The 144,179-nt window shown below is 39.1% G+C and overlaps 2 protein-coding genes across 4 annotated transcripts; both read left to right on the top strand.

Moving 5' to 3' along the window:
- The first annotated feature begins 6,111 nt into the window (after positions 1-6,111).
- Positions 6,112-8,243, top strand: FIBIN (fin bud initiation factor homolog). The gene has a single exon (XM_065944072.1). The coding sequence runs from the start codon at positions 6,606-6,608 to the stop codon at positions 7,239-7,241; it is 636 nt and encodes a 211-aa protein (XP_065800144.1). The 5' UTR covers positions 6,112-6,605; the 3' UTR covers positions 7,242-8,243.
- Positions 8,244-48,792: 40,549 nt separating this feature from the next.
- BBOX1 (gamma-butyrobetaine hydroxylase 1) lies at positions 48,793-116,925 on the top strand. Of its 3 annotated transcripts, none has more exons than XM_065944605.1 (8): positions 48,793-49,018; positions 55,241-55,494; positions 56,935-57,049; positions 78,342-78,540; positions 96,011-96,116; positions 104,446-104,642; positions 114,650-114,816; positions 116,398-116,925. In XM_065944605.1, the coding sequence occupies exons 2-8, from the start codon at positions 55,276-55,278 to the stop codon at positions 116,556-116,558; spliced, it is 1,164 nt and encodes a 387-aa protein (XP_065800677.1). In that variant the 5' UTR covers positions 48,793-49,018; positions 55,241-55,275; the 3' UTR covers positions 116,559-116,925. The 3 variants fall into 3 exon arrangements, with proteins under 3 accessions (XP_065800677.1, XP_065800676.1, XP_065800678.1); XM_065944604.1 differs by having other exon boundaries at positions 55,238-55,494; XM_065944606.1 differs by lacking the exon at positions 48,793-49,018 and adding an exon at positions 50,804-50,823.
- Positions 116,926-144,179: the final 27,254 nt, after the last annotated feature.

The following is a 144,179-nucleotide window of genomic DNA, read 5'->3' as shown; positions in this document are numbered from 1 at the left end:
CTGCCAGGCTCCTCTGTCCATGGCCTTCTCCAGGCAAGAATACTAGAGTGGGTAGCCATTTCCTTCTTTGGGGGTATTCTCCCCCAAAGATTGGCCCAGGGGTGGACCCAGGTCTCCTGCATTGCAGGCAGATTCTTTACCATCTGAGTTATCAGGTCCTCCGGGTCACAGAGGTTCTCCTTTATTCTTGAATTTACACAGTTCTGTCCTTCAACTATGTCTCTAATTTTCAGTCTTAAACTCAATCACTGTCCCTTTCAGCAGATGGTGCTTCTTGATTTTACTCTTCAAAATCTTCTGCATGGCATGTCTGTGTTTAGATGTTTCCTCTGGCTCCATTTATTTTAGACCTATTCTCAGAAGCTCACCTTAGCTCTGAACCTAGAAGAGCAGTCCAGGATGGAACTGTGCATAAACAAAGAATGTGTGAACAAATGCTTTAAAAAAAAAAAGAGTTTAATTCAAAAAGTTGCAGTGGGCTGTCGCTGGCTAGCACTGGCTCATGAGAGCTAATTTTTAGGTTTTCAGGAATTTTGCAAGTCAGTTGTTAAACATTGATTGTCTTTATTAAAATTTATTATTTAAACTTACAACTAAATAAATTATACTATAATAAAGGGAATGCATAAGTAGAACTCATCATTTCTTGATTATTTGACTACATTCTGTGCCTTTGTGGTTATCTGTATTTAATGTATGTGGACGATAAGAATATTATACAATGATGTTTCATTGTACATCTTCCTAAATCTGCATTCAGTGGCATTGGATATGGTGAGAGTATTTGCCCCACTGAAATCAGCAAATGGTAGAAAGGGGTCTCCTTTCTCCCCTCAAGCCAGTTGTTAAGCACTTACCAGCACATCACTGCCATGGGTGCCAGTGTCTTTCAGAAGTGGGTACTGAAGACAAAAGCAGAGGAAGGGGGATATTTGCAGACACTTGACCAGAATCTATTCTCATGCTGCCCCCTTCCTAGGCAAGTGCCTATTTCCCAGCCATATCCTTTGCCTGGTACCTTACCTTCAGCCATAGAATTGGCTCCTTATTGTCTTAAGCCCAGTGGCTTATCCCAAACCTCTGACTATGATCAGCCTCATTCAAGAATGGACTAAAGATCTATATCAGGTCAACAATGGAATCTGAGGTTGATCTGAAGGGCCTGCATTTGAGCTACCAGGAAATCTAATCTGCCATTCCTACTAGATATGAACAAAGAAGTCTGTAACCCCAGAAGACGCTGGTAGCCATGTTGGAACCACAAATTAAAGAGACTGCCCAAGAATGAATATAAACCGAGGAAGTAGAACGAAAACACGGTGAGAGAAAAACCAGATTCTGGACAGACCTACGTTAAAAAGAATGTCACTGGTGATAGAAGCAAGATCCGATGCTATAAAGAACAATGTTGCAGAGGAACCTGGAATGTTAGGTCCATGAATCAAGGCAAATTTAAAGTGGTCAAACACGAGATGGCAAGTGGGGACGTCGACATTTTAGGAATCAGTGAACTCAAATGGACTGGAATGGGTGAATTTAACTCAGATGACCATTATATCTACTACTGTGGGCAAGAATCCCTTAGAAGAAATGGAACACCATCATAGTCAACAAAAGAGTCCAAAATGCAGTACTTGGATGCAATCTCAAAAATGACAGAATGATCTCAGTTCATTTCCAAGGCAAACCATTCAATATCACAGTAATCCAATGTCTATGCCCCAACCAGTAATGATGTATAAGCTGAAGCTGAACGGTTCTATGAAGACCTACAAGACCTTTTAGAACTAACACCCAAAAAAGATGTCCTTTCCATTATAGGGGACTGCAATGCAAAAGCAGGAAGTCAAGAAACACCTAGAGTAACAGGCAAATTTGGCCTTGGAGTACGGAATGAAGCAGGGCAAAGGCTAATAGAGTTTTACCAAGAGAATGCACTGGTTATAACAAGCACCCTCTTCCAACAACACAAGAGAAGACTCTACACATGGACATCACCAGATGGCCAACACTGAAATCAGATTGATTGTATTCTTTGCAACCAAAGATGGAGAAGCTCTATACAGTCAGCAAAAACAAGACCGAGAGCTGACTGTGGTTCAGATCATGGACTCCTTATTGCCAAATTCAAACTTAAACTGAAGAAAGTAGGGAAAGTGACTAGGCCATTCAGGTATGGCCTAAATCAAATCCCTTATGACTATACAGTGGAAGTGAGAAATAGATTTAAGGGGCTAGATCTGATAGACAGTGTGCCTGATGAACTGTGGATGGAGATTCATGACATTGTACAGAAGACAGGGATCAAGACCATCCCCGTGAAAAAGAAATGCAAAAAAGCAAAATGGCTGTCTGAGGAGGCCTTACAAATAGCTGTGAAAAGAAGAGAAGTGAAAAGCAAAGGAGAAAAGGAAAGATATTCCCATTTGAATGCAGAATTTCAAAGAATAGTCAGGAGAGATAAGAAAGCCTTTCTCAGTGATCAATGCAAAGAAATAGAGGAAAACAATAGAAGGGGAAAGACTAGAGATATCTTCAAGAAAATTAGAGATACCAAGGGAACATTTCATGCAAAGATAGGCTCAATAAAGGACAGAAATGTTATGTATGTAACAGAAACAGAAAATATTAAGAAGAGGTGGCAAGAATACATAGAAGAACTGGACAAAAAAGATCTTTACAATCCAGACAATCATGATGGTTTGATCACTCACCTAGAGCTAGACATCCTAGAATGTGAAGTCAAGTGGGCCTTAGGAAGCATCACTATGAACAAAATTAGTGGAGGCAATAGAATTCCAGTTGAGCTATTTCAAATCCTAAAAGGTGATACTGTAAAAGTGCTGCACTCAATATGTCAGCAAATTTGGAAAACTCATCAGTGGCCACAAGACTGAAAAAGGTCAGTTTTCATTCCAATCCCAAAGAAAGGCAGTGCCAAAGAATGCTCAAACTATGGCACAATTGTGCTCATCTCATACACTAGTAAAGTAATGCTCAAAATTCTCCAAGCCAGGCTTCAGCAATACATGAACCATTAAATTCCAGATGTTCAAGCTGGATTTAGAAAAGGCAGAGGAACCAAAGATCAAATTGTCAACATCCGCTGGATCATCAAAAAAGCAAGAGAGTTCCAGAAAAGCATCTATTTCTGCTTTATTGACTATGCCAAAACCTTTGACTGTGTGGATCACAATAAACTGTGGAAAATTCTGAAAGAGATGGGAATAGCAGATGGCCTGACCTGCCACAGAAACCTGTGTGCAGGTCAGGAAGCAACAGTTAGAACTGGACATGGAACAACAGACTGGTTCCAAATAGGAAAGGAGTATGTCAAGGCTGTATATTGTCACCCTGCTTATTTAACTTATATGCAGAGTACATCATGAGAAACTCTGGGTTAGCTGAAGCACAGCTGGAATCAAGATTGCTGGGAGAAATATCAACAATCTCAGATATGCAGATGACACCACCCTGATGGCAGAAAGTGAAGAACTAAAGTGCCTCTTGATGAAAATGAAAGAGGAGAGTGAAAAAGTTGGCTTAAAACTCAACGTTCAGGAAACTAAGATCATGGCATCTGGTCCCATCACTTCATGGCAAACAGATGGGGAAACAGTAGAAACAGTGACTGACTTTATTTTGGGGGGGCTCCAAAATCACTGCAATTGGTGACCACAGCCATCAAATTAAAAGATGCTTACTCCTTGGAAGGAAAGTTATGACCAACCTAGACAGCATATTAAAAAGCAGAGGCATTACCTTGCCAGCAAAGGTCTGTCTAGTCAAGGCTATGGTTTTTCCAGCAGTCATGTATGGATATGAGAGTTGGACTATAAAGAGAGCTGAGCACTGAAGCAATGATGCTTTTGAACAGTGGTGTTGGAGAAGACTTTTGAGAGTCCCTTGGACTGAAAGGAGATCCAACTAATCTATCCTAAAGGAGATCAGTCCTGGGTGCTCATTGGAAGGACTGATGTTGAAGCTGAAACTCCAATATTTGGGCCACCTGATGTGAAGAGCTGACTCATTTGAAAACACCTTGATTCTGGGAAATACTGAGGCAGGAGGGGAAGGGGATGACAGCGGATGAGATGGTTGGATGGCATCACCAACTGAATGGACATGAGTTTGCGTAAAGTCAGGGAACTGGTGATGCACAGAAGGCCTGGTGTGCTGCGGTCCACAGGGTCGCAAGAGTCAGACACGACTGAGCGACTGAACTGAGCTGAACCGAAGCTTAGAGTTTCAAGTCAAGGAATTCCTTTTGCCTTTAGTCTCATTAAATTGGACTTTCAGCTACTTGCACCGAAATGATTCCTTCCAACTTTGTGACATGGGGTTTGTCTTTTAAATGAGGAAACTGCAGGAAAAAGCAAACACTGGGTGTATGCATGTGAACCTTTTATTGCAGACCCTGTGTATCTGTGCACAAAGTAGGGGACAAGTATAGTAAGTGCTTAAAATAGGTTTGTCTAGTTGAACAGATTAGTAAGTCAGGGAAGAGATTGTGCAAGAAGTGGAGTGACTCAGGGTAAATTCCTCTTCCTTTTCTTGGCCAAGCCAAGAATCCATTTGAATCCATCTGCTGTCATTTGTCAATGTGCCAAGGGAAACGGAATTAAGAAATATGGCTCTTGAGTCCAAGAGTCCAGTCTCTCAACTGGAGATGGTTGGCGTTTTCTGCTGAAAATAAGTCATAGTCTTTAGTTAGCATAAACACTGAGGAAACTCATTTGGTCTGTTTTCATGATGCCAGATATCTGGATAAAAATTAAAATGTGCGGTCAACATGCTCCTCATAATCTATGCATATGACATCACATGGATAAATATCCAGTTACTTAACCAGCCTTCTCATTGTGTAGCCAGGATGGTTTAGGTCACTGAACGTGATGGCAGGAAGAAGGGCTTTGTGGTAGTGATACCCGTGCGTTATGACTTTGAGAGGAAGATAAGTATAAACACAGGCAAATCACATGAGTGTTTCAGTGACATTTCAAGGCAGAAAGAGGACATAACCATAGAAACAGGATGCTGCCTGTCTTCCTCCTCTTTCCCTGTCTTTTCCTTCACAACCCTGTTCAACATATAATCTCTCTTATTTATTTATGTTAATCTTCTTTCTGTGTTCCAGAATATAAGGCACCAGGAATGCAAGGATTTCTCTTTATTTTTGCTCACTGCTCTTTCTATAGTACCTAAAATAGATTCTGGCATATGATAAATGTTCAATAAATGCGTGATGAACAAATGAGATGCCCTTAAGGATAGCAATTTGCTAAGCAATTCATAAATCAAAAACTAAAATGGCTGGGTGAAACAAACACTTTTCCCCCTTTAAATTAAATTAAAAGACCCAGTGACATACTGAGTGCTGCCTGGTTCAACAGTAATCTTTGTGACAATAAATAATTTGTTTAACCTTCTATCCCTTGGGTTCTCCATACAGAAAACGAGGATAACAGTACCAGTCCCCTATTCTTCAAAAACTTAAGTGTCATAAAAGAGGCAATAGCTGTAAAGGTGTTAGGTTAAAGATGCAGTGAAGGAACTTAGCAAGGATGGGCTTTCATGAATAAACAATTATCTCAGTTGTCCACTGACTTGCTAAACTGGCAAAAGTCCATTTCTCAGCTTTTGTTCCTATACATACTAGCAACCATACATTAATCAGTTTTCTATATTCTTGTTTCTTCCAAAGTATTGTTACTGCACATTTTAATTAACTAATCATTTCCAAACAAAACTGCCATTTCATACGCTGCAAATCTGTCTTCAAAGTCATAAACTTGTTGGTGATAAAAATAGATATACTCACAGAATCCAATCTAACAGACACTTATTTAAAATTGTGAAGTAGCATTTCTCCAGGGTAATTATCCTTCCTCCCCATAGTTAATAGTTAAACAGCCTTTCTGTTATGGGAATTCAATTTATCTTCTTCCCATTTGTTCCTTCAGTTTAAATTCTTTTTTCCAGGGTCTCTCTACCAATCCTCAAAAAGAGACCCTGTACCTTTAATAGCAGAGACCTGGTGAGAGGTTTCTTTCCAAACTTGTTCCCTGGCTTCCAAGTGACGAAACCAGCTGTAATTTGAGAGCAGAAATATCCTCAGGATATCATTAGCCAAAGGAAAATCTCCGCATTCCCACCCAGTCCAGGAGTCGAAATCGTATCAGAGGGCAAGAGCCTTTCTCTCCAGCTACAGGCTTCATTTCCCAAGGAGCAAGAGGGACCTCGGAGAGCCAGACTGGGGCAACGGAGCCAGCCAGCATCCAGCCAGAACCCTGGAGGAGGGGTTCCCCATCGTGCCGGCATCCCGCCAGGAAACAGCCGGCTGAGTTCCAACCACCGGAGCGAGCGCAGGAGCTCAGAGCGAGGGTGCATCCTGGGCTGCTGGCTGCGGGGTTTGCTACCCAGGCTCTGCGCCGCAGCCACATGAAGCCAGCTGGGGAGGGGGGGTCAGGGTGCAGCAAGGCGACTGGGACTGAGGCTGACGCCGTCGCAGGGAGGCAGTGACTCCCAAGGGGACCCCCCTCCTCTTCCTTGCGCCTGGGCGAAAAGTCTTCTCCAGGGGTCCCCGGTCATTCTGAATATCCAGGATGGTGTTCCTGAAGTTTCTCTGGATGGGTTTTCTGTGCCACCTGTGTCAGGGCTATTTCGACGGTCCTCTCTACCCAGAGATGTCCAATGGGACCCTGCATCACTACTTTGTGCCGGACGGGGACTACGAGGAGAACGACGACCCCGAGAAATGCCAGCTGCTCTTCAGGGTGAGTGACCACCGGCGTTGCTCCCAGGGGGAGGGGAGCCCGGCCAGCACTCTGCTGAGCCTCACCCTGCGGGAGGAATTCACCGTGCTGGGCCGCCAGGTGGAGGACGCGGGGCGCGTGCTGGAGGGCATCAGTAAGAGCATCTCCTACGACCTTGACGGGGAGGAGAGCTATGGCAAGTACCTGCGGCGGGAGTCCCACCAGATCGGGGATGCCTACTCCAATTCGGACAAGTCCCTCACTGAGCTGGAAAGCAAGTTCAAGCAGGGCCAGGAGCAGGACAGCCGGCAAGAGAGTAGGCTCAACGAGGACTTCTTGGGGATGCTGGTCCACACCAGGTCCCTGCTGAAGGAAACGCTGGACATCTCCGTGGGGCTCAGGGACAAATATGAGCTGCTGGCCCTCACCATCAGGAGCCATGGGACCCGACTAGGTCGGCTGAAGAACGATTATCTTAAAGTGTAGGTGAAGGGGCCAACTGCCCAGGAGGGGGCATCAAGTCAGCCCTCCTGGTGGAGGATGGGGGACAGACACAGGGCTAACTTACCCCTTATACTTATTGTTTTTTATAACCTGATTTGCACTTGGAGAATGATCAGAAGTGATCCTGAAAAAGAAAAAAAGTGAGAGTTGAGTGGTTTTAGTTTTGTACACTATTTATGTGATTGTTACTGATTTGTCACTTGGAAAGGACAATTTAAAGCCATGCCTCCTGCCTTTCCTAGAAGGGCTTTATAAACTCTGCAGAGACACCTGTTTCAGCCACATCTAAAAGGACACAGTTTTTGCAGTAAAGACTGATTAAAATTCCCCATCCTGGAGATTAAGTGAAGATGCCCAGGAAGCTTGTACACAGCTCCTTTCAGCCTTCTCTCCTGGGCTCTGAAAGCTGTCAACATCGCCTGTTTTTCAGATGAGGTCAGAGGTGCTACTCAGCATGCCTGCCAGAGGATGGAAGTTGCTTGTTTCTTCCCCTTTTACTTCTTATTTATTAACCATGGTCTTCAAGGTTTTGTTTTTCTTTGTCTTCTTTTTTCTTTTGGATTTTGGGAGTGTTTTTTTTTTTTTTTTTTTTTTGAAGAGTATTGGCTAGAAACTATATGCAAATCATCTTTTGCAGGAAGATGTCTGCGGTGCCTCTGTGGGGATGTGTTTTAAGTTAAAGGAGCCACATTTAAGAAGCCTAACCTTTGTGGTGGTCATGAACTCCTGTGATATGCCGATTTGCCATGTCTCTGGTTGTGTGAGTGTGTTATCAGCGCTGCAGTCCATTACAAAGAAGTAGGTAGATCGTCTTGACACACCTCCAAAAGCCTGTGATTTAGGTTACCAGTGTATTCTTTCTCATTTGGGGGTTTTGCTTCTGTTTGCTTATTGAAAACTTGTACTTTGAGTAGAGGGAATTCTAATTCTCATAACTCCCTAACTAAGTTTTATTATTCAGCCAATAAATATGTTCTTATATAATACTTGCTTATTTCCTAATTTATATTCATAACTTTCATACTGCAAAAAGGAGCCAATGCAAAAGGAAAGAAAGGCTGGGATTTAAGCCAGTTTACTTAGAGTATATGATAAAGAAGGCAGAGGATCGCTGCATATTTAGCAATCCTCCCTTCCCTGGCCACCTTTACCATCCTCAAAAGGAAACAAAAAATCTAGACTGTGTCAAAACTTGATCTCTGCTGGTCTGCCTAAAACTCCAATTTTTACTAGCGTTTTTGCATAGAATTAACTGAAAAAAAGTTTATGGTGAGGCTCAGAGCTTATCCACCCTTGGAATGCAGAGGGAGAGCTCCATTCTAAGTTGTAGGAACTACAGTAATGTTTGACAATTTTGAAGACAGTTCTACGTTATTTCATTAATAATTTTAAAAGTGGAAATGCACTTTATTTCATATAGTTCCCCAGCCAAGTCTTCATCCCCACCTTAAATATGTGCATATCTGCACACATATACACACACAAACACACACATGTGGGCACACACACACTAGAAATAAGTATTCATAATCTCCTTTTCAACAGGGAGTCATTCTTTCTCTCCCATGCATGAGGAATACAGTTTTCTATTCCTCTGAATTGTCCAGTATCCTCCTATGACAATAGGGGAAACTGAGGTTCAGAAAGTGACCAATCCTCGGTTAGTGCCAACAGCTCCAAGTCTCCTAGATTTAAATATGGGATTTTCCCACAGGGCCTTTTTCAAGGGTGCTGAGATAGAGTAACCTGAGGCCTGTGGCTTTGCATAACTATTTCATTGTTTAAAATAAAAATGAACAAAATATAGAACAATACTTCATACAATCATTTTTTATTTCTTTTCATCATCTAAGACTCTGCTTTTAACCACCCAGAGTATGTGGGAAATGGGTAAATGATCTTTTAAGAGAGTTTCAGTCTTTATTCTATGAAAGATGAGGAAAGGAGATAACAGCAGAGGCAAAGATGATATTTGGTACTCAGCTGATTGTAGTTTGTGGTCACAACCCTTGCTATCTCAAAACCTCATATCACTCACTTCAAGGTGATCACCTCTAACCCACAGATGTATTAAATGTCATCTTCTCGATTTTCCCAGCTGTGATAGGAAGATGTTAGACTCGTGATATGGATGGAAAACTGGTTTTCTCGTGGTGCTAATTTCAGTCAATTGTTAATGGCTACAATAGAATAATAGTATATTAAAAAGGATTTAAATAACACAGATGCAAAGATTGCTGTCCCCAATTAGAGATGTCTTGCATGCACGCAAGTAGGCGAGTAGTAACCCATCTGCTACAAATTTGAAAACCTCATAATAGATGATGTCTGAAGTTCTTTCCAGTGCTGACATTCTGTGATTCCTACAAAACCAGAATGAAATTGTTTAACATTGAATCATCCATTCAAGGCTAAACATATAGCCAGTAATCTCATAGTCTTATGTAAATGACCCCAGAGGTCAAATAGGAATTTCCAGGTGGGGAGAGTGAACCATCCTGGGCTACCAACACAGAGGCTGGCATTACAGAGAATTTTCAAATGAGGATAGGGAGCCAGCCCTGCACAAATCTTCCCTCTCTGCTTCCTTGTTATTCTTATGAAGACTTTATTACACAGTGACAGAATTCTTTTTCTTTTTTTTTTTTTTTAAGTAGTGGTGCCTTATTGTTTAGATCATGAAATATCTTAAGAATCTGAAGAAAACTATGTACTTTCTCTCCTGAGGAATGTACTTATAAGAACATTCATACAATGTAGGATAGTCTTTTTTAATAAATATTTGTTGATCACTCAATATGTGTCAGGCACTAGTTAGGTTGTAGGTAATGCTGAGATATTACAAAGAGGTGAGACACCATCTAACTGAAAGTTTAAAAAGCCTCTTAGAGTTTTATTTGGAGTAGGAAAAATTTATTATTATTATTAAACAAAATAGCCAGCTTTTTTTGGAGAACTCATTTTAGCATTATTGGTTAGGGGCTATGCTAAGAACTTTGCTTGGGTACTCCCTTAATTCTGACAACAAACTGTGTGAGGAAAATATTACATGAAAGGACTTAATATATGCCAAGAGCTTAGAATCGTACCTGACACAGAGTGAATCCTCAGTAAATGTTAGTTGCTGCTATTACACTGTTTATTATTATTATAACTGAGGCCCAGAAAGCCTAGGTAATTTTTCCAAAGTTAAAACTATGATGTCTTATTTACTTCACTATGTTCTCACTTTTTAAGCTGACGATTGTCTAGTGGAATATATGATCAAATAAAAGAAGAATATGGAGGGTAAGAGTCCACCGGGGCCACCATTTGTCTATTCCATATGGTGTCCTCTCTAAGCCAGTCAGCCTAGAGCCTAAGGCAGTTCAGATGCCGAGTTCTATCAGTCAGAAGCTGACTCTGGTAACAGAATTTCTCACTGATACCTTCTCTGAGGCGTTGTTCAATACCACTCAACTTCACACTTCCAATTTGATCTGTGGACACTAGCATATCCTACTTTGAGGTACTCCATAGATAGAGTCTGCCAATAAAGGATGCTCGGTCATGTTAGCCTCTGCAATAACCAAAACCACTCTCAGAGAAGCTGGCAGGTGTGGGTATGCTATACATGGCACATGGAGAGGCTGTCCTATAGCTTACGTAATTTCATTGCCTTTTAAACTCTCCATTTACAATTTTGCTAAGGAAACAGACTCAAAAGTTTCTGAGAGAAGCCTTGAAACTTCAGTTATAAACTATTTTAACAAGTAATAAAAGTGTCCATGAAAACCACTAAAGATATGAAATGTCCCCAGAAGGTATGGTAGAATTTCCTTGGGATGTTTTTCAGGGCATGGTTATTAAAATTTTCTTGATAAAGAAGAATACTTGAGTGTGAAATATGAATGCTGAATGTGCTTCATAAATGTTTTAATATAAAAGGAAAAATAATTGAAGACATAAAACGTCTTGGTTAGAAATAGAATACAGAAATATGGAACAATCATTCATCAGTACAGAGAAGGAGATTTCGCAAATCATCTTAGTAATTTTGGAATCAGGGTGGTCCTTAGGAGTACTATTTCCAGAGTCAGAATCCTCAAGGATATGTTATTCATCAGACATTGTCAAAATGCAACCATATGAGGTAACTAGGATAGAAATAGTATACTCAGCCTTCTGAGTCTGTGGGTTCTACATCCGTGGATTCAACCAACCTCAGATTGAAAATATTCAAAAGGAAAAAAGAAATTCCAAAAAGTTCCAAGAAGGAAAAAGCAAAAGTAATACACTGGCAACTATTTCCATAGCATTTATATTGTATTAGAGATTATAAGTAATCTAGCGGGTGAGTGTATGCTCTCATGTCCGACTCTTTGCAACCCCATAGACTGTAGCCCACCAGGCTCCTCTGTCCATGGAATTTTCCTGGCAAGAATGCTGGAGTGGCCTGGGGATCTTCCTGACCCAGGAATTGAACTCACGTCTTTGGCATCTCCTGCATGGGCAGGTGGATTCTTTACCAGTAGTGTCACCAGCAGGAGATGCAAGACTTGTGTGTTCCATCCCTGGGTCAGGAAGATCCCCTGGAGTAGGAAGTGGCAACCCGCTTCAGTATTCTTTCCTGGAAAACTCCATGGACAGAGGAGCCTGGTGGGCTACAGTCTATGGGGTTGCAAAGAGTCAGACATGACTGAGCATACATATAGACATTACAAATAATTTAGAGATGATTTTAAATATATGGGAAAATGTGCATAGGCTATATGCAAATACTAAGCCATTATATATAATGGACTTGAATATCCCTGGATTTGGGTACCACAAGTGCCCTGAAAACCAATCAACTGCAGATAGAGATGGACAACTTGTGTACAGACATGTAAGGAAACTGACACCTAAAAGAGAATTTGAGTGTGGCAGACAGGGCATTGGCACATGTACAAGGTTCTATGAAAGCTCAATGAGAGTCTAAACTAGAATCGTCTGGAAAATGTAAAACAGTGTAAATAAGATAAGAATTTTGTATAATCACACATTCAAGAGATATGTTACTTTAATTTAATTTAATTTAATTTAATTTGTTAATTTTATTTAATAACTTATGTTTTTATTGTTATTTTGCTTTTTAAATAACTTTTTTTCTAGTTATATAGGCCATACCTGCTACAATCTAATAGCAGGGCAAACAGTAAACAAAAAGAAAACAGAATTGTTTATAATTCTCAAACTCCCCCTTCCATACACCCAATAGTTGCATTTTTGTTTGCATTCTTTTAGTATTTTTCACATATATCTATGTATATTACTAGAAAAAGATGATATCATAATAATACATTACTTTGTGACCAATGTCTAGTTCAGGTGTTCAGTTCAGTTTGGTCGCTCAGTCACGTCCGACTCTGCGACCCCATGAATCGCAGCACGCCAGGTCTCCCTGTCTACCACCAGCTCCCGGAGTTTACTCAAACTCATGCCCATCGAGTCGGTGATGCCATCCAGCCATCGCATCTTCTGTCGTCCCCTTCTCCTCCTGCCCCCAATCCCTCCCAGTATCAGGGTCTTTCCCAGTAGGTCAACTCTTCGCATGAGGTGGCCAAAGTACTGGAGTTTCAGCTTCAGCATCAGTCCTTCCAATGAACACCCAGGACTGATCTCCTTTAGTTCACGTGTTAAATATGCTCAATTGCATAAATATTTTTTAAATGTTTCAGTCTGTCCACAGTACTTGGGAGGTAGAAGTTTTGGACTCACATCTAGCCCCATCATTTGTTAGCTGTGCACCTTTGGAGAAGTCCCCTAAATGTTCTGAAATTCAGTCACTTTGTTTGCAAAATGAAGATAATTGAACAGACACAGCTCAAAGTGTTTTCCATACATTATTTTATGTAACATTTCCAGTGGATGTTATAGTTTCTGAACTTTCTGGATAATGACACTGAGGCACCAAGAGGTTAAGGTCTTACAGCTAGAAAGGAGTGGAGTCAAGATTCAAACGCAGGCAATCTGACTCCTCTGCTGCTGTCATAACCACTAATGAGGCTTTTCCTTTCTGGAGGCAGGAGACTGGACACATGACTTCTTAACTCTGAGCCTCTTCCAGGATCTATGACATGTGGTCTGTGAAATGAACATTTTCCCTATATGATTTCCTTAATTGAAAAAGGCAGACCCAATTTTCTCAAAGAACTTTTTTCTCTGCTTGATTTTACGTTGGACCACGTATCTCCCTAGGGCTTCCCAGGTGGCTCATTGGTAAAGAATCTGCCTGCTATTGCAGGAGATGTGGGTTCAATCCCAGGGAAGAGATCAGAGAAGGGGAAGAACCCCTGGAGAAGGAAATGGCAACCCACTCCATTATTCTTGCCTGGGAAGTCCCTTGGACAGAGGAGCCTGGCAGGCTGTAGTCCATGGGGGTCACAGAAGAGTCAGACACGATTTAGTGACTAAAAACAACCAAGTATCTCCTCACACCTGTGTCACTCTGTGGTTCTCTACCTAAGAACAGCTAGCTTCTTGCTAAACAGGATGTTTTCCAAGCACTTTCACAAGTATTATCACATTCTCTCTTAACCCAAGTTATAGATGCTGAATTGCCCCGGACAAGTTATGGTGGTCCACCATCTGGAAATGGTAGCCCAGTATTCATAGCCAGAAATGTTATTCAATCAGGATGAATCCAAATATAAAAATTCCTGATCCAGGAACCACTTAGCCTGCAGGACTGCCTTTCACTCATCTATTCATTCACTCAAAATACATTTATTGGATGCCTACAATGTATTTGGTGCTACTGAGGATACAGCAATCAGATAAAATCTGTGCCCTTCTTGATCTTATATTTAAATATGCAAATATAATTAATTCATTAGGACCTCTTTGTTGAGGGAAGAGATAAATAAACTAAATGCATATATATATATAAATAAAATAAATACCTGTATATACAATATGTACATATAAATATTAAGCAGTGAACTGTAGTATTTTAGTTAAGATAACTAAGGAAGACCTGAGTAAGTAGAGGTTATATGAACTGAGCCTTAGATTTTGATTAGAAGGCCAAGAATGTAAATATTACAGGAAAGAGTATTCCTACAAAATCATTCAAGCAGAGATAATTTTATAAGTTTGAGAAGATGGAGGGGAAGGGAGGAAGCCAGTGGGATTATAGCAGAGTAAATCAGAGGAAATTAAAAAACTTTGGGTCAGAGATGAGAACTGAGGCTAGGTAATATAAGATGGTTATAAAAGGAAATTTTAGTATTATTATAATTTTAATCCACTGGAAGTCTAAGGAGAGGGTATATTTAGGTATTAATTAATATAGGATATATACTGTTTAAATATTAATAATATTTGGGTATAATTCATTTCAATTATCAAATTTCCATTTGGATAGTATTCAAATTTCAATTGTGCTTCTCTTGTGGCTCAGCTGGTAAAGAATCTGCCTGCAATGCCTGAGACCTGGGTTTGAACCCTGGGTTGGGAAGATCCCCTAGAGAATCCTGGTCCATGGGATTGCAAAGAGTTGGAACTTGGAAGTCTAAGGTGAAGAATGATATGATCTCATTTACACAAAAAAGGCTACGTTGGGAGGAGATTATACACAGGGCAGTAAGAATGGAAGCAGGAAAGCCACTTGGTTGCCACGAGGTCATGCTGATGGGAGATGACAAAAGCTTGGTCCAAGATGGTTTTGGTAAAAATGGCAGGAACTGATCTTGATTCTCCCAATATGTCTCATTATTGTTTTTGTCCCACAAAAGTGTGTGTCATTATTCGCTAACTTCTTCTGCGTTGATCCTATTTCCCGGCTCTTGGCTCCATTTCTTCTCTCCCTCCCACTTTGGACTTGATTTTAGCACTGCCTTCCTCTGATTCTTTTCTCCTGAGGCTTTTGGATGACTTCAGAATTTTGCATTGCCTTGTATTTGATAAGGGCACAGAGCATCCTATTTTGATTTTAACAGCATTTACTTGATTGGCTTGTACATTACACCATCTCCTTTGTTTTCTTTTCCACGAAAAACAAGACATTTTATATATCAATAGCTTGCTGTTTACAGAGTGGAACCTGACAGCTATGATTAATGAGGTGAAGCCTCCATGTTTTGGGGCTGGCAGTGATGGCTTGCATTTTCCAGTTGTGAAAAGTTTCCTCCTGCAGAAGTTAAGGAAATGTGTTTCCTGAACATCTTTTTTTTTTTTTTTGGCTTTGATCTTTGCCCAGCTCTAAATGAGGGTGCTCTGCACAACTTTCAAAACGTATGCTTTGCTGGCAGTCCCACTGAGTCAACCACTGACATTTTCCACATGATTCTGCCACAGATAAAATTATAAAGGGCAGAAAACCTAGTGGGTTTGCTCTGCTCTGAGGTATATTTTTGCTTACCCTTCAAGTGTCAGTTATCTGCTACCCTGGTTTCCCCTCCCCCTGGCTTAGCCAAGCTCGTTCCTATTGCTTCCTTTGCTCTCCATATCTCTCTCCTTTTGTTATTAGGAGTGTGGAAAGCAGAGGCAGAATTCTGATTAACATCATGACTCTGCAATTTAGTAGCTGTAGAACATAAGCAAAACATTTAACTTCTAGGAGCCTCAATTTCCTCTGCTGTACAGTGGGAATTGTGGCATGTAGTTTGCAGGGTCCTTGGATTTGATAAACCAGTGTATGGAGCAGACTTACTATAATACTGAGCAAAAGTAAGTACTACTATTCCCGCTCAGTCTGGCCATGAGAAGCTCATGAAAGATCCCCCTTTAAGAAGGGATACCTTTACAAATAAGTTCATGTATAGCATTTTTCTAGATTCCACATATATGCATTAATATGCAATATTTACTCTTTCTGACTTCACTCTGTATGACAGTCTCTAGGTCCATCCACATCCCTGCAAATGGTACAATTTCACTCCTTTTTATGGCTGAGTATTATTCCATTGTATATATGCCCTGAGTCTGAGTCTGAGTGAAAGTCACTCAGTCGTGTATGACTCTTTGCAATCCCCTTGGCTGTATAGTCCATGGAATTCTCCAAGCCTGAATACTGGAGTGGGTAGCTGTTCCCTTCTCCAGGGGATCTTTCCAATCCAGGGATTGAACCAGGTCTCCCACATTTCAGGAGGATTCTTTACCAGCTGAGCCACCAGGGAAGCCCAAGAATACTGGAGTGGATAGCCTATCCCTTGTCCAGTGGATCTTTTGAACCAGGGTCTCCTGCATTGCAGGTGGTTTCTTTACCAACAGAGCTATCAGGAAGTCCCACATTTTCTTTGTCCATTCATCTGTTGATAAATGAATTGAGATATAGGGATTGGCGTATATACACTATTACATATAAAATAGATAACTAATGAGAACTGGCTGTAGTACAGTGAACTCTATTCTGTGGTGTGGGGGAACTCAATGCTCTGTGGCGACCTAAATGGGAAGGCAATACAAAAGAGAGGGAATATCTGTATACATATGGCTGATTAAAGTACTGTTGAAACCTGGCTTGGAGAATTTTGAGCATTACTTTGCTAGTGTGTGAGACTAGTGCAGTGGTGCAGTAGTTTGAACATTCTTTGGGATTGCCTTTCTTTGAGACTGGAATGAAAACTGACCTTTTCCATTCCTGTGGCCACTGCTGAGTTTTCCAGATTTGCTGGCATATTGACTGCAGCAGTTTCACAGCATCTTCTTTTAGGATGTTCAAGCTGGATTTAGAAAAGGCAGAGGAACCAGAGATCAAATTGCCAACATCTGCTGGATCATCGAAAAAGCAAGAGAGTTCCAGAAAAGCATCTATTTCTGCTTTATTGACTATGCCAAAGCCTTTGACTGTGTGGATCACAATAAACTGTGGAAAATCCTTCATGAGATGGGAATACCAGACCACCTGACCTGTCTCCTGAGAAATCTGTATGCAGGTCAAGAAGCAACAGTTAGAACTGGACATGAAACAACAGATTGGATCCAAATCAGGAAAGGAGTATGGCAAGACTGTATATTGTCACCCTGCTTATGTAACTTATATGCAGAGTACATCATGTGAAATGCCAGGCTAGATGAAGCACAAGATGGAATCAAGATTGCTGGGAGAAATATCAATAACCTCAGATATGCAGATGACACCACCCTGATGGCAGAAAGCAAAGAAAAACTAAAGAGCCTCTTGAAAGTGAAAGAGGAGAGTGAAAAAGTTGGCTTAAAACTCAACATTCAGAAAACTAAGATCATGGCATCTGGTCCCATCACTTCATGGCAAATAGATGGGGAAACAATGGAAACAGTGAGAGGCTTTATTTTGGGGGGCTCCAAAACCACTGCAGATGGTGACTACAGCCATCAAATTAAAAGACACTTGCTCCTTGGAAGAAATACTATGACCAACCTAGACAGCATCTTACAAAGCAGAGACGTTACTTTGCCAGCAAAGGTCCATCTAGTCAAAGCTATGGTTTTTCTAGTAGTCATGTATGGATGTGAGAGTTGGGCTATAAAGAAAGCTGAGCACCTAAGAATTGATACTTTTGAACTGTGATGTTGGAGAAGACTCTTGAGAGTCCTTTGGACTTAAAGGAGATCCAACCAGTCCATCCTAAAGGAAATCAGTCCTGAGTATTCATTGGAAGGACTGATGCTGAAGCTGAAACTCCAATACTTCGGCCACCTGATTCGAAGAACCAACTCATTGGAAAAGACCCTGATGCTGGGAAAGATTGAAGGTGGGAAGAGAAGGGGATGACAGAGGATGAGACGGTTGGATGGCATCACCTATGCGATGGACAGGAGTTTGAGCAGGCTCAAGGAGTTGGTGATGGACAGGGAAGCCTGGCATGCTGCAGTCCATTGGTCACAGAGTTGGACATGACTGAGCTACTGAACTGAACGGTTAGCTGATTTACTTTGCTGTACAACAGAAACTAACAACATTGTAGAGCAACTATACTCCAAAAAAAAAAAAAAAACACGGACACCTTGTGTATTCTTAGGTTAAAATGAAAAAGATGCATTTCAAATAAGCCTTAGATGTTGTATGTATGTGTCATGTGTACTGACCTCCCCATTCTAGCCATCTCAGAAGCCATAGCCATGTTTCTTTCCATTCATATAAGAGAAACTCCTATGTACATATGTGTTTATTTCACAAACACTCCTATTTGGGCCAAGAGAATGAAAGCTACAGCAGGAGATAACAGTTAGTAAACTTGCTTACCCTTCCTTTCCAAATGTTAACAGTGCTTTTGCTTTGTGACTTGAAAGTGGGGGTGATGTATATGAAAGAAACCCAGGGATTGCAATACATGGGCAGCTACAGTAAGAGAACTCTCAAAGCTTGGCAACAGGGCTACGAGGTGAGAGAGAATAAGAATATTAATTCCTAATATCTATCGAGTGTGCATGCTCAGTCATTCAGTTTTGTCCAGCTCTTTGCAACCCCATGGACTGTAGCCCACCAGATTCCTATGTCCTTGGCATTTTCCAGGCAAAAATACTGGAGCAGTTTGCCATTTTCTCCTCCAGGGGATCTTCCCAACAGAAGGGTTGAACCCACATCTCTTTTGTCTCCTGCAGCGGCAGGTAGATTCTTTACCACTGAGCTACCTGAGAAGCCCATTTATTGAGCACTACCTACATATTTGGTCCTGGGTACCCTGAAAAGTCCAGTTTTCAGACATATAAGACTAAGGCCAGAACTCATTTGTGGTGATCTCACTATGGAAAGGATTAGGGTGACAGCATGCTCTTCTCTATGTAACCCCATGCTCTGATTGTGATTTCCGGAACTTGACTGCCTGGCAGTACACTATAGTCTCCAAGTCATGAGTTTGCCAGGGCTGGTAGCTTGAATTCAAGCCTTGTGTCAGCTCAGACATATGCGGGCTTCACTAAGAGAACTTGGGGACATTTGCATGTAGCTTGACAGACCTCCTGAAGTGTAAATTTCTGCAGTGAGTAATTCTCTAGCTTGCCTGCTTCTCCCCTATGCACTCTACCTGGACTGCAAAGGAAGAGACGCTGGCGCAGATCAAAGAACTCAGGAGAGGGCGTGGTGATCCTTGCAGCACACGCTCAGAGAAGACTTGGATCTTTACCCTGTTCAGCAGAAAAGCAGATAGTTTGGCCCAGTGAACACTAATCTGTGCATACACTTAGCAATAAATACAAGAAATAAATAAGCAGCACTTCGTTTCTAATTAGAGGCATTGTGTTCAGTTGGGAAACTTCGGAAATAGAACAATTTTTAACTGTTTGGCTCAAACAAAAACTCATTCAGGCTTAGAAATTGGCAAAGGCCACATTAATGATAAATACTTATTCCATAATCACATTTTCCATAGCCTCTCTAATTTCCTAGAGTTTTGCCTTAAAAAGAATCACAGTGAAAAATCTGAACTGACAGTTCACAATAATGACATAATATTAACAGGATGTTTGGCTTTGCAGGGTTCTCCCATTTCCTCTCTAAAAATATGACCATTACCAAAACATGAAGCCACCACTTTGCTTACCATTCACTATTTCTCAAAGGGGTTATTCACTCATTTTTGTGTTCATTCAACAAACATTTGTTGAATACCTACTATGTGCAATTTACTAGATTTAGAGCATAATAGTTGTAATAATAATGATAATAATAGAAATAAAACAATAGACAATATTTTTACACTTATTGTATACCTAGGACACTAGTTTGAGTGTATCACATTTATTTAACACAGGTAAACTTTGCAGCAGTCCTTCACAAGTCTTGCCTGTAAACTGTTCAGTGATTTTCTAGAGTATCACCAGATGCCTATGCCAACCCTTCTTCTTTCCTCCTCCCTGATCCCCACTCTTGCCACAGTCCTCTCTCTGGCTACCAGTCTCTCCTTATCTGGCCCATCCTACCCTCTAACGGAATGCTAATTGTGAAGGGATCATGCAGTCTTTAAATCAAGAGTTCAGGAGTATTTGGAGACAGTTCCTCAGTGACACAGGGAGCTACATAAAACAAACTTTAGATTTAAGTGAGAAAGAAATGTTAGAGAAGACTGGCAGGAGAAGACCTTGACTTCAGGCTCAAGCTTTCAGGACTGAACCAGCCAACCTGATAATGAAACCCAAGATTTCAACATTATGTTAACCTCTATCAGGCTAAAACAGTAATAAAACTGTACTTGTAATTGCATCCTTATACATAGTTTTGGTCTGAGAGTTACATAATCTGAGAATATCAGAGATAGAAATAATCTTCACAAATGGAGAATCTGAAGTATAAACAAGTGAAGAAATTTATTCTGGGTCATATAAGCTCAAGGCATTAGGCCAGGACATCACAGAATCATGGCCCAGGGAGGCTGAGTTCATCCCGTTCACCTGGTCAGTCATCAGCTGCCTTAATCTGATAGCCCTGCCAAGTGATTATACAGCCCACACGCTTGCACTGCTTGAATTATAGCGTGCTCCCTTGTCTCTGGAGGAATGCATTCAATTGTCAGAGAGTTCCAACTCTTAGAAAGTCCTTCCATATTTTGACCTGAAATCTCTCCCCGTGGGGTTTCTACCACTCAGAGACTCACAGCCCCATTTATCCCTTCTCTACTTCAAGTTAATCAAAGACCTGGCAGCTCCTTTGGTCAGGCTCCATAGACCCAATTCCTCCAACCCCTTCTTCTGTAACATGAGAACCAGGGTCTTCTCACTCTACCTTATCACCAGGAAGCAGCTATTCACAGTGGTTAAAATCATGGACTTTGCAAACTGACAAACCTCTAGCTTGAATCTCAGTTCTGCACTCACAACACAAATGGACATTTTGCTTACCCTGACCATAGCTTGGGTTCCTTTTACATGCATCAGTGATGATGATATTTCATTTATTCATGAATAACAAGCATAAAATAACACAAAATAAAATAACACACATAAAATTACAAGTACTATATCTAGCACTTCATAGCAATTCAACAAATATATCTGAATGAATGAATGAACATACCCTGGGTTGGATATTTGCATAAATTCAGCATGAATAAGGGAGCTGTATAGAAAAGAATTGCAAATTTGGAGAAGACCCTGTCAGGGAGAAGGTCAAAGGAAGAATGAAGAGGAGAAGCCCAATGATTACCCCAAAGTGACCATGGCTGATGAGATTTCCGTGCAAAGCATCTTCAGCTTATCTGTCACTAGTTCACCAACTGTGTGATGAGTGGGTACTCATGGCTCATGCTTTTGGCTTTGCTCAAGAAGGGAACGAGAGTTCAAGTCTTTCTTAACTAATTTTGAACTTTCCCATAAAAATGTGACCACATGCTAATTTGAAAATTCTAAGACTAAGATATTTGGGGGATGGAAGAAAAGGTACTTTCTATCTTATCCCTTCCCAGCCCCTCTCCACCTACAAAAACAGCTGACCAGACTTTCCTAACTCTTTTCCCAAAGTTTTATGTTTGGGCTGAGCTCAGCCCTGGAAGGTCTCACTCTCAAGAGAAGGACCTGAGAAAGCCATTAAAGGCAAATGAAAGCCCTGGAATTGAAATACACAGGGAAGATGGGAATTCAATTGGCTTTTTCTCCTATGTGATCCATCTCTTAATAACAGGAAGATGAAACCAAAGCAAACCATCTCAAAGATAATACCTTTTAAATCACACAAACTTCAGCAGAGTGTTAAGGAGAGGCTCTTTAGGCACAGGCTGCTTTGCGTTGAGTCATGGCTCTTCCTTTGTTACCAGGGCTGTCTGTGGCAAATGACTAAACTCCTGGGCCTGATTTCTTCTCTATAAATGGATGCTATGGTCCTTATCTCCTAGAATGTTGACGAGGATCAAACAAGAGACTCCAGTTTGGTATATGGGATTTCCAAGTGGCTTAGTGGTAAAGAATCCGCCTGCTAATACAGGAGACACGGGTTGGATCTCTGGGTTAGGAAAATTCCCTTGGAGTACGAAGTGGCAACCCACTCCAGTATTTCTGCCTGGAAAATTCCATGGGCAGAGGAGACTGGCAGGTTACTGTCCATGGGGTCACAAAGAGTCAGACACGACTGAGTATGAATGCACCTCAGGGTTGGTATATGGTGTGGCGTGTATGTTACACTATTGCATGACGTGTAAAATCACAAGGGGGCTTCCCAGGTGGTGCTACTGGTAAAGAATCCACCTGCCAGTGTAGGAGACGCAGGTTCCATTCCTGTGCTGGAAAGATCCCTGGAGGAGAGCATGGTAACCCACACCAGTGTTCTTGCCTGGAGAATCCACCTGCTAATGCAGGAGACATGGATTTGATCCCTGGGTTAGAAAGATCCCTTGGAGTAGGAAGTGGCAACCCACGCCAGTATCCTTGCCTGGAGAATTCCACGGACAGAGGAACCTGGCAGTCTGCAGTCCATAGGGTCTCAAAGAGTCAGACACAAGTGAAGTGACTTAGCATGTATGCACAAAAGAACAAAGAGCAAGCAGTCTTTTTCCCGTTAATACAATGGGATCAGAATGATTAACACCCACAGTCCATACCCATTCTTCTATCCCTTTCCTGTTTAGCCTCTTCTTTCCTCCTCTCTCCCTCCTGACTCCTGGTAAAAAGGAAAAAAACTGCACTGACACATGATCCACTCCACTGCCCAACAAAAAGGTTATGAAGGAGGAAGAACCACATGCATTGGGGGATAGAGCCTGACATGAAAGGAGAAGCATAGAGGCCAGCGGTGCTGATCAGCATCCTCTAGCGCACAGAGTCTTCCGCTACGAAGAGTCTTCCACCTGCAATGGCAGTAGTGCCAAGGTTGAGAAACCCTGGTCTATATATGTAAGACATAAGGGGGCAGGAGGACAAGAGAGACATGGTAGTTAGACTGAGGATCTTGTATATCAGGTTAAAATTCTTCCCAGAATTAATTACTGTATTATGGAATTCAAAGCAAGAAGAAAATACAAATTTTGGAAGATATGTATTAGGAAGGTTTGTCTAATGTATTAGAGTCCAGTGATACTTAGAGAGTTTCAGGATGCCTGATGTGAATTCACATATTTTAAATAGTATCATGGTTACAATGCCCCAGCATCTGGCTGAAGACTGAAATCATCTATCAACAGGCTAATTTTATCTCCTTGGCTTCAAAAGACAAAAAGGCTGGGCTTCTGGCCTTTACATTGATGAGGGCTTCCCCTGTACTCTGGCAAGACAATTAAAGGGAATGAGGGATGTTGATTTTTCTAAGTAATAGTTTGGTATGGTGTAGACCAAACATCTGGTTGATTGACACTTTCATTTTTCACTTGGTGGTTTTGACATGGAGGAAACATTATCATTGTTGGATGTTTACTAGTCATCATTGTAAACCTAAATGATGGCAGGGTAGAATCAACTGGTCCTAAAATAAAGAATTGTAGGTATGAATCTTCAACCTGAAAGACCTTTGCTTATAAGAAAGAGGAACTCTAGAGTTGAAAATGGAGAACTGATGCAGAATCTTCATTTATGTTGCCTGTGATTGCTCATATCCAAATATCCTTTCAAAGTTACCTTATACCACTGGGAAGTTTGTGTAATCCATCAAATCATTAGATTAAACATTAGATATCTGTCTGGAGAATAGGGTTCCTTTTTCTTCATACACAAGTACTGTCTGCTCACAAACTCAAGGGAATGCATCCACTCATGGCAACCCACTTCAGTTTTCTTGTCTGGAGAATCCCATGTACAGAACAGCCTGGTGGGCTACAGTCCATGGGATCACAAAGAGTCAGACATGAAGGGCAACTGATCATGCACACTTTACTGCTTCCTTCCTCAGAAGGTGGCATTTTACATTCCTCCCTTTGAAGCTGGATGGCTGGGGGGCTTGCTTTGATCAATAGAATGTGGTGCAAGTGACACCGTGCTAGCTCTGGGCCCACAGTTTAAAAGGCCAAGAGCAGCTTCCATCCTCGAGCCCTGGAAGCCAGCAACTAAGGTTGGGCTAGACAGTTGCATGAAGGAGCCCACATGGAGAGAGACCAGGGAAGGTGAGAAGCCATAACGAACGTGACAGGGCCAACTGAGCTCCCAACTGAATGCAGTTTTGTGTGAATGGCCTCATCACAGAATGTGCAAGAGAAACATCATTCAGCTTAACCCAGTCAACCCAAAGAATTGTGAAAAATTTAAACTGTCATTATTTTTAAGCCAGTAAGCATGGAGGTCACTTGTTACACAGCAATAGCTAACATAAACACGTTATATCTAAGATAGGACTCTGCCACATTCTTTTTCTATCATGTTCCCCTGCTGTATTTTCTTTTTATTTTCTTCATAGCTCTTATCACTAAAATTATTCCATTTATCTTTTTTGTTGTCTGTCTCCCCCAACAGGAGAAAACTGAGAGCAGGGACCTTGTCTATGCTGTTTCTTGCTGTAGACTCTGTGCCTAAAACAATGCCTGACAGAGCAGAATGTTCAGTAAACACTGTAGATTAAGTCAATAGACAGATAGTTCCAACTATGATAGATAACAGATAACAGCTGCTATAACAGTTTATTTCCCTGGAGAGGGAAGTCAGGAATGAGAAGACTTGATTTGATAAAATCTTAACATGGTTTGTCCAGAAGGAGGGGAGAGGGAGGGGCTATTTTCTTTCTAGTTACTGTTCAATTAATCATTATTTTATAAGTGACATTATCACTTTAAACTTCCCATGGTGGCAGGGCATAAAAATTTTTCAAAATATTTTTAGAGCAACCTTCTGAGGATCCAGCTATTAAATAAATAAGTAATCTCCTGAATTATAAAAAAAATTAACTTTACAAAACTGCTTTAAAAAAAGATGTGGAATTTGCTCTACTACTCTGCTAGAAATCTAAATTAAAGGGAAAATTTTGCTTACTCAATTTGAGGAAATAGTTCTTTCTAAAAGTGAGGAGACTTTGAGGAGTATTTTTTGTTTCCTAAGCAGAGAGTCCATTTGGGAATCTTTATGGGAAAAAATAAAGAGATAGAGTTCTTAAAGAATAGATTCAGTAGGGGAGAAACATAGAAAGATCCTTTTTCTCCTTCTTCTTGAAAAAAATGTTTCCTTGCTGGGAAAGAAGAAATCAGAAGAGCTCTGGAGCTTCATGAACCAAAAGTGAGAGTGCAGTAGACATAGTTTCAGGGCTGTGAGTGGGGTGGTGAAGGTAAACAGCTGAACTTTCCTTCAAAACCAAACATGAAGATAAGGAAAATCAGAAAGAGAAAAAGAGAAAGTGAAAACAGGAAATAATGGAGTGGGTGTCGATTTTACTACGCATGTAAAATATATATAGAATATGTGACAGAATTAAATAATTCTACTTTCTTCCTTATGCACATTTTATAAATGTTAATTTTATACACACGCATTTATGCATGCGTGTGCTTAGTCACTCAGTTGTGTCTGACTCTTTGCGAACCCATGGACTCTAGCCCGCCAAGCTCCTCTATCCATGGGGATTCTCCAGGCAAGAATACTGAAGAGAGGCTGCCATGTCCTCCTCCAGGGGATCTTCCCAACCCAGGGATCAGACCCAGGTCTTCCTCTTTGCAAGCAGATTCTTTACCATCTGGTCTACTGGGAAGCCCATGAATACTGGAGTGGGTAGCCTATCCCTTCGCCAGGGGAATCTTCCCAACCCTGGAGTCGAACCAGGGTCTCCTGCATTGCAGCTGAGCTACCAGGGAAGCCCACATGCATATTTGTATCTATATCTACATTTATATGCATGCATCTTGAGTTTTTAGTTTTAAATTTTTCTTTAAATCACTGTTTTGATCTTTGTTTAAAGCTTGGTTTGGGAGGATGTCCCTGATAACCCAGTGATTAAGAATCTGCCTTGCAATGCAGGAGAGGCAGGTTCCATCCCTGGTTGGGAAATTAGGTTCTCACAAACCACAGGGCAACGAAAGCCCATGCACCGTGACTGCTGAGCCCGCACATGCTCTGTAGCCCACGTGCCACAACTAGAGAGAAGCCCAAGTTGCAACTAAGACCCAGTGCAACCAAATACTCTATTTCTTTCTTTTTTCTTTCTTTAAAATGAAAAAAAAAAAAAAAAAAGAAATAGAACTTTTGGACAATCTCTTCCTATTGCACATTCTTTCCCTGTAGAATTTATCAGGAAGTATCATTGATCAGCAAAGAACTGGATGTGTTATGGTCAGCTTTGGTGATTAGAATGTATAATGACACCAGTGTGTCTGCTTCCAGGATAAGAACACATCTGCCTGTGAGAAATGGATGTTTATACCTTCTAATCAGAGCACTCCCTCCTCTGGCTTGTGTCTCTCTGCTTGGCAGCATCTATTCTGAATGACACATTCTTTTCTTAGATAAGGTAATGCCTTCAATCAGGTTTCAGTTCTGTCTTACCAGCCTGAAAGGCACTCTCTCCTTTATGTAACTTTGTCTGGCCCTGACAGATCGAACCTCAAGTGTTCATGTTATAGAGTAATCCTCATGTGGCCATATTATTTCATCTTCTGTGTGCCTTCTGAGGGCACCTCCTTGTTGCCCCATCTATCAGCAACAATAATGATCTTCTAATTCATCTCCAAATTTGATGGTCCCTTCCTGCTCCTCATTCTGTATGCAACATGACGATGCCCATCTTGCCTGCACTGGGAAGTTGCTAGTCATCCCTTTTCTAATCAGTACCCAATTTCTTTCACCTTCCTCCATTGTTTTTGAAGTTGGTGAAAGGGTAATTCCTCGCTTGCAAGTGCCCACCTCTTATTCTAGCCCAGACTCTGGCTCAGCTAGTATTGCTCTGTGACCAAATCTCAACAAATCAGATGCTTTGGGGACTTTAAGGAGCAATCATTCTTATCAAAGGGGAAGATAGACTGACAGTAACTACTATATCACCAGCATACAGCATGCTATTTCCAGCTGGGGAAATTTGCTAAATAGTTCAACCCTCCTGCATTTTTAGACCTCTGGATTGATAAGTGTATTATATATGTATTTTATACAATATATATATATACACAGTATATAATGTTTAACATATTGTATTATATTATACTATGTTATATTACATATTACATTATATTACATCATTCCTGAGCCTGGTCTCCCTGCTACCTTTTTATTGCATTTTAGGATATTTTCAATAAAATTCTTGAATTTGAGATCTTGGCTAGGTAATTTTTAGCACTAGTAGTCAACTTTCCTGACAGGACTCCATGGCCAGCTATGAGATTTATCAAAACTACGAACTCAAGCACATTGAATATTTCAACATTATACTCAATTGTTCATATTTAACAATTCATTAATTGTTAATGAAGGAATGAGGGAAGCCTCATTAGCTACGAGGCTTCCCTGGTGGCTCAGATGGTAAAGCACCTGTCTGCAATGCAAGAGACCTGGGTTCGATCCCTGGGTTGGGAAGATCCCCTGGAGAAAGAAATGGCAGCCCACTCCAGTGTTCTTGCCTGGAGAATCCCATGGACGGAAGAGACTGGCAGGTGACTGTCCATGGGGTCGCAAAGAGTCGGACACGAGCGATTCCACTTTCTTTCTTTAACTATGAGATGAACCAATTTAATGCTTAATACATACAACAAATCAACAGATTATTCACAGAAGAAAATAATAAAAGACTAACATTTTACCCACATTTTCTCAAAAATTTTAATCTAGATTCTAAAAGGCATAAACAAGGATCCATATTGTCAGAGCTGCTTTTATGAAATTGTTTTGTTTATTTTGCTGTATATCATACAAAAATGAATATCTGGAAATAAGGGCAAATGTTCAATGATAAGTGTACTTTTAAGTTATTCATGGTTGTATGAATTTTGTTTATATGGCTATCTGCTTATGTTGTTGTTTAGTCGCTAAATCATGTCTGACTCTTTGCAACCCCATGGACCATAGCCTGCCAGGCTCTTCTGTCCATGGGATTTCCTAGGCAAGAGTACTGGAATGGGTTGCCATTTCCTTCTCTGTATTTGCTTATATGGATGTTGTAAATGGCAAGATAATACTCTACGTTCTATGATCCTCTGAACCCTTCCTCTAAATCCTTTTGCTTAAAGTAAACAGAAGGATTTTTATTGCTGCTACCACGGAGCTTTCAGCCTCCTCGTGTAAAACGAATACAGCAAAACAGTTTCTCTCCACATTCCCCAGCACAGTGAGTTGTACATATTAGGTTCCTAATAGAGTTCACATAATGGAACTATTGTATGTTCAACTACAGTTGAATTGAACTACATTGAATTGAGTCAAGTCAAATCAAGTTAAAATGAATTGAATAGGCTTTTCCCCTGACCCACAGCAACTATAAAACTGGACTATTTGACCACCATTCAGAAAACTGTGCTCACAAGATTATATTCTGGAATCTTGACAGATAAGATTTCAGCAACTCTTTATTTAAACGCTTCTTAGATAAATGACGTGCTGCACTGCATTACTAGGGTTTCTGGCGAGGATTTCCAAGTGAAATGTTATGCCAAAGAAACGGCCTGTGTTTGTAGGTGGTGTGTCATCAAGAAGTGGCTGTAACAGCCTGCTCTGCAGTTCAGGGCTCTGGTTTCACCACAGACTCTGACTCAATGGCAACACTGATTTGCAGAATAAGATGGAGGAAAGTACGTCCGTATGCTAAATGTATGCTGAATTGCAGATAATAGCACAAATTGGGTTTTGTTGTCCTGAAGCTCAGGAAAATAAAAAAAAAAAAGGTTTTCTCTCCCTGTTACTGATTTTCTATAGTACCTCCCTTATCCTAGCATTAGATCAATGCTACTCAGCATTGTGCAAAAGTCTGTTAAATAAAAATGAGAGATTGAAGTTATGCTTGTGGAAAACACTTCTTTGTAAGCCACTTATTCAATAAGATACTTTTTCAAATAATAAGGATAAGCTTTGATTTTTTTTTTAAAGGCAGTCCATATTTATGTGGCTCAAAAGTTTACCAAAATGAGACTATATGCTAACTTAGTCAAGTAGTATTTTTACTTTTTCCTGAGAATGAACCGAAAGAGAGAGAGAGAGAGAGAACTATCATCGGAAACCACCAGATCTTGCTGACCACAGAGATCTGAATTTCATCAGTGAGTCCACAGAACTCACTAAACACCACCTCACACATGTACTGGATACACATACACCATGCAGACCATACCATCTCAGCAGCTTTTCACTCTCAAACCAGTGTGTTCTTCCCCAACTTTGCAGAACACTCAAACATATTCTTTCTTCAAAGTGACCCTTGAATATCCTGGATGAAATCTCAATGGAGGGAGATAAGACCCTCAACAAACACATGATTCATCTTTCTTCACTGATTGGGATCCAGAAGAAAGGATTTGGCGGCAATAATATATAGCCCAGTTCTGAAAAATCAACCTGAAAGAACTTAAAGAGCTATGATTTAAAACAAAGCAAATCAAATAATATCGACACTCAGAAAAATTTAAGAAACAAAAAGTTTAATCAGCCTCACTAAAAATAAAATAAAAATTAGCCATGGTGAAGACAGAACCTTTTTCTGCTTAGTTGTGATGGGGAGACTTTGTCTAAGGGAAGAAATAATGAGGTCCCTTCTATATCATGTAAGATGTTAACCCAGGTAGAATGTCAAACTCAAATCCCTAAAGCACAAATGATGTAATAGAAAGACCATCGCAAATTGGTTATCCATATGGCCAAAAATAAAATTGGATTTCTGCCTGCCCCACAAAAATCAATTCCAGATGGATTAGAGAACTAAATGTTAAAAGTAAAGATTTTAGTGGGAAATGCAAGTGAATTTCTCTCTGACCTCAAGGTAGAGAGAATTTCTTAAAACATAAAATGTGTTGTTGTAACTGAAAAAAAATGAATGAATTTTACTATATTAAAATTAAGACCACTTGTTAATCAGAAGACATTAAAGAAAGTGAAAACATATGTTATGAACTGGAAGAAGATATTTTCAACACGTATAACCAATAAAAAGGTAATAAAAACATATAAAGAACCATGGGAAATCATAAGGAAAGGGCAAATGACACTAATAAATAGTTAAAGGCACGAGCATGCATTTTGAGGCTAAGGAAACGTAGGTTGCCGTATACATACAGTGAAAGTTTCAGTATCATCAGATACCTGGAAAATACAAATTACAATATAAAGATGCCATTTAGATCCATTTAATTGGCAAAATAAAAATAAGAGTAATGATTTTTGACTAGTGCCAAATGTTGAGAATATTTTAGATAATAGGATTGAGAAGTACATATTAACTATTCAAGACCAATTCACTGTAGGCTTATCTCCCCAAAAAAGAGCTGGCTTCCTGCAAAGCTTCACAGAAACAAGCATTCGTCAAATACTTAAAGTGAAAGTGGAAGTGAAAGTCACTCAGTCATGTCTGACTTTTTGCAACTGTATGGACTATACAGTCCAAGGAATTCTCCAGACTGGAATACTGGAATGGGTAACCTTTCCTTTCTCCAGGGGATCTTCCCAACCCAAGGATCGAACCCAGGTCTCCCGCATTTCAGGCAGATTCTTCACCAGCTGAGCCACAATGGAAGCCCAGTCAATTACTGAGTCAATACATTTAACCTCAAGGCTTAGAGCCCAGCACCCTAAAATGCCCTGTGGTAGACTGGTGCTTCTATAAACATGAATACTCATGCCAAGAGGCAAATTCTACCACTCATTATATAGCTGCAACTGATAGATTGGGACCCTTACCTCCTGACCCCTACAAGGGAGGGTACCCTCTACTAACTAGCAAGATAGGGCTAAACTAAAAGTTTTGCTAAATTACTTTGCCATTTTATTCTAGAATCTGATCACATTGGCAGAGGAGCTGGAACATCCTTAAACATGCAGATTAAAAGCCCCACAACCTAAGAACCAGGGCCTACTCCTCTGGTCTGACATTTGGTTATGCCAAATAACTGTAATCTATCCATAACGGATGAGCAAAGTGTAGTTTTAAGCTATATTTTAGTTCTTAAATTAAATAGTGAGTCTTCAAGTGTTTCTTGTATTATTGGAAATAAATGAATACTTATAAACAAATAAACAGCAAAACAAATGCAACCATTCATGAGCCAGTGATGAGAGTGCTTCATAGCTAAAGACTATGATTAATCTCATCCTGTGCTCCCAGTTCCAAAATAGATAGGAAATGTGGTTTTATACTTTTACCTACCTTTTCTGAAATCTTAGTAAGAATTTGTAGTAGACCTATTTGTATCTATATTTCACACAAAGTAAAAGGATAAGATAGGATAAGTGAAGAGCCCAACACTAAATATCTAATAAAAGGTAAGTATCAGATTTAGGGCTTAAGTCTACCTGATTATATATTAGTTTGATTAAGCTGCTGCAATGATACTAACCCCCGAACTTTCAGTGGCTTAACACAATAGAAGCCTCCCATTCACATAGGTGTCCCAGGAGCATCATTTGAGTCAGTGGGGCAACTCTCCTTTATGTGGTCATCAGTGGTCTAAATTTCTTCTGTCTTATGGATCTATTATAACCTTTTAAATCTTCATCATCATGTACCAGAAAGAACACTGAAGAACACACTGGAGAAGTCATGTAAGCCAGCTTTAGGAGGATAGTCATTATTCCTAATCAAACTGCATTAGCAAAAATGAAGTCACGTGGACACACTTAACTGTGAGGGGATGCTAGAAAATGTGCGAAGAGTGAATTTGGATTGACAGCTGGTGACTTCCACCACAGGCTCCAGATCTCATGCTCTTTCCAATCTTTCCAAAGTAGTGTGTCGCTTCCCTTGAAGACGAATGCCAAAGGTCAAAAATTATTTTGGAAAATCACATGATAGCAGGCCATGAGCCAGAAGTTCTGTGATGCTGGCGCACATGTGCTCCCTGAACTAGTGTATTCATTCTTGTTGTTGTTCAGTCACTAAGTTGTATCCGACTCTTTGCAGCTCCATGGGCTGCAGCACACCAGGCTCCTCTCTCCTCCACTCTTAGAGTTTGTTCAAATTCATACCCATTGAGTCAGTGATGCTATATAACTATCTCTGCTGCTTCCTTCTCCTTTTTCCTTTAATCCTTCCCAGCAGCAAGATCTTTTCCAACAAATCGGCTCTTCATTTTCCTGGAGTATAAAAGAAACAAGTCCCAAGAAAAGCCGTGAGGTTCTTCCTCTTCATGCTTGAATCTGTGGATACATATTAAGCAACTGCGTTATACATAGAGCTGGCCAAAGGGAAGAAATGGCGCTGACTATTGTATGGCACTGGGTATGTGTGCATTGGCATGAATAGAAGGAAATAATGAAAAATGAAAACAATCATCATGTTGTAGACCAGTATATGTTGGTTGTCATCCAAGACCATCTTTCCTGGGCTTTGCTTCATAAAATAAAACATATTATTTTTAATTTTGGCTAGCTAGAGCATTAGAGTCTGATATAGTAAAGAATAATCAATATTATTTATCAGTCCTTCAAAATTGGGACTTATAAAAAGAAAATTTTTTTTCAAACAAAATTAAAAGTTTCTGCAGGGTATGACTAGTAGCAGATATTAGAAGACCATAGAGGATATTCTCTAAGCTGCATCTATATGTAGTACCAACTCAATTAGTTATCTGCTGTCATGCTTTTATAAATAATAGTAGCCATTTAGTAAGCACATACTGTGTACTAAGACCTTTATATACTTTATAGCATTTAGCTACAATGATGCTATCAGGTCGTTACTGTTAGGTAGTTAGAATAGGGAAAGGAGTCCAGAATGGCGGTGGCCAAAAGATCTGGAAGGGAAAAGACCGCGAAAATAGAACAAAGGAAGGTCCAAGGACCGGAGTGAGAACCTCAGGTAAAACAAACAACGCTCCTGCCTAAGCCCAATTTACATAAGACAGGCCCAGGGACAGAGAAACATATAAAAAGAGGAGCCAAAGCTCTCTTCTCTCTCTATCTCCTGCGCGATGGGGCGATCTTCTCTTCGCGTCTTCGGATCAACGTGCCCTCACGCCTCGAAGATGGATTTCCTGTTGTTATCTAAATAAAATTGAGCTGTAACACTGAGCTGTAACACAGATTTATTTAAGAGCTATAACACGGTCCGTTCAAGACCTGAGAGCTATAACACGGTCTGTTCAAGACCCGAGAGCTGTGACCCGCCGAGGGGGGCTTTAATGTCTGTCACTCCAAATTTTTGTTGTGATGAGATAAAGAACCGAGGAGCATACACTCGCCTGACATTACTATGATTCCCAATTTTCAGATGAAGACTCTGAACTTGGCTTAGAATGTAGATCTCTCTGATTTCCAATACCCTTCTTCTTCCCCGTCATGATCAGCAGGCAGAAGTCCAACTCAGAGTCAATAATGTTATTTACAAGGTGTCAAAAATAATGATGATTCCCTTGTTTTGATTAGAGCATGTCTTCTGGGAAGGCTATAGCTGGTTCCATACTTGGTAAGTTTAAATGATATCCTTTTATCTTGCCTCTCAGAAAGGTTCCAACTAGCCACCCAATTCTGAACCACCTGGACAGGGTGCCAGACAGCTGAACTGAGAATAGAAGGGATTAAAATATTCTCTTGGTTTAGTCCTTTTGGAAACAATGTTTATCCCTAGGATACCACCAACTTAGAATTTTAAGCCTGTGCATTTTTATCCAAGACATGATCTTTCCAGGGCACTCAAATTATACCCTGCAGGTTGAACAGTTTCCCTAGTAGCATTTCTGCTCTTGACTAGAAATGTCAGTTTCACACATACTAAATAATACGAAATGGAACAGACTTTTCCACCATTTCCTTAGAACTGACTCTTAAGAGCCTATGCAGATGGCAACATGACAAGTACCCCACATTTTATTTTTTAATTTATTTTTTAATTATAGGAAAATTGCTTTATCGTGTCGTATGAACAACTTCTCACCAGCTATCTATTTTACACATGATAGTGCATATATGCCAATGCTTCTCTCTCCATTCTTCCCGCTCTCACGATCCCCCACTATGTCTACAGGTCTGTTCTCTGCATCTGTGTCTCTACTTCTTCCCTGCAAATAGGTTCATCAATTCCACTTTTCTGGATTCTATATGCTGTGCTGTGCTTAGTCGCTCAGTCATGTCCGATGATTTGAGGCCCCCTGGACTGTAGCCTGCCAAGCTCCTCTGTTACGCGTTAATATATGGTATTTATTTTTCTCTTTCTAGTCCATTGCCTTAACCACTCGACCACGACTGACTTACTTCATCTCTGTATAACAGGCTTTAGGTTCATCCACCTCACTAGAACTGACTGGTATTCATTCTTTTTTATGGCTGAATTGTATATATGTATAAAATTGTATATGTGTACCACATCTTCTTTAAAAAGAACAAAAAACAAAGGTGAGCCAAATTCTCTCCAAGGCTTATTTAGAAGCAGTAGATCTGGCTCTGCCAGATCCAAACCATGTCTTGGCTACCTGAGTCATCTTCCTCTGTTCCCTGCCACTTCCATCCTGAATAGACAAAGAGCTACAGGTATATGGGATTAGGGAGTCACTGACCCCCCAACTTCAGCTTCTTGTAAGGAAGGGAATGATGCCTCCTAACTTTACCCCACAGCAAATGAGGAGGGCATATAGAGAACAATCTGAGAGCCTGAGGGCTTCACAGCAATAAGAAATTATCATCTCATTCCCGGGTTGGACCTTTGCTTACGCAATGCACATACTAAATTGCCCATTTAAGCAAGGCAAAAGGACTGAGGAGAGATGGCAACCAGGAGAAAGAGGCATCAGTGGTGAGATTTGGTGAAGGTGTGTGAAATTTTCAAGGTTAAGTGAACATGTCAAATGGTAATTGAACAGGAAGTATCTTGCTGGTAACACACCCAAAAGGGTTGGGCATGCAGTGAGATATCAAGAGCATCAAGAAGCTAGGAGATAAACTACCAGGAGCACAAGCTGAATGGGTTCCAAACAGTTAAGCTAGAAAGAATCTCATAATAAAAGTTGGCAACAAGGAAACCTCAAAGGGCCCTCTTGCATCCCACAAAAGAGTCAGCATATGCATGCTTGCCTTACAGGGGTATCAGCAGCCAGTCAATCTGAGCTAGTGACTCATTGACTGCCCAGAGATACGGAGAATTGCTGTGACCTGCTAAGGTACAGATGCTTGTACTATTCCATCTTTTTCCATAATAGAGAGAATAAGAAAGGGAAAATAGAGAATGAAGAGATACAACATGTGCTCCTGCTCTGAATCAAGCTGAAGTCGGATGCAGAAGAGTAGGACAGAAGCAGTAAGTTGAATATGACATTGAAGCTTTAAATTCAACTAGACTAGACTGGACTTCTTTGTACCTAAAATTTACTGGAAGCCTGTACAATTCATTTAAAATAGTTTAGATTTTTATATTTCATTAAATTACTTGCAAATGGTCACTCCCTTCCCCTTGTCTGCCTCCATAGACTGGAAGAAAATGGCATGAACCCTGCATTCATGTTGGGCTCAGCTATGGAACTTGCTTTGGTATATGGAATGTTGGCAAGAACACAAATAGCATTTAGGTGGATTGGCTGGCTCTCTTGCACGTCTGCTTTTTACCATGAGAAGAACAAGTGTCAGGTCCAAAGAGGATGAAGAACAAGTCACTGGTCCAAACAGGATAGGAGACCCATGGAGAAGACATGAACCCAACTTATGAACTGCATCTAAGCCCTGTCTAGAACAGCTGGAGCCCAGCCAACTGGCAAAATAAAAGGATAGATATGAGTTAATGTAGCCATTCCACCATGTTGATAGTTATTACATTGTTTATCTCCTTAAGATTTTAAATTCAAAGAATGCTGCAGTCAATATCTCTTTGCATATATCATTGTGAATAAGAAAATTATTTCTGCATGCTAGAAAATGAAAGGAAAATTTCTGTGCCAAGGCATTGCACATTAAAACTTTGTTATATACTGCCTAAATTCCTGGAAAAACTGTTAGAACTGTTCATATCATCACTGTTTACATGCCCATCCACTAGACCTGTTTCTCCATTTCTTCCTAAAGGCAGGACTTAATCTTGTCCAGTTTTACCAAGTTCAGAAGTAAAAAACAGAATCTCATATTTCAGTATCAGTGGTTGAAAATAGTAAGGCATTACTACATGTTCTCATAGGGAATGTTTACTACAATTCAAGTGAAAAAGCAAGTTGTAGAATTGTGAATGTAATGTAATCTCATTTCTTGTGTGCACGTATGAATTTATACATGCCTTATGTACAAATGTGTACATGTATATTAACTGTGTGTGTAGGCATACCTTTATGTAAGTCTATATAAACATTAAAAACCTGGAAACATTCTCCAAACTGTTACCATGATTCTCTCTGGCACATTTCTTTGGGGACAAGAGAGTAAAGAGAGAACTTTAGTCATGTGCTTTAGTTATATAGTTTCATATTATTTAAATTTTATGATCATGTAACATTTTATAAGAAAAGAAAGTGATACAAATAAAAGCATTTCCTTAAATATGAAACAAAGATCTTCATTATCAGAATTATATAGCCATAATCTCAATTAATGATTTATTTCCAAACTCACTGAGAAATCCATAAATTGGTATATTCATGTGATATGTCACAATTATTCTGTGCCTGGTATTTATCATTAGTGTTATTTAATTTAGTGGCATATCAAATATGGTAAGTTATAATAAAAAAAATTTAAACATCCTTTATTGATCAGGCAGGTTTCCCTAATGGCTCAGCTGGTAAAGAATCCACATGCAATGTGGGAAACCTGGATCAATGTGGGAGACCTGGGTTCAAGCCCTGGGTTGGGAAGATCCCCTGGAGAAGGGAAAGATGACCCACTTCAGTATTCTGGCCTGGAGAATTTCATGGACTGTATAGGAATTAATAACAATAATCTTTATATTAAGTAAAAAGTATGAAATATTTTAAAAATATCATTCTATATATATTCATGACTGGTCTCATGAAAATAACAAAGTAACACTAATGTACTATAAAATAAATGAATTCCAGCTTTCCATTTGTATTTCTGTCTCAGAGATCTGTGTTTATCAATTTTTTTAAAGTCATTAATGGGCCAACCCAACCCTTTTAAGTAATCTGTTAAAGAGCAAAACAACATTTCCATTGAGATGTTTTTATATCGCTAGTTTATCTGTCTAAAAGTATCTCAAAATTAAAATTCACTCCTACATTTGCAAATCAAGTACACATGTCTGGATGAAGCATTTTTAGTGGCTTTTGATACTCAAGATGACTTTCTCAGAAGTAGGAAAAAATAGAGCATTTTGAGAAATTGAAATTTGGCTAGACAAATAATGAACCCACAAATCATTATTTCCCAAATGTTTTATATACATGGTGTGTTAACTCTCTTTTCCCACTGCTCAAATCATGCAGTGAGTGAGAAGCCACCCTCTTTCTGCCAAAAACGCCATCAGAGTCTTGTGAGCTAATTGGAAAAATGATCACGAAAGAAAAACAAAGAATGTTATAAAACCCTATAAAGCTGAGAACAAATAAAAAGTATTGTAAATACATTTGGATAAGAAAGGAATGTGAGATTTTAGGATTTAGTTTCAAGGGAGCAAAAGACACTTAATATACTTCTCAAGTGCAAATTTGTCCACAATTGCACACATTGGACCAGGTTCTTTAAGATAGCTCAGTGTAGTATATATTTTCTTCCAGTCACACTCTAAATTCATCTTCCACAGTATATTTTCAAATTCTAAATCTGTTTTCCCACACATATGTTTAAGTCTTTTGTTAAGGTATCCAAACAGTCTGGAGAGTACTTCATTTGTTAAACAACAAATCAGAAAACAGAACTATCTGTTACTTTGTCGGAGTATGCTGGCTTGCAGGAAAAGGTTTATGCAGGCATGCACTCACAAGAAAACAGCAAGGCAAGTTCCCTTGGATCCCCCTGGGTCTCCTAGAATTTAGGCAAAGGATAAGAAACATGTTGCATCTTTGAGATCACTTGACCCTTTGCCTGGAGATTTAAAGAAACTGCCTAGTTTCAAGGTAGACATGTAGGATTCAGATCCACATTCCAGAGTTAATCTAGGAACCATTGGAAAATCTTAGAAAGGTATATTTATTCAGTTTATGTGCTCAGATCCACAGGTACCATTTACTTAGTCCCATTTTCAGCTGTGTGTTCACCTGAACCACGATCAGTGTGTTACACATCTTTCTAAATGCAAAAAATTTAACTACAAACAGCCATTTGTAATATGCCTGTTTGACCTAATTGCACCCAAGTTTATAGTCAACAGGTGCTTGTGGGAATGCAATGGTTTGCATAGCTAAAACCAAATCTGTAATACATGTCACTGTATCTTGGGGGCTGGATACAAATTAAGAATCCCAGGAAGTAGGGTTGTCCTTGGAAAGAAATATTTCTGTAAAACTCTGCCTCCCAAGACTCCTCAGTTTTTCCCTCTTGTTTCTTTTACTCTCATCCAAGAGCAGATGCTGCTCCTTGCCTCTCATCTTCTGCCCTAAATGATTCCTGCCCATCTGCCTAACCTCGCTCCTCGCATTCTCTGCCTGATCAAGTGCATCTGCAGTGGCCTGTCTTTTCCTCAAGGGCACCATACTGACCCCTCTCAAACCATTTTCTTTGCCCTTCTCCCTGCCTGAAATATTTTTTATACTCTCTCCCATTCTTCTGTTCTCTCTGCCTGTGATGTTTTCATCCTCCCCCAAAGGCTGGCTGTCTCATCATTCTTGTCTCAGCTTGAGCATTTTCTGCATAATTTTTTTAAAGCTTTCCCTGACCAGCACAACTAATATGTTTTCACACAAATTTCTCTACACCCTATTTCCCTTTTTAGTAAATTGTTTGCAGCACTTACCACTAACTGAAATTATCTCATTAATTTATTTCCTTCTTGTCTGTGTTCTCAATAACAGCTCCCTGAGGAGCATCTCAAAGTGTTTATAGCAAGCTCATAAACATGCTTGTTGAATAAGGGAGTAAATGATTATTGCAGTTGCTTTTAGTCTCTTCATTGCTACAAAGTGATGGGAAGGGAGCTCTGGTTTTGAAATCAGAACTGCATTTCAATTCCAGCCTTGCTAATTACCTGCTGAATAAACTTGGGCAAGTTACCAATCTTCTCTGAGCTCCAATTTCCTCACCTATAAATAAGAATAATAGTATCTACCTCATTGGGTTTAGTGAAGATAGAACAAAATAGAATAGAAACAATGATTAAAGTGTCTGCTCCATAAGAAACTCTCAGTAAACATTAATGACAAAGTAGTGCTTCTCTCAAAGGATATTTGCATTTGAAAAGGTCTCAGGAAGAGGCTAAATCTTAATGAGGAGATGCTTGCCTAGCAATCAATGGGACGCCTGTTACTGGTGTAGTTTCTTTTGGCCAAAAAGAGATCATATTAAAAAAGAAAGTTAACTAGCACCTTGCACATCATAGTTTGAAGACAACATTTCCAATGGAGAAGGCAAGAACTCTTTTAAAGGATGAGACAGAAAGGAGCTTAGATATTGGTGAGGAGAAAGTCTTACTCAGCAGCATCTCCTGGGTGGATTTATCTTAGGTATTGGCCCTGGAGACCCAGAAAATGTCAGTCTCTCAGAGTTGATAACACCAAGAGATACTATCTTGCAATGTACACACTGATGCATGTAAACTAGAGGCCAATTTGTTGAATTAGAACAAGAACTATTCATATTAGCCTAAGCTGTCCATTTTCTCTTTCTATGAAAAAAAATTTGTGAAAGACAGATTTTGATATAAAAATGGCTTGGTGGGCAAGGAGAACTATTTGTGGGTCTCAAATATTTTTGGATATATGCTGTCAGACATTAAGGCATCCATCTTCACTGCCAAATCCTTGTGTGGTGCTAGAGGGGTGTTGGCAGCGTTCTTCTTCTAGTTCCTATGTTTCAATATTTCCTCACCTTCCACCTGACCCTTTCCTTAGATATCTTGATATCATTTATTCTTCAACTAGGGGCTTCCCTGGTAGCTCAGACGGTAAAGAATCTGCCTACAGTATAGGAGACCCAGGTTTGATCGCTGGGTCAGAAACAACCCCTGGAGAAGGGAATGGCAACCCATTCCAATATTTTTGCCTGGAGAATTCCATGGATAGAGGAGCCTGGCAGGTTACGGTCTACGGTGGCTGCAAAGAGTCAGACACGACTGAGTGACTAACACACACACACACAAATCCTACAATTGCTCGGGTCTTACTAATTCAGACAGGTGAGAGTTGAAAGAACTGTTTCAGCCACTCAGTTCCATGCCAGTTTCCTAGAATGCATTTCCTATAATTACATTCTCAAAACATTTTATTGTTAAGGACTTATTATGCCTTAGTATATTTTATGTTTACTGTCTGTGTCTATGAGTTCACACATTTGAAAACTGTCAGTGACTGTAGGAGGAATAAGGACTTCCAGACGTTTGGACAGTTCAAAAATACCTCTAGTTTCATCTTCCCAATAATATGATTGGATTGCAATTCTCTGCCTCCTTGAAAGGATGTGTGATGATTGACTTGCTTAATTAATGAAATGAGTGGGGATGATTTGTGACACTTACAGATGAGAGTCTTTAACGTCCAGGCATCATTAGCAATGTTTACTCTGTCACAGCATCTGGTGATGTGCCAGGTAATAGAGACTTCATCAGTTTAAATCCCCAAGTTTAGTTTTGATTCTCAAGTCCATTGAGCAGATCCCACTGCCCAAATAAAATGAACATGTTATATGTGTAGGAAATGCTTCTCAGTTGCTTTAAGTCACTAAGCTTTTGCAGTTATTTATTTATGCACCATAATTCAACCCATCCTCACTAACATTGAAATGAAAATCTCTAGAGTGGACATGTAGATGATATCACCTTAATGATATCTGGTTTTTCCTTCCTTTAAAAATATTCCAGATTCACCATCTATAAAATAAGATTTTAAAACAGAAGATGTCTAAGGTTCTTCCCAATTGCAATTATATTTATACATTTACTGATGATTTTCCTGAGACCTGTCTTTAGGTTCATGGGCATATGGGTCAATCTGGGTTTCCGTTCAGCCATCTGTTCAGATGAGTTTTCAATACTCTGTGATCTGATGTTAGGTTATCCCTTTTTAGAGATCTTTTGGAGAAAGAACTGTGGGTTTTTGATAGTATAAAGGAAGATTCTCAGACAAGAATTTTGCTGTTTACAAGTGATTTCTTTCTCAGAGTTTTGAATTTATAGAAACAGGGCAGTTTCAACTTTTTCAGAGAAATTGGGAAGTAAAGCAATGAGTTATTTGTGGCCCTGTGAAAAGAAAACATGGCTAAAAAAAAGAAAATAAAGAAAAATTACACCTAAAAAAAAGAAAGAAAACACAGCTAATGATGAAAAATTATTGAAGGGAGAACAAATGGCTCATTGAGCACATGGGAGCAATATTGAAATACTTTGGGAGGAAGAAAACACCCTCATGAAAAGTAAAATATCTGTCAATTGGAATGATTGAGAGAAAGAAATGTTCTAAGTGTATCAATAACCAGTCAATGGACTATGTTCACAGGTAACAACTTTCTCAGCAGAAATGATTGCTCATCATTAAGCTTTATTCAATTAGCCAAGCAAATGAGAGGGAGAATGCCACTGATGAATATTTTACACTTTCTTATTTTTTGTGTTCATCTTGAATTCCTCACTGAGGATAACATATGCAATGACTAGATCTTAGCTATTATTTCAAAGTCCTTTTGTAACCCCAGGTTGCAAAATACAGCTGAGAGCGAAGTAAGAGCATAAAATACAGCCTTTCCTCCCAGAGGCTCAGATAACAGACTTGTAGCCAAATGGAATTTTACCAAACTTTCTAAAATGAGTAACATTGTGTGAGCACTGTTCCCTTGGGAACTGTATGAAAATGAGATGTCTTATCACAAAGGATTCTCCAAGAAAAATCCTCAAAGAAACAGGCAATTGTCTTGACCTAGAGACAACTGCAGAAAATTACAAACACCTAAGAACAGCTTAAACTAAAAAACTTGAATTTTTCCAAATATGATAATAAAAAGATATGAAAATTTATTGAAAGTCTATTACTCATTCTTTCAACACAATTTATTGATTGTATCTAAGGTGCCAAGAACCATGTGGGATGTTTTCACATGATTTGTATCATTTGGTCAAGAATTCTATAAAGTACAGATGAATTTATAGATAAACAGCTTATCTAAAGTCATGCAACTATAAAACCTCTTATCCAGGAGATGTTTATTAAGGTTTTCCGCATGCCAGCACTATTTTATACACTAGGGTGCATCATTAATGTTTGGGGGGAGGGTCCAAGAATGGGAGTACAAATTGAGGGTCCTATACCATATGGCTAAATATTTAAAATATAAATGTTACCTAACACAAGTTTGTATACCTAATGCACAATGAGGCCAAAAAAAGCCAAAAGTCAGAGTCTGGAGCAGAGAAAGTTTTATTGTAGGACCATGCAAGAAGACCAGGTTGTTCATGCCTTAAAAAATCCTGAACTCCTCAAAGGGTTTCAGCAAAGTGCTTTTAAAGGGAAGGTGAGAATGGAGGCACAATTTGTTGTTGCAAACTTGTTGGTGTCAGAATCCTTTGTTCTTGGAGCTATTCATGTAGATCAGGTCTGATGTTCCTATAAAACGCCAACAGAACAAATGCTGTTTTCTGTTCTGCAACTTTTTTCTCTATATGAATGCAATCTTGTTTATCATAACCCCAAGAGTAGGCTATTCTATATATTTAAGGCTATAAGCAACATTCTTTTACAAAAGGTGCAGAACCAGCATGACTAAGCACAGGCCACAAAGCACAAGGGTTAAAGTCAAAGGAACACATCTAATATGAAATCAGATTTCTTCTTCCCTATTACATAAATAATGTTGTGCTAGATCCAGCTGTTAACAGTTCAGGAGAGCCAACTGTATGCAACTCTTCCCAAATTCATATTCAGTAATGTTGCATTGGCAGTTTGAATTTGGCCATGGTGGGAGCATCTATACCATGGCAAATAGAAAACACTACGGATTTGGTCGTTGTCATTGTTGTTTTCAGACAGCCTCTTTCAAATATTCTCCAGCTCACCACTGCTTATGACAACCTAACAGTTGAATAAAGTATGTTCTAATCCCCAACCTTGAAAAATAACCTTTAAAATAAGCTAGGAGGCCAAGTTTGAATTTAAAATTCCCAGATTCCTGTTCTTCTGCACCATAGGTTGGCTGGGAGGGGAGAGCCAGTCTTGGACTCTAGCCTCCAGTCTGCAGCCTGAGCCCATGGCTACATCCACTTCTCAGTCATCTCAAGTTTAATCCTTCTCTAGGAGAAAGATCATGTGGACGCACTCCAGAAAACATAAGTAAGCTTCTCTATACACCACACACACACGTATAGCTGCCTAGGACCAACACTCAGGCCTAGGGTTTCATACCAAGGGAACTGTACAACCTCAGTGGCCCTGGGGTAGAGAAGAGAACAGTTTATAGATCCTAGAAACAGACACACAAGTCTTTGCAGATCTGAAATGTCAGGTTCAGGGATCACATGGGATCATTTAGAATGGAGGGATGGTGCAGGCTCTGGGTGGATCTCCTAGTCCCATATTAAATCACCCATGGGGAGTGGTACAAATGGAATGGGGCCAGAATTGTTGGTCAGTCAATCAGTCATGTCTGACTCTGCAACAGCATGGACTGCAGTGTGCCAGACTTCCCCGTCCTTCACCATCTCCTGGAGCTTGCTCAAACTCATGTCCATTGAGTTGGTGATGCCATCTAGCTATTTCATGCTCTGCCGTCCCTGTCTCCTCCTGCCTTCTATCTTTCTCAGCATCAGGATCTTTTCCAATGAGTTGATTCTTTGCATCAGGTGGCCAAAGTATTGAAACTTCAACTTCAGCATCAGTCCTTCCAATGAATATTCAAGGTTGATTTCCCTCAGGATTGACTTATTTGATTTCCTTGCTGTGCAAGGGACTCTCAAGAGTCTTCTCCAACACCACAGTTTAAAAGCATCAATTCTTCGGCGCTCAGCCTTCTTTATGGTCTAAATCTCACATTCATACATGACTACTGGACAAACCATAGATTTGACTAGACGAAAATTTGCTGGCAAAGTAATGCCTCTGCCTTTTAATACACTACCTAGGTTTGTCATAGCTTCTATTCCAAGGAGCAAGCATCTTTTAATTTCATGGCTATAGTCATTGTCCACAGTGATTTTGGAGCCCAAGAAAATAAAGTCTGTTACGGCTTCCATTTTTTCCCCATCTATTTGCCATGAAGTGATGAAACTGGACACCATGATCTTTTTTTTTTTTTTGAATGTTGAGTTTTAAGCCAGCTTTTTCACTCTGCTCTTTCACTTTCATCAAGAGGCTTTTTAGTTCCTCTTCACTTTCTGCCATAAGGGTGGTGTCATCTGCATATCTGAGGTTATTGATATTTCTCCTGGCAATCTCAATTCAAGCTTGTGCTTCATCCAGCCTGGCATTTCTCATGATGTACTCTGCATATAAGTTAAATAAACAGAGTGACATATATATGGCCTTGATGTACTCCTTTCCCAATTTGGAACCGGTCCTTTGTTCCATGTCCAGTTCTAACTGTTGTTTCTTGACCTGAATACAGATTTCTCAGGAGGCAGGTAAGGTGGTCTGGTATTCCCATCTCTTGAAGAATTTTTCACAGTTTGTTGTGATCCACACAGTCAAAGGCTTTAGCATAGTCAATGAAGCAGAAGCAGATGTTTTTCTGGAATTCTCTTGTTTTCTCTATGATCCAGTGGATGTTGGAAATTTGAGCTCTGGTTCCTCTGCCTTTTCTAAATCCAGCTTGGACATCTATCCGGAAGTTCTTTGTTCATGTACTGTTGAAGCCTAGCTTAGAGGATTTGGGGCATTACCTTGCTTACATGGGAAAGGGCACAGTATAGACGCCTCTACTCTCTAAGAATGATACTAAATACAGAATTCCAAAGCCCTGGTGGAACTCGTGTTTCATAAGAGAACATATAATAGTTTAAATATCAAATATTTAAAACAAATTATGTTCAAGATCAAATTGGTTATATTATCACCACTCTCTAAGATTAATAGTGACTATTCATCATCATAAGATTAAGAATGACTGTTCATGGACAACTTATTTATTTGAAAATTACTTAGTTCTTGGAGAATAAATGACTAAAAATTCAGAGTTGAGTTACTGATTTCAGTTTGCAAAATGATTACCAATATTTATTTTTCATCACAGTATTTGTTATGACGGCTGAGGATGGACTCAGGACAGCTTCCTACTCAATAAGAGTGCTCCTTCTACTTACCCAGCTGAGTCCTCTTGCAGATTCTGGCTGGGCTTGCTCCTTGTTCACGGGTCCCTTGACCCTAGATAATGAAAGCACTTTTGTTATTTACCTGAGAATTAGAAACTTGTGGGCACACAGAGATGGTTGTTCAGTGTTAACCAGCATACCACTGGGTTATATATATGTGTAGTAAATCAGTGTGGACTAAAAATAAAATATTATTAACAGCAATTACTTTGGGGCAGAGGAATTCAAAAGAAGGAGAAGGAAGGCTTTTTATTATATTTCCATATTTTTCTGAGTAATATGAGGGCAATGGGATTATGAGTCACTTTGGTTTTCTTCTTTATAGGGAAGTACGTATATAGCCTTTTTAATATCATATTTTGTGGCTTTTTTAACCTTTATGAAATGACTAAAATTTAAATAGAAAGAATCAACTGTGTGGGAAGTATCCGTACAAATCCTGCTATTTTTTTTCCTTAAAATTGGAAATGGTATAAGCAGGGGACTCTTCCCACAGGTACTAGATTTCACCGAAGCTAAATGGTCCTGCCACTTACACTATTTTCTTAAGCCCAAGTCATCCCCCACCTCCAGCATCACCAGATGCTAAAAATGAGACAAGCATATTGCCAGTAAAGTCTCCAGGCTCCAAAAGCTTCCTCCTTTGGAAATACCACCCATCTTCAAATCTTTGAGCTACGTCTTGCTCAATCTCATCAAATCCTACAACATCATAGAAGTCTTTCATGTAACACAGATCATCTTCCATTCGTGCATGCTCACTGAAAGAAAAGCATCATTCATTATATTTCTGTTTAGAATAAAACTGAGTTTCAATGTGTTTTTAATGTCTAACTCGGTTTGACTTAAGTTCAATTATCTGTACTTAACAGGGAATTAACTTTTAAAATAAACTTTTCTTTAGTCTAAAGCTTAAGAAACACATAGGCAAAATGTCAGCATTTCTGGCTCTGATACTGACGTCACCTCTTGCAAGTTTTGTGACCTTCTGTAGTTCATGAACCTCTTCAGCCTCATTTTTTCCATCTGAAACCCAGAATATTAGTATTGTTTGCTGCTTCCTGGATAGTGCACTGAGAGACCAAATACAAAAGCCAGTTAAGGCTATGAAGGTTTAAGACTGACAGGAGAGAGCCCTCAGGGAATCGCTGGTATTTATTTCACTCTTAAAGAGGCTTCTCACAGTCAAGAGTAGAATTTATTACTGTGTTCTTTGTTTTCAATGTGGAAATTAATTCTTTATGTGTAGGTTTTTAAACTTTAAGCATTAACATGTTTGTTTATTATTGTTTTGCTTTCTTTTACTCTTCTATTAGAACCCATGTTCATGCAACGCATTTTTTTAAACTACGTTCTGAGAGCTAAAATGGAATTCACATAATTTATTCCAGCAATTGTTAACTAAAGCACAAAGTGTGAGCTAAAAGTTAGTGGAGTGCATTTCTATTATGTCCTCTAAATGTTTAAAGTATAATTAACTAATTGCTTCTGGCATCCCCATCACCTCAGCCACCGTGGGTTTAAAGTGCTGGCAACATTGATGAGTGCCCTTCATGTCCACACACTCTCCTCCCAAACGTGCGAAACAAAACCTGCCTTATTTTCACTGGATGCTGAGTGTCAGTCATTTGATCTGGAGACCTGGGAGAGGGAAGGAAGGGACCACAAATGACATGGTTTAAATTTTACTGTGAAAGAGTCCACATGGCATCATTAATGGAAGGGACACTGCAGTTCTGGAAGTGAAGGAGGAAACAGACAGAACAGGCTCCATCCGAAAGCAGGACTCCATCTTGGGCCGGACTGTGGACTTTGAGCTATATGCCCAGTATCTATGGAAATGACATACCAACTGGAAAACCAGGCCCCTTGGATGGAAGAGCTCCAGGGCTTGTACCTAGACTCTCTGTTGCCTAAAAGAATATCCTAATTATCTGTGTAACCAAATAGAATCATAAATTCTATTATGCTGATTGGGGTATGACCACAGGCCTATTGATAATTGTCCACTGTTAACTTCCTAGGCTTAAGGCATATGAATCACGGGACAACTTTGTATCTTTCTTTTCCTTTGTTCAGACTAGTTTCAGGGAATTTGGGGAGGTGGGTTTGGGCACGTACACTTAGGGTATATAGGGTTTTCAGAAAAACTGGCCAGGGTCCTTGGCTAAGAGGAGACTCTGCCTTGGGCCCGCCGGTGTAATAAACTGCACTCCACTATCTGCATTGTCCTTCTGAGTGAGTTTGTTTCCCAGAACGCGTGGCTACAACAGAAGGAAGAGTTGTTCTGAGCAAGAAACCAAAGAGGAGACCACAGAGAGTGGATCTGCATTCTCTCTCTCTCTCTCTCTCTCTGTCTAGTTAGCTCTTTAGTTCCTGCCTCTCTCTCAGGTTGGAATGTCCTTCGGGCAAGAATCAACAAGTTGTGGGTTGAGGCTGTTTGGGTGCCTTCCTGGGAAGGGTGATGTTTGCTGGGAGGAGGGCAGAGGGCATGTGTCTCTTTCCTGGACTTTACTTGCCACCTGCAGAGCTGCTTTTAATGGAATCTGGGCCCTGTTAAGGACTAGGACTCACCCGCTGGCCCTCCCATTGCACTGTTCAGACCCATCTGAATGCCTGGCAGCCGGGCTCTGAGTCCCTAGCAGGCTGCCCACCCTGGCCGTTCCCTTTTGTTGCCCTAAGGGCTGTGTGTTGAGAGTCAAGTCACTGGACAGCCAGGTGCCTTCAGAAAAGCCCCATGCTCTCTGGCCACTGCGGGTCAGTTCAGCCAAAGCTGCAGAGAAAGGAGGGCATCAGGCTCAGGGAGACCCATCCCAACCTTCCTACCAGCTCCCGAAAACTAGTCAGGCTCCCTCCAAAGAGACTCATAAGGAAGATTCTATGGATACGGAGATACCATCTCCTCTCTGCTCAAGTGGGGAGCTGGAAGCCCCTCCCTGTTAAACATACATCTCAATAATTTTTTTTCTCCAAGTGAGTGTTGCAACAATAAAGCTGTTGCATGAACAGGTGGGACGAGTGAAGGAGCGCCTGCACTTGCTGCTGCCAGCTCAGGGGCAGGAGATAAGATGGGTGAGAACCTGAGAACTGTCCTCTGTGTATCAGAAAGATTCTAACAAAGGCAATGTAAGTTGCACTGAGTCCTGGGGTTTCGCAGCTTCAGGAACTAGTAGGAGTTAAAGGATTTTCTTTTTCTAACTGCTTCTCCTCTAGGCCATAAAACCTCTTTACTTTTTTTTTTTTTTTCACCTTCAAGCTCCCCTCAGGAGTTGCTACACCTTCAGATTGGGACATCCTTCCTCATTTGCAAGCCTCAGCTGTGTCTGGGGGCAGGGCAGCAGTGGAGCTGCCAGGAGCAGAAAGAAAACTTACAAGTCAGAGCACTACAGGGACACTGGAGGCAGATTCAACTGGGTGGTGACAGGCACCGAAGGCTCCCTGTCCAGAGGACAGTGAACAGTAAAGCCTACATTTTCCTGCCTTGGTAAGTTTTGCATGGTTTGGGGTCTAACGCACATCTGAGAACAGGTATGGTTAAGTTCAACTTTTTCTCATTTGGAGGAACTTGTGGATCCAGGTCTATGGATTAGGGTTTTGGTGGGGGGGGGGGGGGCATCCAATTGGAAATCCAGTCACATGAGTCTCTTAGCCCTGTGGGCTGAGATGAGGATGGTCCATCAGGCATTTGCAATAGGCTTGATTTTGGAATGCAGTGGATCTGATTGCTTCTTGGCAGCTTCCCTTCCCAATTATGTTTGGCTTAGTCTAGTAGTCAAATTGCTTTGCAGTCCCTAAGCAGATCCAGAAAGCATTCAGAGAGGACAGAGGGGATACTGTCTAAAAAAGTAGACTGGGTGATGGGGGGGAGGAAGGGTTCTGGCTGGAATCTGAAAATGTTCACTGACCAATCCACAGTCCAGCCCAAAGGAAATGACTGCATATTATATGGTGGCCCTTTGTTAAGCTCCCACACTGAATATAATGTGCTTTTTTAGAATACTGGTCAATTAAGGCTATTGTATCCCTCTCCAATTATTTTGCTGCCTGAATATAGCTCAAGAGGAAGTATGACAGAAATTTTTAATTGGTTTTCTTTGAAAAGCATAGGATTTCTCATAATGAATATATATTCTGATTCAAAGATTTAGAGACCTTCTTAAAATCTAGGCCCAGTACTGTGTAGACCAGTACTCTGCTTTACCTTGATAAACAAATGCATTGATAATTTGTTTCAATCTGAATGTAATAATGTCACCAGATTGAAGCTAAATTTTTCCTTTTAATAGCTTAGGAAGGAAATATTTGCATAAAATGTGATACTTCAAACAAGTGAGCAGGCAGAAGGGTAAACCTACTCAAGAGAATGGACCGGTTTTACGAAGGGTTTCATAGAATTCATTATTCCCCTGAGAGTACACTCATGAATTATTAAGTAACTCAGTCACTTATTAAATCAAGTTAGCAAAAAAAGGCAACAACTTCTAAAATTTCAAACGACTTAGGTAGCAAAAGTAATGAGTAGAGTATGTATATACTCAAACCATATTAAGATTCACATACTACAAATGTGGTCTGGTCAACCTCTACCTCACCAAGTGGAAATGAATTGAGTTTTATGACTTAAGGGTTGATATATAAAAGAATAATAATATTTTAAGCCTTTATGGTGTAATGTCTGGAAAACTTCTTCCTGTCCTCTCCTTTCAGTGATGAAATGTCGGATGGTGAGGTCAACCAACAACCAACAATCTTGAGAGTTAGCTGCTATTTTCAAAGTACGCTTTTGCTAAATTGAAGTTATTGCCTGGAAAATTATTTGACCATAGATTCTCCATGAGGTAGTCAAGTGTAGTGGCCATGGTTTCTGTTTCCTCTGCCTTCAAGTCAGTTTCTTTACCTCTTAAATCTCCAATCATCTGTAAAAAGGAATCATGGCAGGGATCTCACAATGTTTTCCAGAGGATTACATAAGGTTTATTCAACTGAAAGCATCAGTAGAGCAGCTACCACATAGAAAGTGCTGAACACATGGTTTAGTACATACATCTCATATACTTACCCATGCAATTTGCCTGTTTCTTGCATTTTGATCTTTTTTTTTTAATCCTAAAACCTAAAGACAGAAGGTCAAACACAGAAAATCCTGTTTGATCACAGCAGGGCTGATGACTTACCTAAGGAAGAAGAAAAAGACATTAACAGATTCTGATATTTGATAACATGAGTCTTCTCTATCTAGTTTTCCATTACAGAAAAACAGTTGGAAAATGACAGTTTTTATTTTGAACGGTGAGTAATCTAGTAGATGAATCAGCCTTCTCTGGTGTATATTATTAACCTCCATCAATTTTAATTTTACATATAGTAACTATGCAGTCTCTGGGTCAATTTCTTGAGAATCCTACCCAAAACCTATAATTCAAATTAGTTGCAATTAGCATTTGAGGAATTTTTGCACTCCCTTGGATTAGAACTAGCAGGTGTTCACTTTTAAATGTGTACTGTAGATTGGCCAGTCCAGGTTTGGGGCAACCTCTCCCACCAGGCAGCACTATGTGCTTGGACAAATCACACCTGGCATTTCTGAGCTTCCATTTTCCTTGCTATCAGATGAAATCACTCAACCCAACAATAGCATAGATTTTTCTTTCGGACTCCAGTTCTAAGTTTATGTTATTCCCAAGACCAGCACATAAAATAACTTTCAGTGCTACTTTCTTGATTTTCCAAGCCAGCTGGGAAATTTTGAGTTTGTAAAACTTTAAAGAAGACAAAAACCACACCCATGACAGAAGTAAGATAATCTCTAAAACAATTTATTGAGCAAAACAGGAGTCCCAAACAAAAGTCTATAACTCTGAAGGGGGAAAATATGGTGAGTTAGCAAGGAAGATGACAACACATACACACACATCAAGTGATGGGATGAAATGAAAAGAAATCTATCCCATTAGATAGTAAGCCCCCTGATATTAACCCAAAGTCTTTCTCAGGACATTAACACAACTTCCTCCCACCAAACTCAAGTGATATTTCATGAACTAAATTATAATTGTGAATAATAAGAGACAAAATACGTATAAAATAAATATTTTCATTTTATAGGACCGTTTTAACTCAGCAAAAATGTCTCACTGAGAAACATATATAGATACATATGTAGAGAGAGAGAGAGGGGACAGCTTGCCACAGCACTCAGCTCTGAGGTCCCCAGGAGGAAAGCGTGAGTTCTCAGTTTTTCAGTCATGTCTGACTCTTTGCGACCTCAGGGACTGTAGTCTGCCAGTCTCCTCTGTCCATGGAATTTTCCAGGCAAAAATACTAGAATGGGTTGCCATTTCCTTCTCTAGGCTATCTTCCTGACCCAGGGATTCAAACTGGGTCTCCCTCATTGTGGGCAGATTCTTTACCATCTGAGCCTCCATAGAAGCCTCTCTCTCTCTCTCTCTCTCTCTCTCTCTCTATATATATATATATATATATATATATATATATATAGCTATGAGCATCAAATGTTTTGGTTTTTCTTTTTTCTTCAGAGAAACACAACAACTTATCAAATAACTAAATGGTCATTATGCTTCAACACAGCTCAGTTTTTTGTTTTTTTTTTTTAATATTTACTTATTTATTTATTGAAGGATAATTGCTTTATAGAATTGTGTTAGTTTCTGCCAAACATTAACATGAATCAGCCACAGGAACCCAGCTCAATTTTAACAAGTCAAATTGAAAAATGGATTTTAACAATCCATACACACGTACAAGCCTATACATTACAGGAGAGAATTTGTTTTCAAGTACAATGTCCATTGATTTTTTTTTTTTTTCTGTTTTCCATTTTCATCCCACTTATCCCAATAAAGCTTTAAATAAATCAAGAAAAGTTAAAGAGGGAAACTCTTTTCCCATCCTTTCCCTCCTTTTGTTCGGATTACCATTCACATTTGTCATAAAGTTCGGAAAGGGATTGTGAAGCACAGAAATAACCTGCCAAGTTCCTTCATAGATACCCAAACAATTTAACTTTAGCAACACCCAGGTCTTTCCAGTTCTGCCACTCTCTTGCCGTTGCCTCAGGCAGCCTCCATCAGCCACCCTCCTAAGTGGCCTCCTCTCCCAGAATACCCTTCCCAGAACATTGATTTGACCAAAAGGAGTGGGGTGGGGAAGAGTCTGTGTACACATGTGTGTTCAGTCACTCAGTCATGTCCTCCTCTCTGCAACGCGCTGGACTGGAGGATGCCAGGCTCCTCTGTCCATGGAATTTTACAGGCAAGAATGCTGGAGTGGGTTGTCATTTTCTCCTCCAGGAGATCTTTCCAACCCAGGGGTCAAACCCGTCTCTTGTGTCTCCTGCATTGGCAGGCAGATTATTTACCACTACCGTCACCTGGCAAGCCCTGTGCCCCTAATACTTGGAAATGCACTTTCCCTCTCCAATTCAAACTTGCTAGGTAGAAAAAGGAAAAAAACAGATAAAGGAAAAAAGAGGGAGAAAAAGCAAAAATGTCAGGTTAGAATGGAACAAGTGTTTGTTGGTGTTGCTATATCTGTAGGTGTGATCACTTCAACAGTTAGTGGGACTTGGTACAGAGCCATGGGTGAGCACAGAACAGTGTTTACTTTGGTAGAAGATGCACCCTTCAAACAATGTATCTATTAAGAATTAATGTGTGAAATTTCAAGTTTCATGAAAATCCTTTCAAACAAAACATTTTCAACATTGGTGGTGGCTTACTCGCTCAGTTGTGTCCAACTCTTCACAACCCCATGGATTACAGCCTGCCAGGCTCTTCTGTCCATGGGATTCTACAGGCAAGAATACTGGAGTGGGTTGCCATTTCCTTACCCAGCGGATCTTCCCAACTCAGGAATTGAACCCAGGTCTCCTGCATTACAGGCAGATTCTTTACCAACTGAACTGCAGGGAAGCCCTTCAAGCTTATTAGTCAGCACTTCATTGACAATGAGTTAAACTTCAAATATATACCAATACACATGAAAATTTGAAAAAAATAAATAAGATGGATTTTTCCACTTAATTGTCTTACTTTTTAGGAGATCATAAGATGGTATCACCTGTATTCTGGTATTTCCCAGCCTCTTTCTCCTGCTGCTTACCTGGGTAATTGCTGTAGATATTTCACTGGACAGTGATGATTCCAGTTAATCTGGGATAATATAACCAGATTCTTAAATCATATTAGAAGTGTAAGGAGAAAAAGAGTAAATGTAGTCAAATTTCTCTATCTCAGAGGTTGGCAAACTTTTTTTTTTAAGGGAAGATAGTATATTTTCAGCTTTACAGGCTATATACTTTCCCTGTTGCATGTTCTTGTTTTATTTTTTCATACCTTTTGAGAATATAAAAACTATTCTTTCCTCATGGACTGTATAAAAACATCTGACCCACAGGCAGTTTCCTGTCCTTGATCAAGTTATGTAAGTTATGCTTTTACTACAGTAGGTACAATCTTACTTAAATACAGAAAAGAGTCTTCTTTTTCCTCCTCATGTGTCAAGCTAAAGTTTTCATTCCAATATTAAATGTTTTCTATGTGCCTGCTGCACTAGAGGATACAAAGATCACTTGGAAGTTCCAGACTTGAAAATAAAAGAGATAATTATGAAAGTAAAAAATAATAATAATAAGGAAGGCTGGGCATAAGTGACGTTGGTAGTTGTCTGAGAGGCCACAGGATGGCCTGTTTAAAGAAGATACCTATATGAGCAAGTCTTAAAGAATGTGATCAACGCTGCTGAATACATGTTGAGTCCATCTTATTTTCCATGTTCACTAATTAAACATTGATTTCTGAAGAGCAAGCATGTAACTAGTAAACAGTTATATTTCCCAGCTTCCCTTATAGCTAAAGTTAGATTGTGATATAATTCTGGCCAATGAAATATAACTGGAAGTTGCTAGATGGGGAAGAGTTGAAAATAAGTTAGACCTAAGTGCCACATGATGTTTTTCCTTTTTCCTCCCTGGAATGTAGATGTGGTATTGGTGATGGAGCAGTCATTTTGCAAACATGGGGCAACAAGCAGAAGGATAAAATCTCTGAGTAGCCTGGGTCTCCCATGGTTCTGTGAAATCACATTACCAGTAATGGACAGTCACGTTGGGACTTCTTTTTATACAAGAAAAACAAACTCTTTACTTATTTAAGCTTCTATTTGCCAGATCACCAGGATACAGATAGCCTGACTCATGAAAAGAAAAGTTTGTGAAAGGTCATCCCTAGTAATGGGGGCAGAATGAATCTAGGAACTGAGATTTGAAAGTTCCTGGTTTGACTGGATCCAGTGAATTTGGTCATCAGTTAAAATAGCACAGGTGTGACAGTTACACTTTCAATTTGTGGGGTATTTTTCTCCCTTAAAAAAAACCCAGAGCTTTTATGCAAGCTTAAAAGTGCCTGTGTCATTGGTTCTGAAATTATTATTTAAAAGTGCTATGAGAAAACAAGGAATTCTTTCTGTCTGGATCATGACAGAGCATTTACCTTGTTTACTTTTAGTCACTGTGTTTCTGTTTACAGCTCATGAAATACTCTCATCAGAACAAAGGTCCCAACACTGATAAGTGAAACCGCAAACCCAAGCAAATAGCAGAAGCCAGAGTCCATTTGAATTGTTAGAAGTCAAGTTCAGCCCTGATCCTCCTGAGAGTCCTTTTAACACTGATTTGTTATAGCAGGTAGCTGACAAGGTTTACCCCCAAGGACCAGAAACATGGACTGCATCATCCAAAAGGCAGAAGTGCTGGATGGAGCTCACTTGATGCGAATCATCTGGCAGGATGGTACAGACTCTATCTACCCAGCTGTGTGGCTCCGGGACAACTGTCAGTGTCCTGACTGTTATCTTGATTCAGCAAAAGCTCGGAAACTTCTTATCGAAGCTCTTGATGTGTACATTGGGATCAAAGACTTGATGTTTGACAGGAAAAAGGTAACTATCTCCAAATTATCTCTCCCTGCTTTCTCAACTTAAATAAAAAGTCTAGACTCAAATAATTCAAATAATGAATTATATTTTATTTAATGTATGTATATATTATATATCAGAGTCAGGAATGTGTTCAATTAGTCATGTCTTGGCAATCCCATGGACTATAGCCCACAAGGTTCCTCTGTCCATGGAATTTTCTAGGCAGGAATACTGGAGTAGGTTGCCATTTCCTACTCCAGGATATCTTTCCGACCCAGGGATCAAATCCACATCTCTTGTGTCTCCTGCATTGGCAGGCAGATTCTTTAACACTGAGTCATGTATAAAAAACATGATTGCATAGTGCCTGGTGCCAAGTCAGCATGCTCACCAAGTGAAAGCTTCTGCTATTATTATTACTATTTTTATTCCTACTGCTATTATCTTTAATAAAATATACAAAGTTGCTCATTATTCCTTCAGTAAGTGGCAGCCTTGAAGGTAGAATCAAACTATTTCTCTAATACAAGGAATACTCCCTACCTCAGTTTACTGTCATCTAGAAATGAAGGATACTAACAAGATTTGTTGCTAGAGATGATGTGAAGAGTGAATGAGATAATACGGGTAATGTTAGTTAGCATGTGGCTGGCATACAGTGAGCACTCAAAAGCTTGTATTGATTAATATTTTTAGTCAAATTTGTGAGTAGACATATAAGACTTCATATAGGATTCCTGACAGCTCAGCTCTCAAAACCACAAAGCAGACATGGCCCCAGCCTGTTTCTCCTTTCCAAATTTGCTAGGATGGCTATCAGAAGAGGAAGTGTGACCAGCAAGGTCATCCACCCTCACTTCTGTCTTCGTCTCAAATCAAGGACTTTACTGCCAGAGTTCACTGCTTGCTAGCTGTGGGAGTTTAACCATGTTATTTCCTCTTACTTGCCTCACCTGAAAATGTGAATATTAGTTACACCTTCTCCCACAAGTTGTATGAGGACTAAGGGAGTTATATTTATAATGCTCATTGTGTAGTATGCACTCACAATTGTGTTATTCCTCCTATTATTATCTACCTCATCATCACCATTACTATTTCTGATATTCTTGGCAGGAATCTTAATTGATCTCTGACCTCAAATCATCACAGGAAGTTCAGGGACCACAGATTTTAAGAATATAAAACAAGAACTTCAGATCTAGCCAGGTTTTGTTTCTTGTGTGATATTTAAGGGGCTTCAGACCTCAGTTGTATCTCCTTGGCTTTCAGTTTCTTTCTTTATCAAAAGTTTATTCTATGCTTTTTAGTCTGTAAGTTAAAAAACAGAAAGTAAAAAAGCAAGAGCTAATTTGATTCTCTGATAACCTTAAATAACTTTCAGAAACAGCAATAGTAGAGAACCAAAGTACATAGAAGCATAATATATGTTTATGTGATATTTGCTTTCTGTGTTATAAGGTTCATATCATGTGGCCAAATGACCACTACAGTGAATATAAAGCTGATTGGCTGAAGAAAAGATGCTTTTCACAGCAGGCCAGAGAAAGACTCCAGAAAGAATTGTTTTTGCCAGGTAACCTTGCTATGGTTTTCAGATTTTAACCTTTAAACCTCATATGGTAAAAAAAAAAAAATTGCTCAGAAACAAAACCCTTGTACCCTGGTTAAAATATTATTGTAATTTATGTGGAATGTTTAATGATTTACCACACAGATCATTAAAGTAGAGATGGAAAGAAACATAGAGCAGTTCTAGACATTCTAGAACTTGGAATTTTCCACCTCAAAAGAAAAGAAATTTAGCAAATTTGTATCCTTGCTATCTAACACAAAACCTTTCACTTCACAGACACTCCATCCATAAGTGTTCCTGCAAAGAAGCAGGATGAATAAAAGGCACTCTTGTCCTTAAAAGTTTTATCTGAGGCCAGAAAAACACAGGATCAACAAGGCAGAAATTTCTAAACTGGCATCCACAGATAAAATTATGTGATCCATGAACCTCATGAAAGAGTATACACAGCATTGAATGTGCATGTGAGTGTGTGTGTCAGGCTTGTGCAGAGCGAATTGCTTGGGGAGAGTTTATATGAGTCTCAAGGGAATCTGTGACCACAGAAATATTCAGAAAATCTCCACTAGACAGATACAGTCAAAAAGGAAGACTTCATTCCTCAAAAAATAAACAAAACCCTTCCTTTCAGTCTTTTTTCTTTTTTATTGAAGTATAGTTGATTTACAACATGTGTTAATTTCTGCTCTACAACACAGTGATTCAGTTATACATATATATATATTTTTATTATATTCTTTTCCATTATGGTTTATCACAGGATGTTGACATAGTTCCCTATGCTGTACAGTAGGCCCTTTTGCTTATCTCTTCTACATATAATAGTTTGTATTTGCTAACCACAAACTCCTACTCCATCCTTCCTCCAATCCCCTCTCCCTTTGAGCAACTATGAATCTGTTCTCTATAAAGATGATTTTAATCTTGATCTGAGATACAAAATAAGTCCTTGATAAGATAGAAAGTTATTTTTTAAATACGACTTTTCAGAGATATACAATAATACAGCTCAATCAGAAGGGCTGGGGAGAAGTGGGAAGTAGTAATACTTTGTGCATGCTCAGTCATGCCCATCTCTTTGCAATCCCGTGGGCTATAGCCCACCAGGCTCCTCTGTCCCTGAGATTATCCCAGCAAGAATACTAGAGTGCGTTGCCACTTCTTGCTCCAGGGGATCCTCTTGAGCCAGGGCTTGAACCCGCATCTCCTGAGGCTCCTGCACTGGTGGGTGGGTTCTTTACCACTGAGTCACCTGGGAGGCCATTACAACTCTATTCTCTATGTATTTTGAAGATTTGTGTCATAAGATGATGTGGTCAAAGGCAACTTTTGAGAACATGCTGATTCTTACGTATTTACTAGAATCTTGACTTGCACAAATATACTAACAAGGTAAGTTTCATTGAACATTCTTTTCCACTGTTAACCAGATATAATGGACCACTGTCCCTTTGGGCAACTGATCGGCCTTATTGGATTTTGTAACACATCTCTTCTGGGGATTCTGGGTCATATATCAAGATACAGATTTTTACCTTATTGCTTTCAAATCTGAAAATCTCAAACATGTATAGTGACTCTGCGTGGTTTTCAGTGCTAGACTTACAACAGTGTCCTAGAGAGATTACTCCTAGCGAGTAATTACTCTCCTAGGGAGAGATTACTAATCTGCCCACCTGAACCCTACAGCTTCACCTTGTCCCATGGTTATCAATAGGGTATGATGTGGTTCCCTTCCTGTTCAAGGATAGGCCTCCATCCCTTGATCTTACCATTCTGACATTTGACAAAGTTTTGCTCTAGTGCTTTCTGTCTAAACCATCAGAAACCCATTTTCCTCTTTATCTAGTCGAGCTAGCTGGTGGGATCCAGATGGATATCCAAGGAAAGATGTTTTTCCTGCCTTCCCCCAGTGAGTTCATGGCTAGATTCTTCAAAGAGTCTCCAATTACATAACTGAATGGAAACTGTCTGGGTCAGATAGCAATATCACAAGTGTATTATTTTTTTTATTTATTTTAGATTTCTTCTGGTACTGAAAATATTTTTCCTTAACTCTGCCTTAATTTTGTAATCCCGTTGGATTTTACTTTCATTTCCTTCAAGTTCTTTTGATGTTCTCAGGGAATAAAAGCCAACTTTTTATTATTAGAGCTTAAGCTTTTAAGCATTGTGAAAGTATACGGCCACCCCCTCCATTAATATTTCTTGACAAGCGCAGTTTTATAGCTTGCATTTCTCAGTACTATCAGGCAGTAGCAGGATGGAAATGATACTACTTTCAGTTCAACAGTGGAAAAAACAGGTCACATGGACAGGCTGCAAACAGGAATAATATAAAGAGAACTGGCTGTTATTTAGACAATGGAAACTATTTTAATGGTTTAAAACAAGATCAGATTTTTAAAATATATTCTCAAGCTGTGTGGTTGGTAGGTAAAAGAAGAAATTAATGGACCATTTTTGAAATATTGCTTCTGTGGCTTTTTGCCTGTAGAATTTGACACCTTATTTCCCTGCCATTGTGTATATTCAAACATTCATACTCAGAACAAGTAAACAGACTCAGTTACACTTGTGAAAGATCTTTGTTTTTAGTCCTCAGTGGCAGTGTTTTCTCTGCTGCTCTTTCCTTAGAGTGAAAAAAGACTTTTAAAATCTGGTATCAAGATGCAGATTACTTTTCCTTAATCTTCCCTTGGCATTAGATGTTGCACTCAGAAATGCAAAGACCATCCGCCAGAAAAAGCTCTTGTCATGGGGCAGTCACAGCTGGAAAACATGGATAACAATCATTCTCTCATACATTTCTATTCAATTTGCACCTATCTTGTACTGAAAACTGTAAGGAAATACCAAGTTTTAAAAAGACATATTGCAGGACAGCAATAGAGACTTTGGCCACCTGATGTGAAGAGCTGACTGATTAGAAAAGACCCTGATGCTGGGAAACATTGAAGGCAGGAAGACAAGGTGATGACAGAGGGTGAGATTGTTGGAAGGCACCACCAACTCAATGGACATGAGTTTGAGTAATCTCTGGGAGATGGTGAAGGACAGGGAAGCCTGGGGTGCTACAGTCCATGGGGTCACAAAGGAGTCGAACACAACTGAGCAACTGAGCAACAATAGAGACACAGATGTAGAGAATGGACTTGTGGACTCACTGGGGAAGTGGAGAGTGGGATGAATTGCCATAGTAGCATTGACATATATACACTGCCATGTGTAAAATAGATAGCTAGGGGGAAGCTGTTGTATAGCAAAGAGAGTTCAACTAGATGCCCTGTGATATTATAAAGCAATTATATTCCAAATAAAATTTTTTTTAGAAAAACATGGATTCTGCCCTAGAGGATTTATCCTACCTAGGAGGGGACACCAGTCATGGGGACAAATAAGTATAGTACATTATTTTAAGTTCATGAAGACGTGCATAGAAGGTTTATTAGAATGCAGAAGGACACTGAAGAGACAAGAAAATGCGACTCAAATAAGACCTAATATTTGAACTGGGTTTTGAAGAATCTATTTGTTAGACAAAGATAGAAAGTAAGGAAGTTCTCAACAGAGAAAAGCTCAAAGAAGTATAATAGAGCAGGGTAGGTTTAGGAAACTGCAATTAGTTTAATATGGATGAAGCTACAATTGTTAGGCAACAAAGAAGGAAGTGGCTTAAGTGGCCGACTAAGAGGCTCAGTCCTAAACCCAAAGGCAAGGAAGTTTGCTTAGCACCAAAGTCAAGTATTTTTCCTTCTGTTAGTTTTTCAGGCTGATTCTCTTCTTATAAGGCCAGAGAAATGATTATTTATAAATTTAAGAAGAAGATTGCTTTATCTATGTTTTTAGGATGCATTTTACATTTTCATTTTTTAGGATGCATTTACATTTAGGATGATTTTTACCAAATGCATATAATTTCTCAAGTGCCTATGAGGTTGTGAATGTCTTCTTAGCTTCCTTTTGTTCTTAATGCATTCTACCCTTCCCTCCTCCAGTGTACCCCTTTGGTTCTTGGTTTGTATTTATCTTATTAAAGAGGGTGAAGAGATCAGATCTGTGATGTAGAAAACTCTTGGTCATGGTCATCTGGGCTGGATGGATTGGTGTGGGGAATGCTCAGGAGCAGGGTAACCATAGCATGATCTAGAAATCATCCTGTAAGAAACATTAAGAACTTAAACTAGGGAAGTAGCAGAGAGCGCAGGGATAGTATTTGTACTCAAGAGAAACAGATATTAACCTGGAGGACAGGAGATTCTTGCCCTCTAATCTTTACCCATTTAAAACCAAGCCTAGCATGTGATTGCTTCCAAATAGATGGACAGAATTGAAGATTTTAATAAAACATTGGAAATATGAAGAATTTTTATGAAATTGCTTTTTAGCTTTCATGAGAAATTGGCATAATTACACACTCATTTTTGGTGACTAACTTTAAGATGCAAAATTCCCATAATAAAACTGATAGTAATAAAATAGAAAAGAATCAATGCATAATGTGATCTTTTGTATATGAACCTAAATATCTGTTCTTTTTATTAACACGTGATGACAGAATGAATGCTTGTTTTCCTAGCTATCTCCTTGAATTAGTACTGAAATGTTTGTGTTTTAGTCTCTGACATCAGTATTATTTATCACAAATTGAGATTTAAAAGGTGCTAATTTGAAGAAGATCTTTGTTCCATAGAAGCGATCTGCTCAGTTTTGTCAGCAATCCAGAAACTAAGTACATTGTACAGTCAGAAAAGAACATTTCCCTTCATTTCCATATGTCCCTCTTCTATCAGAGCAAGCCTTCACCTATTTACTTTATCAGATTACAACCCGTTGGTCCATAGCTATGACTCCCTTCTTTGTTTCAAAAGGAATATGCCACAAGAGGAACTGAAAACTCTCAAGTAGCTCTAAGGGCTCTCTAAGATCTCTGTGGTGATCTTGCACGTGGTGAAAAAAAAAAAACAAAAAAAAACCCCAGAACTCCCCCTTTCTAATAGAGGGCCATATGTGTCCTTGAAGATGAAAATTTTTATTATAGTGCAAAGAATAGAGTTGGTTTGGTACACAGCCTATTTTTTATAGAAATTTGCCCAAAAAGCAAAAATTATTATCTTTTTAAAAAATGAACAAGTAATGTACACAGTAAATATGCCCAATTCCCACATAATAGTTTACCCATGTCCCTAAGTGTTGCCCCATCCTTCATCCATTCTTAAACCCCCAGAGGTGGGAATTAGCAGTGCAAGTCAGGGATGGAGTGAAGATATCTGTTTCACTTATTACTTGGTAATTATAAAAAGGACTGGGAGGTTTTTTTCCAAGCTATCTTAGAATGTTCCAACTGTATAGGAACTACCAGTCAGAATGGCTTCAGAAGAGCTCTGTTAAAACAGCTGCATCAGAGCAACCAAGCCACCATGTCACATTGCCATATATATCGCCTTCCCAAGAAAGACCTAGTAAAAGTCCCTTCCTGAGGTCACTCAGGCCCACACTCTGACGCACAGGTGGGAGAATGGTCCAAAGTCTTCGTATGTTTAAGAAGAAAGTCTCTATTTTGCCTGCCATATGTGAAATGAACCTATCAAGTTTCAGAGAAATGTGTTTGGGGCTTTGATGAATACAGGTATCTTAAATGCTTATAAGTTTACAAACACATACTTTACTGCCCTTTTTCTCTGTGCCATAGTGATGACTTTCAATATGTCCTGTTCTTGTCTGAATCACGTATCATCTGTTATCAAACTCAGTATCTGCACTGCACTTGATAAACGAGGGCATAATATCTGAAGGGTCTAACATCCCTTGTGGACTATAAGTCAGTGAGACCAAGATGGGAGATTGACAGCCTGAGAAGCACCTGCAGTGCTGTGTACCCAACAGACGCCCCCAGGCCGGAGGCTGTTCCCACAGCCATCTGCCTTGTTTGGGGTTCTACTTGTAAACTCTAGGTCAGATCCTTTTTCTTTTGCATTTTCTCATCTCCATCCATACCTCCAGCTAGAAAACACATAATCATATACTCAGAGATATCTATTAAAGCATCAAAGATAAAGTTTGTTTTGTAGCTGGACACATTACAGAAATACAGGGAGAAAAGTCCTTTGCACCACATCTATTACTTTTTTAAAATTTTTAGGTAAGAAACATTAATTATATTTTAAAAATCATTTTTATTATTTAACAACTTTATAAGATAAAACTATCATATCATCATCCAATGTTAGTGCAAAATAGGACTTTGAAAAGCTCGTGTCTTCAAAAAGTTGATATCTTTAAAAGCCTTAAAAAAGTTTGAGGCTATTTTTGAGAACCTAAAGTAAATCTATTTTAAGGAAGAATTATTATAGTCTATTCCCTTTTCATAATTTTTCAGTATACCTACCACAATGAAAGTTAAGGAAAATATATTAACTTCTTTATTCTTGGAAAAGTAATTATCTAGAGTTACACTAAAGTAAATTTATTTCTTTTATTTCCTTTTTTTTTTCAAACAGGGAAAAAGTAGAGTGGGTTTTCTCCAATAAGTGAAAAACTTACATTTCTCACAAACAAGACTTACTTTTTCTTGCAGCATGGGAATAAGTTTTGTAACATTGGCAATTGAACTGCAAATTTAGAATTTATAAATTAAGATTTCAAGAAGTAAAGTTGGATTGCTTTGTATGCTGGCTTCACTTTTACCATACCTACATATAGGCACATAAGTCATAAATTTAATGTCATTTCTGCTGGTGCCTACACATTAAGAGATTCACCAACCAGGAAAAAAAAGCGGGGGGTGGGGGGGTGGGAATTGATTCTGATTAAAAAACTATTACTTCTCACTTCTGGTTCTACTTTGTTCTTCAAGATGGCAGAACATAGTGGAACAAACATAGTTTGGAGTAGTAGATATCTTCATCGTACTTAAATTTCTTAAAGATTCCAGTTCTGAACTTTCAATATGTCCATGGAAAAAAAAGTAGTTTTAATTTCTTCTTAAATTTTTCTATCCCCATAAGGAAAAAAAAAGATTTCTGAAAAGAATTTTGATGTTTCTGTTCACCCATTCTGTTGATTTACCTACTTTCTAGCTGAGCAAATTAGTTAAATAATTTTAAGTCTCTATTCCATTTAACAATTTCTCTAACTTTAACCTTTTGCTCAAAATTCTGTGTTTTTCCCAATCTGTAACTTTGCTTTGAATCAAAAGAACAGTGTAGCACTGAATTAAAAGTACTCTAGAACCTAAGTCTTGCTAGATCTGTGACCTTGAGCAATTTTCTTTTCTTTTTTTTTTTTTTGAGCAATTTTCTTAACCTTTCTTGTTCCCAAATCTTTATCTGCACAATGGAGATGGGACCTGCTTACAGCCTTGAATAGCACCACACTGAGTGAAAAATGATGTCTCACTTTACATACGACCTCACTTCATCTTCAGAAGGTTCCTTGAAAGCAGCTGTAAATATTGATAACTATAGAGAACAGCTTTGAGAGGCTTCTTGACCTTCTTAAATAGTATATCAGTTTACAGAAAAAGAAAAAAAAAATACAATCCTATTTTTTTTTTCCATCAGCTATCAAGCTTCCATGTTCATTGCCTGTTTGCCCAGAGAAGACTGACATTCAAAAAGCTATAGGTGGAAAAGATTGTATAAGTTGTCCTTGCTAACTACTTAGTCGAAACCTTTTGTTATCTCATACTTGAGTTACTGAAATAACATGGCCTCTGTGTTCACCACCAGCTTGCACAACCCTGCAGGGTTATCCTCTGGATGCCCATCATGATCTTCCCTCCCCCAGCCCTGGTGATTCTCTGCAGTACAATACAGTCCAAAGTCTTCCCTGGGACTTTCTAATCATCCCACAGTCTAGAGCCCCCTCCACAAGCATGTGGATTCTTACTTTTGTCCAAATTCTGCTTGTTTCCCCAATCACTTACTCTATTCTTCTGCCTGGCCAAACTTCACCTCCCCATCCTGCAAGATCCAACTCACATCCCAGTGGACCCCTTTACCAACAGTTCCACCCTAGATTTATATTTATCCCTAAGACAAACTGGCTCAGTGGTAAAGAACCCACCTGCCAATGCAGGAGATGTGGTTTCAGTCCTTGGGTCCAGAAGATCCCCTGATGATGGAAATGGCAAACTACTCCAGAATCCGATGGACAAAGGAGTCTGGTGGACTACCATCCATGGGGTCACAGAAGATAAGACTTAGCCACTAAACAACAAAGTCAAACTACAAAATACAGATCAGAAAGCAAGCAAGTCCAGAAAATGGGCATAATTTCACTGGTAACACTAAAATGCAAGGCTGTGATATAACAATGGAAGCATATACATTTTTCCAAAAGAATTTTGTTAGATTTTGTTAGGATAGGAAGTGGAAAAGGATGCCAAGAACATGCTTCCCCTGTAAAACAGCACGGTGTTACAAAAGGAGAACAGCTTTGGAATCAGCAGAGGGGCTTTGACTTTCTGCTCTGTGAACCTGACTTGTGTCATAAGTGATCTGACTCTCACTTTTTCCATATGTAAAAGAGGCAATGCCTCTCAGCTGTGGGATGTGATGAATAAGTGGAAAAGACTAAGTGCTGTGCTTAGCTCAGTGCCTAGCATACTGTGGGTACTCAAATCCTGTTAGGTCCTCTCCCTCCCCTTCTTCTCCTACATAAAGAGTCATGGACATAGCAGAGGCATAATAAAGAACATCTGAGTAAGGACAAAAGGAGAGAGAGAAACAGCATCATGATCACACCTTATGCATGAGTTCCCCTTACTTGAAGAATAATCATATTATAATCCTGATTAAACACTTGAGAGTGACTCAGAAGGAATTACTGCCATGAAAAGGATTTTACTCATTCAGACATTGATTTGAAGTCTGGGCTAAATTTTTTCTACCTGACAGATAGTTTTCTTTAAATAAAACTAAGGAAGGCAGTGAAAAGACTGGTCAACTTTGACCCTAATTTCAATCAGGCCTGTAAAAATGTTTGCTGAAACTAGGATGATCAGCAAGCTTGGGGAAAAGTGATAGGTTATCTACTGGTTAGTTAAGGATCATTACCATTGAAGACACCAACACTCAGCAGATATATTTCATGCACAAACCTCAATACTTGGATGAAAAAAAAAAATTCCAGACCCAAATTAGATACAGTCTCATGACCATATGAAAACAGATAATATTAATAAGGAAGATGGGGGAAGGTATCTGAAGAGAACCATGTGCTCATAAAGGAGGAAGCAGAGTGTCTAAGCTCTGACTTCAAACAGGCATGATGGAAGTATCTGGGCTTCCCCAGTGGCACCAGTGGTAAAGAACCCGCCTGCCAATGTAGGAGACACAAAAGATGTGGGTTCAATCCCTGGGTCAGGAAGATGTCCTGGAACAGAAAATGGGAACCTACTCCAGAATTCATGCCTGGAAAATTTCATGGACAGAGAAGCCTGGCGGGTTACAGTCCATGGGATTGCAAAGAGTTGGACATGATTGAGCACGCATGCACACAGGAACAGAAGTGTCTAACCCAAAATAGATTGATTAATCATAATCATGATGGACAACAAAAGGGGGGATTTATAAAGTGATTTACTTGGAGCAATAAGAAAAAAGGAGGAGGATCAGAGGAAAGATGAATCCTCTGATGGGAATAGATGGTCTTAGCTAATCCTACTTCACAGACAGTCTTTCCTATCTTGGTTGATGGCAACTCCATCTGTCAGGCAGTAGGGTCAACCACTACTATTCAACATAGTTTTGTAAGTCCTAGCCACAATAGCAGAAAAGAAAAAGAAAGAAAAGAAATCCAGATTGGAAAAGAAGAAGTAAAATTCTCACTGTTTGCAGATGACATGATCCTCTACATAGAAAACCCTAAAGACACCACCAGAAATTTACTAGAGCTAATCAATGAATATAGTAAAGTTGTAGGATATAAAATTAATACACAGAAAGCTCTTGTATTCCTATGCGCTACCAGAAAACAGAAAGATAAATTAAGGGAAAATACCATTCACCATTGCAATGAAAAGAATAAAATACTCAGGAATAAATTTACCTAAAGAAACAAAATACCTATATATATAAAAGTATAAAACACCTATGAAAGAAATCAAAGATGACGCAAATAGATGGAGAAATACACCATGTTTGTGGATTGGATGAATCAATATAGTGAAAATGAGTATACTACCCAAAGCAATCTATAATTCAATGCAATTCCTATCAAGCTACCAATGGTATTTTTCACAGAACTAGAACAAATAATTTCATAATTTGTATGGAAACACACAAAAAAAACCCCTCAAATAGCCAAAGCAATCTTCAGAAAGAAGAATGGAACTGGAGGAATCAACCTGCCTGACTTCAGAATATACTATAAAGCTGCAATCATCAAGACAATATGATACTGGCACAAAGACAGAAATATAGATCAATGGAACAAAATAAAAAGCCCAGAGATAAATCCACACATCTATGGACATCTTTTCTTTGACAAATGAGGCAAAAATATACAATGGAGAAAAAACAATCTCTTTAACAACTGGTGCTGGGAAAACTGGTTGATCACTTGTAAAAGAATGAAACAAGAACACTTTATAATACCATACACAAAAATAAACTCAAAATGGATTAAAGATCTAAATGTAAGACCAGAAACTATAAACTCTTAGAGGAAAATATAGGCAGAACATTCTCTGACATAAATCACAGCAAGATCCTCTATGACCCACCTCCCAGGGTAATGGAAATAAAAACAAAAAGAAACAAATGGGACCTAATTAAACTTAAAAGCTTTTGCACAAGGAAGAAAATTATAAGCTAGATGAAAAGGCAGCCTTCAGAATGGGAGAAAATAACAGCAAATGAAACAACTGACAAAGAATTAATCTCCAAGATATATAAGTAGCTCATGCAGCTTAATACCAGAAAAATAAATGACCCAATCAAAAAGTGGATCAAAGAACTAAACAGACATTTCTCCAAAGAAGTGATACAAATGGCTAACAAACACATGAAAAGATGCTCAACATCACTCATTATCAGAGAAATGCAAATCAAAACCACAATGAGGTACCATCTTACACCAGTCAGAGTGGCAGCCATCAAAAAGTCTACAAACAATAAATGCTGGAGAGGGTGTAGAGGAAAGGAAATCCTCTTATGCTGTTGGTGGGACTGTAAACTAATACACTGTTCTATGGAGAAGTGTGGAGATTCCTTAAAAACTGTAAATAGAACTGCTGTATGACATAGCAATCCCACTGCTGGGCATACACACTGAGGAAACCAGAATTAAAAGAATCACATATACCCCAGTGTTCATTGCAGCACAGTTTACAATAGCTAGGATATGGAAGCAACCTGGATGTCCATCCGCTGAAGAATGGATAAGAACGTTGTGGTACATATATACAATGCAGTATTACTCAGCTGTAAAAAAGAATGCATTTGAGTCAGTTCTAATGAGGTGGATAAATCTGGAGCCTATTATGCAGAGTGAAGTAAGCCAGAAAGAGAAACACCAATACAGTATATTAATGCATATATATGGAATTTAGAAAGATGGTAACAATGACCCTATATGCAAGAGAGCAATAGAGACACAGATGTAAAGAACAGACTTTTGGACTATACAGGAGAAGGTGAGGGTGGGATGATTTGAGAGAATAGCATTGAAATATGTATATTACCATATGTAAAACAGACGCCCAGTGCAAGTTCAATGCACAAAGCAAGGCACTCAAAGTCGGTGCTCTGCTCTGGGGTAGCCCAAAGGGATGGGGTGGGGAGGGAGGTATGAGTGGGGCAGATGGGAGGACACATGGATACCCATGGCTGATTCATGTTGATATATGGCAAAAAACACCACAATATTGTAAAGTAATTAGCCTCCAATTAAATTAATACAAATATAGACTCTTCATTATCTCTTATACCACACACCCAACATGCCAAGAAAATCTTCTAGTCCTATTGCCAAAACAATACAGAATCCATTAACATCTCACTATCTCCTACACCAACCCTCTGTCTGAATTAGCAACATATACCCTCTTTCTCCCTTCTTTTCCCCTACTCCTTTGCTAATCTTCCTTCTTCATAATTTTAAGCATTGCTAGGCACTGAGCTCAGTGCTTAATATGTATTGCTGTATTTAATCCTAACAACAACTTTACAAACGCAACATTTTTATAATCTTCTACACATGAGGAAAATGAGGTTGATAAAATTAATTAGTCCAAAACAAAAGAGATGAAGAAGTAATGAAGCCAAGATTTGATTGAAGAGCATCTGCTTTAATAGATTCCTTTGTCATTCTCCTCCTCTTCTGTGTGCTTGTAGCAATTTGTGCCAGCATCTCTTTCCACGCTGGGCTTCCCTGGTGGCTCAATGGTAGAGTCCACCCACAATGCAGGAGACGTGAGTTCAACCCTGGGTGAGAAAGATTCCCTGGAGGAGAGCATGGCAACCCACTCCAGTATTCTTGGCTGGAGAATCCCTCGGACAGAGGCGCCTGATGGGCTACAGTCCATAAGGTCACAAAGAGTCAGACACGACTAAAGCAACTAAGCTTGCACACATGCTTTTTCTTTGCCATTGCCATTATTGCACTCAAGGGCCAAGGTCTGTGTATTTGACTGTCTGCCCCACTAGAAAATTGGAATCAAGAGAAAAAACTAATATTAATAACAGTTACCATTTTTCGAATATCTTCCATGCATTATAGAATTGTACCAAGAGCTGTTCTCCGTGCTGGGGATACAGTGATGAACAAAACAGAAAAAGATTCTGTCCTTAAGGAATTTGCGTTTTGGTGGAGAATGAGATCACAAAATTTACAAACTTATTTATACCACATCAAGAGACGATAAAAACACAGATACAGGCAGGTTGTTCGATGTGGTGATGGGGGTGAATGGAAGTCTCTTCTGAGTCCTTCTAATTTTTACTGAAACAGGAAGCAAAGCCGTCAGCTAAGCATGAGTAGAAGGAGGAAGTGTGGGAAGACTGAGGATAGAGAACATGATAAACAGTCAGCTAGGGGAGTATGGGACAGAGTTAACTATAGATTAAGGAGTATGCAATAAAATCGGTCATCATGGTATGTTTTCATCCAGCCACGTTCAGCTGCTCTGGTTCAAGTGCAGTTAGGTGTGCTATGTCAAGTTCTTTCAAGATACCATCTTATTTAAATTTCCCTGCAATCCTGCAGGTTATTTCCACCCTGTATTTTCCAGGTAAAGAAATTGAACTGAGAGAAGATATCACTTTCTGAAGGTCATGCAGACAGAAAGTGTCAAAATTCTGACTTGAATCCAGATCTGTCACCCTCAAACTTTTGACACTAAGTCCCTATCAAATTGGACCTGCATCTCATTTCTACATAAGTACTTAGTACATTCTCAGTGAACTAGCTTTGGAAATGAGGACTTGGCTGAGGGGCAATTTTTACATGTTTTGGCTGACTGAAAATTTAAGCTGAGTCAACAGACTTGAGACTGCCCAAACAAGGTTAATCAGAATTAGGCTGCATGAATAAAAATGTAGTAGCGAGCCCACTGTGTGGGTATGGCCAGAGCACACCTATTGTATTATGCCTGATTTGAGATACCCAGGCTGTTATAGGGCATCAGCAAACTTGAAAGCATCAACCAGAGGAGAGCAGAGAGGATGGTATGGGGCTTGGGAGCCATAAAACCTGAAAAATATGGGTGAGAAAGGGGCTATTTATTTAGCCTTGGAAAGAAAAACTCAGTTCAGTAACTGTCTTTATAGCTTCTCCAAGACTGCCGTATTCTGTGTGATTCTGGAGCACTGAATTAGTGCCTCAAAGAAGGTGACAGAGGTAGACGTGACTTTGTGTAAGGAAGAAGATTGTGTCATTTGGAGCTGACTAGAACCAGAGTGGGTTGCTCCATAGGGAGACATGTGTTGTGCAATTAAAAGCCATCAAGAGGGTGTTCTACAACTTTTCCAGGATGCCAAAGAGGATAGTTAAAATAATGACAGAGGGTAAAATTGAATTTTCGGTTTGCACTGCCAACTCAAAGGAAGTCTGAGATATTAATCTTCCTTCCTGACATCCTTCGGTGCTTGTTATCCTTCAACAAATTTTTTCTGAATATCTGGAGTCCAGTTCCTCATGTAGTATCCCAACTCTGACTTAACATCAGCTGTGTGATGTTGCATCACTTACTTAAAATACTGAAGCCTGTCTCATCTATAAAATGGGAACAGTACTAGAACCTCTATTATGGGGTTGTTGTGAGGATTACACGTGTCACTCCATGTAAAGTGCTTAGAAAGTGCCTAGTAAGTGTGTTAGCTTCTGTTTTTGTAAATGTTTATCACACTGTCCTTCAGTGCTCTTTCATAATTTCCTGTGTTTTCGTTTTTTCGAACTGTATGGTCACTCTTGTCATAGGGCTGAACATATATAACATACTAGGTACCTAATAGTCCAGAACAAAAATGTGTTTCTCTTCTTTCAAGCAACTCATAAACTTGTTTATACATTCTCAAGGAGACTTTTCAAGTTTGGCAAGATTATCACCTATAGGAAAGGTTTTATGGATTTCTCTATCTTTTAAAATGCTAAAGGGTGCTCAGATACTGTCTTCTTTTTGGGTTGCTTCATCGTTAGGAAATAAGGAAATATTTTATTTAGGATACAGAACATAGTAGTCTTCTGAAAATCTGTTGAGTGCCAGCCCTGCACTGTACACCAGCGGGAGAAAGAGTTAGGGGCAACAACCAGGAGAAAATAAAGATAAATGACAGGATCGCTGTAGTTTGCAAGGAGCTTGCAGTCTAGTGAGAGAGAGAGAGAGATGAGGACCCACCTAGCCCACCCTTGCTTAATTTTATACTTCATCTGAAACACCCACGTCTGTCTAGTGTGTCCTAGCCTCAGTGACTTTGAGTTCCTCTGATAAGCTAAGAGATCACCCCTCTTCCTATTGTCTTTCCTATTTGGACACTTTCTCTGCCCTCTGCATGACTGACTTCTCTCACCCCTCAGGATGCAGCTTAAACAGCATCTTTTCAGTTAGACCTTTCTTATCTGCCATGTCTAAATGGGGTCTCTATCCCACTTCCAGTGATTTTTTTGTCAATATACCCCATTTGTTATGCTCATAGCACTTGCTACAGTGTTTAGTTTTATGTATTTATATCTTTGCTTCCTTATTTATTCACCTTTTCCCTCCCAAGGGCAGCGATCATATCTATTTTTATGCACTAACACCTTCTCTTTCACATAGCCAAGGCTTTCAACAAACACGTACAGAGTAAGTGAAAGATCCTTTGAGCGCAATGTGGTGAGCACTGGGACTGAGCTGTGTACGGTGCTGGGCGCCACAGAAGACAGCCATCCTAACCCAGTCTTGTAGATCCCAAAGGAGGGCCTCAAAGAAGCTGTCACGGCCGCGTCAGCGCTCCTCAGCGCTCTTCTCATACGTGCCAACAGCTTCCTATCACAAGCCTGCCATGCTCCTGGAGGGTCCTCTGTGCCTAAGGGAGCCTGCTTGACCAACACACAGGGAAGGCCAGGAGACCCAGGAATGAATCCCCAGAAACAGCTCTCAACCAATAAGCGGTGGGTATGGGTAGCCTGTGCATCTCTGCTTCCTTGTCTCTGGGTAGGATAATTCTGAATCTGAAGTATAGTCTACAGCATTGCCATGAGGTCCAGCAGTGCTGAGTCCCGGCTGCACAACCCTCATCTATTCACCTGAAACTATCACAACACTGTTATTTGGCTATACTCCAATAAAAAAAAAAAGTTAAAAAAAAAAAAAAAAAAAAAAAAACCACCCATCCAGAGGCCTGCTTCCCTGTTTTACTTCCCCACCTCCTATTGGTGCCTCCAGGGAGACCTCCTTAGTAAATTTTTGTTTATTTGCTCAGTCATGTCTGACTGTTTGCCACCCCATGGACTGAAGAACTCCAGCTTCTCTATCCTTCACCATCTCCCAGAGGATGCTCAAACTCATGTCCATTGAGTTTATGATGCCATCCAACCATCTCATCCTCTGCTGCCCCCTTTTCCTCTAGCCCTCAATTTTTCCCAGCATCAAGGTCTTTTCTAATGAGCCAGCTCTTTGCATCAGGTGGCCAAAGTATTAGCGCTTCAGCATCAGTCCTTCCAATGAATATTCAGGACTGATTTCCTTTAGGATTCACTGGTTTGATCTCCTTGCTGTCCAAGGGACTCAAGAATCTTCTCCAGCACCACGGTTCAAAAGCATCAGTTCTTTGGCACTTCATGGTCCAACTCTCACCTTAGTAAGTTGCTTGCATTCAAATCCTCATCTTAGGGTCAGCTTCTGGAAGATTTCAATCTAAAAGAGGACAAAAGACCAAGATATTGAAAGGCAGGTTGAGTTCACTAGACAAGAGACAAGGATGCCCTTTCCAAAGAGGGCAGCAAGTCCTTAGTACAGAAAAGAGAATCAAAGCCCTATTTCCACTCAAGTGCCTTTCCTCTCCTGGGGGTCAGATTCGGTTTATGTCTGGGCCCCTGCAAGATATCTACAGGAAAAGACAGTAAGCCATCAGCTGATCCTCAGCACACGAGATGAGCTGTTTCAGACCGTTGTTTCAGGCACAGTTCTGTACAGGTGAACAGAAGGTCCTAGATTCACGAAATAACACACTGTAACCCTGCACACCGCATTCATGAATCTTCAACTGAAGAGCTTCTTTGTGTCTGTTCCTTTTTTGAAATACAAGTCAGGATTCAGGAATGTGAGGTTTAACCCTGAAAAGCAAGTCTTGTACAAATGGTTCCTTGAAAGCCAGCATGTAGCCTGTGCATAAATTTTATGATGTGTGAAGCACATGTTCAAGGAAGTATTTATTAGTAAGGCCATAAGTTAAATTAGAAAGGGTGGTGCATGCCTTAAATATTCCGTCATTTTCCATACTGTTTATGTATCCAGACCCAAGTGTGAAATTTAAGTTTACTTTCAATGACAAATGATTTCTTCTAGGCCAGTGTGTTTTCATATGGTCCCTGGTGGTGAGGTTTTGTGGTTGGGGGAGATTGGAAAAATGCTTCCAAATTACCTTTTCAATGTCAGAGTTTCTGTTCAGATATCATAGGATCTACACTTAGATCATAGAATGATCCTACTGGTTGGATTTATTAAGATGAAGTTTATTTCTCTTGGAAAACTAGAGTATTTTATATTGAGGATGTTATGATGAATTTGGAAACTGGTTAGTCACAATGCTATCCTTGAAAATTACACTTGGCATTACCGAGTCTATCAGTGGCTCATATTAGGACACAGATTCTATGATGGACTGTGGCCCTTGGTCACTGATTTTTGCAAAGCGGCTGTCTAGGCCCACAAAAATATGAGCTATAGTTGAAATATTATAAACTTTGTAGAACTTGAAAGGTACTGTGACCAATCCCTGATAGTAAAATACGATGAATGTGAAATTATTTATAGTACAGATTGATGTTTATATTAACAGCCTTGCTTTATCTTTAGTCTTTATGTGAATATGGTTAACTTTCCACATGTAAAGAATAACATATTTATTGAAAGAATATAATTCATTCTCTATGAGCTAGATGAGAATATTGGAAATTGTGTTTGTATGTCCATGTGTGTTTGAGAGCATGTGTGTGTTACTCTATAACAGGAAAACAACTCATGTAGAAACAAAAATTCATTAAAATACGCTATAAATATATTTCAATATATATAGTGTGTACCCTAAGCAGTCCTTCTTGAATCCACAAAGTGTTCAAAATACAAAAGTTTTTAAAACATTTGCATCTTGTGAAAGAGTTTTTTTCCATCTCTATTTATTACATTTCCCTGCTACACATTCACCAAAATTCTCTGGAAAGTGATAATGGCCTTAAGTAAAACTACTGGCATGGATCACTGACTTGTATTGGCATAAATTTTTTGAAAAGAAGCTAGCTGATTTTTAAGCCGTGGTTCATTTCACAAAAGCAGTGAATAGCAATGTTGTTGTAGAGTTGTGCCATGAAACCTAGCTGTAAAGTTTTTTCTGCATTGAAAGTCCTGACTGGGAGCCAAGGTTTATCTTTAAACACTTATGCTTGAACATGTCCAGACGAAGTGTTCCTAATTGTAACTTGCCCTGCTTTACTTTCATCCAGAAAGTAGATTTTCCGTGTAAGGGATAGAGTAAGCTGTGAACATTCAGACATAGGACTTAAAAATACATGTGACAACAGTATTTCAAGGCATCAAATGTTTATTTTCTGTGTAGTTGCTAAAATTACAGACTTTGGAATTAGTCACCTGAAATTGCTTAACTAGCTCTGCAAATCATTAGCTGCTAGACTCGGCTCTCTGTTCCATTCTCTGTAGCATGGGAATACTGAAACAATCACAGTATTCCTATAAACAGCATTCCTATGTATATTTATTATGGATTTTCAAAAAATAATGTATGGAGAGCACCTTGGATTGCAGCTGACTCTAGAAAGTATTCAGCAAATATCAATTGTTATATTATGTATTTTCTTAGTCTACTATGTGCTATGCACTATACCAGATTCCTTGCATAAACTCATCGCATGGTTAACATACGACCTTCAAGGCAAATATTAGTATGGTTATTTTATTAGGGATGGAAGATCAGATAAAAGACAAAGAAACAAGCTGGCAAGGGGCAATATGATTACTCAAGTCCAAGTCTCTTTAGCTCCCCGTCCTTTATTCTATTCATGTCCTATTTCATATAGTACCAATTACATGTGGCTATTTAAATTAAAATTTGTGTGTGTTTGCTCAGTTGCATCTCTTTGCTAGTCCATGGACTGTAGCCCACCAGTATCCTCTGTCCATAGAATTTTCCAGGCAAGAATACTGGAGTGGGTTGAGATTTCCTACTTTAGGAGATCTTCCCAACCGAGGCATCAAACCCATGTCTCTTGTGTCTCCTGCATTGGCAGGCGGATACTTTACCACTGTGCCACCTAGGAAGCCCAAATCAAAGTTTAAGTCAGTTTAAATAAATGAAGGAAAAAACTCAGTCCCTCAGTTCCACTATCCATATGCCAGGTCTCAATACCCACATATTGTTAGCATCTACAGTACTGGATGGTACAGAAGGAAAATAGTTCCAGCATCTCAGAAAGTTCTACTTGACAACGCTGCAGTCTGGACCATACTATCTCTCCAGGTTGGTTTTCTCTCAATAAGACATGAAATTTTTCTTTTAAGTATTATAACAAGGCTCATCAATAAATTACTTAACCCTTTGTAATAAAGACATCACACATTGCAGTACATGACCATGTAGACCACAGCTAATCCATCTAGCAGTCTATACATAAATGAAAAATTTGCCCTTAGCCAGATTATTACAGTGCCCAAGATCTGAGAACTCCTCAGCCATAGTTTAGATGATCTTTCTATCCGGTAATAAGAACCCATAGTGATGGGATATCCTAAAGTCAATGTGAAAATCCCATCTACCTCTAATGCTCTATGGACTTACAGTTTTCATTTGGGGCTCAATAAGCTTAAAGTTGTTTTCAATATTTTTTAAGATTCTAGGTATAGTCCACTTAGGTGTAAGGTTTGGAAAGAGGAGATAGTGATTTATCATTTTTGTCTTTAACACTGATACTTTGCCCAGGAAACTTTTCTCTTTATGGGAAGCCAAATGACTTTTCTATCCAGGTAGCCAATAAGCAGTATTTATGATATTTATCACCTTCTTTTCACGGGCCTTTATGATGGGTATCAAATATTACAATCTGGAGACTGTAAATGTGAAGGGCAAATAGGAGTGGCAAAGCAAAAAACCATAAAATCCAATATTCAAAAGTCAAGCAGATCTCCTCTTGAAAAGAAGTTCTTTCCTATAAATCCAACTCTTGTTAGAGAGCAGAGTGGTACAGCGCAAGCATGCTGGGCCCATAAAAACCAGCTCTGTTTGATTTTAGAAGAAATAGCTGAGGCATGAGGGACAGACATGGGGAACTTCATGTGTTTAAAAGAATAACTGGCATCATAGAAGGAGCATTAATAAGGGATCAGAAGATCTGATATCTCCACAGTATTTTGAATGTACTTCAACTATAGCATCCAACAAATTGTGTACTTTTGTTTGGTTTGTCACCTATGAGTTTGTCTAATCCATACTGTTGTAGGTGGCTTATCTTCACTATCTTACTGCCTTTATTTATTTATTTTTATCAATCTTTATTATAATTACTTTACAACATATTGTGTTTTAATGGTCACCTTCCATGTCCGGGTCTTCCATAGACGACAAGTTCCTGAAGACTTACTGCCTAGTGGCTAAGTCGGTAAAGAATCCGCCCACAATGCAGGAGACCCAGGTTCAATCCCTGGGTCGGGAAGATCCCTTTGAGAAGGAAATGGCAACCTACTCTAGTATTCCTGCCTGAAAAATCCCATGGACAGAAGAGCTTGGTGGGCTACAGTCCATGGGGTCGCCAAGTCAGATACAACTTAGCAACTACCACTACCAAAAACCACTTAGCAAAACTTAGCAAAAACCACTACCACCAAACACCACCATCAGGCTTATTGAAAAAATAAACCAACAAAAAGTTATTGGGTAGCTAATAGAATCAAGAAAGACCAATAACGTGTTTTACACCCTCCACCCCCCCAAAAAAATTATGAGTATATTCCAAATTGTTCTAAACTCATTGTTACCACTTTAACCAGCCTGCTCTGGCAAAACAACATGGCCCATCTTTTCCTCCCCATGGACAGCTTTTGCTGACTTCTATGAACAAGCTGACCCCAGAGAAAGCTTCTTATCAGTTGAAATAAGAGAAAGGAGGGGCAGTTCCTACCATGACAAACACCGCCCACCCCACCCCCCAACCCCCAGGGATAGGCATAAGCTGTTCTAACACATCATTCTCATTTTCTCTCTATTTGGAATTGAGTAATTTAACTTGGCTGTTAAAAATGCACAGTATTTCAAGGTTATTTCTAAGCAATGTCCAGACAGAGAAGCCCTAAGGACATAAGTATCAAGAACCATCCACAAGATAAACATTCTCTTGACAAAGTGCTATAGTGAACACCAGTCATGGGTCTTGCACACTGGCAGGCAGGAAGCCTGAGTACACTGGCCTGGCTCCAGGGAAGAAGAACTGGTAATTTGGGCATTTCTAATATGATTGAACTTTAGTCTGTTCCGTGATAGATCAAAGGCCAGCTTCAATGAACTAGTTCCTTCTCTGAAGTTCTCATTGTATGTTAAAACCGTGTTTTTAACACTGGTTTCTCCTTTTTCATAACTCACAGAGTGTCAGTACTGGGGCTCAGAGTTCCAGCTGCCTACTCTGGATTTCGAAGATGTTTTAAAAGACAATGAGCATGCATACAGGTGGCTCTCCAGCCTCAAGAAGGTTGGCATCGTGCGACTCACAGGAGCAGCTGACAAACGAGGAGAAGTTTTAAAACTCGGGAAAAGGATTGGTTTCCTTTATCTCACATTTTATGGGTGAGTCACCAAATAGTTGGTATTCTGCCAGGACAGAGAGAGTTGGACATATTTTTCAGGCAGGGGACTCTTTTGATTGATGATATAAAAATGTCTACACTGTTTTGAACGGGAAGCAAGATGAGAGTCTAAAAAGTGGGATTTCTCTGAGCGTTACTGGAATGACATCAGACACCAAAGATACGGTAGTTAAAGGTGGAAGTTTCGTTTGCTAAGGCCACCAAAACAGAATATCACAGACTGGGTGGCTTAAACAGCTGAAGTTTATGTCCTCCCAGTTCTGAAGGCCGAAGTCCAAGATCAAGGTCTTGGCAGCTATGGGCTTCCCAGGTGATGCAATGGTAAAAAATCTACCTCCAGTGTAGGAGATGCAGCAGATTTGGGTTTGATCTCTGGGTTGGGAAGATCCCCTGGAGGAGGAAATGGCAACCTACTCTAGTATTCTTGCCTGGGAAATCCCATGGACAGAGGAGCCTGGTGGGCTAACACTCCACAGGGTCACAAACAGCCAGACACAACTGAGTGACTGAGCACACATGTACATTGGCAGGTGTGGTTCTTGGTGAACGCTCTCCTCCTGATTGCAGTTGGCCACTTTCTCACTGTATCTTCATATGGCCTTTCCTCTGGGTATCTGCACTCTTGGTATCTCTTCCTTTTATAAAGACATCAGTCCTATTGGACTAGGGCTCCATCCTTGAGATTTCATTTAACCTGGAGTTCCCTGTCAGTCCAGTGATGAGGACTCCACACTCTTACTTTAGAGGGCCTAGATTCAATCCTGGTCCAAAAAAATAATATTTCATTTAACCTTAATCCCTCCTTAAAGGCTCTTACTCCAAATATAGTCACACTGAAGGTCAGCACTTCATCATATGAATTTGGGGAGGACACTATTCAGTCCATAACAGGTGAAATAGAAGACTATTTCTGCAACATGTTTTAAAAATATTCAGCTTTACAAAAGTGAAAGTTTATTAAGTTTTACCTCCCTAGAGTTGGTGCAAAATGAAGTTGGGCCCTGCGGAAGTGAAACCAGCCAGCAGATGTGTTAGATAAAACTAATGAGCAGAAAATAAAGTCTAAGCACTTTAGCAAGTAACAGGAAATATTATAATCGATTTTAACTTTGGAACAAGAGGTCATTTGCAAAAGAATTGCCTAGAAGGTAACATTAATTATGGATAATAAAACACTAACAACAGGAAACACTTATCTGGAAGTGGGGGTATTCATTAGGGTAAGCCTGCCATTTGAGATGAATACACTTATTCCTGGGCTCAGAGTAGAGGGCACTAAAAGCACAAAGGACCTCCAAAAGGCAAAGGTCGCAGGCTGGTAGCACACAGGCAGTATTCAGATGTGTTTTGTTTGGCCCACATAATGTTGAAAGAAAATGAAATTAGTCATCTCCCATCAAAAACTGGGAGAGTTTACATTAAATATGGGTCTGACTTTTCTTGAAAAATCAAATATAGCAACAACTGAGCTTAACCCCCTGCTTGCCAATAACCTGCAGGATATTAAAAAAAAAAAAAGGCTGAATCCTGAAGTGAACACATTCTCACACTCCAGTTTCACACATTCTGTCCCCACTCCTGCCTCAGACCTGCAAGTCCCTGCCAGTCTTTGATTTTGCCCCTAGGTCAGCTAATCGAGGGCAAGACCTCATCTGCAGGTAATCAGAAGGTCAAAAATCTTCAGTCAGACTTCTCTGGTGGTGCGGGGATGAGAATCTGCCTGCCAATGCAGGGGACGCGGGTTTGATCCCTGGCCCGGGAAGATCCCACATGCCATGGAGTAACAAAGCCCATGTGCCACAACTACTGAGCCTGTTCTCTAGAACTGAAACTATGGAGCCACGTGCTTCATCTACTGAAGCCTGAGTGCCCTAGTGCCCGTTCTCCACAACAAGAGAAGAAGCTGTTGTGAGAAACTCATGCATCACAACAAAGAGTGGCCCCCACTCACTGTAACTACAGAAAAACCCATGAACAGCAATGAAAACCCAGAGCAGCCAAAAATAAAACAAACTAAAAAGTTTTAAAAATATTTAGCTCCCAGTGATTTGAACAAATTTATTCATGGCAGAAGACTATCATGTTTAAGCTTGAATTACCTAGTCTCCATTCCTACCCCAGGAAGTTACTTTTACTATCAGCAATTTTGTTGTAAAAAATTTTTATCTGCTCTACATCTGCAAGAATTGAAGGTGCCCTTAGAGATAACTAACCAGGCCTGACCCTGCTTTGCTTCCGAGATCAGATGAGATTGGGCGCATTCAGATGATAAAAAGTTTGCCTTCAGTGTGGAAGACCCAGGTTCTATCCCTGGGTTGGGAAGATACCCTAGAGAAGGAAATATTCTTTCCTGGAATTGCACTCCAATATTCTTGCCTGGAAAATCCCGTGGATGGCAGAGCCTGGCAGGCTACAGTCCATTGGGTCGCAAAGAGTCAGACATAACAGAGTGACTTCACTTTAGAGATAACAGCAGTTAAAACAGACAAAGAAGAATGAGTCTTGAAATTATTAAGAGCTTCGACTGTATTATTTGTTCTTTATTTTTCACAGCTTTTTGAAATAAATGTTATCTCTGAGTTCACTGAAGAGGAAGCTGGGGCTCAGAAAATTAAGCTATACCCCCAAGGTCCTACAGATAGTAAATAAGGAACCAGAGCTAGAATCTGGGTCTGTTCAAGCCCTGGGCTTCCTAATCTACCTCACTAGCAATAAAATATGAAGGAAGAACTTGGAAAAGATGCTTTCAGGCACTGGAGGTGAACGGACCACTTTAAAACCAATCTTTTCTATGTTGTTTTACTTCATTTTTACTTGCTGACACCAGACTTTTGCATTGATGCCAACATATTTCATAATTTCATTACAGTGGCCAAATTTGGGGGCTCTGTTATGCTTGCCTAACTTCCACCTCCATCCATCACACTAAGGGTCAGATTCTTAGTCCTGATTTATGACTTGTGTTTTGTTTTGTTTGTCAAAGTCTTAATAACTCAGCCACTGATCTCATATTGAGCAATTTACTGGAATAAATGCTAAAGGTTTGTTGTCAACAAATCAGACTTCCTACTACTATTCCACCTCCTTTGTCCAAAATCGTTGCATCTGACCAAATTGTGTGTGTGCAAAGTCGTCTCCAACTCCATGCACGTCCCCTATAGACTGTAGCCCACCAGGCTTCTCTGTCCATGGAATTCTCCAGGCAAGAATAGTGGAGTGGGTTGCTGTGCCCTCCTCCAGGGGATATTCCCAACCTAGGGATCGAACCTGCATCTATTATATCCCCTGCATTGTCAGGCAGGTTTTTTACCACTAGCGTCACCTGGGAAGCCGCTGACCAAATAGGTTGCCTACTAAATCTCCCCTTCAGCAGCTTTCTTCCCTATATTTCTCCAACTATACCACACTCCAGGACATGACTTTCTTTCTACTTTACATCTTCTTCCACTAATGATAGCCAAAATCTCTTTTATTTGTTTTTTATTTTTGGTAATTTCTAATCCCCAACTTCAAGAACTTACAGAAAACAGTTTTGCTCTTGCTGCTATTGTTGTTTTAGCTTAGATTTTGTTTGCTTATTTGCTTTGGGAAGGGGGTTGTCAACAGAATGAGAAAACTGAATGTTTTCCCTAAAGTTATTTGCCTCTTCTATATTGAAGATAGGGTAACATGAGATTTTTAAAAAGGAGAGATATTTAGGACAATGTTTCTCAACCTAGGCTGCACAGTGAAATAGCCAATTAAAAAAAAATCTGAGTCCCATCTCCAGAGATTCTTTTTTTTTTTTTTTAAACAAGACTTGGATTTGGCCTGGGTAGCAGGAATTTTAAAACTCAGCAGGTGATAGTCATTTGCATTAAAGGTCTAAAGCCTCTGGTTGAGAGGAAGGGTAGTTCAAGAGAAGGCAGGTCTCAGTTAGAGCTTGGGTTCTTTACAACCTCTGAATTCTCACAATTATGTAACTCAACAGCAGTTGTCATGTTCTTCTTGGTACTGTGGTAATGCCTGGACATGACTTAACTTTGTAACATAATCAGTAGCTGCCTTATACAGGGTCTCTCCCTTTCATATCTTTATTTCTCTACTGGCCTTACTCTTGTTTGAAAAATAACTGGTTGGTGAGTGAACGGAAAGAATAAATGAAGGCAATAAATAATGGAGACAAGGGACTGCCAAAAGTATGAGCAGGACAGAGAAAGGAAAATGGGGAATGTTAAAGGTAAACTTTGCTTTCCAGGTAGATTTTTCAAGGAGCCTGGTTTCTACTCTTACTCACACGCCAAAAACAATAATAGCTTGCTACTTCACACTTGCTTGTCTTGGGAAACTAGTACCCACCTAATTCTTTTCCTTTCAAATAGGGTTACTAGTTCAGAAAATTTGAATTGCATGAGTTTAAACTGAGAATTATAGTATCTGATTTTGGGTTCTGACTGTCATCTCCATTCTTATATGATTGGCTGGATAAATAAAAATAATAGATTCCAGAACTTTGTGTAGTCTTAGTATATAGTAGGCAAGGAATAAATATTTATTGAATAAATTCTCAGCTAGGTTTAAAAGGACTGTAAAGCAGTAGATGAATGCAATAATTATTAGAGGATTTCATAATTATAAAATTATATACACCTAAATCAAAATGACAGTAGCTTTGAGGGTAAAGTTTACATCATGTTCCAGATGTGTATTTTCTCAGATACTTGCCATTTTTTTAATTGTGCATCATCTAGGTGATATTTTTTCAGGCAGCCATGTGAAATGCTCAGTAACCTTATTGCCTTAATGATGAAATATTTCCTGGGAGAAAAGAATAAGATTTGGTAAAGAAACTCCCATTATCAGTTTTGTCAAATATATATATATGTGGAGCAGTATGTAAAAAGATAACATTTTCAGGAGGATTTAAACATTTGACTTGGAGCAACATAGTTTTTACAAAGTAAGGCCAAAAACCTCATTCCTTGTCCCTGACGCCCAACCCAAAGGAACAAAAATAGCTTTCTGGATCTTTTCTTTATTGAAGAAATTATCTGAATTTATGACATAATTTAACCCAATGGGAAATAGTCATTGTAAATTACACTCCACTGCCACTGTCAAGTTAGAATAAAGCATTCAAGGAAGCATCCCACAGAGTAAATCTGAAAATAAGTATAATCAATGAAAGAGAATGTCTTGGTTGGTGGTATTGTCCTACACATCCATGCAACAATTGAATACTTTGCATTGCGCAAAACACCACACCAGCATTTTGTTCTGAGCCAGATTTGGGTTTCTACTTATGCAAAATTATCTTTGGTGATTCTTGTATGTGGTGGTGGTGGTTTACTCTCTCAGTCGTGCCCAACTCTTGTGACCCCATGGACTGACTAAAGCCTTGCCAGCCTCCTCTTCCATGGGATCGTCCAGGCAAGAATACTGGAGTGGGTTGCCATTTCCTTCTCCAATTCTTGTATGTGGATGAATGTAAATAGTTGAGTTGACTTCATCTAGATAATGTAGAACAGTAAGTGAAAGTCGCTCAGTTGTGTCCAACTCTTTGTGACCCCATGCCATGGAATTCTCTAGGCCAGAGTACTGGAGTGGGTAGCCTTTCCCTTCTCCAGGGGATCTTCCCAACCCAGGGATTAAACCCAGGTCTCCCACATTGCAGGTGAATTCTTTACTAGCTGAGCCACAAGGGAAGCACAAAGAACAATACATATCACATAAGACCAAGGAATAAACTATCAAGGAGTCCTTGACTTTTGGCATTACAAATGAGGGAACAAGACAGGAAATATATGCCAGCAGGAGTTAAAAGGTAGCACAGAGCTAAAGGGTGGTGCTCTCCTGGTCTGCTGAAAACACGGTGATGATGGGGTGATATTCAGCTATTAATATGGCAACTGGAGAGAAGGAAGCCAGGGCTCCTCAAATTTACACAGGCTACCAGTGTATAAATAGGTGTGATATTGATACATACATATTTAATTACAATGGTATAATTCCGTACAGCTCCTTCTCCCCACCACAAGCTAACTCAACATATATGCAAACCATTTTATCCACCAAAGAAGCTGGCAAGGGAACAACTACAGCCATAGTTCTTTTCTCACTTTGCTAGGATTACTTTCCCCCCTTCCTACTTCACCTTCTTTCTGGCGTGCACCTCCCTCACTTTTCCATCTCCCTGCCTTAATCCTGTCTACAAGCAACCTGTTCCAAGTCCTCCTCTGTTTTTGGCTCCTTTTTGGTCTTTCATGCCCTTCTTGCTTGGCCTACTCACCTTTCTCTTCCTCTATTCTAACCACCACTCACACTATATCTTCCCTTGCCCTAGCAGCCTCTATGACTCTAGGGAAGAGAACCCTTTTCCCAGCCTCAGCTCTACCAGCACCTCATGCTCAATCCTGGGCATTATAAGAAAACAAAATATTAATAAGTATGTTATTCCACTTCCTAGGAGCCAGTTTTGCATTCTGAATGGCTTATCCAGAAAAGAGAGTTGAAAAGTCTCCTCTCTCCCATATGTTCATAGCATCTAGTTAGGCACTTTTCTGTTTCCTGTAAGAGATTCCAGTTTTATGGATAATGCATATAGTGTAGAAAAAAGTGAACTATTCTGTTGTAAGATATCACTACTGCTTGTTGGACTGTAGTAATGTTTGCTGGTCATTGTCTTTTGAAACTGTAAAATATATGACAACACTGAGAAATTCAGATGATCTTCCCTAAAAAGGCAAAACCATAACCTGAGAGTTCCTTCTCTAATTAGTTGGACAACTAATGTGTGTGTATGTGACAGAGATGGGATAGGGGAGGAGGATTAAACATCGTATTTTTTAAAGTGTTTACCATTAGCATCGTGTGTTAACTAGTTATCTTGCTGTTACTACTAGCCAGGACAACCTTTGACAGTAAGTTTATCTCATTGCCATTGCTACTGTCATATTGAACTTCTTGCAGGTAGGAATGGTGGCCTGATCAGACCACCATTTTTCTCTAGAACTAGCTTGGTGCCTCACACACATTTATCTCTCAGGAAATGTTAATAAGAGGGAATATAAGCTATGATGTTAAGGAATTCCATTTGATCAAGACATCAAAAATTCTTTTTAGCATTATCAACATTTATCAGTCCTCAGTTAGAAAATTAACCCCATGAACAACTCACCAGAAAGTCAGGCAGAAGAGAACACAAATTTCAACCTTAGCTAGCAAGATTTCTTTCCAGATCAGAGCCCAGAAGTCCAGTTCTTTCTTCTTCCTAATCTTATTTTCTAGCACAAGCAAGATGCAGTAACACATGCAACAAGGATTAGACTAATAAGAAAAATAATACATTTTTCTGGAACAGTAACATCAGGAGTAGGATAAAGATGGCAAGAAAGAGATAAGAGAAAAGAAATTTCTGGATTTGGGTGGTAGCCAAATTTTATCTTGTGGAGACAAGCGTGAAAGTGATATAAATATTGAATAAAACTTATAAGATCACAAATTGTAGTGGAAAATATAGATATTTTGAAACACTTCATTTCAAAAAGTTTAGGAGAGAATTAAGGACTGAATACCCCAGACCATCTGGGTCTTATTGCCCAGAGAGCTGTCCACAGGACCAATAAGGAAACAGAGCTTAATCATGGCTTCACCACCACTTATTTGCAGGTGAGAAGCTAGTCTAAACTTATGTAATTTCCCACAGTTCTATCATTCTCTTCTAGCAAGAACTTGTTTCTCTTTTCTAAGGGAGTGTTTTAATACCTATAAGGTTCTTCGAGGCCTTTGGATGAAAAGTTGCCGGAAAAAATGTAAAATGCTACTCTTACTGCTGACAATCTGCATCTGCATGAGTGCCTTGCATGCGGTCTTCATCAGATGAATCAAAAAATATCAAACAGCAAATGTTTCTATTGGGCTGTTTGTCAAATACACCAGCCAGGCCAGTTAAGAATTAGCAATATTTAAATGGCCTCTGGGGAAAACAAGTATATCTCCCATCCAGCATTCACTGGATTTCTGCTAGCATTTCTGTAAGCCAGCCCAGCAGCATTTCACACATTAATTTGTTTTAGAGATTGAGGATGTATGAGTGAAAATATGATATTCTTTGGCATCTGGCCCCTTAGAAATAACTCCTACCATTAGTACTCCCTCCAAATCTGACTTTGAAACAACTACTTGCTTGATGTACATGTTACTAGAAAACATTTCTAAAGTGTGGGGACTGAACAGGGAAAGGAAAAACAAGTTTAACCTTTTTGCTGAAGTTTCTAGCCAAGCAGTTGCTTCAGAAAACCACACAACCCTTCTTGAATAAAAATGGCTTCTGAGTTGGAAAAGACCAATCTAGAAGCAATTCAGACGTGAGAAGAAAACAAAGAAAACTCGTCTGAGTCCTGAATTGAGTTGTGATTTCATCCTAGTTTGTGAAAAATTTGCACTGAGATTTCTTAGTGAGTTGTTTTAAATTTAGCACAGTATTTAAGGATGGGAGGGAGGGTATTTTAAATGTGTACTCTTCTGAGTAGTAGGGTTTCCTAAGCAGGATAGCAGGCTATGTTCTTTCAGCCATTGTGAATCCCGGTTTGTGTTATCAGCCAAGAGTGAGTCCCTGGAGTTCCTTCTGTAATATTAGGTTTTGCGGTTAATGCCAACAAAACCACTTGAGTGTGAGGTCATCTCATGAATGAAAGGAAAAATAATTTCTGTGTCTCATGCTCCTCTAGAAATCACTTGAGGAAATTTATAAGCTACCTTAATAAAGCGGCTGCTTCTCCCCAAGCCCTCCGATCCCCGTTATCTCCTTGGTGATACTCGATGATGTCAAGACCGGCAGCTGCTGTTACTGGGTTGCAAGAAAATAATTTTCCATCAAGCACCTTTTATGTGCTAAGTATTGAACTCCATGCTTTACGTCATGATCTTGAATCTTGACACTTCTGATAAGAATCGTTATCCCTATTTTAAAGGTCAGGAAACTGAAGGAGATCCGTTGCTAACTCGGGTTTGCTTGACTCAGCAGTCTGCAGTCTTGCCTGTACACCATGCTACTATGGTGGTTTGCTGTTATTAACATTTTCTCATAGTTTCTAGTGCCATAATAATCGTTGACTATCAAATGTGGCTTCTACTCATATTGCAAGCCCAGAGGCAGGGAAGTAATTTGACAGGCTTATGTGGAAAGTCCTCAAACTAAACCATAATGACAGCATCAATATTCATTCCCTTCTCCTCTATTAAGCTCAAATTATAGCCAACTGTTTATGCAAAAGGAAAATGACAATTGACAAAGAATCAGATAACTTGTAACAAGAAAAGATGAAGTTTATATTTTAATCTTTCACATTATTAATTAAACTATCATCTAGTTCTTGCTCTGGTGAAATAAATTAAGCAGTTTTCCTCCCCCCAACCCCCCAAAAAACCATTAAATATGCTTAATATGGAATTCTAATAGATTTTTTTGCAATGGACTGCAATTAAGTTTTTCATAATGAAGGCCTTTTGAACTTTGGAGCAAATTGCTATAACTGTTTATGTTTTTAAAGGTAGTTGTCGTCTTCCTATCCTTTATGTGTTCAGTCCTCAGTCATGTCCGATTCTTCATGACCCCATTGACTGCAGCCTGCCAGGCTCCTCTGTCCATGGGCTTTTTTTCAGGCAAGAATGTGGGAGTGGGTTGCCATTCCTCCTCCACAGATCTTCCCGACCCAGGGATCGAACCCTCATCTCATTCATTGGCAGGCAGATTCTTTACCACTAAGCCACCTAGGAAGCCCATCTTCAACTTGATTGCTGAGAGTATTATTAACCTTTAAAAATAGACTATAAAAAAATACTTCTTAGGGTAGAATATAATATGGATAGAGAAAAATCACATAAAACAAATGTATATTTTAACGAATTACTAAGGCAAACACTCTTAAATACCATCCAGGTCAAGAAATAGAACACTGGCAGCCACTCTACAACCCATCCACAAGTCCTAACCAACCACAAAACTTCCTTTTCTCCCCCATGTAATAGCTCCCTTGAATTTTAAGGTATTCACTACCATATTCACTTACATATTTTTCTGGTTTAAAGTATGATCACCCCAGTGTGACTCCCTAATCACTAAAGTTTGATTTCCCAACTTTTTAGTTTTGATGTCTTTTTTCCTTACCTAACAATTGATTCTATTTGTAAATATAAATTTGTTCATCAGCACCAGTGTTATGTCAATGTATTTCTATTCACTATAGTTGCCTGAAGCCCATTCTCTTGTCAATTTCTCTGGAAGAACTCATGGGACCAATATTCTCTGAATTCTTGCATGTTGAAAGCAGCTTAAGAACTTTATACTTGAAAATCAGCTTGGCTAAATATCAAATTCTTGGCTTATAGCATCTCTAATATGTCCATATGATTTTATTAGTAATTTCTTTTCCTTATAAATAATTTGGTATTTCTACCTAGATCCCCTCAGATTTTTTCTTTCAAGAGTATTGATTTTACAGACTATGTCTTGGTGGTTGCTCTGAGGCAACTTTTTCAGAGAGTGTTTGGACTTATCTTTCAATGTAAAGTGTCAAATATAATTTTTTTTAATTTTAAGAATTTTTAAAATTGTTGTTTTTAGAACTTGCTGTCTTTTTCTCTCCAATACTTCTTATCTCTTCCCTTTTTTTGACATTTAAATTCTTCTTTTCATCCTCTAGCTATCTAAGGCATTATTTGTTGTGCTTATTTGATCTTGCATTTCTTATAATTTAGCCTTCATTTTTTAAAAAATTTTTAATTTTTTTCTTTTCTGAGTATATCACCCCATTTTTAGTTTCTAATTCTTATGTAAGTTATTCTTCCATGTAGTGTACCAAAGTTTTCTGGATTCATTAGAAGTAACTATATGTAGAAAACAAACTAGAAATAGCGATAATTATATTTTATGCTCATCTTTTGAGGTCATATCCTTCTGGTACATATTGTCTGTGGGTATGCTATTTTGATTTATGCTTTCCCTTTAAAAAACAAATATGAAACTAAATCTTAATCATCTCCATGTTGCTCATTTTTATAAAAAATTTGTTTTCTTAATGGTTAAAAGGGGATATGATTCAGAAAACTTTTGTAATTTATTGTTTTATGTCAGATTTCACAATGATGGCTGATAATATTCTTCTTCTCCTTCTCCCACTCCTTCTCCTTTCCTTTCATCCAGATCTTTTTCCTTTGTCCCTGTAATATTCATTTAGGGTCTTTTTCTCAGAAGGGAGCTTTATCGCAGAAGGGAGTTTGGTAAGTTTTTAGAGTTTATGGGGCCCAGACTATTCCAACTCCTTACCATAGACCTCTTGTATTCAGCTATACTGGAATGTGAAAATTCTCTCTCAGACTTAATTGTCATTCTCAAATTGCCCTACTGCACTTTCCACTGAATATGTTTGTGATTTGGAAATTTTCCAGATCCATCAGATATCTAGTTCCTTCTCTCTGCTTCCTCCTACATAATTGGTGATACCGTGTATTATGGCTTTGGAGGGTCCATCTCTATACCCTAATAGAATGAGATTTTTTTGTAAGACTTTGCAGGGCTATACGGGAATCAGAAATGTGAAGGGAAGCCAAGGAGCAAATCCTATTGGTCTAGCCCAGCTGACATCCTCTTTCTCATCCTCTGATAGACCATATTCTCTCCCTCCACTGGGCCTTCTCATAAGCTATTTTTTTCTGGCTGTGATGACCCTTATCAGTTCAGTTCAGTCACTCAGTCATGTCCGACTCTTTGCAACCCCATAGACTGCAGCACTCCAGGCCTCCCTGTCCATCATCAACTCCCAGAGCCTACCCAAACTCATCTCCATTAAGTTGGTGATGCCATCCAACCATCTCATCCTCTCTCATCCCCTTCTCCTCTTGTCTTCAATCTTTCCCAGCATCAGGGGCTTTCAAATGAGTCAGCTCTTCGCATCAGGTGGCCAAAGTATTAGAGTTTCAGCTTCAACATCAGTCCTTCCAATGAACATTCAGGACTGATTTCCTTTAGGATGGACTGGTTGGATCTCCTTGTAGTCCAAGGGACTCTCAAGAGTCTTCGTCAACACCACAGTTCAAAAGTATAAATTCTTCGGTGCTCAGCTTTCTTTAGAGTCCAACTCTCACATCCATACATGACCACTGGAAAAACCATAGCCTTGGCAAGATGGGCCTTTTTTGGCAAACTAATGTCTCTGCTTTTTAATATGCTGTCTAGGTTGGTCATAACTTTCTGTCCAAGGAGTAAGCATCTTTTTATTTCATGGCTGCAGTCAACATCAGCAGTGATTTTGGAGCCCCAAAATATAAAATCAGCCACTGTTTCTCCATCTAAATGCCATGAAGTGATGGGACCAGATGCCATGATCTTAGTTTTCTGAATGTTGAGCTTTAAGCCAACATTTTGTCTCTTCTCCTTCACTTTCATCAAGAGGCCCTTTAGTTCTCCTTCACTTTCTGCCATAAGGGTGGTGTCATCTGCATATCTGAAGTTATTGATATTTCTCCTAGCAATCTTGATTCCAATTTGTGCTTCGTCCAATCCAGCATTTCTCATGATGTACTCTGCATATAAGTTAAATAAGCACAGTGACAATATACAGCTTTGATGTACTCCTTTTCCTATTTGGAACCAGTCTGTTGTTCCATGTCCTGTTCTGTTGCTTCCTGTCCTACATACAGATTTCTCAAGAGGCAGGTCAGGTGGTCTGGTATTCCCATCTCTTTCAGAATTCTCCACAGTTTATTGTGATCCACACAGTCAAAGGCTTTGCCATAGTCAATAAAGCAGAAATAGATGTTTTTATGGAACTCTCTTGCTTTTCTGATGATCCAGCGAATGTTGGCAATTTGATCTCTGGATCCTCTGTCTTTTCTAAAACCCAGCTTGGATATCTGGAAGTTCATGGTTCACATATTGTTGAAGCCTGGTTTGGAGAATTTTGAGCATTACTTTGCTAGTGTGTGAGATGAATGCAATTATGCAGTAGTTTGAGCATTCTTTGGGATTGCCTTTCTTTGGGATTGGAATGAAAACTGAGCTTTTCCAGTCCTGTGGCCACTGCTGAGTTTTCCAAATTTGCTGGCATATTGAGTGCAGCACTTTCACAGCATCATCTTTTAGGATTTGATATAGTTCAACTGGAATTCCATCACCTCCACTAGCTTTGTTCATAGATGATCCTTATGCTTCTAGGTAAATCCTACCCAATCTTCATGTCTCTACTTGATGGTCATTTCTTTACTCTCATAACATCCTGTAAGTTAACTTTGGAAGATAAATCACACTAATTTGTCTTCCCCACAGGCTATCAGTTTCATGAGGTGCAAATACCAAGTCTATTCAATTCTATATCCTCAGTTCCTGGCCACTAGTATGTGCCTAATAAATAGTACTGGAAATATAAGTAACTGGAGATCTAATGAGTGACTACATCCAGGAAGTCATATGTGGAAAAGTCACAAATATAGTTAGAAACAATAAGCAATAGAATATTCTTTGGATGGTTAACTATACAACTTTTTAGTTTATTTTAAATAGAAGAGCATTTTCTATGTTAAAATTTAAAAACAAAAAAATACATGACCATTATATTTTTGACCCAATGGAATATATAATGATGTTCCAAAAAGGACATTCTTCCTTAATCTGACCAGAAGAACTTGCTGTATTAGAGGTTGTAGCTGCTAGGGACAATAAATTTAGGTGGCAGGTTTAGAACATCCCTTCATATAAGTACTACTTCAAAAAAGAAAAAGATTACAAATGAATTCAGCTTGATTTTCCAAGTATGAGCCACTAACCAAAAGAGTATAAATTCATCACCAAGGGTATAAAGAAAAAAAATCTACCAAAAGCAAAATTTCAGTATTCCATACATATTGAAGGATTCAAATTCATCACAAAACACTATTAATATTATGAAATACCATGGTATCTATGAATGGTCATTTGAATTAGGATAAATTTAGTAAGCACTCAAACCAATTTCATGAAATACTGTCTTAAAATCATGACTTTAATGTACAGAAGCTTTTAACAAACTCTTGAATAGATGAAAAAATATAAGGGAAAGTTCTAATTATTAATAAATGTTTAGAATGACATGAACAGCTCAGTGAAAATACACAGGTTTATTTAATGCAGCCTTTGGCAAAAACAGTATTATTTGTTCAGTGACAATTACCTGCCCCAGGGCAATGCCAACCAAGTCTATACCACTGGATCTAGATGCTACACTGAGCCTGCTTCCCCAGCTTTAGAACAATCTGGTCCTCCACTTCTATTGCATCATAACTCCTGATAATCTGCTTTAGTTGTTTTCTTACTTAGAATTCGAAGAATATGTCACTAATGAGAGGTGCTTTTGTAGGTACACCCTAATCTCATTAAGGCCCACAAGTTGGCTTTTAAAAAATGCTTTCTACATAGGCTAATGGATCATGTTTGCATTTATTTCTACTGTGTTTTATTGGAGATTTGGATTTGAAAAGGATAAGTGAAAGCTTAGAGTCATAGACAGTCAGCAGCAGCCTTCCTGGCATGATTCATTTCTATAAGGAGGTGGAAAGGTAGATCAAATGACATTTCTAAGATTTTTCCAGACTTATGCTATAACTATTAAGAGAATGTTTTATGCTTGGGACTGGCAAACTCCTTTCCTGGGATTTATCATTATGTGTGAGTGTAGACTTTTAGGCTATACATCCCTTACCGTGCTTAAGACACTTAAGGGCTAAAAAATGTTTATTATCCCCTGCCAGTTAACTCAGAGGGCTGGAGAAGTGCTCTGAAGAGGCCAAGTCACAAGCCTCATCTCTGTGGAAGCCAGTTAGTGTCAAAGAAAAGATCTGTTCCCTGGCTGAAGTTCACACCTTGAATCTCAGCCAGCTCTGGCCACAGAAAAACTCGGTTCCTCTACCCTTGATCATAGGAGCAATCAGGAAAGAGAATGTAGATGGATCAATGCAAAACCATCATCACTCTAGGGGAGAAAATCTAAATAAAGTCATTTCCTCCTGACTGGGTCAACAACATCATCTTCTAAGACGACCTTATGTCTTTTACAACTTGATACAATTATTTTTTTTGTATCCTTAAATCCCTTCCTACATGTTGGTTATTCTTGGAATGCTGATGTTGACAATAGTCTGAATCTGTATTATATATGGGCCATGGAATGACATGAACTTCATAGAGAACATGTATTTCTTGGCTATAGTCATGACGATATAATGGATTGCCTGACTCATACTTGAAATGAGCTGCAACAGGCTATATATACCCTCTTCTCCTTTCACTAGGTCTCTTTCCAGTTCATGACCACATGTAGATGGCTCTTTAATCTTTAATTAAAGATACACCAGGCTTTCCACCCTAGATTTAAATGAGAGGGGGGGGGGGGGAAACAGACCAAAATAGCTAATTTCATCCTCAATCTCAGATAATGGGGAAGAAACCCAACCTTTTCATTTCACATTTCCTTGCCTCAAATACCTCTCTCAGAAATTCACATTCTCCTTCCCTTATTTAATTCAGGCCTCTATGAAAAATTTCAGCTCTTTCTAGAGTACTTCCCAAAGCATCATTTCTACCATGACATTCTTCTGGCCCCAATCTTTGTCTCCTTAGCTTGCTTTATTTTCTTTATAGCACTTATCTCTATCTGATATCAGATTTGGTACTTACTTATTTGTCCTTTTTGTTCCCAACTATATTTCTAATGCTAAAACAATACCTGGAATCGAATAGATTTGCTCAATATATAGTTATTGAAAATGATTTGGTGACTATAAACATAAGGGCTTCCCTGCTGGCTCAGCTGGTAAAGAATCCACCTGCAATGCAGGAGACCTGGGTTCAATCCCTGGGTTGGGAAGATCCCCTGGAAAAGGGAACAGTTACCCACTCCAATAGTCTGGTCTGGAGAATTCCATGGACATTATAGTCCATGGGATCTCAAAGAGTCAGACATGACTGATCAACTTTCACTCACTCACTCATGAACATAATACAATAAGTGGACGTTATAACAACAATAAAATGGCCTGTGTATATAGTGACCAACTTTGGTTTATTTTGAGACACAGCTTCCTTCCATTTACCCAGTGTTACCATCTTCCAAGGAAAAGTCGCTCAACATCATTAGCCACAAGGATATTACAAAGCAAAACAATGAGCTACCACTTCACACCCTAAGATAGTTATAAAATTAAAAAAAAAAACAGAAAACAAGTACAGTGAGGATGTGGAGACAATGGAACCCTCACACATTGCCGGTGACAATGTAAAATGGTTCAGCTGCTGTGGAAAACAATTTGGTGGTTACTCAAAAACTTAAAGATAGAATTATGATATAACCCCATAATTCTACTCCTTCATATCACCCCTCCACAAATTGAGAATAGTTATTCAAATAAATGCATGTACATGAAAATCCACATATTCATACCAGGACTATTCACAATAACCATAAAGTAGCAGCAGCACAAATGTCCATCAAATAATGAATGAATAAACACATTGTGATATATCCATACAACAGAACATTATTCAAGCATAAAAAAGAATGAAGTGCTGATACCTGCTACAACACAGATGAATCTCAAAAGTATTATGTTAAGTGAAAGAATCCAGGCACATGAGTCACATGTATGATTCTATTTATATTAAATATACAAAAGTACTTAAATCCATAGAGATAGAAAGCAGATGGGCATTTGCCAGAGACTGAGAAGAGGACAAAGTGGAAAGAAACTGCATAATGGGTAGCAGGTTTTAGTTTGGAGTGATGGAAATGTTTTGAAACTATATAAACAGAGGCATTTGTTACCAGCATTTAAATGTTCTGAATGCCACTGAATGCCAATGAAGTTTTCATTTTAAAATGGCCATTTCATATTCTGTAAATTTTGCCTCAATAATTCATTTTTTAAATGCATTAAGCTATTAAAAACGTAACCTACAATCCCATATGCATGCGTGCATGCTCAGTCATTCAGTCATGTCCAACTCTTTGTGACCCCATGGACTGTAGCCCGCCAGGCTCCTCTGTCCTTGGAATTTTCCAGGCAAGAATATTGGAGAGGGTTGTCATTTCCCCCTTCAGAGGCTCTTCCTGACCCAAGGATCAAACCCATGTCTCCTATGTCTCCTGCATTTGGCAGGAGGATTTTTTACCACTGGGCCACCTGGGAAGCCCACCATCTCATATACACCTCTTTATAAACTCTGCATTCTTTGTTTGGAGAGGAGAAGTGAAATGAGGAGAGGCTGATTCTGAGAAGGCTACTTTGGATAAAGAAAGGTCAGACTCTTTTCCTGGCTCATAGTCATTATGGTAATTATTTCATAAGATGAAGTTTCCATTTCTCCCGTATCTCAAGTTCATTCTAACACGTTTCCTCTGGCTTAGTGACAGACTGTTTAAACATATGTTTCTTGTATTTTACAGACATACTTGGCAAGTGCAAGACAAAATCGATGCAAACAACGTGGCTTACACAACTGGAAAGCTAAGCTTTCACACTGATTATCCAGCCCTCCATCACCCACCTGGGGTAAGGTGAGCCTCAACATGTTTTCCACAAGCAGGCCAAGGACCAATATTCTCCTGTATTTTGAGCCTAGAAAATCATATGTTTCACTAGCTAATTTGTCTTAATGTAGATCTTTCTCCAAACACAATCCAAGCTTACAGAATCTCTGTACCTAAATCTTGAACAGCCTCACATTCACAAGGGATAGGAGATTTCCATGTATTTTTTTTTTTTTTTTTTTTTTTTTTTTTTTTACATTTCTTCATTTCTCCCTGGAAATAACTACTGGCACTTACTACTTTGCCAAGACATTTTACCACTGCAGTATATCTTGAGGTCTTTTTGAACATTTAACATTCCTTGGAGAGTTGAAAGAGAAAATAAAACCTGGGGACACAATGTAGAGTTTTTCCCACAAAGTCACATGGCCACCATTCCTATCAGTTAATTATTGCAGTAAAAAACAACAGCAACAACGAATGAACAAACAAAACCACTCCATAACTTACCAGCTTAAAAGCGCAGCCATTGACTTATGTTTTCACAGTTTCGGCTATACTCAGCTGAGTAGTTCTGCAGCTGCTGAGTCTGCAAGGGACTGGTTGACCTAGGTGGTGGCAGAGATGACTTGTCCCTGCCCCATCTTATCTATCATCTCCCCCCACCCCCACCCCGGGTGGCCCAGGCTTATGCACATAGCAGGTAGCAGGGTCTCCAGAGAGCATGCTGAAACATACAAGGCCTCTTGAGACCTAGGCTAGCAATCAGCACAGTGTCCATCTCTGCCATGTTTTCATGCTTTTTTGGTCGAAGGTTTTAGCCCAGACTCAATGGGTGAGGAAGTAGAGGCTACCTTTTGTGGGAGAAGCTGCAAATACATACCTCAAAAGGGTGTGAATGCAAGAAGCAGAATACCTTTGGTTGTTTTGGGAAACCATCTACTCTCCCATCTGTCCTATTCTTCATCAAGGAGGGAGATGTTCTATTAAAAAAATCACACACCATGACCAAGTGGGCTTTATCCCAGGAATGCAAGGATTCTTTAATATCCGCAAATCAATCAACATAATACACCACATTAACAAATTGGAAGATGAAAACCATATGATTATCTCAATAGATGCAGAGAAAGCCTTTGACAAAATTCAACACTCATTTATGATTAAAACTCTCCAGAAAGCAGGAATAGAAGGAACATACCTCAACATAATAAAAGCTATATATGACAAACCCACAGCAAGCATCACCCTCAATGGTGAAAAATTGAAAGCATTTCCTCTGAAATCAGGAACAAGACAAGGATGCCCACTCTCACCACTGCTATTCAACATAGTGTTGGAAGTTTTGGTCACAGTAATCAGAGCAGAAAAAGAAGTAAAAGGAATCCAGATAGGAAAAGAAGAAGTGAAACTCTCGCTGTTTGCAGATGACATGATCCTCTACATAGAAAACCCTAAAGACTCTTCCAGAAAATTACTAGAGCTAATCAATGAATATAGTAAAGTTGCAGGATATAAAATTAACACACAGAAATCTCTTGCATTCCTATATACTAACAATGAAAAAACAGAAAGAGAAATTAAGGAAACAATACCATTCACCATTGCAACAAAAAGAATAAAATACTTAGGAGTATATTTACCTAAAGAAACAAAAGACCTATACATAGAAAACTATAAAACACTGATGAAAGAAATCAAAGAGGACACAAACAGATGGAGAAACATACTGTGTTCATGGATTGGAAGAATCAATATTGTCAAAATGGCTATTCTACCCAAAGCAATCTATAGATTCAATGCAATCCCTATCAAGCTACCAACGGTATTTTTCACAGAACTAGAACAAATAATTTCACAATTTGTATGGAAATACAAAAAACCTCAAATAGCCAAAGAAATCTTGAGAAAGAAAAATGGAACTGGAGGAATCAACCTGCCTGACTTCAGACTCTACTACAAAGCCACAGTCATCAAGACAGTATGGGACTGGCACAAAGACAGAAATATAGATCAATGGAACAGAATAGAAAGCCCAGAGATAAATCCACGAACCTATGGACACCTTATCTTTGACAAAGGAGGCAAGGATATACAATGGAAAAAAGACAGCCTCTTTAACAAGTGGTGCTGGGAAAACTGGTCAACCACTTGTAAAAGAATGAAACTAGAACACTTTCTAACACCATACACAAAAATAAACTCAAAATGGATTAAAGATCTAAATGTAAGACCAGAAACTATAAAACTCCTAGAGGAGAACATAGGCAAAACACTCTCCGACATAAATCACAGCAAGATCCTCTATGACCCACCTCCCAGAATATTGGAAATAAAAGCAAAAATAAACAAATGGGACCTAATGAAACTTAAAAGCCTTTGCACAACAAAAGAAACTATAAGTAAGGTGAAAAGACAGCCCTCAGATTGGGAGAAAATAATAGCAAATGAAGAAATAGACAAAGGATTAATCTCAAAAATATACAAGCAACTCCTGAAGCTCAATTCCAGAAAAATAAATGACCCAATCAAAAAATGGGCCAAAGAACTAAACAGACATTTCTCCAAAGAAGACATACAGATGGCTAACAAACACATGAAAAGATGCTCAACATCACTCATTATTAGAGAAATGCAAATCAAAACCACAATGAGGTACCATTACACGCCAGTCAGGATGGCTGCTATCCAAAAGTCTACAAGCAATAAATGCTGGAGAGGGTGTGGAGAAAAGGGAACCCTCTTACACTGTTGGTGGAAATGCAAACTAGTACAGCCACTATGGAAAACAGTGTGGAGATTTCTTAAAAAAACTGGAAATAGAACTGCCATATGAGCCAGCAATACCACTTCTGGGCATACACACCGAGGAAACCAGATCTGAAAGAGACACGTGCACCCCAATGTTCATTGCAGCACTGTTTATAATAGCCAGGACATGGAAGCAAGCTAGATGCCCATCAGCAGACAAATGGATAAGGAAGCTATGGTACATATACACCATGAAATATTACTCAGCTGTTAAAAGAATGCATTTGAATCAGTTCTAATGAGATGGATGAAACTGGAGTCCATTATGCAGAGTGAAGTAAGCCAGAAAGATAAAGAACATTACAGCATACTAACACATATATATGGAATTTAGAGAGATGGTAATGATAACCCTATATGCAAAACAGAAAAAGAGACACAGAAGTACAGAAGAGACTTTTGAACTCTGTGGGAGAAGGTAAGGGTGGGATGTTTCAAAAGAACAGCATGTATATTATCTATGGTGAAACAGATCACCAGCCCAGGTGGGATGCATGAGTCAAGTGCCCGGGCCTGGTGGGCTGGGAAGACCCAGAGGAATCGGGTGGAGAGGGAGATGGGAGGGGGGATCGGGATTGGGAATACGTGTAACTCTATGGCTGGTTCATATCAATGTATGACAAAATCCACTGGGGAAAAAAAAAATAATAATTAAAAAAAAAAGAAAAAAAGGAGGGAGATGTTCACCATGGAGCACAGATCCTCCAGATTTTCTGGAAGCCTCCCCGTCTATTACCTTGTTGCAACATTACCATTTTACTAAACAGCTGCATTTTTACAAAAGCATCATTTTGCTAAACCAAGAAATTAATTGTCAGAAACCTATCTTTTAAAAGAGATTTTGTTCCTCTTTTTAGAGCTAAATGCAACTAAAGGAAATAGCCCCACAGAAATTTGTATCTTCAAAGATAAGGAAGGTGGAAATTTGGGGTAATTCTCTAGCTAACGAAGGTGAAATGGGGAAAAATCAAAATTCGTCTGTGTTTTTCATCATATTAACTGGACACACTGTCTTCATGCCTTTGTTACCCATTGTCGTCATCAGTATTAACTAAGCTAGTCTAGTATTTTACTTCACCTGTTTTAAATTACTTTGTTGACTGTAAAATACCACATGATTTCTTGGAACTAAATGCGACAGTGAAATGACCCTCAATAGTCACCTTTTCAGGAATGGGTTGAGGGGAAGACACACAATATGATTTGTTTTAAATGTGACCCAGAAATTTTCTAAAACCCTGGGGGCTAAAAGCCAAACTAATCATCTCAGTTCATTTGCCAAAGACAAGTTGGAGAAGTCAAAGGGAATAAAGTTCTTAAAATTAGACTAGAAAACTAGATTCTATTTGAATTTTTAAATTACCTGATTTTTTATGAATTTATGTTTTGTTTCAGGGTTAAAATTGAAAGCCTACAGAAAAGTGATCAAATGACTTCATAAACATTCCTTAAGTATAAAGTTTGACATCTTCATAGTATTTTATATTACACTTTCTGTATTTTATATTCTTTCAAAGCATTTTTACTTATATTGCTTTATTTGATGCCTTTAGCATTCCTTCAAGGTAAACAGAAGCAATCATGTCTTTTTATGTTAAATGAAGTTACCCAGCATGGTTAAATACTTTCACAGGGTGAGTAATAGGGAACTCGAACTTGAAACAAGGCCTCCATCAAAATTGTTTACCACATCATAGGGATCATGAGTTGGACTTTCTAATTACCATAATTCCTGTAACATGCTGACTATTTATAGACACTGTCATACATTACAAGTACACGAAATACAGGAATTGAATCTTTTACTTCCATGTTATTTCAAAACTTGACCCAGTACCTTAGATGTAATACAGACTTAATAAATATGCTAAAAAGCAGTTTAAAATGCCACAAACTTGTACTAATCCTTACCAGCAAGTGAAAGGTCCAAATCTAAATAAACTGATAGATTTTTTAAATAAAAAATGATTCCTGAAATGTCTAGATTCTAGTAAAATAATGATTGAAATTCAGGTACCTGTTTGTGCTATTAAGTTTCCACTTGGAATTATTCAAAGGTTTTTGAACCAAAGTTTGAGTTCTTTTATAATAAATAGAATAAATCAATATTCTTTTCAGTACAGGTGAAATGATCTGGATAATGAGTTACCTGTTGAGAGTTCAGTTTGATCAATTTCAATCATATGGGGCAGAATAAGGAGACCTATCTTTAATGAAACACAGATGTTGTTTCATTCACTGTCTCTGGGCCAAAAGTCACATGCTGCCATAAAGTAACATTTAAAAAGAAAATATTTTTGGTTCTGAATGACTTACATGACACCAAATTGGGCTTTATACACACCAGGCATATATTTGCCTTTTGAATGTGCAATGAAAGTGTTGTCTGGGTCCGTCATCTTTTTTCTTTCATAGGATTGCATTAAAATGTACATATACAAAAGAAGATTATTAGTTGGCCTTGCCATATGTAAAAGACATCAGTTGACCTTTGTTTTAAAGATTTATATTTGAAATATTCTGTGACTTCTTTATGGCAGAGTCTAAAAAGGATTTGAAGAACACAGATTCTACCACAGACCAAGTTATGTTATTGCTTTGCCTTCTTGGAGTTTGAGAGACTTGAGGTTGATGTTTCCATTTCATCTTCTTTTAATTCATGCTGCTTCACCCCTCATTGCCTTGGCAATGAGATGATTTTCTATAATGACTTGGTCAGTTTATGCACATATTTTCAAGCTCAAAAAGAAGACATCAGTTTAAGGATGATTGATTATTCATTTAGGTCAGTTCTCTCATAATAGCAGAAAATGAGGTGTCATCAATCTAAAAATAGAAGTTTAAGATTACAAAACACAATGCACACACCACACAATACTGAATTACTAACTGTACTATAAAGGGACTTCTCCCTTCACAGGAAAGGAACTTGCTGTCTGAGGATTTGAAGCACAAAGGCCAAGGTTTGAACACTAGTTTTGCATATATTAGCAGAGTTCTTACCAGCTGACCAGTTTTTACACCTGAGTTCCAGTTTCTTTCTCTACAGAATGGCAATGAAATTATCAAATTCTAAGGACTGTTGTAGGGACTGAATAAATAAGCATTTGTTGTTCAGTCACTCCATCCTGTTCGACTCTTTGGGATCCCAGGGACTGCCCCACACCAGGCTTCCCTGGCCTTCACTATCTCCCGGAGTTTGCTCAAACTCATATCCATCGAGTCGATGTTGCCATCCAACCATCTCATCCTCTGTCTTCTCCTTCTCCCCCAGCCCAACACCATAGTTTAAGACCAAGTGTATATTAGATTTTAAATAGAACTTCTGTATGGTTTTGGAAGGAGGCAGGATTTCCCAGAGCCACACGTTGGGAGAAGTCACATGTGGCCTCTTCGGACTGACACATTTTGTTTAATACACATTCATTGTATATCTGTTATGGATGAGGCACTTTGTAAGAGTCAAAGGGAGTAGGGAATATTGTTTCTGCCCTCCAGGAGCTCACAGTTTACAAAGGGATGGACCAGAGGAGATTCTGTCCCAAAAAAGCAGAATCAGCACCAGGGCAAGAGCTTCCTGAATAAACACAGATACCAAATGCTGCCTGGGTCATGCAGAATGGGGGCTCTTCAGGGAAGAAGTGAACTAGTTTCTAAAGTTCTGAGATCAGTCAGGCACAGATTAGAGGCAGGCATTCCAGACAGAGGGAGTGGCTTGCTGGCAGAGGGAGAGTAAAATAGATAGAATATTCTTTTGGGGGGAAAAAAGCCTGTAAATATTCATCATGTTCTATAATAATCTACATGGGAAAAGAATCTAAAAAAGAATGGATATATGTATATGTGTAATTGAGTCACTTAGCTGTACACCTGAAACTAACACAACATTGTAAAATCAAATATACTCCAATATAAAATAAAAATTAAATTTAAAAAATTAAATTTTTAAAAAGGATTTGTATTTTAGATCTGCACTATCCAATACAGTAGACACTAGTCATCCAGGATTAAGTTGTAATTTAAACTAATTAAGATTAAATAAAGTTTAAAGTTAAGTTTCTCAGACAAACTAACCACATTTCATGTGCACAATACATATACAAGACTAGGGATGACTACATTGGGCTCATGGAAGAACATTTCATCATCACAGAAAGTTCTAATGGGCAACACTTGCCCTAGCAATCCTCAGAGTTAGCCAAGTTAAGATTTAGCCAAACTAAATGGATATTTTTCCCACTTATGCTGGTATCCCCCTAGTCTGTGTATTTGATCGTATTTGCCTCTTCCTTTTTATAAAAATTGTCAAACATTGGTTTTTATTTTTATTTCATGAAGAAGGAAGCTTTCACAGCTGAAGAGTGTTACTTTCTTTATGCAGAAAATCACAGTCTAAATTTAAATATTCAAAATCACCCACCCATGCTGACTTACTAAAAGGAATCACATAACCAAGAAAAATAACTCCATTCAGAAGAATATTATTTAAAATATTACCACATTTAGCTTTCCAAAATGAAATCATATTACGCATTTTTCTCTAAATCTTAGTAAAAGTAATTAACACTTACCATCCTTTTGGTTTCTCATTCCCATTATTTCTTGGGCTTATTCATCCTCATAGCCTCATCCTACCTCATTCCTTTATCATTATACTTGAACTACCTCTCCTGTGACTTGGGGCTTCCCTTGTGGCTCAGCTGGTAAAGAATCCACCTGCAAAACAGGAGACCTGGGTTTGATCCCTGGGTTGGGAAGATCCCCTGGAGAAGGGAAAGGCTACCCACTCCAGTTTTCTGGCCTGGAGAATTCCACGGACTGTATAGTCCATGGAGTCACAGAGTCAGACACGACTGAGTGACTTTCACTTTTATTGCATTAGATTCTCAAGTAGTTACTCTCTTACAAGTTATTCCCTTAAAAAAATTGTATCCCTTGTTAACACCACTGGACTAATAATTTTCAACTCAGTCTTGACTACACTATTTCCATATTCAAAAACCTTTACCAATTCCTCTGTGTGCACAAGAAAGTCCAATCTTTCATTTGACATTCAACACTTCCCCTGACTAGATCCCAAATTATCTTTCCAAGTGGATTACTATTTCCAGTTGTAACCCTCTACTGAAGCCAGATATTTTGAGATCCAGTGAAGTGTGCGTTTTTGCACACCCATCAACACTGACAAGTGATTTGCTCTCGCTGTTCTAGTCTATGTATCCAAAATCTTATCCCTACTACTTTGCCCAAATTAAATTCCACTTCTGTCATGCCAACAGGAAGTGCTCACTCCCTACTGCTCTTATGATCTGTGCCTTTTGTTTACAAACAAACGTTGTTTGATTGCATCCTTGTCTTAAACTGTAACACTATTTGAACAGCAAACTTTTGATTTGAAGCAACTTTTTTCCCTAACCTCTTTCTCTGTTGACACAAGTGACAGATATAAAAGTATATTACCTTTATGAATCTTTCTTTAAAGCTGTCAAAAATGTAGGTGCATACCATTCTAAAACATGGTTCTCTGTTTCTATTTCTAGGTTCAACTTCTGCACTGCATAAAGCAAACCGTCACTGGGGGTGAGTCAGAAATTGTAGATGGATTCAACGTATGCCAAAAGCTCAAGGAAAAAAATCCTCGAGCATTCCAGATTCTGTCCTCCACCTTCGTGGACTTTACAGACATTGGAGTGGATTACTGTGATTTCTCTGTACAGTCCAAACACAAAATTATAGAGTAAGTACTGTTTCTAAGTTTCTCATCTCAATAAAACAGTGACAGCAAAAGCTTCATTAACCTAAAGCTTAAACAGAAAAATCCAACTCATTTCTGAACTTTATTTTATATTAACTGTTTAGCCCAGTTCTCTAATGAAGGAGAAAAGAAAGAACCTTTTCACCATAAAAATAAAAATAAATCAAACTCCATGAAATCTCTGTTCTTAATCAATATAAGTAACTAAGACTTCATGTATTCTCCATTTTTAAACTATAAATTCTGCATAGTTATACTCAGTGTGATTGTACTAATCAGGACCCTTTCAGAAGTGAAAAAATGTAACTCAAGCTGGATAGTCTAGGAGTTGAAAAGTATCATCTGATATTGATCTTTTATTTTTTCCTTCACGTCTTAGCCAACACATCCTCTGTGTTGGCTTCATTTTTAAAGATAATCAGTAGAAGCTCCAGGTTTTCATTGTCCTTAGAGCTGGTAATGACAGGACACAAAAAATACTTATTTTCCAATAGCTACAGCAAAGATGTAGACTCGCTGCCCAGAATATGTTTAAGCCTATACTGGAAGAATTGCCATGACTAGAAAGTCAGAGAATTCTGATTGGCTGTCCCTGGATCACATGTTCATCTCCGAAGAAAGGTCAGCCTCATCTGTACCACAAGGGCAGAGAAAGAAACAATAACATCTCCCCAGATTGATGACAAAAAATCATATGTTCCCTACACAGAACTTTTTGTGTTCTTTTTTTGTTTAGCATTATTTCATAAGAGAGTATCTACAAAGGCCACCCAAGTATCCTTTTATTTGAGAATTAACCTACATTGCTTTTTCTAGGACATATTTGATTTAATGTGACCTTAATGAATTTTGAGGTGTTTCAATTTTACAATTGAATTTGTATTCTTCTTTTAGGAGAAATAACCAAATAATATGAAATAAACTCATCTAATAAATAATCAAATCCCCAATATACTAACTCAGCTTTCTTAAATATACACGTGATCGTCATTTATTCATTCAACAAATATTTACTGAGGCCATTCACTCTTGGTGCACGGGATACATTGGTATACAAAACAGTTTCCTGTCCTCATGAAGCTTACTTACTAATGGGGGAGGGGAGAATTAGAAATTTTTAAAATAAATGAGGAAATTGAAATGAATGTTAAGATATTTTAAGTGTTTAAGAAACAAGGAAAAGTAAGGCAGGTTAGGGGAGCCTGTAGAGCCAAAGACTTAGGGAGGATAAAATTTGTATCATTAAATAGTGTTTCAGTTGAACTTCAATACTTTGACCACCTGATGCGAAGGGCTGACTCATTTGAAAAGACCCTGAAAGACTGAGAAAGATTGAGGGCAGGTGGAGAAGGGGATGACAGAGGATGAGATGGTTGGATGGCATCACCAACTCGATGGACATGAGTTTAGGTAAACTCCAGAAGTTGGTGATGGACAGGGAGGCCTGGTGAGCTTCGATTCATGGGGTCGTAAAGAGTCAGACACGACTGAGCGACTGAACTGAACTGAACTGAACTGAAATAGTGTTTCAAGGACAAGCTTTACTGAGTAGGTGATATTTGAGCAAAACTTAAGAGTTAAGGAATTTGTCCAGAAAATGAGCAGTTTCCAGAAACAGCTAGAGCAAAGATCCTAGAATGATCCTTAGAAGATGCTTGGGGTGGTCAAGGAGCCACAAGAAGCCACTCTGTGGGGCAGAGTGTTAAGAGAGGAGGACAGATGGCTGTTAGTTCATATAAAGCTGTGTTAACCATCATAAGAACACTGGTTTTCACTCTTAGTGAAAGATTTTGACCAAAAGAGAGACATCTATATTCATATAAAGTTATTTACACTTTTAGTGGATCACGCTGGCTGCCGTGCTCAATAGTGTAGGAGAACAAGGGCGGGAATAAGAAGTCCAGCGAAGGAGCTCCTATGGGACTGCAGGTCAGAGCCGAGGGTACCTCGGACAGAAGTGGTCCTGGTGATGACAGCAGCAGGGTGGAGAAGAGTCCTCTTTGCGAAATATTTTTGCATATTTAATCAGCATATTTCCATGAAATATTGGATGAAAGGTCTGAGAGGAAGACAGACTTAAAAAAATAAATCCTGGTCCAAAGTAACATCATCCAAGAGGTCAGTCATCGAGAATGGAAAAGAGAAGGCATAAACTCTCAGGATTCTTAGGTTTAACATGACAGTTTTAAATATTTAAAAGACCATTACAAATTATCATTTTTTAATGACACAATATGATTACAGATTCTGCAAGACTAGTTAACAGAGGCAAAAAAAAAAAAAAAACAAACACTTAGCTATGAGTGAGGTTAACCAAATAGCCATCATCTGAATCATAATTTGGCTTTGTTATTTTTTTTGTAATGAAATTCCAGAATTTGGTCATTATCAAGGTCTCAGAGATATCCCTAGAGAATGTCAAGTGTTTAACATTAATTCACTTAAAATGTGTTTTTAGCAACAGAAGATGAAACAGAGTTTTCGGTTAATCAAGGGTTTCAGTATTCTGATTGTTCGGGTTAATTTTCCTAGTGGTTAAATCTTTTCACTCTTTTGAGATGCTTATTTCCTTTTTAATACAAAAAGATCTTGGAGGCTTCTGAGAAAATTAAGTATCATGCAGTACAATCAATAATAAATAAATAAACCAGGACAAAAATAATAATGGTGATTTAAAAAATAATAATATTGGTCGATTGAGTTATAGCAGTGCAACCTAGTGGTTACAAATCCAGTCACATGAACACAACTCCTTCTTTTGTTATCTGTATGCTGTTGGTCAAATGACTTATGCTTGCTAAGCCACAGAAAGGAATAATTGTCAGCAAAAAGAAAAAAAAAAAAAATGGAGTAATATGAACACCTGTGCTGTGCTTGCCCACTCAGTTGTGTCTGACTCTTTGTGACCCCCTGGACTGTAGCCCTCCAGGCTCCTCTGTTCATGGGGATTCTCCAGGCAAGAATACTGGAGTGGGTTGCCATGCCCTCTTCCAGGGGATCTTCCAAACCCAGGGATCGAACCCAGGTGTCCCACACTGCTGGTGGATTCTTTACCATCTGAGCCACCAGGGAAGCCCAAGAATACTGGAGTGGGTAGTCTATCCCTTCTCCAGGGAAACTTCCTGACCCAGGAATCGAACCGGGGTGTCCTGCACTGCAGGTGGATTCTTTTCCAGCTAAGCTACCTAGGAAGCCAGTGTTAATACCTACCACATAACAATTGCAGTGGGAATTATAGAGAAAATATACAGACAGACTTGTCACAATGCCTGACTCAGAAAGAGCAGAATAAATTTTAGCTAGCTACCATTTTCATAATCCAACCTATTTACTGGTGATAGATTTTAATTTCAGCTCTGAGTTTCTAATGACAAAAGCAAGACAGGAACATAATGAATTTGCAAGATGTTCTTAAGATATAAAATTTTCTTGCATAAAACATAATGTGGTAGGCAAGACCATAGTGATATTCTCACAACACATTCACATCATATCACTCCCAAAGAGAAATATTTTAACTAGTGAAGAGAATCTACAGCACCCCACTTGAATTATAGATGATTCCCCAGTCTTCACTGGGCTCTTTTATGGACATCACTGAAGAGGTTTTGCATTTGCTAGCTTGCAGTCACGATGTTGCTGATTTATGTTTAAATGCTTGTCCTGCATACATAGCTAGTATATAGCTGGTTATTCCCCAGCTTTGGGCTTTTCACCCTTCCTCAGCATATAAAAAGATATCCTGTTCATTAAAACAGACTGGAATGCAAAAGTAGGAAGTCAAGAGCTACCTGGACTAGTACAAAATGAACTAGGTCAAAGGCTAACAGAGTTTTGCCAAGAGAACGCTCTGGTCATAGCAAACACCCTCTTCCAACAACACAAGAGAAGACTCTACACATGGACATCAGCAGATGGTAAATATTGAAATCAGACTGATTATATTCTTTGCAGCCAAAGATGGAGAAGCTCTATACAGTCAGCAAAAACAAGACCAGGAGCTGACTGTAGCTCAGATCATGAACTCCTTATTGTCAAATTCACACTTAAATTGAAGAAAGTAGGGAAAACCACTAGGCCATTCAGGTATGACCTAAATCAAATCCCTTACAATTATACAGTGGAAGTGACAAATAGATTTAAGGAATTAGATCTGACAGAAAGAGTGCCTGAAGAACTACGGATGGAGATTCAAGACATTGTACATGAGGCAGGGATCAAGACGTTCCCAGGAAAAAGAAATGCAAAAAGGCAAAATGGCTGTCTAAGGAGGCCTTACAAATAGCTGAGAAAAGAAGAGAAGCTAAAGGCAAAGGAGAAAAGGAAAGATATACCCATTTGAATGCAAAGTTCCAAAGAATGACAAGGAGAGAAAAGAAAGCCTTCCTCCATCATCTGTGCAAAGAAATAGAGGGAAAAAATAGAATGGGAAAGATTGAGATCTCTTCAAGAAAATTAGAGATACCAAGGGAACATTTCATGCAAAGAAGGGCACAATAAAGGACAGAAATGGTATGGACCTAACAGAAGCAGAAAATATTAAGAAGAGGTGGCAAGAATACACAGAATAACCATACAAAAAAGATCATGACCCAGATAACCACAAAGGTGTGATCACTCACCTAGAGCCAGACATCCTGGAACAAAAGGCAAGTGGGCCTTAGGAAACATCACTATGAACAAAGCTAGTGGAAGTAATAGAATTCCAGTTGAGCTATATCAAATCCTAAAAGATGATGCTGTGCAAGCGATACACTCAACATGCCAGCAAATTTGGAAAACTCAGCAGTGGCCACAGGACTGGAAAAGCTCAGTTTTCGTTCCAGTCCCAAAGAAAGGCAATGCCAAAGAATGTTCAAACTACTGCACAATTGCAGTCATCTCACACACTTGCAAAGTTATGCTCAAAATTCTCCAAGCCAGGCTTCAACAGTATGTGAACCACGAACTTCCAGATGTTCAAGCTGGATTTAGAAAAGGCAGAGGAACCAGAGATCAAATTGCCAACATCCACTAGATCATCAAAAAAGCAAGAGTTCCAGAAACACATCTACTTTTGCTTTATTGACTATGCCAAAGCCATTGACTGTGTGGATCACAATCAACTGTGGAAAATTCTTCAGGAGATGGGAATACCAGATCATCTGACCTGTCTCCTGAGAAATCTGTATGCAGGTCAAGAAGCAACAATTAGAACTGGACATGGAACAGCAGACTGGTTCCAATCTGGAAAGAAGAGTATCAAGGCTGTATATTGTCACCCTGCTTATTTATAATATGCAAGGTACATCATGTGAAATGCCGGGCTGAATGAAGCACAAACTGGAATCAAGATTGCCAGGAGAAATATCAATAACCTCAGGTATGCAGATGACACCACACTTATGGAAGAAAGCAAAGAACTAAAGGACCTCTTGATGAAAGCGAAAGAAGAGAGTGGAAAAAGTTGGCTTAAAACTCAACATTCAGAAAACTAAGATCATGGCATCCAGTCTCATCACTTACTGGCAAATATGTGGGGAAACAATGAAAACAGTGAGAGACTTTATTTGGGGGCTCCAAAATCACTGCAGATGGTGACTGCAGTCATGGAATTAAAAGATGCGTGCTCCTTGGAAGAAAAGTTGTGAACAACCCAGATTGCATACTAAAAAGCAGAGACATTACTTTACCAACAAAAGTCCATCTAATCAAAGCTCTGGCTTTTCCAGTAGTCACATGTGGATGTGAGAATTGGACTATAAAGAAAGCTGAGCACCAAAGAATTGATGCTTTTGAACTGTGGTGTTGGAGAAGACTCTTGAGAGTCCCTTGGACAGCAAGGAGATGCAACCAGTCCATCCTAAAGGAAATCAGTCCTGAATATTCATTGGAAGGACTGATGCTGAAGCTGAAACTCCAATATTTGGCCACTTGATGCAAAGAACAGACTCATTGGGAAAGCCCTGAGAAAGGACTGGAAAAGATTGAAGGCAGGAAGTGAAGGGAACAACAGAGGATGAGATGGTTGGATGACATCACCGATGCAATGGACATGTGTTTGGGTAGACTCCAGGAGTTAGTGATGGACAGGGAAGCCTGATGGGCTGCTGTTCATGGGGTCATAAAGAGTTGAACACGAATGAGTGACTGAACTGAACTGAAGAGCATATAATCCTGCATCAAGACTTTCCTTTCATCCTCTTTTTACATATAGCATATCCTGCTTACTAAGGTTCAATTTTGCATTTTAAGTTGATCCTCATGATGCCAAGCACACATCTCCTCTAACATTCTTCCATCCTCAGAATAACATCTCTGCACCTCACGACTAAATTTACTTACTATTTCCCCTTAGGTCACTTTTTAGAATGCTAAAAGACAAACTTGTGTCTTATTTTCTCACATAGAAAGTAAACACCAGGTTAAAAGAAACGGAGACTGAGAGAGAGAGAGGAATTGATTACTTTTGCCCACATGCATGAACTCTTAGGGGCTTCTCAGGTGGTGCTAGTGGTAAAGAATCCACCCGCCAATGCAGGCAACAGAGGAGATTTGAGTTCGACCCCTGTGTCTCCAAGATCCCCTGAAGGAGGAAATGGTGACCCACTCCAGGATTCTTGGTGGAAGAATCCCAAGGACAGAGGAGCCTGGCAGGCTCTAATGCGTGGGGTCGCAAAGAGTTGGACACAACTGAGCATCTGAGCAAAAATGAACTCTTAGAAATGAAAGCTTAATACAATGTACCATGAAATATGAAATTCTGATTTCATTGAGTATCCCATGGTATATTGTGTTAGAGGAAAAAGAAACAAATCAGCAGAGTGGCTGGGATGCAAGAGTTCCAAGGGAAGTTTCAAAGGTGTAACCTCCTTGTCAGTGACACGAAGGATGACGCAAGGCTGTCAATTATCTGTGTTCTTAGTCACTCAGTCATGTCCGATTCTTTGCAACCTCGGGGACTGTAGCCCGCCAGGCTCCTCTGTCCATGGGGATTCTCCAGGCAAGAATACTGGTGTGGGTTGCTATGCCCTCCTCCAGGGGATCTTCCCAACCCAGGGATCGAACCTGGGTCTCCCATATTGCAGGCAGATTCTTTGCCATCTGAGCCACCAGGGAAGTCCGTCATTGTTACATGCACAGAAAATAATGCAGGGGAAGAGGAAGGGATGTGTGTCAGGAGGAGTTAGGCTAGAATTTTAAAGATAAGGTGAAAAGGCAAAAGGTCCTCAGAAACTGTAAAAGTGGTCTGAAACGAGCAGTATGAACACATCAATCAAAAGGTCTCAAGCTCTATACTTTGTATTACTCAAACCTGAAGATCCACAGTCTCTTCTGCTGACTGACCTCTTCCTTCATTCTTTGTTCATGAAGCTGCAAATTGCAGGCTATAGAGCATCCTTTATCTATGTGGAAAAGATGGGGCAGCAGGGGAGAGCACTTCATTGCCTATTCAGTCATATTTGTATTTTTATCAATATATATAAATTCAAGTTCTAAGAGCCTTTTTTGAAAACCTGTTTCTTTCTTACACTTTCTTTCCTTATATGGGATCAATAGGTATTTTCAGTCACTACTCAATTAGCAAAGAGTTGCTGTTAATGACTATTTCTAAGAGTTTATCATTCAGTTCAGTTCAGTTCAGTTGCTCAGTCATGTTTGATTCTTTGTGACCCGATGGACTGCAGCACACCAGGCCTCCCTGTCCATCACCAACTCCTGGAGCTTGTGCATATTCATGTTCATTGAGTCGGTGATGCCATCCAGCCATCTCATCCTCTGTCCTCCCCTTCTCCTCCCACCTTCAATCTTTCCCAGCATGAGGGGCTTTTCTAGTGAGTCAGCTCTTTGCATCAGGTGGCCAAAGAATTGGAGCTTCAGCTTCAGCATCAATCCTTCCAATGAATATTCAGGACTGATTTCCTTTAGGATCGACTGTTTGGATTTCCTTGCAGTCCAAGGGACTCTCCAGAGTCTTCTCCAACACCACAGTTCAAAACCATCAATTTTTCGGCACTCAGCTTCCTTTATAGTCCAACTCTCACATCCATACATGACTACTGGAAAAAGACTACACAGATTTGACTAGACAGAGCTTTTATCATTACACTTGCCATTGGCTCACAAGATTGACTATTAATCTGAGATGCAAAGTGTGGGGACCAGGTAGCCATACTTCGTATACCACTGGTTCTCTCTGTGTGAGGAGCCAGCCAAGTGTAATCTAGACCCCCAAATCAGTATCACCAAGCCCTGGAACATGTACCAGAGTCTGTTCCATTTGACCCACCAGTCAGCTATTGGCTCACATTACCACCTCCTAAGCTGACCCAGGAGTAATTCTTGGCACTTCATCACCATCCTTGCCCACCTTCAGGTTTTCTCTATCTGTCCTCTTTCTACCTAAAGAAAAGATAAAGTTGGTTGCTATTTTAGAACTGGCTAAAAGTCCATCTTCCTAATAAGCTAAAAAAGTTTTTCTTCCTTTTGTCTCTGTGACTAAGCAATGCTCATACCTTGCTAATTATAACCAACAAACTCAAACTTAGGACTATTATTTCTTACATTAAAAACAGTATTATGTTATATTATCATGATCATGATTTACATTCTAAGAAATACTATAGAGATCACAATATTAGAATCTCTCAAGATACTCAAAAGACCTTGGTACTCTCCAAAGGTACTAAAAAATATACAAAGTTACACATGTAACAAATATTTTTTAACTGCCTATTATGCCCAGGCTCTATGTAAGTGCTGAGAATACAACATTAAGTGAAATACAGTATCAGTCTTCTCTAAGCCTATACACTAAGATAGTTAATATAGATGAAAGAATCCAAAGAATGTACTTCCAGCAAGACTCTACTTTCTCTGTGACTTTGTTTCTCCATCTGAAAATTAGGGATTGAATTAGAACAGATTATTTCAAGCTTTAAAAAAAACAAGTCTGCTGATGGACATCTAGGTTGCTTCCATTTCCTGGCTATTATAAACAGTGCTGCGATGAACGTTGGGGTAGGATAAGGAAGCTATGGTACATATACACCATGGAATATTACTCAGCCGTTAAAAAGAATTCATTTGAATCAGTTCTAATGAGATGGATGAAACTGGAGCCCATTATACAGAGTGAGGTGAGCCAGAAAGATAAAGACAAATACAGTATACTAACGCATATATATGGAATTTAAAAAGATGGTAACGATAACCCTATATGCAAAACAGAAAAAGAGACACAGATATACAGAACAGATTTTTCAACTCTGTGGGAGAAGGCGAGGGTGGGATATTCTGAGAGAATAGCATTGAAACAAGTATACCATCAAGTGTGAAACAGATCACCAGCCCAGGTTGGATGCATGAGACAAGTGCTCAGGGCTGGTGCACTGGGAAGACCCAGAGGGATGGGATGGAATGGGAGGTGGGAGGGGGGATTGGGATGGGGAACACATGTAAATCCATGGCTGATTCATGTCAATGTATGGCAAAAACCACTACAATATAAAAAAATAATAATAAAATTCAAAAAAATTAATTAATTAATTAAAAAAGAAAACAAAAAAACAAGTCTTTCTTCCCAATAATGATCCAATAAAATCATACTTAAAGCCCCAATAGATAAAACATATAAGTTGATTGATCTATGAATTATAACATAGACATATTTTAATATGTAAAATCTACTCTTTTTCAAAGAATGAAGAATGAATTCATTTTCCTAACAAATAAAAATTTTAACTTAAATTTCTCAGAAATATTTATTTTGAAGTAATTGGAATTATTCTGGCACTTTGGTGGTAAGATTTCCAAAAACACTTGCCAAATGAATAAATGAAAAACCAATGAATACTTTGTATCACAGATAACCTTAATATTTTCTGTACATATATTTGGATTCTTTAATACTATATTTCAGAAACATCTTCCAAGATGAAATGACCCTTACAAATGCAAATAAATACTTCATGACTTCTATATTTTAACTTCTTCTCTTTGAAAAATAGATTAGACGATAAAGATCAAGTGGTTCGTATCAACTTCAACAATGCAACTAGAGACACGATATTTGATGTACCTGTCGAGAGAGTTCAACCTTTCTATGCTGCTCTGAAGGAGTTTGTTGACCTCATGAACTGTAAAGATTTCAAGGTTACTTTCAAGATGAATCCAGGTCAGTGAACACACCTTCTCAAACAACTGAAAGAAGGTTTTCTTCAATCTTAAGCATTGAGCACAGTATCTAGAGCAGTTTTTCTCAGACGTGGCAAGTGGAACAACTTACAACAGAGTCTTGGTGTATAACCAGCTTGCTTAAATAGCAGACTTCTGGCTCCGACCCTGGCTCCAAGTTGACTTTAAAATACTCATCATTAAATAAGCTCCTATGTAATCTTTAAACACATCAAAATTTAATAACCTCTAACCTAAAGAATAAATATTGAAAGACAAGCTACAGGCCAAATAAAATCTCATATCTGATATGAAGACTGATGACATATTTTCTATTCTGATAGCCAGTCAATACAAACTGAAGCTTATACTTAATTCTTCTAACTTGGTAAACAGACAAAATTATCCCCATGACTCTCACTCTAAAGTTCATGAGTCATGTTTACTCACTGCACTTATCTGATCTGGCAGGCATATTGCTACCTGAAACAAAGTCATACTAAAGTATTCCAGCCACTTGGATAAAGGAGCAGAAAGCATTGTGGGTTCTCTGCACCATCTCTACTTAATAAAGTGACATGAAACTCAAGGCTTTTGATATCTAAAATAAAAGGCTTAATTTCTCCCTCCTGTTGACTGGGCCAAGTAGAAGATACTTTTCTCTTGTGCCTTTTATTTTTTAATTGATCTTTGGATCTAGTAAAGTACTACTAGAATCTTCATAAATTCACTGTTATGCAGTCAACACCACGTTGATTTTTAACAGCAGTAACATGTAAAATGGAAATGCATTGGGAGAAAAATACCCAAAATACAGGAGTTAGAATTCAAGCTTCACCATTTAATGGCAGAAACCTTCTGAAAGTGCTTCAACTTCTCAGAGCTTCAGTTTTCTATGTATGAAAAGATGAGATAATACTCTTATTTCAAGATTTTTATGAGGCTTAGAAATAATATACATAAATACTAAGAACATAAAAGACAAACCAAGAATGTCACTATCCTTATAATTCTCTGAAGCTGTTAAACTAGAAATAAGCATTTCTTAAGTCAGAAAGAGAAAGACAAATGTCATATGATATCACTTGTATGCAGAATCCAAAATATGGCACAAATGAACCTGTCTATGAAACAGAAAGAGACTCTGACATAGAGAATAGACTTGTGGTTGCCAAGGTGGTGGCGAGATGGGGTGGGATTTGGGGGTTAGCAGATGCAAACAATTATATATAGAATATATAAGCAAAAAGGTCCTACTCTATAGCACAGGAAATTTTTCTATATCCTGTGATAAACCATAATGGAAAAATATATAAAAATGAATGTATGTATATGTATAACTGAATCACTTTGTTGTATAATTTAGTCTATGAAGTTCAGATGTCAAAAGGCCTAAAGCAATCAGCACCTAGTGGTCTGATTTGTATGAAAAAGCAAATATATAATTTCATGTAAAGAAGTAAACATATTGTCTCTGGGTGTGAACCACGTGGCAGTGCTGTTTTTGCATTTCACATTTTCTAGCTCAGCGAATCATTTACATGGAAGATTATATTCACACTGTAAAAAATCTTTTGTCTAGGCGATGTGATCACCTTTGATAATTGGCGCTTACTTCATGGCCGACGAAGCTACGAAGCCGGAACTGAGATATCCCGCCATCTAGAAGGGGCTTATGCTGACTGGGATGTGGTCATGTCAAGGCTACGTATCTTAAGGCAGAGTGTCCAGAATAGAAACTGACTCTCCTGTTGCTAACTTCGGTAAGATTCCAATGAGTGTATTTTATAAGATATGACAAGGTTATTTGTCTTCACAGACCATGAGCCATGTCAGTTACATGTTAACCTCTTTAACACTGAACATGTCATCTTTCTCACAAGAGTTCTCTTTTTTTTGTAATCATATACAACGCCAATTTTTTAGATGTTGTAGCCATGTTTCCTCTTTTCCAAATAAAGCATCTCTTCTGTTCAGATGCATGTATGATCTAATTTCTTTTGCCCATCTGTGAGAGTCTCCAGAATGCCTTCAAATCTTTTTGTACTAAACCAAATTCTGTCTTCAAATAAGGCTTCTTTTGAATAAAGCTTTGTTTCAAATAAAGTTTGTGTTTCAAATAAAACTTGTCTCAAATAAGACATGTTTCTGCTCTGTTACCTGTAGGGTCTCTTTTTTCATGACTTCATATAACTGGCTTTAGCATGCTTGGGAATGCTATTTTCCCAAGCATAGCATATTGGGATCATATTTTCAAAGATCTCTTTGTTTACTTTTATTACCAAATTCTGTGACCCAAATTTCCAGCCCTCATCAACCTGGTGAGCTAAGCTTTTCTTATAATACCTAAACTATGACATCAGACCCAAGAATATGTCAAATTAAAAGAAAATATAGTCCCCTGACCTTACAAAGTTTCTCTTGCCCCAAATAAGTAATCCTAAGGACTGCCAGGATAGCATACCCCTGTCTGTTGATCTGTTCCCTTCACTTCTAGCCTTCAACTAAGAACTAGTCAAGGTAGAACCAAGATGCACGCAACACCCGTAAATGAACATGACGTCTGCTCACCTGTGGACGGTTTCACCTGCTGGTCTCGGCTTTCTCTATGGCCACCGCCTTGTCCCCAGTGGTGGACCACAGGAGTCACCACCAGCCATGAAGGCTGTTGTACCTGTTGGGTATGCCTACTGTGCCCAGTCCTTATCCGTGTCTCCTGAAAAAAAGGAGTCTTGGCATTTCCATTTGCTGAAATCCTGGTAGTATATAGATTTTTAGTCTACACACCTGGGGCCCTAATCAAACCTCCTATTCTGAAAGTCTTCATCACTGGCACTGCTGTGGAGCTCTACCTGTTGGTTTATAACTAAATGAAAATATTACTTCCATCCGTGAGTTTCACACTCACACTGTGCCAATGGCACTGAGAATCTGGATGAGAAGTGCCTGAGGCCCATGTCAGCACGCCCCTCTGTTGTCTGAACCCTGGTAGTAAGTCCACATCACCAGCCCAGTCTCCTCTTTCCCTTGTAATGCTGGCCCTTTCTGGGGTGTTCATTGCCCTTTCCCAATCATCTGGTCTTGATGGGGCTACTATGGTACACCACATAAGTTTGATTTTTTCAAACTCCAAATGGAGTGGGTCGGGTTCTCAATGACATCTCTTCTAAGAGCTCAATGACAGCTCCTAGAATGAAAATAGGTAAGTTCAATAGGGGCATGGTTCGAACTGAAGGGGCAGCTAATAATACCTGAAAACAAATAGCTAATCAGTACCTAAAAACAAATACATTTCTTGAGTAACCCTAGGTCCATCCACTTACAAAACCTAAACTCCAGGCAATTGCAACACTAAGGTGAGTGGTCATGCTTTTATTCATTTGACAGATATTTAATCACATACCAGGTATATGTCAGGCACACTACTAGCCTAAAGACATAGAAGGACTTGTGATGTACCTACTTATGGTCTGGTAGGGAAACAGATAAGGATGTAGATGATATTGTGTTACATTAACAGAATGGTTCATAGGAAGGCATCCAAGTTGAATGAGGGTTAGCAGTAGTTTTCCTGGCAAAGACAGGAAAATTACTTTCCAGCTCAAAAGATAGAAGAGGCACAGAGAATTGAGAGTGATCACAGTGCATGTGCTGATTTACAAGTTTAAAAAGAGCAGAGCGTAGGAATGGTGTAAATCCTGGGCTTGGATGCCTAGGTTCAAAGAGTAATAATAATAATCAGTTAACTAGGTGTCTTTGAAAAAACAACTTCTTCCCTTAAGCCTCAGATTTCTATATATAAATTAGACTAAGAATAGTTATCTTATTAAGTTATATGTGGATTAAGTAAAAGTTCACAGAGAGCAGAATTTTCTCAAAATCCTCAGATGATTAGAGTCATGTTTGTGTGTGTGCCTTTAATGCTACTTCCCAGTCTCATTCTGTGAAGGCTACAATTCGATGGGTCTGGGCTAAGAACCAAGAACTGTATGTATCTTTAGCAAAGATCCCAGGTGATAGACATCATCAGAGAAGTATAGAAAATATATAAATGTAAAGCATTTATATGGTTCCTAAGTGAGGGTAAGTACTCAGTAAATGGTAACTATTGTTAGTTATAATAACAGAGGTTGTAGAGGGAGGGAATAGAAAAGGATGAGACAAGATATATGATGCCAAAGACAGAGATAAGGACCAGGTCTTGAAACATCAAAATGAATGTTGCACTAAAGAGCTGACATTTTGTCTTGAAAGCAATAAGGAGCCACTTAAAGGTTTTTTTTTAACGATAGAGTGCCTTGGTCAGATATTCATTTTTTAAAGCTCCATCTGGCTAGAGTGTAGAGGAAATTGTAAATGAGCAAGGCTAGAAGCTATAAATCTACTTATGAGGTTATAAATCTGCTTACTGTAGGAAGCTGGATGAGAGATTAAGAACTGAATTAGAATGCTGGGAGAGGGAATGAAGAGATACTTAGGAGGCTAAATCTAGAGAACTTGATGCCTCTCTGCATGTAAAGAATGAAGGAAATGTTCAAAATGCCTGCCGGGTTTCTAGTTAAGAAAAATGAGTTAACTGTGATTCCATGCTTAAGGAGAGAAGCCACAAGAGCAGAAGCAAGTTTGTAGGCAAGACAATGAATACAGTTTTGAACAGACTGAACTTGGATTGCCCTTGAGCTGATCTACTTGGCCATTGGCTCTATATATACATACAGCTCAGGACAAAGACCTGGATTGGAGATCTGCGTTTGGAAAGTATCTGAAAGTGGATGAAATCATTACTTGCTTTCCTGGAGACATTTAGTGATTGTGACCAAAATTACAAGCCTCATGGTATGATGATAAACAAATGATATTGGCCTAGTTTGTGGAATTAGTTACACCCTGAACATAAAGAATCAGTAGTGGCTTATATTCAAAATCAGCTAGACCACTTACATGTTGTATTTTGTCACTAGAAGACAGCATTCCAAACCAGCATCCTACAGACTGGCTGTTTCCTTCTCTGTTGAAAAATAATTTCTGCCCTGGAAAGAAGGGGCAGAGGATTGGATGCTGTTGCAACAATTTCTGAAGTGTTATATAGGACATGACATATTATGGGCTACAGCAGCTGGTGCCGACGGAAGATGACTAGGTTTCCTGGATATAATAGTCTAAAGATTTGATTTGCCTCCAAACTCATAATAGATCTGATGTAACTTGGATTAGAATTTACCCCCATTTGGCAGTGTGGACACTTAGGTCTGTTCTATTTCTCTGATTTGACTTGTAGAATATTAGCGTCTTGGCTGGTTAATCGGAATAACTCCACAGGTCACCAGAATGACGTGTCACAAGATATCTTCGTTGGTCTTTATTTCTCCCCCAACAGACCATTAAAAGGTGAATAAATGAGTTTCATTAGTGATAATTTATGCAAAAAGAGGAAATCTGTGGAAAAGCTGATGAACACTGGGGGTAATTTCTCTGTCCAGGAATTTAAATTAAGAAAGAGGAAAGACTTTATGAATAACAATATACTTTTGTGTTGTTAAATATCATTTTGAGAATAGATCTGAACTAAAAGTTCTTGCGATGAAAGTTTGCTTCATTTGATGTAGTGGCTTATAACATACCTCTGTGTCTCTGCATATACTTCCCCACTGTCTGGACCACTCTTCCCTACCAGCTTCTAGGCTTGTAAAATTCATCTTCCTCCTTCAAAATTTAGTATTTTTACCTCTCTTGTGACTCCTTCCCTGATTCTTCCAGTCAGGCTTAAAAACTTTCCCCTGGCTCCCACTGAGCTTTACATAAATGTTTGTTTTATTATTCCTCAGTCACTAAGTCATGTCCAACTCTTTGCAACTCCATAGACTGCAGCACGCCAGGCTTCCCTGTCCTTCACTGTTTCCCAGAGTTTGCTCAAACTCATGCCCATTGAGTTGGTGATGCCATCCAACCATCTCATCCTCTGTCATCCCCTTCTCCTCCTGCCTTCAATCTTTCCAATGAGTCAGCTCTTCCCATCAGATGGCCAAATTATTGGAGCTTCAGCATCAGTCCTTACAATGAATATTCAGGACTGGTTTCCTTTAGAATGGACTGATTTGATCTCCTTGCAGTCCAAGAGATTCTCAAGAGTCTTCTTCAGCATCACAGTTGAAAAGCATCAATTCTTTGGCACTCAGTCTTCTTTATAGTTCAACTCTCACATCCATACATGACTACTGGAAAAACCACAGCTCTGACTATATAGACCTTGTCAGCAAAGTGATGTCTCTGCTTTTTAATAAGCTATCTAGGTTGGTCATAGCTTGTCTTCCAAGGAGCAAGCGTCTTTTAATTTCATGGCTGTAGTCATTGTCCACAGTGATTTTGGAGCCCAAGAATATAAAGTTTGTCACTGTTTCTATTGTTTCCCCATCTATTTGCCATGAAATGATGGGATTGGATGCCATGAAATTAGTTTTCTGAATGTTGAGCTATAAACCAGTTTTGCCACTCTCAAAAAGGCAAAAAGACAAAACATGTCCACTGGAGAAGGGCATGGCAAACCATTTCAGTATTCTTGCCTTGAGAACCACATGAACAGTATAGATGTTTGTATATTCATCTATTTATTCTAGTAATATTCACGAGTACCTACTGCATGCCAGACACTATTCAGGGCACTGGTATGACAGTGGTGAACAAGACAGACACAAGGGTCCTCATAGAGCTAATTGTCTGATGGTAATACCAGACATTGATCAAGTAATCACAGAAGTAAATGATTACAAATTGTGATAAGTGTTCTATATGAAAAGTCTAGGAAACTACAAAAGCATGAAATGAGAGAACAGAACTAATATGAAGGGAGTGGTGTTCAGCCTTCCCTGAGGAATCGACTCGGTTTGATGAAGAATGATATACAATAATAATAGTTTTGACTTCAATCAACAGAAACTCCTAATCTAACAATAAAGACATTTTTTATCTCACAAAACTTGAAGTCCCAGAATGAGGCAGGCTCCCCACATCACATTTCCTCAGTTCCACTCCTCTGTAGGTCTCTTGCGTCTGCCTTACTTCATGTGTGTGCATCGGCCTCAAGCTGCTAAAATGGCTGCAAGAGTTCCAGGCATCATATTCAGACATGACTATGTGGAAGGGAGCAAAAATTCTGACATTTCCCACATCTGTTTCTTGGAAGGAAAGAAACCATTTCTAGAACCCGTCCTCCAAGCTTTCTCTCATGTCTTCTCAATCACAACTCTGTCACATAAACTCTCTTAAACTAATTTTTGACAAAAGAAAATGGAATTTCCATGTTTAACTTCAATGAGTCAGGATCTGCCCTCTGGCTGGGAAGTAGTCTCCATGACTAGTGCACACATTTTGTGGAGAAGAGCAAATAACTAAAACGTCACGATGAAGATGAAGATTAGTTGGCATGTTGGCAACCATCAGCGTCTTCTCTGGTCTCTCTCTAGAGAGACTTACCAGGTGAAGGGGAAAAGCAGGCAAGGAGAGCATAGAGGCAGTGCAAAAAGAGTAAGGGCTCTGACATGGAAAGTAAGGTGGTACCTTTGAAAAAAGAGATGAAGGCCATGAGTCTAGAAGTTGAGTAACCAACCAACAGTGTCCAATAAATTACAAATTCTATAGACAGAGATATTTTCATCTATGTATCCCCAGTATATCAGTATCTGTGGAATAAATGAGTGAAGTTAGGGCATACGAGTATTCTCCACTTCACATCTTTGATGATCCTACGTCACTTCCCCAGAATTTCAGTCATCTAGAAAAACCTCAGTTTTTATGCCAGGCAAGACCTCATGTACTTTCTGTCTTGCACTTGTATAACACATGTTATCTATACATATATCCAATTTTAGCTTTAAAAGCTTTTTCATTTCCTTCCAGGATCAGTCCATTCACCAATTTAAAACATCCCAGCAAAGAACTTCCAGTTTCCAGATCAGCATGCAAGGAACTTCAAAGTCCTTGCTCCATCCTAACAAGTAAAAGCTGAACAAACTGAAAAACCAATAGCACTCCCTAGATCTGTCAAACAAGTGAGGCCACAGGGCAAACTACTGCCCCAAAACTCTAGAGACAAACAAGCAAATACAGAGAACCACAACTTATCAGGGAAGAAACTTCCACAGGACCAGTGCCAGGGTAGGAAATCTAATTTATAATTGACAAGTACATTGGTTTTTATACATTCATAAAATTAAGATCATGGCATCCAGTCCCATCACTTCATGGCAAATAGATGGGGAAACAATGGAAACAGCAAGAGGCTTTATTTGGGGGCTCCAAAATCACTGCAGATGGTGACTGCAACAATGGAATTGAAAGATGCTTGCTCCTTGGAATAAAAGCTATGAACAACATAGACAGCTTATTAGAAAGCAGAGACATTACTTTGCCAACAAAGGTCCATCTAGTCAAAGCTATGGTTTTTCCAGTAGTCATGCATGGATGTGACAGTTGGACTATAAAGAAAGCTGAGCACCAAAGAATTGATGCTTTTGAACTGTGGGGTTGGAGAAGACTCTTGAGAGTCCCTTGGACTGCAAGGAAATCCAACCAGTCCATCCCTAAAGGAAATTAGTCCTGAATATTCATTGGAAGGACTGATGCTGAAGCTGAAACTCCAACACTTTGGCCACTTGATGCGAAGAACTGACTCATTGGAAAAGACCCTGATGCTTGGAAAGATTGAAGGCAGGAGGAGAAAGGGACAAGAGAGGATGAGATGGTTTGATGGCATCACCAACTTGATGTGCATGAGTTTGAGCAAGCTTTGAAAGCTGGTGATGGACAGGGAAGCCTGGCGTGCTGTAGTCCACAGGGTCGCAAAGAGTTGGACGTGATTGAGGGACTGAACTGAACTGAATTGAAAAATTGCTGGAGACTCAATTTGGACAAGTCTAAAAGGGCAAAGCTCTAGGGAGCTCCAATCATAGGGGGGCCTTCACATTTTTATGAGTTTTACCTTCAGGAGCTATACACATTCTCATTAGTGAATACCAGAGAAATATCCCCTGCTCTTCCTGCAGTGGCGGGGGGAGGGGAGGGACCATTTAAAATATGCCAAAAATTTCTGTTTCTCTTAACAAAGTCTGCCCTCAGGAGAAATTATTCTCTATATATAATAATAATATGGTACTCTCTCATTCTACTCTACATTTCTAAACATTTGGGTATTTTAGATTCTACATATAAATTATATCATACAGCATTTGGCTTTCTCTATCTGACTTATTTCACTTAACATAATACACTCAAGAGCCATTCACATTGTTGTCATTGGCAGGATTTTCTTCTTTCTCGTTACTGAATAACAGTCCTTTGTGTGTATGTCTTTATACATGCATCTTTTGATGAACACTCATTTTTTCCATATTTTGGCTGTAGTAAATAATGCTGAGAGAGTAAGGCATTACCAAGGACTGGGAGGGTGAAGAAATGAGGAAATGTGGACCAAAGAGTATAAGCTTCCAATTAGAAGATGAATAAATTTTGAAGATCTAATGCGCAGCGTTGTGAGTATAGATGTGTGTGCTTAGTCATCCAGTTATGCCCGACTCTTTGTGACCCCGTGGACTGTAGCCCACCAGGCTCCTCTGTCTATGGGGATTCTCCAGGCAAGAATACTGGAGTGGGTTGCCATTCAGTCCTCCAGGGAATCTTCCCAACCCTGGGATTGAACCAAGGTCTCCCACATTGCAAGCCAATTCTTTACCATTTGAACCACCAGGGAAGCCCAAGAATACTGGAGTGGGTAGCCTATCCCTTCTTCAGGGGATCTTCCCAACCCAGGAATCAAATTGGGGTCTCCTGCATTGCAGGCAGATTCTTTACCCACTGATCTACCAAGGAAGCCTGAGTATAGATAACAGTACCGTATTATTATCATATACTTGCAAGTTGTTAGAAGGTTAGATCACAAATGTTCTCACTACAAAAATAAATGGTAATTATGTGATGTGATGGATGTGTTAGGTAACACTATGGTGGCAATCATATGGCAACATAGAAGTGTATCAAGTCCACATGTTGTACACCTTCAGTTCAGTTGAGTTCAGGCATGTCCGACTCTTTGCAAATCCATGGACTGCAGCACGCCAGATTCCCTATCCATCACCAACTCCCAGAGCTTACTCAAAATGATGTTCATCAAGTCGGTGATGCTATCCAACCATCTCATCTTCTGTCGTCCCCTTCTCCTCCCGTCTTCAATCTTTCTCAGCATCAGGGGCTTTCCCAATGAGTCAGTTCTTCATATCAGGTGGCCAAACTATTGGAGTTTCAGCTTCAGCATCAGTCCTTCCAGTGAACACCCAGGACTTATCTCTTTTAGGATGAACTGGTTGAATCTCCTTGCAGTCCAAGGGACTCTCAAGAGTCTTCTCCAACCCCACAGTTCAAAAACAGCAATTCTTTGGCGCTCAGCTTTCTTTATAGTCCAACTCTCACATCCATACATGACTACTGGAAAAACCATAGCTTTGACTAGATGGACCTTTGTTGGCAAACTAATGTCTCTGCTTTCTAATAAGCTGTGTTGGTTGTAAGTTTTCTTCCAAGGAGCAAGCATCTTTCAATTCCATGGCTGCAGTCACCATCTGCAGTGATTTTGGAGCCCCCAAATAAAGCCTCTCACTGTTTCCACTGTTTCCCCATCAATCTGCCATGAAGTGATGCGACCAAATGTCATGATCTTAGTTTTCTGAATGTTAAGCTTTAAACCAACTTTTTTATTCTCCTCTTTCACTTTCATCAAGAGGCTCTTTAGTTCCTCTTCACTTTCTGCCATAAGGGTGGTATCATCTGCATCTCTGAGGTTAATGATATTTCTCCTGGTAATCATGATTCCAGTTTGTGCTTCATCCAGCGTGGCATCTCTCATGATGTACTCTGCATATTAGTTAAATAACCAGGGTGACAATATTTAGCCTTGATGTACTCCTTTCCCAATTTGGAACCAGTCTGTTGTTCCATGTCCTGTTCTAACTGTTCCTTCTTGACCTACATACAGAATTCTCAAGAGGCAGGTCAGGTGATCTGGTATTCCCATCTCTTGAAGAATTTTCCACAGTTGGTTGTGATCCACACAGTCAAAGGCTTTGACACAGTCAATAAAGCAGATGTTTTTCTGGAACTCTCTTTTTTTTCAATGATCCAACAGATCTTGGCAATTTGATCTCTGGATCCTCTGCCTTTTCTAACTCTAGCTTGAACATCTGAATCTTCATGGTTCACATATTGTTGAAGCCAGGCTTGGAGAATTTTGAGCATTATTTTGCTAGCGTGTGAGGTGAGTGCAATTGTGCAGTAGTTTGAGTATTCTTTGGCATTGCCTTTCTTTGGGATTAGAATGAAAACTGACCTTTTCCAGTCCTGTGACCACTTCTGAGTTTTCCAAATAGCTGGCATATTGAGTGCAGCACTTTCACAGCATCATCTTTTAGGATTTGATATAGCTCAACTGGAATTCCATCACCTCCACTAGCTTTGTTCATAGTGATGCTTCCTAAGGCCCACTTGACTTCGCATTCCAGGATGTCTAACTCTAGGTGAGTGATCACACCATCATGATTATCTGGGTCATGAAGATCTTTTTTGTATAGTTCTTCTATGTATTCTTGCCACCTCTTCTTAATATCTTCTGCTTCTGTTAGGTTGTACAACTTAACTTACGCAATGTTATATGTCACTTACATCTTAATAAAGTTGAAAAAATGATACACAAAGCATTCTATGAATATATTTGGAATTTTATACCTGCTAAAACTACTATATTTTATAATTCCAGTCTAGTTTTAATGATTTGAAAAAAGAACCAGATGGAGCTAGCAAATGCTATTAAGGAAAATATTTCTTGCTTAAATGCTATATACTTAATATAAACATTTAATTAAATAGTTGAGTAGCATTAAATGCCATATTTTGTCTTATAGTCACTCAAGGATGATTTTTCAGAACTGTCTTCTCAATTGTAAACATTTTTTTGGTCTCAGAAATAATGAAATAACCATTTGCCTGATACTCCAATAAGTACTTAGATTTATAAAACAGAAAATGCTCTTAAATAGCATTTAATTAACTGCTTCCCCAAGTATGGTAACAATAATATCAAAAGTAGGTTTGATAATTTTAGAGCTTCTGGGACAGACTTTTTAATTGTTATATATTTTATACTTATGACTTTCTAATTATAGTGATAATTGGGCTTCTGTTTATGACAATGATGCAAAGTTCCTTTTTCTAATTAAGCTTAATAACCATTAGAAAAAAGCTATTCCTAATAGCATAAGTGACACTCTTTACAAGGTGATACTTCATTGACTGAAGTCGGGGAAATTCTGATCATCTTATTAACAAGCAAACAGAATGCGAGAGGAGAAATTACTTTCCATGATCATACAAAGTAAGTGACAGAGCCAGAGTTCAAACATGAATTTTGGTTTCCCATTCAGGTCTCTTTCTATTTTTCCATACTGTGAAGATTTTAATTTCCTATAGAATTAGGTTGGCTCCTTGCTGCTTCCAGATATCCTACCAATGGCTTTACTCTCCTTTTTCTGTGAAGTTATCCCAGAATTGATTCAGAGACTAAAAAGGATGCAAAGGTCATTTGAGGGTCTAATAGACATGAGTGCTAAAGTTGTCAAATCATGGAGCATGTAAAAGTCACTGCAAAACTTGTTTAGAATGCTGACTCCCAACACACACCCATTTGGATTCAGTAGGCCCAGGTCTTGGAGTATTGATATTTGACAAGCATCCCAGGGAACTGACGGTAGGTGGTCCATGGATCCTACTTTAAGCAACAGTGTTTGGATCACGTGGTCCAGAAGAAGAATTGCAACCCTTACTGAAGAGGCCTCTGGGACTTTTGATAGTCAGACAGCATCTGCACTTGTTTCACTCTCCTCACTCAATGATTTCCTTTATTTTCCTCTGGAACACCAGTAGCAAAAAAGTATGACAGAGAGGGTCTCCTTAGCCTCGTCTACATTAGTAGAGGTCAGCAACTACTCCTGTCAGTCCCAAGAAGCCATCTTTCTTCCTCAGCCTCTTGTCTACCACACATTGTCCTTATAAGCTGAACCTTTCCTTGGAAATATTTACCACAGCTGTAATACAAGGATTTCGGCAAAACTGATTATTCAGGTTTTTTCCCTGGACATTGTTACACTCATAAAACACAGTATACAGGGCACTCAGGTGACACAAGCTAAGTATCACTTTGGGATACAAACTTTTTTCCTTTGAAAATGATCCAAATTTCACACTCAGTAGGTAGAAGAGAGGAAAATTTTCCTTTCCTTTTATTTTTTGGAGAAAGTGGCATTTCCAAAAGTCATCCTGTGATGTGGTGGAAGGATACTGGCTATAAATGTCAAATTGCTGAAATCAATATAATGAGAAAACATTTACAACGAGTGCAAAGGGGTGTTTTTGGCTTATTTATATATGATGTAAGTAGTGGCACTGAGCTAAGCTTTGCATTTCCTGGAAAGCATACAGAAAATATGTCAATGATGCTTGATGAGCTCAAATATTGCTATGGTTTTTCTCCAAGAAATATTAATGTGCTGACCCAGCTGCTTAGTGTTCATTGTATATTTTAAAAATACAAATCACAAGATTTCTCTTTTAATACATTTATGCAAAATTACAGATCTTACCACGTCAGTTTTTCTAAGTCAATACAGAGAAACTTATTGCTTGAAAAGGAATTAGGTGTGAGGAAGTAGGGTACAGAAGATGCAATTCATATAGATATGTGGTTTTATTTTAAGACATAAGTCAAGCATTTCCTTTATAATACGCTTGGGCAAAATTGCAGTCCTAGTTGTTTATAGAGTTAAGACATACATAGAGACTTAATTCTTGGACCAGTGATGGGTCAAGGCCAGATGGGAAACAGGATGCAATGAATACAAATAAATATGCACATGCAAAGAAACCTTATTTAGTGGTTTCTGTTTATCCCCCATACAATTTGCTTTCAAATTTTAGTCAGCGTCTTTGAAATGTGGGGTTCAATCAGCATTAAAATGAAACCCTTGTGAAAGCTGGCATTTAATGATTCCTGGAAAGTTCTGCACTCTTTTCTTGGATACAACTGAAGCATTGGTGATGATAAATAATGTATCCTCTTTAACAGAAATCAAAGGAATAACTGACAAGTTTGAAGAAGCCTTCCTATGTTCCCCACTGGGATTATCTGCTGAAGAAACGGAACCAGAATCCAACTAGCAGACCTCTTAAATAAGACAATCTAAGATACCACCCGCTTTTCCTTAGCAGCAACCATTAATAATGTAGCCTTTTAGATTATCTTTGAAAAACAACGCAGTATTTAAAAAGAAAGACAGAAAAAGGTACAATTTGCCTTTCAATGAGTCAACCAAACCAGATGACATGGATCATCAAAAGCTAATTATTATTGGTGAATTTTATTATCAATATTTTGGCATATAAAAATATGATTCAGCAAATATTTCTAAATTATAATAGGAAACCATAGTCAACATTAGTGACTCTGGATATGAGACTAATCTTTGATGATAAGACTGTCCAGAGAATAAATTCAGCTAACCCACAAATGAGTCAAGAGCTTAATAATAAAGCCACTTTATTTATTATGTCATTGGTACTGAAATAGTCAAACAGACCAGTGTAATGGAGTAGAAAGTCCAAAAATAAAACCTACTATGTGAAAGAATTTATTGTATGATAAAATGACAGCTCAATTCTGAAATAAAAGGATGAATATCTTAAGTGATGATTGAAACAACTGACTATTTTCCTGGAAAATTAAGAATAGAGACCTCCGTATGCTAATCTTACACCATCCACAATCATAAATTACAGGTGGACAGATGGATACACAACCTTCATTTTTTAAAAAGAATAAAATATTGAAAATAAACCTAGGAAACGGCATGTACAATCTGCATTAAAAAACCCAGATGGTATAAAGCAAAAATGGTAGCCATTTGACTACGTTGAAAAGTTTTTGAAAGTTTTTTGTCTGAATAGAAAACCAGCAAGGGTTGGTGCTGGCTTCCTGCCAAGTGTTAAACCGGATAAAACCATAGACATAAAAAGGAAATATGGATTCCCAGACTCATCAAGAAAATGTAAGAAGCCCTGGAGAGCATGATGTCTGTCTTGGCTGGGTTGTAGAAGACAGAGATCAGTGAAGCCTGAGGCCAAACATGGTCTGAAAAGCAGTGAGAAGAAAAACTGGGGAAAATCTTTCAAGTTCTCTTCTTGTTCTCAGGCTTATTACTTTGAGAAAATCATGGCCTGTCCCTTCAGCACCAAAATCTGCAACAATAACAGAGCCACAGGCAAAATTTAAATGGGGCCTGGGTTTCAATAATAATATTAGATCAATGTTATTTGATTCTAATAAATGCCTCATAGTTCTGCGGGAGAGGGTCCTTGAAGCATTTAAGAGTAAGAAGGCATTTTATCTTCAAATTATCCTCCAATGTTTGAGAAACAATAGTACAATATTAAAAATTAAATACATACAGGAAAATGAAGAGGTAAATATAGTATAATGTTAACTTTTGGAGTATCGGAATTAATATGACATAGATACTCTCGCAACTGTTCAGTAAGTTTGAAAGAAAGAAGGAAGGAATCTTTTGAAATGAAGACTATCTACTGATAATCCTTTACATTCATATAATTCATATTCCCAAATAGTATCTCACTGGATACTCATAATGACTCTATGTGTAGCTAAAGGAAAGAAGGAAGGAATCTTTGAAATGTAAATAATAACTGCCTTGCAGATTTAAACAACATATGTATAATGCTGGGCTTTACTGAGAGCTCAGTTGGTAAAGAATCTGCTTGCAATGCAGGAGACCCCGGTTCGATTCCTGCGACAGAAAGAACAGCTAGAGAAGGAATAGGCTGCCCACTCCAGTATCCTTGGGAAATTCCCTTGTGGCTCTGGTAGTAAAGAATCTACCAGCAATGTGGGAGACCTGGGCTCAATCCCTGGGTCAGGAAGATCCCTGGAGAAGGGAAAGGCTACCCACTCCAGTATTCTGGCCTGGAGAATTTCATAGACTGTATACATAGCCCATGGGCTCTCAAAAAGTCAGACACGACTGAGCAACTTTCACTTTCATGTAAAGTGCTTAGTGGTTTGACCAGAATCTAGAAGATGTTCATTGCTATTATATAGCCTGAAGCTCTCATAATGTACCTATGTAGTGGATCTAATGAACTTTTGAAAAAGTTTCTGACATATTTTTACTTCTCTTTAAGTTACAAGGAGATTGTAACATGCAAGTATATTTGAGTTCCAGAGTTTCTTAAGACCATAAAAATGTGTACTCACCTTTCTCCCAAGTGTTTTAATGAAAAGATGTGTAGCCAAAATTAATGCTCCCATTTTACATATAGGATCTAACAATAGGAACCAAAAAAAACCTTAAATGATTATATATAACAAATTGTGGGAGCAATCCTGTGTTTCGTGACTTTAGCATGTTTTCTTCTATCATGTTGGCCAAAGCGTTTGTTTCTGTTTTTCCTTAACATCTTAAGGAAAAACCTGAATGAATTCACTGGCCAACCCAATACTTAGAATCAATATTACCACATTGCTCAGAATGACAGAATCTTATGTAACTCAAAGAAATTAGTTCCTCTCAGATGAGCAAAATATTGCCAAAACAAGACTGGCAGTGCTAACTAGAGAAGACTGCTTAAACGGAAACTAAAATATATAGGTGTAAATAAATCTAGACATAAACATGAAAGATTTAGATAGCTTTAAAAGACCTGAACACTGTGGACACACCATGGTGCTAGATGTAAAAGTTTAATATAAAAATGTCAGGCCTGTTCCAATCAATAAATTCATAATAAAATGAAATTAGAGCCATAATTCCAACTGGATCATAGATACACTGTGACAAGTTAATTCTAAAATTCATGTACAGATAAAATGTTAAAGAATTGCCAAGAACTCTGAAAACAGAGTAAGGGAAGGAAAGGGGGGCTTCTTCCATACCAGATGTCAAAGTAAACTGTGTCGCAGTAACAAAAACCACAGTACTGGCACAAGAATAGAAGGCAATTTCATGGTATAAGGTAGAGTCCAGAAATATATCCATAATTTTACTTTTGATAAAAGTGGCATTTCATATCAATGGGGAAAAGATGGACTTCCAGTAAACATCATTTAAAAACTACAGGCTATCACCTGTGAAAGAATTAAATTTAGATACCCTCACCCTCTCAATCTCATTTTATATACAAAATCAATTCCAGATAGATTATAGAATTAAGATAAATGTACAAAATATGAACATATAATAAGAACTACAGGAGAACATTTCATAACCATGGAGGGGTAAAGACCTTCCTGGACAAGACATAAAAACTGGAAGATAAAGGAAGATTCAGTTCAGCCACTCAGTCGTGTCTGACCGTTGTGACCCCCATGGACCGCAGCACGCCTGGCTTCCCTGTCCATCACCAACTCCCAGAGCTTAATCAAACTCATGTCCTTTGAGACGATGATGCCATCCATTTCATCCTCTGTCAGCCCCTTCTCCTCCCACCTTCAATCTTTCCCAGCTTCAGAGTCTTTTCCAATGAGTCAGTTCTTCATATCAGGTGCCCAAAGTATTGGAGTTTCAGCTTCAGCATCAGTCCTTTCAATGAACACTCAGGACTGATCTCCTTTAGGATGGACTTGTTGGATCTCCTTGCAGTCCAAGGGACTCTCAAGAGTCTTCAACACCACAATTCAAAAGCATCAAATCTTTGGTGCTCAGCTTTCTTTATAGTCCAACTCTCACATCCATACATGACCACTGGAAAAACCATAGCTTTGACTAGACGGACCTTTGTTGGCAAAGTAATGTCTCTGCTTGTTAATATGCTGTCTAGGTTGGTCATAGGTTTTCTTCCAAGGAGCAAGCATCTTTTAATTTCATGGCTGCAGTCACCATCTGCAGTGATTTTGGAGCCCCAAAAATAAAGCCTCTCACTGTTTCCATTATTTCCCCATCTATCTGCCATGAAGTGATGGGACCAAATGTCATGATCTTAGTTTTCTGAATGTTGAGTTTTAAGCCAGCTTTTTCACTCTCTCCTTTCACTTTCATCAAGAGGATCTTTAGTTCCTCTTCACTTTCTGCCATAAGGGTGATATCATCTGCATATGTGAGGTTATTGATATTTCTTCCAGCAATCTTGATTCCTGTTTGTGCTTCATCCAGCCTGGCATCTCACATAATGTACTTTGCATATTAGTTAAATAACCAGGGTGACAATATTCATCCTTGATGTACTCCTTTCCCAATTTGGAACCAGTCTGTTGTTCCATGTCCTATTCTAACTGTTCCTTCTTGACCTACATACAGATTTCTCAGGAGGCAGGTCAGGTGGTCTGGTATTCCCATCTCTTTCAGAATTTTCCACAGTTGGTTGTGACCCACACAGTCAGAGGCTTTGGCATAGTCAATAAAACAGAAGTAGATGTTTTTCTGGAACTCTCTTGCTTTTTCGATGATCCAACAGATGTTGGCAATTTGATCTCTGGGTCCTCTGCCTTTTCTAAATCCAGCTTGAACACCTGGAACTTCATGGTTCACATACTATTGAAGCCTGGCTTGGAGAATCTTGAACATTACTCTGCTAGCGTGTGAGATGAGTGCAATTGTGCGGTAATTTGAACATTATTTGGCATTGCCTTTCTTTGGTATTAGAATGAAAACTGACCTTTTCCAGTCCTGTGGCCACTGCCAAGTTTTCCAGATTTGCTGGCATGTTGAGTGCAGCACTTTCTCAGCATCATCCTTTAGGATTTGATATAGCTCAACTGGAATTCCATCACCTCCACTAGCTTTGTTCGTAGTGATGCTTCCTAAGGCCCACTTGACTTCACACTCCAGGAGGTCTGGCTCTAGGTGAGTGATCACACCATCATGATAATCTGAGTCATGAAGATCTTTTTTATATAGTTATTGAACCTCCCAAAAATTTAAAAATTCTATATAAGAACATTGTCATACACAAAGACATGGCAGACTGACAGAAAATATTTGCAAAATATTTAACAAATGATACAGGGAAAGTATAACAAAGTACAAATCATTTTTTAAAAACAATTAATAAATAAATGATTAAAAAGACACAAACAAGTAGCTCAGAGAAGAAAAAATGATTGGCATATATATATATATATATATATATATATATACACATAAATATATGCATATAAAGATACTCTATCTCACTAGTAGTTGGGAAACTGGAAATTAGAACAACAATGAGATATTGTGTCTATCAGACTGGCAGAATTCTTTTGTGAATAATGACATCAAATGATGAGTCAGAAGTGAGGAAATGGATACTAGTACCCAGAGGAGTCAGGAAAACAAGGCTGCTGAGATGGGAGAGGACAAGCAGAAGTTCTAGATGATGCAAGATGGATAAAAACTACCATGCTTCCTTTCCTGAAGCAAGGCCAAAATGAAATAGGGAGGAAGCCTCAACTCTAAATCAAAGCCAGATTTGTGTATTATTGGTAGCTCAGATGGTAAAGTGTCTGCCAACAATCTGGGAGACCTGGGTTCGATCCCTGCTTTGGGAAGATCCCCTGGAGAAGGAAATGGTCACCCACCCCAGTATTCATGCCTAGAAAATCCCATGGACCAAGGAGCCTGATGGGTTACAGTCCATGGGGTCGCAAAGAGTCGGACACGACTGAGCGACTTCACTTCACTTCACTTGCAATTTAGCATGGTAATTAGTGCAGTATTATATTTTGTGATTTGAAGTGACTAGAGAAGGGACAAGACCTAAATGTGTTCTCCTCCAGGGCAGGGGAAGAACTAACTCCTCAGATAAGGCTCAGATGGGCCACTGGGAATAAAATAACATTGCTCTATGATCATATCTATGAGCTCTGCTTAGCAACAATTGTGTGCATATATATAAACAATATATGTATTACATATGTATATGTGTGTGAATATAAACACAGACTAAAAAGATCTAAATTGTTGCCAGAGGTTTCCCCTGGAGAAGGAAGTGGAAAGGTGAGAATTCTCACAAATGGCACATCTTTTTCAATGGTGGTTCTTAAGCAATTATTCCTAAATAGCAATAGCTTAATTCTGTGGGATTATGAATTGAAGGAAGGATGGAAGAATGATTCTGAGACTAACAAAACCAAACCTTATTCAGAAAACAAAAAAGATTCTGTCCTTCAGTCAGTCCTAATTCATGCCCTTGTCATTTCTCACCTGAAATACTGGTTTCAGTCAGAACTTGACTCAGTTCTCTACCCTGGTTTCTTATTGGCTGTGTGATCCTGGGCAAGTTACTCAAGTTTTCTGAACCTAAATTTCCTCACTTATGAAACAAGGTTGAGATTGTAACATTTAACTCTAGAGATTATTGTGAAGATTAGATATTATGCAAAAAACAAGTGAAATTATGTTTGAAAATTAGCCCAGCGTTTCAATCTTCATGATTGATACAACTATTTAAAAAAGTGAATACTTATGATAGTACAAATACATAATATTTATAGTTATGTACATACTTAATGCTCAGTATATGATAGCTATTGATACTGTATGAAATTCCTAACTAATATCCTTTTCTCTAACCTTATCACCCACTAGTTCCATTGTGACAAAATCACCTTCTCAAAATTACAGTTAAGTCCCAAATCCCTATTTTTAAATTCTCTGATGATTCTTTACTACATCTAAATGAAGTCCCAAATCTTGAATGAACAACCAAGTCACATTTTCTACTTCTTAGCCTACCACTTATGACTCCTATACTCTCCCTGTAACAATTTCATCTCCCAAACATGTGCTTTTGAGTGCTTTTGAGTCTGTCCTTCCTACTTATCCTCTGAGGCTCAGCCTGGATATATCTTCTCCAGTAAATTCTCCCGATTCTTTTCCTGTTGTGGGAGAGAGTCCTTCTCCATTGCTCTTTTGTATAACCTTGTGTTGAAATCTGTTTCTTTGCATTATATTTCTCTCATATATGTAAACTTCCTTACTTAGTGGGGCTTCACAAAGTGAGAGAAACTAACCTAACCTGTGTCCCTCTAATGTGAAAGGCACCACTTAACATTCCATATTATGGTTTTTTATTATTCCTGGACAGGGAAAGAAATAAATGCTAAATATCTTGCCCAACTGGATGACTAAGGTGGAGAACCACTATAGAAACTCAGTCTTGTTACTCTGAAGTCCATATTTCAATGCCTAAACTTTGTACCTCTTGGTGTTCCCAGAACCTGCTATGTGATTTAGTAAATACTAAGGAAAAAAAAAAAAATTTAATGTAGTCAAAATGGAGGGAAGAGCCATTTCTATGTGATGGAATGAGTCCCTAACAAAATAATTCTCCAACAGATGACCATAACCACTGGGGAAAAGATAGGAGGAAAAGAGAAAAGCTACCTGAGGTGTCTGCAGCATAAACAAAACAGAAAAATTGGAAAGGGATATCAAAATTTGGGATAAGGGATTGGAGTAGGATGAGTTTCTCCATTTTTACTCCTTTGGGCTGTCACAAGTTACAGCCATGACATGATGCAGAATGTAACCCCCTGATAGGAAGCCCTCCCTCCTGCTCATGTGAGGACCTGAGAAAGTAAGGAGCAACTTCAGATGGGAGAAATCTAAAGAGTATGTGAGTTTCGTGCTGCCCAACTCTTTGTGACCCTTTGAAGTGTAGCCTTCCAGGCTCCTCTGCCCATGGGATTTTTCAGGCAAGTATATTCAAGTAGATTACCATTTTCCTCCTCCAGACAAGTCACAGTCATCAGAAAGTGAGGAGCATGGGAGAAATCTAAAGAAGAGCATATGAGCTTCATATTGCCCAACTCTTTGTGACCCTTTGGACTGTAGCCTGCCAGGTTCCTCTGTCCGTGGAATTTTTCAGACAAGAATATTGAAGTAGGTTGCCATTTTCCTCCTCCAGGGGATCTTCCTGACCCAGGGATCAAACCCACATGTCATGTGTCTCATGTGTCTCCTGCATTGCAGGTTGATTCTTTACCCATAAATTATGGGTAAGAACTCCAAATCATACATGCTGGATACTCTCAAACAACTCATCTGAAACTAACAGAACTGATTGGAGATTTTAACTTCCACCCATTACACAGACTTTCCAGTCTGAGTTTAACTAAATCAGTTACATACTAGAACAAAAATTATCAACACTCTTTGGAAGACTAAAATGATGTGCTGAGTCCTGACGTGTGAATCCATAATGTGCAGATACAACCCAAAGTGACGATGATGAGTCTATGTTGGTTCATCAGTGATCACAAATACACACTTTGGCTGTTCATGTGTAAACACATGGAGTGTACAGGAATGAACTGTCCTTTCCACTCACTTATGCTGTGAACTTAGAGCTCTTTAAAATGTCTACTAATTTCAAAAACAATAAATAGGCATAAACTCTCTCTGTCAAAGCACATTTACATGTTCAATACAGCTATCTTCTTTTGGCTGTGGAACTAATGGAAAGACAAAAAACAGCAGGTTCTAGTATTGTTAAATTCTCAGGATTTTGCTTTTTAATATTTCATTTAAAGAGGTCCTAACTTTGATCCAACCACTTAAATGAAAAAGAATCTGGACTGAATCAGAAACTAAATTTTATTTGGAAAAGTTTTGAACAGTTTCCATCGTTAGATTCTTTATAAATGCATCCCTTAAGTACTCCCTGATTTTCTGTTTTGGAAATTCTAAGCAGAGGAGTGTGTGTAGGCTACTGTATGGTCATCAGTGCTCATCAGGGAAGAATGAAGATGGGGATGAAGAGAACAGAATGGGGAAGGAAGGGTAGGAGAAAAAGGAGGAAAATGTAGTTTTAAGTATTCTTTTTGTAAGTTTACCTCCTGCTTCTATGACTGGTTATAATTCGATAGCCTAAAAATAATCATTTTACTATTGTCACATCCTGACTTTATGGGAGAGGACTTTTTCATGATATTGGGGTTTAGGAAAAATATAGGCCAAATCTCAATTTTTCCAGTGCCTTATCTGTGTTGTCTTGTCAGGAAATCTCTGTAGAATCACAGCAAATGAAACCAGCATGTGTTATATTTAATAGGGCTTATAAAACTTATTTTGAAGGAAAAAAAATAAAGAAAACATAACTCTTAACAGTATCAGAACGAAAAGGTTTTTTTTTTTTTCTTTTTTATGTGATCTTAAATGCTACCCAAGAACTATCTGGACTTAATACAGAGGAGAAAGAGATTAGAGTAAAGAGCTCCAAATTTAATAAAATCTACCAAAAAAGTGAGAAGTGCTGGCAGGTTAGCAAAAAGGGACGTAGCCAACAGTTATGTACCCATGGAGTGCAAGGAGATCCAACCAGTCCATCCTAAAGGAAATCAGTCCTGAATAGTCATTGGAAGGACTAATGCTGAAGCTGAAACTCCAATACTTTGGCCACCTGATGTGAAGAAATGACTCATTGGAAAAGCCCCTGATGCTGGGAAAGATTGAAGGCAGGAGGTATGACCAATGAAGTTCAGCTGCCCAGCCTAGCATCAAGTACCCCTAAGGATTGAGGATGCTTTTATTTTCAATAAATTCATTTGATACTGAGAAGTTTGCACCCACCCCTCAGTGCTCTTCTGTGCAGCTCAGCGAACACGTTTGTGTTAATTTCTAAATTTCAGGTACAGGGAAGAGGGTCATTTAGGAAGGTGCTGAGAGTAGGATCTTTAATTGAATGGGCCTTGTAACCAAATGATGTGACTGAGAAAGGTTCCCTGTGCCTCCACCTCTTCACCCTCATTGGAATTACACCTCTTTCTTTGCCATAGAGGCTAATCCTCAGAGGCTTCTGAGAATTCACAGGAAATGGAGCCACAAGCTGGCTCTAAAGCAGCTCGCTCCATCACTCATCATTTAATGAAGCTACCAGGCAGTGTCTGCCTGCAGCTCCCACCAAAATAGTGGTGAGGACCAGAAGGTGGAAAACACACATCTTCAGTATGGGTGGTTCTCCAGGACACTGTGCCACCTGCTGAAATGACATGGGATGAACGCTCTGATGTTAAGGTAAATAACAGCCCCTCAAAGGTGCTATGTGTTAATCCCCTGAGTCTGTGAATGTGTTACCTTACTTGGCAAAGAGGACTTTGCAGATGTGATTAAATAAAAGATTTTGAGATGGGGAGATTATCCTGGATGATCCAAGTGGGTCCTATCTAATCATTAAAGGTCCTTGTAAGAGGAAGGCCAGAGGGTTAAAGTAGAGAGTAGAGATAGGAGAGAGAAAAGGGGAGGGGGTGAAAGATCAGGAAGGAGGTTTGAAGATGCTTTGTTTTTGGCCTTGAAGATGGAGAATGGAGCCAGGCACTAAGAAATACAGAAGTCCCTAGAAGCTAGAAAAAGCAAGGAAGTTATTCTCCCCCAGAACCTCCAGAAGAAACTCACCATCCCCACTCCCCCAACACCTTGACTTTAGCCCATAAGGAATCATTTCAGACTTCTGACCTCTAGACCTACAAAAGTCCACGGAATTCTCCAGGCTAGGATACTGGGGTGGGTAGCCTATCCCTTCTCCAGGGGATCTTCCCTACCCAGGAATCAAGCTGGGATCTCCTGCATTGCAGGCAGATTCTTTACCAGCTGAACTACCAGGGAAGCCCTGTAAAGTAACAGATTTGTTTTGCTTTAAGTCACTAAGCCTATGGTAATGTGTTACAGCAGTAATAGGGAGGAATTCAGTCCCTCACTCCAGAGCTGGAGCAACTCTGAAGAAGCCGGCAGGCCCTTAGGGTCTTACTGTACATGCCAGACCCAGCCCGCCAGCTCTATGCTTTCGGCCTCTGCTACACAGGCAACCGTGCAGACACCCAGGCACCAGCAGGGTGGCTGAGTGGAGCTGGGGCCTGCCCTCGATCTTGCTTGGCTTCACATCTTTCTTCCCCCGCTGGAAGCGTCTCCATCTGCTCCAGCAAACCCGGCCCAGCCCTAGCTCTGCAGGACTGACCTCGCCTCTGCATCAGCCTTGACGCGTCCCAAGCCAGCAGGGCTTTCTGTGTCCTTAATGGGAAACCCCCGTTCTGGGACCCACCTCAGCTGTGCAGCTCAGCGAGCCCACTTGTGTCAATTTTTATTTTTCAGGTACAAGGAAGAAGGTCATTTAGGAAGGTGCTGAGAGTAGGATCTTTAATTGGATAGGCCTTGTAACCAAATGATGTGGCTGGGAAATGTTCCCTATGCTTCCACCTCTCCACCCTCATCATTGGAATTACGCCTCTTTCTTCGCCGTAGGCCTTAGTTCACACACTTGTAGAAAGGTGATTGGACTAGATGGTTTTTCTTAGGAACCATCTGCATGCCTGTGTGCTCAGTCACTCAATCAAGTCCAACTCTGCAACCCCATGAACTGTAGGAAACATCTTCCAGCCACACCCTAATCTGTGACCTATATGGTTAATTAGGTCTAAGGAAAGCGTTTGCTTCGTAGATTTAAGCTGCATTCCGGCATTCAACTTGCAGCCCTGGGGGTCCTCTGCCCATGAGTTCTTTCCACTTAGTTCTCAAGGCGTCTAGAATTTACTGGTCTGACTTAGCCAGTAAGGCTCAGATTGTTTTCACATGGCAGGCTTAGACAAAGAACTCCATGCTGCCAAGCCCACATCCAATCTTAAATCATTTCACCTAAACCTGTCCTTGCTTCCATCTCTGCTTAGCTTGATTTATTCTTTGAATCTTTTATTCCTTTCATTTTAACTCTTTACTGTATTTTCATTGTCCTTAATCTATTTTTTTAAATTATTACTTATTACTGCTTTATCTTAGCTCTTTTTAGGATCTTATCATGATTCAGTTTTGTTTTATCCTATCTGTTTTCATTGTAAATTTCATTCTTTATTATTTTCTAATCAATTTATTTTGTGTTTTACCCTTTCTGGTTATTTAAGTGATATAACTGAGACTTCCCTGGTTGTTCAGGTGGTAAGGAACCCACTCCAGTATTCATGTCTGGAAAATCCCACTGACAGAGGAGCCTGGCTTGCTATAGCCTATGGAGTCTCAAAGAGTCGAACACAACTTAGCGACGAAGGTTACACGCAAAAGTGATATACTTGGAAAGCGTAAGGCTATTAGCACATCTGCAGTAATAGCCCAGAGTCCAGGCCAGAAAAGTGGAATATCTTTTCTCCTCCAGGGACCAACCAATCTGTTTGGTGGGTGATTTCTGAGATATCAGTAAGAATTACTAGCTTCCTGCTCTCAAGGTGAAAAATTAATAAAGTACAATACAGAGTCTCTCTAAGAACTAGGAACTTAAATCCCCTTCCCACGGAGATTCAATGTCCACAAGTGGTTAGAATTAAGAGGACTATGAGATGAGAGGCTACGGCCTTCCCCTGTGGATGCTGTTAGGGAGCTCAGAGTCAGCAAAGGGCACTTCTGAGCCTGATGACCACAGAGGACTTCTTGAGGAAAATGAGTCTGATTATTTTTTAATACCTATTGGTTGTTCAACAAATTGGTCTCATCACATTACTGGATCTATAAAATAGATTAATTTTTTAACTATATTTAAGTTCATTTTAAAAACAACATTCACCTGTGTACATTAAACAATTGTTTGCTTCTTTAAACTGATAATATGAACCTTAAAAAAATGAACAAGATGTTCTTGGAATGTGCACAGGGGCCTAATCCTGTGACATGAAATATGCTACTGAACACTTTGTTTTGCATGATTTTACTTTGAATTTTTTCAGAAAATTGTCTGAAAACTTCAAAGTAGCATTTTAAGGTTAATAAATTGATAATGGCTTTAACTGACTCTTCCAGTTGGTCATTATATATTTAATTTTATCTATGGTGAAACGGACCACCAGCCCAGGTGGGATACATGAGTCAGGTGCTCGGGCCTGGTGCACTGGGAGGACCCTGAGGAGTCGGGTGGGGAGGGAGGTGGGAGGGGGGATCGGGATGGGGAATACATGTAACTATATGGCTGATTCATGTCAATGTATGACAAAACCCACTGAAATGTTGTAAAGTGATTGGCCTCCAACTAATAAAATAATATTAAAAAAAAAAAAAAAAAAAAAAAAATAAAATACTTTTCTACAAGTTCTGAGGTTCCTTGAAAACTCAGAGCAAAATCTGCCAAATAGAGGACATTAGCATTTTTTTATTAAATTTATAAAAATTCATCCCAAATGTGCTCAAGGACACTTTATTTTTGCTTCTGTATTTGATAGATATTTTATTATAAGGCTGCTGCTACTTCTGCTAAGTTGCTTCAATTTTGTCTGACTCTGTGAGACCCCATAGACGGCAGCCCACCAGACTCCCCCATCCCTGGGATTCTCCAGGCAAGAACACTGGAGAGGGTTGCCATTTGGCAACAGTTATCAAAACACTTGTCTCTGATTCTTTCGATGTATCACCAAATTTAGATTCTACAGAATTATAGGTCTTCTTGTCTTTAGTCCATTTTGGAACAGAATATAAACATACCCAACTAAAATTCAGAAGCTCCTTCAAAGATTCATCCCAAGTCAAGATATCCCCAAGCACCATGCAGTTTCTCCTGTGATTTGGGCTTTTATTTGGACAGTTAGTGCTTGACAGACTGATTTCTCATTTCTGTCTTCCCAGCACCAGCCCCATAAGAGTGCCAGCATCTGTGCTTCTTCCCTCATGTGCGTGCATGCTAAGTTGCTTCAGTCATGTCCGACTCTTTGCAACCCTGTGGACTGTAGCCTGTCAGGCTGTTCTATCCATGGGATTCTCCAGACAAGAATACTGGGGTGGGTTGCCATGCCCTCCTCCAAGAGATCTTCCCCACCCAGGGATTGAACCCACGTCTCTTAAAGTCTCCTGTGTTGGCAGGCGGGTTCTTTACCACTAGCGCCACCTGGGAAGACCCTCTCCCCTCACACCCACCCCCTTAGGTTCACATTTCTCTCACCTTCTCTACCTCTCTATCTGGCCTCTTAGAACTCAGGGAAGACCTCCAGGAGCAAGACAATTTAGAATGCTAAATTAGGGGAATCCTTAACATGGGATTCCCTGCTCTCTGTCATCTTGACTCTTGAGTCCTGACTGCCTTAGTAACAATCTGATCCCTTACAACAGAGTTTAAAACATTTTCCACGCTTTCTAATATTTTTTTTGTAGGAAGTTTGGTCTGTTGTAAGTGAACCCAACATAGTCTAGGAGAAACGTACCTAGACCTGGGATGAACACATGCATTTTTTTTACAGTGCATTTTTTTTCAAATTGGAATTTTTATTTTTATGGTTTCTAGCTTTTTAAAGACAATTTTATGTATTTATTTATGGCCACGCCATACAGGCACCTCAGTTCCCTGACCAGGGATCAAACCTGCATTCCCTGCATTGGAATCTTAACCATTGGACCACCAGGGAAGTTCCCAAAGCATGCATTTTTGATCAACAGAGATTGAAGATAAGGGAAGTGCTGAAACACAGATGTGGAGACAGGAAAGTACATGGTACGCAGTCTTATGCCTAGAGGAAAGGAGGTTCTACTCCTGCTTAGGTATATGGGTCTGAGCACTAAGACATCTAGAGCCCCAGGACAGCACAAGGCTTGTCCAAGAAACAGTGAGACTTTTTTAAAAAGCCTCACTTTTTAAAGCAGAAAAGCAGGACTCTTGAAAAAGAGAAGAATCTTTTCAATGTCAGCCAGCACTTTGCTAGGAGCAGTCCCTCAACTAGTTCTCACAACAACTCCTATTATCATTCTCCCACACAATGAGAAACTTGAAATCCAAAATGATAAAAACACTTGCCTAGATCACACAGCTAGGAAGCAGTATAATGGGAGGGAGGTCTAACACTCTCCATGACCTCATAACTGCTCATCTTTAGGAAGGCAACAAGAATCTCATGTTCTAAAAACAAGAAGGTCTGACTGTGCCCTCTTTATCCTACAAGTGTTACTGAATACCAACCATGGGTCAGGGGTTGGGGAAGAGAAAAAGAAGGTGATCTGGTACAGAACTCCAGGAAACTCCAACATGTCAGGGCATGCAGGGAGTCACAAGCATTTCTAGCACATCAAGTCCTCAGTGGGACTAAATTCAGAGGCAGACTCAGCAGACGGAAAAGCCAGAAAACGAAGCCCGTCACAGGTTCTTTGTCCTCCAGGAGTTCGCAACCACATAGCAGAGCCATCATTTATTTCCTTATCTCATGGTGGGGGTAGGGGAGGAGGGAAAGTATCTAAAGAAGAAAAAAAATAGCAAATTAACCCTAAGAGTTTATAGAGATAGAACTCTGTACAGAGATATAGGACCTACAGAGCCAAAAATGTTTACTAT

This window comes from Muntiacus reevesi, chromosome 9 (assembly GCF_963930625.1).
Source record: "Muntiacus reevesi chromosome 9, mMunRee1.1, whole genome shotgun sequence".
Lineage (NCBI taxonomy): Eukaryota > Metazoa > Chordata > Mammalia > Artiodactyla > Cervidae > Muntiacus > Muntiacus reevesi.
This window is presented reverse-complemented; position numbering and strand designations above follow the sequence as displayed.

Coding starts and splice junctions, on each gene's coding strand:
- FIBIN (XM_065944072.1), top strand. CDS start 6,606: ATGGTGTTCCTGAAGTTTCTCTGGATGGGTTTTCTGTGCCACCTGTGT.
- BBOX1 (XM_065944605.1), top strand. CDS start 55,276: ATGGACTGCATCATCCAAAAGGCAGAAGTGCTGGATGGAGCTCACTTG. Junction 57,050..78,341: donor GAAAGAATTGTTTTTGCCAG/GTAACCTTGCTA, acceptor CATAACTCACAG/AGTGTCAGTACTGGGGCTCA. Junction 96,117..104,445: donor CCCTCCATCACCCACCTGGG/GTAAGGTGAGCC, acceptor TTCTATTTCTAG/GTTCAACTTCTGCACTGCAT.